Source organism: Chlorocebus sabaeus, chromosome 21, assembly GCF_047675955.1.
Source record: "Chlorocebus sabaeus isolate Y175 chromosome 21, mChlSab1.0.hap1, whole genome shotgun sequence".
NCBI lineage: Eukaryota > Metazoa > Chordata > Mammalia > Primates > Cercopithecidae > Chlorocebus > Chlorocebus sabaeus.
Window position 1 is genome coordinate 36,689,412 of NC_132924.1, and position 144,179 is coordinate 36,833,590.

The 144,179-nt window shown below is 42.5% G+C and overlaps 3 protein-coding genes across 15 annotated transcripts; 2 read left to right on the forward strand and 1 right to left on the reverse strand.

Moving 5' to 3' along the window:
• Positions 1 to 5,442: 5,442 nt before the first annotated feature.
• Positions 5,443 to 87,036, reverse strand: LOC119618095 (uncharacterized). 13 transcript variants are annotated; one of them, XR_012090333.1, is made up of 8 exons: positions 21,144 to 21,243; positions 19,919 to 19,982; positions 15,393 to 15,498; positions 13,025 to 13,183; positions 6,723 to 6,823; positions 6,339 to 6,455; positions 5,842 to 5,975; positions 5,443 to 5,491 (listed from the first exon to the last, which is right to left on the reverse strand). XR_012090333.1 is itself a non-coding variant. In XM_073009036.1 (7 exons), exons 1-7 carry the CDS (start codon positions 21,207 to 21,209, stop codon positions 5,454 to 5,456), a joined length of 651 nt encoding a protein of 216 aa, XP_072865137.1. In that variant the 5' UTR covers positions 21,210 to 21,243; the 3' UTR covers positions 5,443 to 5,453. The 13 variants fall into 13 exon arrangements, 7 of the variants coding, with proteins under 7 accessions (XP_072865137.1, XP_072865134.1, XP_072865138.1 ...); XR_012090338.1 differs by lacking the exon at positions 5,842 to 5,975 and having other exon boundaries at positions 6,339 to 6,415; XR_012090336.1 differs by having other exon boundaries at positions 5,443 to 5,975; positions 6,339 to 6,415.
• Positions 21,325 to 66,175, forward strand: SPMIP4 (sperm microtubule inner protein 4). Its single transcript, XM_007981840.3, has 10 exons — positions 21,325 to 21,514; positions 22,133 to 22,290; positions 32,866 to 33,042; positions 40,797 to 40,868; positions 43,841 to 43,870; positions 47,524 to 47,705; positions 51,053 to 51,141; positions 60,524 to 60,698; positions 61,005 to 61,096; positions 65,030 to 66,175. Exons 2-10 carry the CDS (start codon positions 22,157 to 22,159, stop codon positions 65,849 to 65,851), a joined length of 1,773 nt encoding a protein of 590 aa, XP_007980031.3. The 5' UTR covers positions 21,325 to 21,514; positions 22,133 to 22,156; the 3' UTR covers positions 65,852 to 66,175.
• An 88-nt stretch (positions 87,037 to 87,124) lies between the features above and the next one.
• Positions 87,125 to 89,601, forward strand: CYCS (cytochrome c, somatic). The gene is made up of 3 exons (XM_038004750.2): positions 87,125 to 87,233; positions 88,303 to 88,479; positions 88,585 to 89,601. The coding sequence occupies exons 2-3, from the start codon at positions 88,311 to 88,313 to the stop codon at positions 88,731 to 88,733; spliced, it is 318 nt and encodes a 105-aa protein (XP_037860678.1). The 5' UTR covers positions 87,125 to 87,233; positions 88,303 to 88,310; the 3' UTR covers positions 88,734 to 89,601.
• Positions 89,602 to 144,179: the final 54,578 nt, after the last annotated feature.

Here is a 144,179-nt window from a genome sequence, read left to right on the forward strand (position 1 = left end):
TCTCAGGGGGAAAATGAGGCAGGAAAATAGGGACTGGAGGCAGGGAACATAAGGCTGATTCACACTTCAGCTATGACAGCAAATATCCTCTCCATAGGGCATATACCAAGTAAATGACTTTGTAACTTTAATTCATCCTCTTCATTACATAAAGCATATACCATGTAACCAATGGAATCCTGTAAAGGATACTTAAGCTCCCAAAAATTCTGTAACGGGGCCCTTAAGCCCCCATCCTTGGGCCCTCGCCCAGACTGTAGAATGTACTTTCATTTTCAATAAATCCCTTCCTTTTTTGTCCAATTTTTTGTTCAAGACGCCAAGAACCTAGACACCCTCCACCAGTGACACTACCTGGAGCTTCCTTCTGCACTTCCTCTTCCTCCTCTACTCAAAGACAGTCACGTGGGTCTGCCAGTCCTCAGGGCAGGTGCTGAGCACATGTGTGCTGGACATGCTGGATGCTGGGCAGACGGGTTGGGGGTCTGTGGGCAGGACCGTCCCCAATACCCCTTCTCCACTTTCCACTTTGTCCCCCTCTTCCCTTCGAAGGGCCCTGAAGGGCACTGGGGCAGTCGGACCCAACTGTGGAAGCCCCCACTCCCACCTCCTTAGAGAGCAGCAGGGACCCCTCACTCTCGAGTGCCCCTCCAAGGCTGGCAAGACAATAAGCCAGGGAAACAAGAGAATCAGTGCTCCTGGCCCAGAGAGGATATGGGCAGACGGCATGGGAAGATCCCCTGGGCCGGAGCCAGAAACAAGAATTCAGCCAGGTGTGGGACGGGTCCAGCCCCGGCATGGAGTGGACAGCCTGGAGGGCAGAGGGGGCCCTGTGCCCAGGGCCTTCTCACCCACTGTGGAGACAGGCCCCCATGTGAGGTGGCAAGCGGGCTAGGTGACAGTGAAGGCCTCTTCCATCTGAGATATGAATCAGGGCTGCCCAACCAGGAGTGACCTGAGGCTCCCCCATTCCAAAAAGCTCCCCAACCCCAGACTGCACACAGCACTCCCTCTGGGATCAGCAGCCTGCAGGGGTGTCCTCAGTCACAGACCAGGGGGCCACACAGGGACCCCGAGGACGCCAGAGGCCCAGGCCTGTGGGGCTCATCCCTGAGGGGCCCCGGTGGGCTCGGTGAAGATGCTGACCATGTCTGTTTCTTTTATTCTCAGCCAAACTGGAGCGAGGGTCCTCAAGGGCATCCCCTGGCATTGGGCCATCTGTGAGGGAGACAGACTGGCCCTCCCTGGCCCAGCAGCTCAGCTCCAGGGGCCCATGTCATCAGCCCTCCTGGGACAGAAGCCTTGTCCTGTCCGGCCTGTATTGTACCTAATGTCTCAGTCACAAAGTTTTCCTATTTCTGTCCTGGAGAAATGGAGCTTTACTGGTTTGAAGGTCTTAGGACCCATGTAGAGTGAAGCCTCCCAGAGGGCACACGAAAAATGGTTGCATTTAACATGGAGACAGCATTAAGTCTGGAAGCTGGGACATTTTCTGGTGCCCCCTTAGTGTTTCCATGTAAAGGAAGTCAAATAACTTGCCACAGAGGTTTGTAACAGAGGCACCTGAACATGGAGGGGGAGGGCTATTTAACTTTCAGAGGCTAACTGAAGATGAGGCCAAGCAGGAGAGTCCTGACTCACTGAGGGCAGGGGAAATGTGTGGGGGCAGGTAGGAGAGCACTTCATAGACATACACCATGGCCTTGTGACCTGTCACAGAACCGTGCACTTAACTAGCTGTGCACATTTTCTCTCTACTCCATTTGCTACTCTCCAATCATGCAGGGAGCTTGCTACAAAATGCACATTGCTATACCACAGCCCAGGTCTTGCAATCCAAGTCTGGCAAGGATTCCTGCATGTCAATGGCCTCGGTGACTTTCATGCACACCCAAGTCTGAAGGTCCATGGCTGTTCTGACTCCTGGATGTCATCACATGACCATGAAAAAAGGAACAAGCGTCAGCAGCAGCAGGCCAGTCACAGAAAGGGAAGAAATGTGAGTGCATGGCCTTCTCGACACCCAAACCAGTCTTTGGGCACAAATTGAGACCGCAGCTCTGGCCACTGACTCAGACCAGGGACATCCCCATCCAGGTCGGTCTGCGCTTGCTCTTCTTCCTCCTGCCACCCTCTCTTTGACTGCTTGTGTCAATAAAAGGAGAAGCAGCCAGTTTTCGGAATAAAGTGTAGCTTAATTATGACATAGGAAAGACTGCAAGCCACTAGGGGAGAAGGAAGAGTTAAAAGGCTCCTGAAAATGAGAGGGGAAAGGAAGGGGCAAACATCTTGGTAAATAAAGTCTCCAACCACAGCACAGTCACTGGAATTTTTTTCTTAATTTTTATTTTCAAACTTACAGTAAACAAAGCAGCCAAACTGTCAAAAGAACAGCAATTTTACACAATGAAAAGATGAAAAGCATACACACCAAGCCAAAATACAACAGCTCTCGGGTCTATATGTTGCAGCGGTGCTGGCACAAGAGGGAACATCCAGGAAGGTTCCAGTGCCTGCCAGGGAGCCCAGCCCCATGGAGGGCCCCGGGGCTGGAGGGAGGCCACTCACACTCCAACACATCACCCACCTCAAAGCATTCCCTTCAGGCATCTGAAGCAGGAAAGCCCATTTGACTTCCTGTGAAGCGCTGAAAGTACAGCCAGCATCTCAGACATGCAGGGGATTTTTAATACACTGGTGGGAATGTGTTGGGGGGGTCACCCAAGGGGTCCCTAAGTGGTCAGATACATTTGTCACAATTTACACCTATGTGAGGTGATTACTAGGCAACAGGAGAACAGGTTTCCTGAATTTCATAGCCAGATCAGGAGCTAAAAGGAGAGATTTCCTGAACCTAGAAACGGCAATGTCACAGTGAATAGGGGATTAACTTGGATACAAAAGTTTAGAATAATGCCCACCAGGAATGCATGTAGCTCCATCTCTCTTCCCAGTTCCAGTGTTCTCAGAGCAACAGCCACCCTTGAATCCATAAGGAGACAGGAAGGGGCCCAGGGGAACATGGGGAGGCAAGGTTTGGCCAAACCACAGCAGCTACCAGAAAGGCCCAAGGCCCTCACACCTGCCTTCCACACTCTTCAGAGGACACCCCTGTAAACCAGGGTGACCCGAGGTGGCAAGCCTTCAAGAAAGGCGCTACCCGGCTTCCAATCCTGCAGGCCAACTTCAGTCAACTCTCTTTTTCATTAGATTTGTTCCTGATTAAAAGAGAGCTCTTGCCCCCAAAAGAGATCTTCATAGCACTGTCACACAAACAGCAGAACTTGGTTATGTAGAGCCTCTTCTGAAAATCTGGGCCCATCCTATTTCTCTGATAATTCTTGTTCTAAAGCATGCTTCCTCTTGAATTCTTTAAATGCAGAAAAACAACAGAAAATTAACTGATGTCATGAGTACCCTAAGGCTTCTGCCGCACGTGATGGTTCTGCCGGGTATGATCGTCGTGTCCTGTGTTCTGGTGTTCTCTCCACTGAGCAGTGAGTTCTGTCACTGCCCCCTCCCCAGCCTAACCAGCTAAAGAGCTGGACGTGGTCCTCACCAGCTTCCCTGTGCCTGTGAGCTAAGAAAAATTTTCACATTGTTAAATAGTTTTTAAAAATCGAAGTTTCTTGACACTGAACATTATATGCAATTCAGATTTCTGTGTCTAAGAGTTGTACCAGACACAGCCATACTTCTGTAGTTTACGGCAGAGACCGTACAGCCCCCAGAGCTGACAGTGTTCGCTATCTGGCTGTCTGTGAAAACATCTGCCCACCCCCAAAACAGGGGATCCTGTTCTCTGCAGGACTGAAGAGCCCTCAGTTCAGATGCAGACAGGGCTCCCAGACAAGCACAGCTTGAGACACGGTTGTTTCATAAATTATATTAAGTATTTTTCCTCCTCCTTGTCCCTAGTTTGCAATTTCACAGTGGACAAATGGACAAACCACCATGTTTGAATTTGAATACATAGATACACGCAAGATATCTTACAAAGAACAATGCACATCCTTCTGCTTCCTCTTTCGGCTCTGCTGACAAGTTTGGTCATGATGTCATTGTACCCCCACTATGCCTGAAAGTACACCAAATGTAAAGCAGAGGCAGACACCACAAGATGCAGACTCCACCCGAGGCCACTCCAGCTTTGCAACCAACACACTGGCCACCAGGCAGTGGCAGCCAGGCAGTGGGACAGAAAGCCGAGAAGGAAAATACAAGAGAAGGATCGATCAGACACCAGCAATGATGCATTTACTCCAGACTGAGATGACAGAGACACGTTGTGAGTTGCAGCCCGACTCCTTCACTGCGCCCACTGCCAGCCACCAGCAGACACCAAGGTGGCCAGAGGGGAGCCAGGTGCACAGGGCAGAGGCAACATAAGCAGCACTGATTTAAAAGCAAGACTCACTCTCAGGACTAAATTTCAGTATCAACAGTAATTCACTCACTTCGCTAGTGTTACATGTATGAAGTTCACCTCTGTGGAAAAAGAGAGGAAAGGGGGAGTGATGAGAAAATGCCTTTTCAGGCCGGGTGCAGTGGCTCACACTTGTAATCCCAGCACTTTGGGAGGCCGAGGTGCACCTGAGGTCAGGAGCTCGAGACCAGCCTGGCCAACGTGGTGAAACACCGTCCCTACCAAAAATACAAAAATTGGCCAGGTACCTGTGATCCCAGCTACTCAGGAGGCTGAGGCAGGAGAGAATCACTTGAACCCAGGAGGCGGAGGTTACACTGAGCCGAGATCGTGCCACTGCACTCCAGCCTGGGCAACAAGAATGAAACTCCATCTCAAAAAACAAAAAAAGAAAGAAAGAAAATGCCTGTTTCTAGAAATCTGTGAGAAGCTTCCACCTGCAGCTTGATGCTAAGTTACCTGCAGAGCAGACACACTTGGAAACCCAATGTAGTGTCCTCAGTTGCAGAGCTCTGGGGGCTGCTTCACAGCCACTGAGAAAACCGAGGCGAAGAGTTCCATACTCTCCGTATTTAACACTAAAAGTCATGAACAAGGTCCTCTGTCCCGCACACTGCATCTCTGTCTTCAACTTCCTTCTTAAAGAACCCATAATCTTACAGCAGACAGGGACCTTTCCATACCCAGTGCTAGGGAATGCCAGGCAGAGGTCACTCCACGCTGTGAGGTTCCCATCACCCACCCCCGCTCCTCCGCCATATTATGAGGAGCACAGATGTCCTGGTGATGGGTGCACATTGCTCCTCCCACCCAGAGCACAACCCTCACCTGATCCATCTTCAGTGCAGTTCCTGGAGCCTCCCCATCCATGCGGTCTATCCTGACCCCATGGGTCCCGGGGCAGAGGGGCCACATCTGCATGGGAGACAGTGTCACCAGGCCGGGAGGTGGGGGGTGGATGGGGGTATCACTTGGTGAGGCTTGCCAATGCATTGCCTTCATTTTTTCTGACCAGCTGCAGATAAGTCTACTCTATTCCAGGAACTGTGATTGAACAGCAAGTACCTGCAGAGGCAGAGAGAGGGAGGATGCCCGCATCTAATTCCTAAGACGGGAAAGCCAGAACAACCTGCCCTACACAAGAGCACGCATGCTCTGCACTCTGCACAGGTCTGCCAGGCCTGATTTCATGGCCGGAAGGTGTTGGCTTTTCAGTCCCCAAGGAGGAACAAGTGTGTAGCTGGCTGGTGGCACTGGCCCTGCCCATCACCACAGCTTGACCACCACCCCCACCTGCCACGACGTCACCCATTGCCTCACCCGACCTCACACAGCCTCTCCCCCACCCGTGACAGCCCTGCCCTTGTGTGGGGCCTGCTATTGTCAAGGATCACGGGGGTCCAGTCCACATCCACCTTGTTGCCCTGAAGGCTGTCCAGTCTACCACAGAGCCTTCCAGATGAAACCTCTCAAGAGGGCGTCCATGTTGCTCTGAATGTGAAGTGCAAAGGCCTCAGGGAGTTCCTGACAGCTGGGGTCCCCTTGATCCCTGGAGGGTCAATGAGTTTCTGTGTCATGAAAGAATGAAACTGAGAAAGAAGAGAGGAGCTGATAAAAAACTGATGTGTCCAGGTCATGCAGTTAAAAACACAACTGCCCGGGTGTTCTCTGCATTAAGGGAATACCTCCAGAGAGTGCCTTCAGTCAGGCACCTTCTCTCTCTCCTGCGAGTTCGTCAGGGCTGGCATCCTATCCAGAGCAGGCCCTCACACTTCAGCAAATGAAGGTCAACACCTTCGAGCAGTTCTACGCTCACATGTGGGTTGGTCTCAGCTATACCAGAGGGGAAGCAGCACTGCCACAACGGGGCCTCCCCTGCCCCAGGGCCTTCCTCCCGCCCCACAGGACATACCCTTTGCTGTCCAGCAAGTCCTTGATGCTGGCCTTGGTGATAATGGCATCGTCACACTTGAACCACTGGTCTTTGTGCTGCAGGATAAAGCTGGTGTGGTGGCCGCTCTCCAAGGTCCTTTGATGGTTAATATCAGCAAATAAGGAAAACATAGTGCAGGAGAAAGGAGAGGGAGCGCAGAGGACTCAATGCTGTCACTCACCACCTCCAGAAACCAGGAGGCCTGGGAGAGGGAGCGCAGCGCACTCAATGCTGTCACTCATCACCGTTAGCAACCAGGCAGCCCAGGCAGGGAGGGGAGGCCTGTCAATCCCCAGGGACTCAGGCTGATGCACAGAAGGCTACAGGGATAAGGAGAGCCTGGTCACCCCGCTTGGTTCTCACCCAGGTCCAGCTGCTTCCTGGAACCGCATCTAGTGGGAGTGGTGACTGGAGTCAGCAGCGGGGATCCTGGAACATCCCAGCCTTTCATTCTTTCTACAACCCTAAGGCAAGAAGAATGGACACTGAGCTTTCCAGATGGAACCTCCCTTCTCCCAGAGGCCAGGAGTTGAGATGGGCTCCTCCAGTAGGAGGGAGCATCTGTGGCCCCACACGGAGCAGCCTCTCCTAGCAGAGCCACGGGCAGCCAGGCGGGAAGCTGGTCAGTGGCAGGAGCTCTGCTGGGCGCCCTGCAGGGCAGACAGGGGCCCATCGCTGGCTCTCCGCCAGAGGCCCCCGACACCCACACCGCTGAGCACCTGTTACTTGTTGTTATTGAGACTGTCCATGGGCTGCTGGGACTGTCCATTCATCCTGCTCTCTTTGCTATAACAAACGACAGCAGAATTCAGCATCATTCAAAATCATCAGACACAAGGTTCTCGTGATACCAACACTTATCCAGGCCCGACCACACAGACACTGTACTGGGGTGCATTTTATGTTTCAGGTAGAAATCACCCCACATTTTGTGAGGATACCAAGGCACAGCACACCTGGGTCCCCGAGTCACCTGGCCTGGCACCTGGCCCTCCCAAGATGGGTCCTGAATGGGCTTGGTGATGGGAGTCGGATCTGGGACAAACGTGAGTTTGGTTTGTGACACAGAGATGGTGAGGGCACTCTTCCTCCCACATGTAAAGGGTTTATTTGAAAAGCGTAAGTCAAATCCATTCCACAACCTAGCTTCCTCAAAAGGGGCAAAGATTGCTGCTCATTATTTCATGACCAGCATCTCTCCTGGTGAGATGGGGGAGACACGGGTACTGGGAATAGGAAGTCCCAGGCGTTATTTACTGTGTTTTCCCATGGTTGTGGTTGGCTGAAAACACAAGATCTTTGTGACCCTGACCTTAGCAACAGTACTATCACCTCCCTCGGTACATGACATCGTGGTCAGGCTGACAACACGGAGCTCTGACTCTGGTGATCTTGTTTCATTCAAGAGGTCATCTGTGTGCCACAAGACGGGTGGGACAGCCATGAGAAAGGACACCAGGAAGAGGCCGATAACTAACCAAAGGCAACATGCTTTCCACAGTGCTGGCACTGGGACGGTGGCCCTCTGAAAAACAACATCCTCCAAATCATAACATCCACGTCTCAACCCTCAGAACCTGAGACTGGGACCTCATTTGTGAAAAGTCTTTGCAGCTGGAATCAAGGTAAGGATGTCGAGATGAGATACTCCTGGAATGATCTGCCTGGGCCCCAAATCCAATGACCACTGTTTCTGACAGAGAAGCAGAGGGAGATTGGACACACACTCAGAGGAGCCGGCCGTGTGACCAGGAAGCCAGGGAAGGGACATGGCCACAGAAGTTACATATGGAATCACCGGCAGCTGGAGGCTGTCTAGGGTCAGACAAAGGGCCTAGGGAGGAATGGAATCCCCCTAGACTCTTTGTAGGAAGTGGGTCCCTGCCAACCCCTTGATTTCAGATTTCCAACCTCTAGAACTGTGAGAAAATTAATTTCTGTGGTTCTAAGCTTCCAAGTTTTTGGTCGTTTGTCACAGATCTGTAGGAAACTCATATGTGTCTCACACATTAGTGAGCAGCATGGTATTCTGGAGGCTTAAATTCCAAGGGCCCCACGATATTACAGATCTGAAAAGGAAAATGCAATCTACAACTGCAAAAGCAATGATGTCTGTCTGTATTTCAACACCTGTTCCACCAATTAAAGTGCTGACTTCTCACTGTGATCCCACCTGACTTTGCCAGTTTGAAAGTGGATCAAAAATTGTTAGAGAAATATTCAAAGCAAAATCAGTATCTGGCAAAAACAACTCATTAAAGTGTGTCTTATCTTAAGATCAGGATAAATAGGTTTTTGGAAGGTGGGGTTTATATTAATATCAACAGTCATCTTATCACAGGAGCTCTGAGCTGGGTTCCTGTCCTGACCACAGCCCCTCCAGACACAGAACAGGCCAACACCCCCGCCTAGACCTGGAGGCCAGGAAAGGGGCCATGTCCAGCTCCAGGGGAGAGAACATGTATGTGGCGATCTTCCGTCACAGCTTGGCTGAATGTTCAAATCACTGCAGAAACAGGAAAAAGGCAGAGAAGAGGAAAGAAGAACAGAAATGTCATTGGAGGCTTCAGGGGCTTCCTTCAATAACATATGTCTGTGTATCTCATTGTATTTTATGGAATTGCCTTTTAGCTACATCTAGAATTACAGATTCCATAACAATGATAACCCATACAAGTCCTCTTTTACAGGGTTCCAGTCAAGGCTTCAAATGATGGAATTGTTCCGTGATCACACCAAGGGTACAAAAAGTAATTTCACAGCAAACCCAGCAAAGCATAGACAAGCAAACAAAGATCCACGACCCGCAGCAGAATAAATAATTTGTTTCTTTCACCAGACAGAAGACAGTCTTTTGCCTAGATCAGGAGTCACACATTCCAAGCAGTGAGCTAGGAATGGGTGCTTTCCACATTTAAAGAGTTGTAAAATGAAACAAAGAACATGCAACAGAGATTGTGTGATCGCATGTGGCCCGTGGAGCCTGGTATCTTCACAGTCTGGGCCTTTAGAGAAAGAGCTTGCCAACTCCTGGACTGCATCTGAATGCTGAGGGCCTTCATTCTAAAATAAAAGAACAACGTAAAACCTGAGGTGGGAGTAGCTGGAGGAATTTGGGTAGAGGTAATAAAAACGTCACAACCACTCCCTCACAACCACTCCCCTCCCCTAGAAGAGTAGCTCAGATCCTACTTTCACTGTAAGACCACTGCTTTTGTTTACCACAGCACAGAGAGAAGGACAATTCACTCACACCCTCTTGTTTCCTCTGTGTTCTTGCTGACTTGCTGCAATTATAAAAAATGTTGGCCAGGCGTGGTGGCTCACGCCTGTAATCCCAGCACTTTGGGAGGCCGAGGCAGGCAGATCACCAGAAGTCAGGAGTTCAAGACCAGCCTGGCCAACATGGCGAAACCCCATCTCTAATAAAACAAAAATTAGCCAGGCATAGTGGTACACGTCTGCAATTCCAGCTACTCAGGAGGCTGAGGCAGAAAAATTGCTTGAACCCAGGAGGCAAAGGTTGCAGTGAGCCGGATTGCGCCACTGTACTCCAGCATGGGTGACAGAATGACGCTGTGTCTCAAAAAAAAACAACAACAAATAAAAAAAAAAAAAAACTCTGCACATCAAACCAAACCAAGAGGCTGCAAGTTGTACTGTGGGCTAAAAATTGAGTCTGCCACTAGGGTTGGCTTTCTGGAAAACCAACTATTTTGAGATAGGAACAGGCTACGATGGGCAGTTTCTTCATGTTGAGCTGATCCGTGGACTCCTGGTAGTTATGGCAATCACTGTGCTTGATCTTGGCACTGCTGCCCAAGTACTCTGGTCTGGTGAATCTACAAGGTGTTTTAAAAAGATAGGAATGGTAAGGGAGATGTGAGAGACAGGAAAAAGTGAGGAAAGGGGTATTTTATCTCTTTCAATAGGTTGATTTTCCTACCAAAAACACCCACATAGAACTATGAATGGTTACAATTTCACAATGAAAAAAAGAGAAAATGTTTCCACCTTTGCTGCCTATCTCTTTAGAGAATATTGATCATAAATGTTTTGTTTCAGGGAAAGAGCTGGGGAAATGATAATAATGTTCTAAGTACCACATGACCCAGCAGTCAAATTTGAGCCAGAAAAATGAAAACTAATGCTCACACAAAAACTGTCCACAAATGTGTACCACAGTGTTACTCATAATCATCACAGAACTGGAAACAACCTCATTTCTTCCCATGGATGAATAAAGAAACAGTGGAACATCTGTACCGCGGAACATCTGTACCATGGAACACAAGTCAGCAGCGAAAAGGAAGGAACTACTGACCGCAGCCACACCCTGGATGCATCCTCAGAGAGTTATCATGAGCAAGAAAAGCCAACCCAAAGGGCTCCCTGTTGTATGATTCAGTTTACATGACAATCTGGAAATGTCAGGTTTATGGAAATTGAGAAGGAGTCCCCGATGGCTGGGGTTACAGAGCGAGTGGTGAGAAAGGAGGTGATGAAGATGCTGGGTACTTTCTGCATGAATGTCTCTATCCCGGCTAGGGCACCGCGCCACAGCACTGCAGGATGTCACCATCAGGGAACCAGGGCAAGGAGCAGCAGATTGCTTCTTACAACTGTATGTGAATCTACAATGATCTCAACATGAGCAGTTTAATGTAGAGAGACGAGAGGTCTGGGAAAGGTAATTTCCTGACAGTGCAGAGGCAAGAAGTAGGAGGGCTACGTTAGAAGTGCATCTGGCACAGGTGGCAGCTGCCACCAACAAAACCCACGGAACAGATGATTCAACAAAGCACACATCAAATTTTAAAGCTGAAACACTAGCAAAAATCTCAATCTTTTCACAGCCAGGTATGGAAAGCCTTTGTTTACGGTTTGGAAATTCTGCCATCTCACCTAGGGCAAGATGAAAAGACCCCCGGGCAAAGTGGCACCTGTTTCCTTGCTAGCTTTGGGATCTGTTCTCCACAAGACTCAAAAGGAGCCTTTGCTTGTAATACAAAGTGAGGAAGGGCACGCTCTCCCTCTCCTCCACCTTCCCAGGAGCCAGCACCATGCCAGGTCTCTCCTAACAACACAGGCTTCCTACACATTGTAGTTTGTGAAGTGCGGTTTCTCCCTCATGGCCTACTGTTTTAGCAATGCTTTTTTTTTTTTTTTTTTTGAGACGGAGTCTCACTCTGTTGCCCAGGCTGGCATGCAGTGGCACAGTCTCGGCTCACTGCAATCCCCGCCTCGCAGGTTCAAGTGATTCTCCTGCCTCAGCCTCCCGAGAAACTGGGATTACAGGTGCCTGCTACCACACCTGGCTAATTTTTTGTATTTTTAGTAGAAGCAGGGTTTCGCCATGTTGGCCAGGCTTGTCTCAAACTCCTGACCTCGTGATCCACCCGCCTCGGCCTCCAAAAGCACTGGGATTACAGGAGTGAGCCACCGTGCCTGGCCAACACTTTCACTTTATTGGAATTTATAACGAAGTTTAATTTAGTTGCAAAGGCCTTCTTTAAGAAGGTTTTGAGTTCCATCGTTTATTTACTAGTTTTCTGAATTTAAAACGTGATACCCCATTTTATTATGTGGACTTAGTGTTACAAAGTTGATGCTTTCAAAACTCTAAACATGCAAACTTTTGGCAGGGCACAGTGGCTCATGTCTGTAATACCAGCATTTGGGGAGGCTATGTTGAAAGGATCACTTGAGCTCAGAAGTTCAAGGCCAGCCTGAGCAATGTGGCAAGACTCTGTCTCGACCAAAAAAAAAAGAAAAAATTTTTTAATCACAAAATTATCTGGGCATGGTAGCACGCACCTGTGGTCCCAACTACTGGGGAGGCTGAGGCAAGAGGATGGTGTGAGCCCAAGAGATTGAGGCTGCAGTGAGCTATGATCATGCCACTGCACTCCAGCCTGTTCAACAGAGCAAGACCCTATCTCAAAAAATAAAATAAACATGCAACTTTGGTCCTGTTGACTATGCAGCCAGACAGAAACCAAAAGCTTATACCTCTTCTAAGGAATACTTCCACTCAACAAGGACTCTTCTGTATTACCTTTAATTAATGCAAATAAAACAAGGACTATAAAACACTAGACAAAGTTTAGGAAGGTTTTCTGCTCCTTTTACAATTGTATGCTACGGCTACTTAAATACATTTAAAAAAAAAAAAAAACACTTCCTAAATCTTACTACTTATCCCAAATAAAGCAGTAAATGAACAATTTCAAAAATGGCCCTAAGCACAGAACATCACAACTAAGTTTCAATCACGTGTAGAGAAGGCTGTGGACCACAGGGAGAGAGCTGGACGTTTCTCAGCTCACACTCCAGGGTTGGTGTTTACTACAAAGGCTAAAGGAGCATCCAGTTTGGCTCTCAACTCATTTACATGAGGAGGTTGGAATATCAGCTGCTGACAGCAACATCCGGCACTGTGCAAAACTGGGGAACAGAAATATCAGCTGCTGACAGCAACATCCGGCACTGTGCAAAACTGGCCAAAACAGAAGACAAACTAGCCAACCCAGGCTAGTGCTGCATCTTTGCTCAGGCTCTGTCCTGGGCATGTAAAAGAAAAGCCCTCTTTTGGTTCTGATCAAGTACAGCCTTCCCGCCAGGAAGACAAGCCCCTTCCACATGGGTGCAGGCAGGCTTCTCACCTTTGAGGCAGTCCATGATTGTGGTGGTTCCCAGACACGTGGCTTTCCTTGTTCACCTTGCTGCCCTTGCTCCCTGGGCTCAGGGGCCAGAATGGGGTGGAACAGCTGGGCAGATCCAAGCTGATGTCCCAGAAGGGATCTATGGTAGTGGAGACACTGCTGGAAGCAAAGAGAGGGAACAATGCCCGTGAGGACTGATGCCCTCCCAGCTCCAGAGGCATCCTGGGGAGGAGGCTGCGCCCACACCCCTTCCCCATGGTGCCCTTTGTCTCAGGGACACTTGGGACTTGGGATCAAGAGCAGCAGTGCTCATACCCGACCTGTCTTGGCTCCCAAGGTGGCCCTGGGGAGGGATGTGTGTGAACCCTGAAGCCAAGGGCTGCTCCTCAAGCAAGGGCTTCCCAGTCTGGAGACCATCATAGTCACTAAAGGGCTTTGGAAGAGGATAAACTCATGGGCCCCATCAGAGGCTCTGAATCCACCGGTCTATTTTAAAGTTGCATCTGGAACCTGGGGCCTGCGATCTAGGTGACACTGGAGACTTCCTTGCACACTTCACAGAGAGTGTGGCCCAGCCAGGCTGGCCTTTTTTGTTTGTTTGTTTTTGACAGAGTCTCGCTCCATCACCCAGGTTGGAGTGCAGTGGTGCCATCTTAACACTGCAACCTCCGCCTCCTGGGTACAAGTGATTCTTCTGCCTCAGCCTCCTGAGTAGCTGGGATTACAGGTGCCTGCCACCATGCCCAGCTAATTTTTTTGTATTTTTAGTAAAGACAGGGTTTCACCATGTTGGCCAAGCTAGTCTTGAACTCCTGACCTCAAGTGATAGGCCTGCCTCGGCCTCCCAAAGTGCTGGGATTACAGGCATGAACCACTGCGTCCAGCCCCCAGCTGGACTTTTTTTTTTTATACTTTAAGTTCTAGGGTACATGTGCACAATGTGCAGGTTTGTTATATGTATACATGTGCCATGTTAGTGTGCTGCACCCATTAACTCACCATTCACATTAGGTATATCTCCTAATGCTATTCCTCCCCCCACCCCCTCCCCACAATAGGACCCAGTGTGTGATGCTCCCCTTCCTGTGTCCAGGTGATCTCATTGTTCAATTCCCACCTATGAGTGAGAACATGCAGTGTTTGGTTTTCTGTTCTTGCAATAGTTTGCTGAGAATGATGGTTTCCAGCTGCATCCATGTCCCTACAAAGGACACAAACTCATCCTTTTTTATGGCTGCATAGTATTCCATGGTGTATATGTGCCACATTTTCCAGCTGGACATTTAATGCTGCATTTCACAAGGCCAGTTCCTTGCTAGAGATTTATTTGACAACACTAAAAACAAAAACTCACAGACTGGGAAATTTGCTCTCGATATTTATACAAGATTTAAATCTGAGACAATTTCCTGCTGACGGAATTCAGTAGTTGAGGGTCAGCAAGGAGGTCTAAACTGCTCAGAGCAAACTCGGTTCCTAATGCTTAGAGCCAAGGCCTTTAACGGTCTATGCTCCTTACAGAAAATTGCATCCGTGACACAGCCAGCAGTGGCCTTTCCTGTTTTTCACTGGTCTTATGCAGACTACAGGTGGCAATCCATTATGGGTTCTGAAATCGTTTTAGTGGATCATGTCCAAGGTTTTTAAAACTTCAACTGCAGTAAAGAACAGAGCCAGGCACTGTGGTGCACACCTGTAGTCCCAGCTACTTGGGAGGCTGAGGTGGGAGGATTGCTTGAGCCCAGGGGTTCAAGGCCAGCCTGGGCAACATAAGACCCCATGCCTAAAAATAAAACAAAACCCAGCAGCGTGCACTAAGGTTGGTTGAGAGGGTTCCTCTAATCTAACAAAACAGTAGATTCTTCCTGCACTCAATGCTTGGAGCTATAAGCAAAGACCACACCTCAAAAGAATTAGGGCCACTACATAGAGAAAATGGAATAGGAAACTATAAAATAATGAGAACTAACACACTTCAAAGCACATATGTAAATAATCTGCCATACGTGATCCACCCCTTCTTGAAGGGGGTTATTTTTTGTTTGTTTGTTTCCTGGTCAAGGACTAGAAGAAGAGAAATGTTGGGGGAAGCTTCCAAGAACACACTACTGGCTGTGGACAACACCAAGACCTCCACACAGAGGTCTCGCATCCCACCGGGACACCCACCCCAGGTTCTCCCCAAGAGGAAGCACCTCTACCCCACAACCTTCGCTCTCAGGGCGTCTGTTAACCATTTCTCTTGTAGCCTCCTTAAAGACCTCTCAGAGCACACACAGTTCTGGAGACTGGCAGCTCTGGAGACTGGGAGATGTCAGCAGAGCCCCGGTGGGTTTCAACGCCACCAAGCACACGGCCTATCACTTACTGGTAGACTTGGCAGGTGACGTCCAACTGCAGCCCACCAGTGAGGATCTGATCTATGACGCAGCTGCAGTGTTTGGGGTTGTTGGCCTTCTTCCTGTTGTCATCACCTGGGGACAGAGCACAGCTCTGGGATTAACGTCTGTGTGCTCCAAAGATGGGGAGTCTCCAAGGGAAGAGCACATTCACCCAGCAGAGACCCGAGGAACCCTGGGCCGATGCTTTAAAAGGCCACATGAGGCCGGACGTGGTGGCTCTCACCTGTAATCCCAGCACTTTGGGAGGCCAAGGCGGGCGGATCATGAGGTCAAGAGATTGCGACCATCCTGGCCAACATGGTGAAACCCCGTCTCTACTAAAAATACAAAAATTAGCTGGGCGTGGTGGCACGTGCCTGTGGTCCCACCTACTCAGGAGGTTGAGGCAGGAGAATCGATTGAACCTGGGAGGCAGAGGCTGCAGTGAGCCAAGATCGCGCCACTGCACTCCAGCCTGGTGACAGAGCGAGACTCTGTCTCAAAACAAAACAAAACAAAAAAGCCACGTGAGGACATTCCTCATTTCAGCAGAGGGTCTCCTCATTATTTTAACGTGATGAGAAATCACAGCACTTGGATTTGTAATGTTTCTTTTTCTCATTCCCTAACAAGAGCCCCACAGCTTCAATCTTGCCAAGAAAGCCCTCATAATACCCAAATGACTGAGTATAGGGTAACTGAGCACCTTTTTCATATAGAGAATGATTGAGTCAATATTTTTCTGGTAAGACAGCTAAACATATGGTGGGCCAGGTACACCCAAGGAAGCCCCTACAACCTCCCTCCCTGACTAGGTATCACGGTGCCCTGAGTGCAGAATGCGACACCGCAGGGTGCTCTGGAACTGTCCTCATCAGCTGGAGCCCCCCAGGGGACAGCATGTCTTCCTGTTAGTTGCATCTGGAAGTGCCATGCCCACCCTCTCTATCCAATACACGTTTAATTCATATCTGTGTGTGTGGGCAAGTGAAGAAGAAACTTAAGTAGTGGAACTTAATACCTAATGTGGAATACATATTCCACATAACTTCACTCAACTAGACAGTAGGGATAGTGCATGGGGCTGTCTGTTTATAGGTCACAGTTCAAAGATGTTGAATCATGACAGAGGAATAGAGATTGATCACTGAGTCTTCTGAGCAGAGGTTTAAGATTAGAAAGAAAAATGCTACCCAGAAGGAACTCAAATTCATGGGACAAAATGTTAGAATATCCATGTAGGAAGATGCAAAGAAAGATAAATGGAAAGATGCATGGAAGTCACAAGGACAAACAACTGCACGTAACCAAGGGCACATGGCCAGGTCACCTTGCTAAAGGGTTTCGACGATCATGTTTCTAAATGGAAGAATCTTACATTTCTTTTCAGACATTTCCAAGGGGATGAAATCAGAAGCACAAGAATCTTGGTTAGGAGACTGTGGACCGCTACCGCTACTGGCCCCAGTCAAGCACTTACCTCACTGATTACAACTGTCCACGGCTCCATGTCCCCATAGACTGTAGGTGCTAGGACAACCCCGATGCATTCTAGGTAACTGGTAACTGTTTACTAAATAGCACATTTTATAAATGTGTGCATCAACGTCACTTCAGTGTTCACTAGTAAATGACCACCTCGTTCCTTAGCTACTCAAGCCAAAAATAATAATAATATTATTATTGTTTTTCACATAGTAAATTTTTTATTGGAGGGGGAGAACATCTAAAATCTACATTCTTAGAAAAATTTTAGTATGCAACACAATATTTTGAATTATAATCCTTGTGCTGCACATTATATTTCTAGGCCTATTTAATCTATCATAATTGGCACGACTACAACCATAAAGACTGTTGAGATTACAATGCTCTTTACAAATAACTCTATTCAAGAAAAAAATTGAAATGACACCCACAAAAAAAGCTGATTGCGTTTTTATAATAAACAACAATGAAAGAAAGAAAATACGTTTTGAGAAGAATTTAAAGTACTGAACTTAGGTTAAATTATTTAATACAAAAAGTATTAAAGTGTCATTTAACTCATTTGTAATTTAAAGCCAGCAGAATATACATACTTCTAATTGTCATCCTACTAAGAAGATACATATACTGAAATCAACAAAGTTTTAAGTTCTTCAGTTTTTAAAGATGCATAGTTTAACATTACCGAGACACTTTCCAACACATCTTCTAAGCAAGGCACCAGACTCCAAATTTTTTTTTTCACTTAAAAAATATTCACTGGGCTGGGTGCATGACTCACGCCTATAATCCCAGCACTTTGGGAGGCCGAGGCGGATGGATCACCTAAGATCAGGAGTCTGAGACCAGCCTAGCCAACGTGGCAAAACCCCATCTCTACTAAAAATACAGAAAATTAGCCAGGCGTGGTGGCGAGTGCCCATAATCCCAACTACTTGGGAGGCTGAGGCAGGAGAAGTGCTTGAACCAGGGAGGCAGAGGTTGCAGTGAGCCGAGATCATACCATTGCACTCCAGCCTGGGCGACAGAGACTCTGTTTCAAAAAAAAAAAAAAATCATTTTACTAGTCCCTTCATTCATTTTACTGGTCTCTTTAACAGATTTGAAGGAAAGTTTATAGACTGTAAGTCATGCTTTCTGTTATTATCTACCTCCTACTTATTCTTTACCTGAAGGTGAAATGTCTAACTGTGACTTGGAACTGTCGTCAACCCACAGTATTCTAAGCATATATTATTTTCATTACCAAATTTCATCTTCCCAGCTTGAAGGACTACTAGCAAACTGAGGTGGTGACAAGATTGACATGTGAGAAGTCAGAAGAAGGCAATCTGAGGCTACTGACCCCCTGGCCATGTTATACCTAAGAAGTCAGTCACTTGAGCATCCCTGGGTAGGAGGCTACTGTGTGTTGTTGAGGTCACATCCACATCACCTGCTGGCTGAGATGGAGTGAGTTAAATCACAAAAGTTAAGAGTAAAGAGTGTTGGTCAAATGAATAGACCTAATCCTGATATCCCTGAGAATTTCAGATGGAGAAGCATTTTCAAAGAAAACAATTGTTTCACAATGATCTGACAATGAATTTTTCTTGCCTGTAAATTTTATTTGAAAAATGATAAGGATAAAAATAATTACATTTTTCTTCCTTTTACACTTATTTGACCTAAAATAAAATTTCAAACCCCCTAGAACCTGGAGGCTATCACCACATATCCTGATCATTCAACCTGGAGTTGACATACCTTCTCCAGTGTCACCACCATCCATGTACATACACGGCTAATGATGCATCTTCATCATATGCCTCTGATTAAATCTATCATGCTCAGTTACTCCTCCCAGGAAGAATCAAGCCACAGGAAAATAGGACTAAGGCTGAGGATGAGAAAAAGGTGAAGTATGGAAAGTACTGGAAGATCGGGGACATGAAGTGGGCTGGGGAGACAAGGAATTTAATGGGAGATCCTGAACACACAGGAGCAGAAAAGGGGCAAAAGCTTACAATGAACTACCAGAAATTGGAGGGGAAATAAAGATGTCAAAGATAAAAGCCAATTTCACCTAATGCACAACTCTGTCTCCAGCAAGATCTACTCCTCCAGGCTTAGTGGGCAGTAACTATTGGAAGGTTGGCAGAGATGCGGGAACTAAGAAATAAACCAAGACTACAAAATTACCACTGTGCCTGCTTCATTACACCTTTCTTCCCCCACTCCAGGTAACACTCACATAGAAAGCACAGCACAAAATGAATGCCCACTGGTTGGTTAGTAAAAAGTTGTAAAGTAGGCAGAGAATGGGAAAGGCACCATTGTACTGTTACCAAGCAAAGGAGGCTGGCTGCCCAAGTCACTGGAAGTCAATACTGTAACACTGGGTTTTTGATAAAATAAAAACTGTTATTGCATGTCAACCAACAAAGAAATAGGAAGTCCAGCTCAAATCTGTCTCCCTGCGCTGGCGTTAGGGCAATTATTAGAAATGGTTTTGAGTGTGGATTCCGGGATTAGCAGGTGCGTGGTGGAAGGAAAGAGGAAGTCTGGGAAGTCCCTGGGCATTTGCTCCTGTCTCTTCATGCTACCTAAGGGTTCCACCTGCAAATTCAGTGAGGAGTTACTATGAAACATGCCATAGAAATTCAGCTGTAAGGTCAGCAAGCTGGGTCTGTGCAGACTCTAGATGGCCTTATAGGTTCCAATGGATTTCAGCCAGTTTTATTAACCTACAAGCCCAGGCATTTCAGCATTTCAGCAATTTGTTGCTTTTATCTGCCATCCTGTAAACTCAAGAATTTCTATGAGTGTTTTCTTTAACTCTTTGGCACACAGTTTCAACGCCCTTCTTCTCAGAGGTTGTCATTCTCACCCTCACCTAGAACTTCTGGGAGTTCTAGCCTCCCACATTGTATTAGTTTTTTCTCACAATGCTATAAAGAACCGCCCAAGACTGGGTAATTTGTAAAGGAAAGAGGTTTAGTTGACTCACAATCTCACGTGACTGGGGAGGCCTCAGGAAACTTACAATCATGGCAGAAGGCCAAGGAGAAGCAGTCACCTTCTTCACAAGGCGGCAGAAAGGAGAAGTGCTAAGAGAAGAGGAAAGAGCACCTTATGAAACCATCAGATCTCGTGAGAATTCACTCACTATTGCGAGAACAACATGGGGGAAACTGCCCCCATGATCCAATTACTTCCACCTGGTCTCTCCTTTAACATGCGGGGATTATGGAGATTACAATTCAAGATGAGATTTGGGTGGGGACACAAAGCCTTACCATATCACACATATCATACATAGAGCCTAACCTCCCCACATCCCATTCCTTGATGGGGTGTGGGGGGCAAGTGGGGAGGGGGGTGACATCCCTGTTCTCAGCCATCACAGGAAGTCATGACCCTGTAGGCGCAGAGACGTGGCTCACATTTGTATCTTTTGGGGAAAACTGAGATAATCAAGGTGGGGCTAGGCTCTGGGGATGAGGCAAGTAAAGGACTTTGCCACGTCCGCACCCACCAGGCAAGGAGCAGAGGCTCTGTTAGGGCGCCATGCCAGGGGCTGCAGTTTCAAAATCCTGCAGACTACACCCTCGATCTGGCCGCACTGTCCTCAATCCTGCGAGGTGACCTGGGGAGGGAGGACAGGTCGCATGCTCCGACCTCACCAGGGACTCCACTGGACCGGAGTTCTTCCTCCGCCCAGTCCACATGAGAACACTCCGTGGCCCGCCGGGAGACAGCTTCAGACCTGGAAGCCCTGGAAAAAGAAACTGATATCGCCGGCCGGGCACGGTGGCTCAAGCCTGTAATCCCAGCACTTTGGGAGGCCGAGGCGGGCGGATCACAAGGTCAGGAGATCGAGACCATCCTGGCTAACACTGTGAAACCCCGTCTCTACTAAAAAAATACGAAAAACCAGCCGGGCGAGGTGGCGGCGCCTGTAGTCCCGGCTACTCGGGAGGCTGAGGCAGGAGAATAGCGTGAACCCGGGGGGCGGAGCTTGCAGTGAGCCGAGATAGCGCCACTGCACTCCAGCCTGGGGCACACAGCAAGACTCCGTCTCAAAAAAAAAAAAAAAAAAAAAAAGAAACTGATATCGCCATCGCGGCTGCCGCTAGAGGGCGTCTGGGGGCGAGGCGCGGGTGGGGCCAGGCGGTGTCCTACAGGAGGCAGGGCGGCGAGCCGAGAGGGGCGGGGCAAGGGACCGGGAGGGGGGGCCAGCGGCCGCAAGGCGGAAGAGACCCTCTCACCTGCGACACCGCGCCTCCCGCTGTCTTCACTCTCAGTACCTCTTCGCGTTCTTGCCAGTGCCGCATCGCTGGGCTGGCTGCCTCCGAGGTCTCTAAGAGCCGCCTACCACGCCCCGCCCGCCACCCGGCAGCCCCCAGCCCCTCAAGGACGCATCACTTAGTGCCGCGGTCACGGCTACCGTCACAAGCGCCCCCCAGCCCCACCCTACCCCGGCCTGCCCGCCGTCCTTCTCCCGCCCCCGCCCCTGCCTGCCAGCTCCACCGGGCCGCAGCTGCAGACGACCTCAAAATTCCTCGGCCCGCGAAGGCCGCCAGCTGCAGGGAGCGGAGGGGAGGCGCGGTCCCGCAGCGCCCCCAGACTCATGTCCCAGGTGTGTCCAGACCCCCGAGGCACCGCTCGCAGGGCGATGACAGCCCGCGAGGCTCGGCCTCGGCCCCCGGCACCCTTGGTCCCAGCTACGCCGCCTCCTGGCCTTCCCCCAAGTCCGAGGGAGAGGTGGGATTCTCCCCGACGCAGTGGAAACCTGGAATCCCTTTTAGGGTCCCGTTCGTGCTGCACCATCTGCAAACGGATTCATGTCCGGAATCCCCGAAGCCTTTAGGACAGCTCTTACTCTGTTGAATGAAGAGTCTCTAATTTTCGGAAAGACCACAGGCTAAAAGTCAACTGAGTTTTCTTGAATAGTTATAGTTAAATTTGAGGCAGGAATTGAATTTCAGTTGATAGCCACAAAGCGGACTGGTACGAACCTACTGGATGGTCATTGTGGTGACTACTTGGAGGCACCTTCCACTTTGTGGATTTGTTTCAGTTGAAATTCATTTCCATAGAACTTATTTAGGTCTCTATTACTGATTTGACCGCTTTCAGTGCAGAGGGAAGCCTGTGATTTCTGTGCAGCGTCAGGTTGAACAATTTAGCAGTGTAAAATGTGTTTTCTGCCTGCCTTGAGTCGACAAGCCAAATGTCCCCTCCTTTACTTTTCCAGGTTGTGCCTTTTTAGCCAAGAAGCATGGAGGTCATTCACGGCAGGCCCTACTGTTGCAGGGAGCTTGAAGGAGCTGACATACTGTCCAACACCTTTTACTCTAATGAATTGCACACCCCCCTCCAAACGACTACTCGCCCAACTGCCTCAGAGGACAGGTAAAACAAAAACTAGAAAAAGCAAAGAAGAAAAAGCAGTTTTAATGTATTAGTGTATTTTATTATGTGATGAAAAACATGTATTGTTCTGGGGCTCTTCTGTTTTTTGTTTGTTTGATTTTGAGACGGAGTCTCACTCTTGTCACTCAGGCTGGAGTGCAGTGGTGTGATCTCGACTCACACCACTCCCAGGTTGAAGTGATTCTCCTACCTCACCTTCCAGAGTATCTGGGATTACAGGCATGCTCCACCATGCCCAGCTAACTTTTTTGCATTTCTAGTAGAGACAGGGTTTCACTATGTTGGCCAGGCTGGTCTCAAACTCCTGACCTCAAATGATCCACCCACCTCAGCCGCCCAAAGTGCTGGGATTACAGGCGTGACCACTGCACCGGGCTGGGGCTCTTCTGCTTATCATATCACAGGGAAGGCAAAACGTGGCAATTAACTGAACCGTCAAGTGTCTGTAAGGAACTCGAGAAGTAAGTGGCTGTGTACTATAAAAGCCAGACATCATATTCATCTACTACATTCTAAAATCGTAGAATGGCCCGTTCCTTCATTGGGAAATTAATATGTTGTAATCAAAGACTATTATAAAGAGTACTGTATTGGTTCCCTAACACGCCCTTCTACCATCTAGAATTTGCTGCTTATAGTTGTGTAAATTTTTGCTTCACCAAATTCCCTGTAGCACATTAATTACACATTATGATTTAATTTATGAAAAGTAGTTTGGTGATTTCTCCAAGAACTCAAAACAGAGTTACCATTTGACCCAGCAATCCCATTATTGGATTCTAAGTTGTTCTTATACGTTGTTCTATCAAAGGAATATAAGTTGTTCTACTATAAAGACACAGGTATGTTCACCGCAGCACTATTCACAATAGCAAAGATATGGAATCAGCCTAAATGCCCATCAATGGTTGATTGGATAAAGAAAATGTGGTACATATACACCATGGAATACTATGCAGTCATAAAAAACAAGATCATGTCCTTTGCAGCAACATGGATGGAGCTGGAGGCCGTTATTCTAAAGCAAACTAACACAGGAACAGAAAACCAAATATCACCTATTCTCACTTACAAGTGGGAGCTAAACATTGAGTACACATGGAGACAAAGAAGTGAACCGCAGACACCAAGGCCTACTTGAGGGTGGAGAGAGGGAGGAAGGCGAGGACCAGAAAACTACCTCTTGGGTACTGTGCTTATCACCTGGGTGACAAAATAATTTGTACACCCAACCGCTGCAACGTGCAATTTACCCGTATAACAAACCTGCATATGTACCCCTGAACCTAGAAAAAAAGTTTTTAAAAAAAATTACAATGAAAAATATTGCACCTAACATATCTAATGATTACTATGTGTCAGCACTCTACCAAATGCTTTGTATGTAGTAATTCGTTTAATCCTCATGACAACCCTATGAGATAAGTACTACTGTTATCTGCATTTTACATATGAAATAACAGATACACACAAGGAGTTTGCCAAGATCTTAGTGTCAGCATTTCCTCTATTGTATTTACTTGAATCATTTTGAGGAAAGGAAAAGAAAAAAACACCTCAAAACACCTGGACAATGAAAAAATGACTGGTTGTCTGCTTGTTTTGTGGAGTTCTTTTCTTTCTTTCTTTTTTTTTTTTTAGACGGAGTCTCGCTCTGTCGCCAGGCTGGAGTGCAGTGGCACAATCTCGGCTCACTGCAACCTCCGCCTCCTGGGTTCAAGCAATTCTCCTGCCTCAGCCTCCCGAGTAGCTGAGACTACAGGTGCACACCACCACACCCAGCTAATTTTTTTGTATTTTTAATAGAAACGGGATTTCACCATGTTGGCCAGGATGGTCTCGATCTCCTGACCTCGTGATCCATCCACCTCAGCCTCCCAATCATTTAAGAATTCTTTAGGAAACCAGACAGGCAGTCACCCAACCTCAGTTTAAACACTTCCAAAAAGGACAGCACTTCCACACCAGGCAGTCCATTCCACTTTTGAATGCTCCTGATTGTTAGATCATTTTCTTTCTAATGAGAACAATTTTTTCCCTTGTAATTTCTGCCTGCTGATTCTAGTTCTTCCCTCTGAAGCTATGCAAATAGTAATTCATCGTCCCATGCTAGCAGCCCTTCAAAATCTGAAGATTCTCTTGGCCCCTCTGAGAGTTCTGTTTGCCAGACTAAACACTGATTCTCACAGATTCAGCTCCTTTTTCTTCTTGCACTTAGCCTTTCACCATCTCGATCAGACTTCCACAGGTCTTCTCCAGTTTACAAACATGCTGTTTATATTAATAAAGAAAAAGAATGATTTTTCCATAATTATAAAACTAACACACATTCCTCATAATGTAGAAATCATAGAAATCTGTAAGGAAAACAAATTCTTTCTTTTTCCAACAGAAAAATTATGAAAATGAGGCACAGGAAAGAAACCCTCTGTACTTCCTTTATCCAGAGATAATAACTACTGTGTTAACATCTTAATATGTGTCCTCTCCAATTTTTTTAAATGTAAAGATCATATTCAACATTTTTTAAATCAATTGCTATTTTCACTTAATGAAAAGAAATATTCTTATATTAGGGGAAGAGGAGCTCTTGTCACTTCTGGGTCAGTCCTTGCTGCCCCTACTCCTCTACCATTGACCTGATTCACAAGAGTGGTTTTCAGCCCTTAATTCCCGTTCAGCTCCAAGGGCTATCACATTAGGCAGAGCTTCACTTGAGTCAAATGAAATTCTTAGTGGATTGTGTGTGATCTGGGAATGGGCAGTTGTCCCTGGCTCAAAAACAGCAATGTGAGGTTTTATATTTGGCCGAAAGGAATCCAAGAATTTAGGGCTGCCATATCTAAATGCACCACCAAAAAGCACTGTCAAAGGCTTTTCACTGAAATGTTGATCCCCTCTACCTAAAAGGTCCTATAGTTGGTTAGTGATCGGCTCCAAAACCCTTTAACTGGCATGAAATTTAAGAGAAGCACATTTTTTGTTAACTGACTATAAAATTCAACACGATATATGGTCAACTATAAACTACAAAAAGGTATTATTTGAAGCTCTGTCTAGGTACAACCATGTCCCTGGCTACTAATAACTACAATTTGCTTTCCCTTTTATTTCACGTGAATTATTTCCTTTCACAATCCCCAGACTGAGAAAACCAGGATGATCATGTGTTCTCAGAACCCCTCCTCTTAACTCCCTCTTAAAAAGCAGCCAGACAGCTTACAAAAGAGTCTCTTCTCTCAGTGTTAGTGATGGAACAGCTCTGGGCGGTGTTCGCAGGATACCAGTGGCCTGTCTGTTCTATCATTGCTGAGGCTCACTTCTCCAGACCAGGTGCAGGGTCTGTGGCTCCCAATTTGAATCACAAGGTATCTCAACAGCAAAATAAAACAATACAAAACAGAAAGCCCCTGGTTTTTCGGGATTACCTTCATATGTGAGCCCTAGCATACGTCTACACTCAGCAGCTTAATTTTCTAAACACGGATGTACTTAAAGGGACACTCTTTGTAAATACTGTGATGTATCCAGGTACAACTTAGATCATGTAGGCTGTACCTACAACTTAGATGCAGCCATCGTGGCACTCACTTGGCAGTTTTAACAGTGACACAAAACGATTTCCTCACATCGGCCTACTTCTTTTTTTCTTTTCACCATAGGTGAGGTGAATACAAAAATTAGCCAGGTGTAGGGGCTCACACCTGTGGTCCCAGCTACTTGGGAGGCTGAGGTGGGAGGATCACTTGAGCTTAGAGGCAGAGGTTGTAGTATGCCAAGATCACACCACAGCACTCCTGACTGGGCAACAGAGCGAGACCCTGTCTCAAAAATCAAAATAAAACAATACAAAAATAGATGACGTAGTCTAGCTGCCCTGTTACCCAGGACTGGTCTGCAGACAGGGTACTTCAAAATCACCTGAGGAGCTTCCTAGAAAGACAGATTCCCAGGCTTCCTCTATGGACATTCTGACTCCCCAGGTCTGAGGTGGGGCAAGGGAATCTGCATTTTTTAGTTTTTCAGCTTACATTGAGAACTACTGGGCTAGCAGCACTGAAAATGTAAGAAAACCAGGACTATGGTTCTGGCTTACCTGATGACCAAGAGTAAGTTAGTTGTTATACTTTAATCACTTTATTCAAGTGGATTTTTTAGAACAAGTATGCTAGCCACTATTTTATATAAACTTGCTTGATCTCCATTAAAAATATTAAGTATATAAACAGGTGGTATTTTTTTTTTCTCATTTATTCTGTTGAAAATTTAAGTGTGGCAGGAACAGCTACTCAAAATCATCAAGATTCCTATCCCCTTTTTCATTCAGCTGACTTCTCCTTACTTCTAGCAAGTTCTCTTAGCTCATAGGGCAAACATATCCATTAAGGAAGTGCCTTGAGAACTGCTTAGGATTTCATTATATAATAGGATTTCATTATAGAATTTCATTATCAGTTCCCATTTTGTTTCTGGATTCACTTTGCTGTTTTCTGACTCTTAAAACATTTTTTTAAATAATAGTTTATCTGCCAACTAAAAATGAGGGTTATGTTTATTTCGAGCTTTTCTTTAATCATGCCTCCCAGTAATTACTGGCTAAATTACTGAATTTGGGACTTGACGCACAAAATCTAGTACGTGACTTTGAAATATTGGTTCATCTATAGGGAATGTATCTTTTTCAAAAACAAGTAAACAATTTTGTATTGCTAGAGATGGTAGCACCAGTAATTTGATAATTATTCTGTTTGTTATAGAGATGTATTTTATTTACATTGAGAACTACTGGGCTAGCAGAAAGGGAGAGAGAAGGAGAGATAGAGGGAGAAAGAGGTGAGAGAGACAGTGAGAGAGAGGGGGAGGAAAAGAGGGAGAGAAAAAGGGAGGCAGAGAGAGAGAGGGAAAAAGAAAGGTTTAAAATTTCATTAAAATTATTAAAACATAACCCTCATTTTTAGTTGGCAGATAACTATCATTTTTAAAAAATGTTTAAGAATCAGAAAGCAACGAAGTGAATCCAGAAACAAATGGGAGCCTATAATGAAATCCTAAAATTATTACATCCTAAAATGTCAATTTTTATTTTAATTTGGTTCCTTCTCTACAATTCTGTGAGTATTAGGGCTAAGGGGAGGGAGACGTGATACCTTAAAGTAAGAGGGAAATATGACTTATTTATGCATTGTCTTTTATTTTAAATGATTTCCTGCAACTTTCCAGCTTTAGGTGGATGCCAGTCCAAATGATTGATTAGCATTTTCTACCGGCTCATCTTCCGGGGACAATGTAATATACGGGGGTCAGATGTTGAGAAATTGACTCATTTAGGTTTTGAATGTAACTTTTACAAACTTAGATATTAAAGCTTAGGTTGTCATTAATCAAATGCATTTAAATATTTTTAACTTGTCATGTCCCCGAAACCGTGTCTCTTGATCGTTGTCAGACAGCTAGAGAGGACGTAGAGGTCTGAGAGCTGAATGCCAGCATCCCTTCTACAGCACCCTAAATCAGTGGGCCCAGGACTCTCCTTGCCTAGCTAGTGCGGGGTTAGCAAACTTTTTCTGTAAAGAGCCAGATGCTAGGCTTTACCGTCTCTGTCCAACTATTCAACTCTGCCATTGTGGGGCAAAAGCAGCCATAGACTGTAGATAGTTCATAAATGAATGGTCATGGCTGTATTCCAATAGACTTTTATTTACAAAAACAGGCAGGGAGTTGGATTTGGCCCATGGGCCATGCTTTGCCAACCCTCAATCTAGTGACTTCACAGGATAATACATTCCACTTATAAGACAGTCCTGAGTGTTGCTTCTTCATTCTATTCAACAATTATTCCAGGTGGAGGAGAGGGGGGTTATGTTAAGCCAAGCACTGTACTGGTAAAGAGAAAAAAGTTGCTCCACAGTTCATACCACTTTCTCCTTCCCTCTCTCTCTCTCCCTGTCTCTCCCCTTCTCTCTCCCTATCTACCTATCTCCCCTTCTCTTTCTCACTCTCTCTCTCTCTCCCTCCCTTTTTCTCCCTCTTTCTTCCCCCTTACTCCTCTCACCCTCCTCCCCAACCCTTCACCCCACACCCCTTCCTCTCCTACGTGTTTCTGAGTGGCTGCCACTGTTCTCACGGTATAGTCCAGAGGATTTTGAAGGATAGGATACTGTCCTTGTTTTCCTCTCATGCTCCACCTCTCACCATGGCCCTTCTCTACATCCCCCAAGTTCTGGAATTCTATATCAACTCTTCTAATATAGTTCAAAATTCAACTGTATTTTCTCAACCCCTAAGATCTGGGTAAGTTCTACTCAAATCTTTACTCATGCCTTGTAGAATACCTCCAGATTTATCCAAGTTCCCAGGATAAGGATAGGGATAGCATTTGAAAGTCTCATGGTCACTTCTGACTTTGGGTTCCTGGTTGCACTTAAAAGAACACACTGGCCCAGATGTGAAACTCAATCATCCCTCATTTTTCTCTAAAGACCTTGTCTATGCAGAGCATTTGTGAGCCTGGTAAACTTCACTGAACTGTTGGGGATCAGGAGGGAGAGTCACACCATGCCATGCTACATGTAGCCAAAACACCTTATAGCCATAACTTCCACATTTTTAAAAGGTCTTTAACCAGCTGTCACCAAGGGTTTCTCCCCAGGTTTCCAACCAGTGCAGTCCCCAGTAGCCTCACCATCCTGCTGGCTCCTCTCATCTCCCTCTTCCCTTACTCCCCTTTCCTCTCCTCTCCCTCTTTCAAGAGCAAACAAACACATTTCTCCCACTGCAGAGCAGTTTAATCAGTCTGAGCTTGCCTGAGCTCCTACCAACACCCATACTTTCAGAGTCTGTGTCTACACCAAGTGGCTTAGCAGAATATTTTACCAAACAAAAGTAATTCTTCCCTAAGAGAGATTCTAGACTAAAGCCAACACTGTCAAGAATTTTCCAGTCTGTTAAACTCTAGGCCTTGCTACCTGCTATTCCCTTACATGCCCCAGTATTTCCTCTCTTTCCTCTAGATAACTCCTACTTATCCTTTAGAACACATCTTGTGATTCCCCCAAGAATCCTTCCTCCTGAAAGGATTCCTGTTTGTCCTGCAAAGTGCCTTATAGGTATATACCATAATACCAATCCAGGACCACTTAAATCCAAGCTTAAGTTTAGGGTAGATGCAAACTGGGGCCACAGGGGAACTGGTTAACTTCTGACTCACCTTGAACAGGAGAGGGTAAGCATTTTAAGTTCCCAGCTTCTTGTGTAGATGGTCTCCTTTAGTTTCCCCACTTGGCTGATTTCTATATCCCTCACCTTAAACCAAAAATGTAAATTTGCCAGGATTGGCCCTGCCCTAAAGGCAGATGTGGCTTCCCTGCTTGCTTACTTCACTGGGTTCCTATTTACCCTCTATGTAGCACTCATCCCTTTCTGTCTTGTCAAAAAGTTAGTTGCTTTTAAGATTTTTTTTTCTCTTCCCAGTACTTTTAGTTGTTTTCAGTGGGAAGTTTGGTCCAAATAACCTAGGCCGCCATTACTGGAAACTGAAAGTCATTAAATCCTTCCTAATTAGGAAGCAGAACTTTTGCCAGATACACTTGCAGGTGTTTTTGTGAGGCTGTGTTCCTAACCAGATTTCATTCCTCTCTCACAGAAAGCAGTACAGGAAACAAATCCACCTCTTTGGCCTTACTCATTTATTCAGTAGTATTCATTGGGTACTTCCTGTGTGCCAGCCACTGGGGTAAAGCCTGGTTACAACAGTGAGCCAATAGAATCCCTGCCCTTCACTCCTTTGTTAAGAAAAAGCAGAGAGAATCATCTGAGCTACCAGTTTCAAGATTAGATAAGCCCTACCAACCAATTTAGGAAACCCCCATATCTCCAGTCCACTGCATAGTACTGTTGTACGCAGTGGGACTTGGAGACATGATTACCATACAAGGTAACTGTTGAATAGAATAGTGCTTCTAAGACTTTAGCATGCACAAGAATCACCTGGAGGGCTTCTTAAAACATTACTGCACCCCATCCCCAGAGATTCTGATTCTTAGGTGCTGAGATGGAGCCTGAGAATTTGCATTTCTAAGAAGCTCTTAGGAGATGCTTATGCTACTAGTCTAGGGACCATTGTTTGAGAACCATTGTTGTAGTAGCCCTAGATAAAACTTATGAGCAAGTAGCTCCTTTACAAGATTAGGAATATTCCTTTACAATACTCTCCGTTTTTGAAAATCCAAAGATAATCTGTAGCCAAGACCATTTAATGAGGAAGAAGGATTTTCAACAAATAGAGCTAGGACAACTGGATATTCACATACAAAAGAACAGATGCATGAGATCCCTTATCTCATATCTCATATTGTATCCAAAATTAACTCATCCTGAATCAAAGACCTAAGCGTAAGGGCTAAACTGTAAAATACTTAGAAGAAAACATAGCAATAAATCTTCATGGCCTTGGATTTGCAACTGTGTTCTCAGATATGACATCAAAAGCATAAGCAATAAAAGGAAAAACAGATCAAGTGAACTTCATCAAAATTAAAAACCTTTTTTGCTTCAAAGGACACTATCAAGTAAGTAAAAAGAAAATGCACAGAATAGGAGAAAATATTTGCCTATTATACCTGACAAAGGACTTGTAAATAGGATATATAAAGAACTCTTATAACTCAAAAATAAGACAAATAACAAAAAATGCAAAGGATCTGAATAGATATTTCTCCAATAAAGATATTGCCAATAGGAACATGGAAAAAAATGCTCAATATCATTAGTCATTGGGGAAATGCAAATCAAAACTACAATTAGATACCACTTCACATCCACTAGAATGGCAATAATTCTTTTAAATTTTAACAGAAAATAACAAGTGTTGGCAAAGATGTGGAGATATTGGAATCTTCATACAATGTTGGTAGAAATGTAAAATGGAGCAGCTACTGTAGAAAACAGTTTGGCAGTTCCTCAACAAATTAAACAGAATTACCATATGATCTACTTCTAATTTAGTTCCCCAAAGAATTAAAAACAGATATTCAAACCAAAATTTGAACATGAATATTCATAGCAGTATTATTCACAAGAGTAAGAGGTGAAAATAACCCAAATGTCCATCAACTGATAAATGGTGAAACAAAACACGATATATCTATATGGTAAAATATTACATAGCCATTAAAAGGAATGAAGGGCTGGGTGCTGTGGCTCACGCCTGTAATCCTAACACTTTGGGAGGCCAAGGCGGGGGGAATCACCTGAGGTCAAGAGTTCAAGACCAATCTGGCCAACATGGTAAAACCATGTCTCTACTAAAAATACAAAAAATTAGCCAGGCGTGGTGGTGGGCAGCTGTAATCCCAGGCACTCGGGAGGCTGAGGCAGGAGAATCACTTGAACCCATGAGCTGGAGGCTGCAGTGAGCCAAGATCACGCCATTGCACTCCAGCCTGGGCAACAAGAGTGAAACTCCATCTTAAAAAATAAATAAATAAATAAATGGAATGAAGTATGGACACATACTACAAAATGGATGAACCTTGAAAATATCATTATCCCAAGTCAAAGAAGCCCATCACAAAAGGCCATGTGTTATATTATTCTATTTACAGGAAATGAGGGATAGACTGAGGGTGGGGAGTATAAGGGATAATGGCTTAGGAATACAGGGTATTCTTGAGATGATGAAAATGTTGTAAAGTTGACTGTGGGGATGCTCACACCTATCTGTGAATAAACTTTAAGGCCATTGAATTATATGCTTTATTTTTAAATTAATTATAAATTTATAAAATAGTGACAGGGTCTTGCTATGTTGCCCAGAGTAGTCTTGAACTCCTGAGCTCAAGTGGTCCTCCTGCCTCAGCCTCCCAAAGTGCTGGGATTATAGGTATGAGCCACTGCACCTGGCCTGAATTGTACACTTTAAATGGATGAATTGTGTGGCAAGTTAACTCAACCTCAATAAAGCTGTTTTTAAAAATAAACACATGGGCAGACGCAGTGGCTCACACCTATAATCTCAAGCACTTTGGGAGGCTGAGGCAGGTGGATCACCTGAGGTCAGGAGTTCGAGACCAACCTGGCCAATGTGATGAGACCCCATCTCCAATAAAAATGCAAAAATTACCTGGGTATGGTGGCACACCCCTGTAATCCCAGCTACTTGGGAGGCTGAGGTGGGAGAATTGCTTGAACCCAGGAGGCAGAGGCTGCAGTGAGCCAAGATCATGCCACTGCACTCCAGCCTGGGCAACAGAGTAAGACCCTGTCTCAAAAAATAAATAAATAAATAAAATTTTAAAAATAAAAGATAAGCACACTACAACTGATGACCAAAAAAAGGATAATCTGTAAGTCCTCCGAAATTTAACCTCGTTCTTTCAGCAGTCCCATGATGCCTAAATAACCAGTATCATAATCTACCTGACACTGAGAATTCTGTGTTCTGAAGATTTAATCTAAAAATTCTTATGAAGTGGTAGGAATTTTATGCAATCCGTTATGCAGTTTTGTGCATCTGTTTTGTTGCTGAGGCTGTTTAAAGTCTGTCTTTTTCCACAGGTATCAGGAATTAAGGGAGTCACTTCAACAATGTAGGCTTCCTTGGGGCGCTGAAAGAGAATATGGTGGGATAATACCGATTTCACTCCCCGAGGACCACAGGCCAAAGTGTGAGCCTCCTCGTGTCATGGGCAAAGGACATCAGCATTACGGATTTGGTGGAGAAACCTGGCCAAGGTAAATAAACTTTCTGCCATTCACAGAAAGTGTCTTTATTATCCATTTTTCTTTATTTCTATTGTGAGTCCTTTGTTTGCTTAAATCTGTCTTCAAAGTTATTTCTTTTACTATTTATGAAAAGACACAGAATGAAAGACTAATTTCTAATTGTGAAATAATAATAAATGAATGGTTTCTGCTGTCCTTAGTGATGTTAAAATATTGTGATCAGAAATTTTGATTCATTTAATTCCTTTACTTATCATATCTTACCTAAAACTAAATGGGAATGTTCCTGAGATAGAAAGAGAGAAAAACAATTAAATGTTAAATATTTTTGAGCAAAGATCTGGCCTAATTTGTATAGATGCTCTTGGTTTTTGGAACTTTTGATTTGTAGTTTGTCAGTCTTTTTGATAATCACTAGAATCTGCTGGGCGTTGTTTTTGAGTGTTAAAACCTTTCAATAATAGTCTATAAATCTTAAAGTCACTCAGCAACTCTATTCAAAACATATTAAAATTCAAGAGAAAGCAAAAAAAAAATCTGAATAGCAAATGTCATATTAAATATTTCCTAAGGATTAAGACATTTACTCAGAGCAGAGTCTATCATACACTTGGCACAGAGCCTGCTTCCCCCTGCTTTATCTAACGATCCTGATTATCTGGCTCATGAACACTTTAGTTAACTCATTCTTTGTTCTAAAGCAGGTAAAAGAAATAAATTAAGGAAGACAAACCACAGCAAGAGAGAGAAACATTAACAACAGGGACATGTGCCGCCGGTGACCTTGTCAGAGCCTTAGAAAAGCAATAAAAAGCAGACAAATAAAAAGTCACAGGCCAATTAGAAAGATTCAGACATCAACACACATAGATAGTGAGGACCTCACGTTCATTCATTCACTCAACAGATGTGTTGAAGCCCATGCTCTCATGGAACTGTAATCTCTTTGTGAAGCAGATACTGCCATCCTTGTTTTACAATGAATAAACAGACCTGAGAGATTCAGCACCTTTCCTTGGGTCAGACAATTATAAAGTTGTTAAATAGGGATTTGAGTCCAGATTTATTGACTCCAACACCCCAACTTCTTTTTATCTGTTCATTTTATTTATGCGATCTGTTTATTCATTTATCTGCTCTGTAATTTAAGTATAGGAAGCATTGTTCTGGAGACTGGGGAGATAGCTCTGTATGGAATTTACAGCTACTGCCCTCCCAAAATTTAAATATTAAAAAATGCACAATGCTTTGTAAGAATTAGAAGTATTCATACAGAATTCCAGTGTGTAAAAAGAAAGCCAAAGACGTGTTTCTTAAGGGCAGTCTACTTCGAAATGAGATTGGTGCATGATCTCTTACTGAATGTGCAGGGAGAGAGAGAATACTGGTTCCACTCAGAATGCCAGTTATACCTGGCATATCTCTTAATTTTTTTTTTTTTTAATTGAGATGGAGTTTCACTCTTGTTGCCCAGGCTGGAGTGCAGTGGCATGATCTCAGCTCACTGCAACCTCCCCCTTCTGGGTTCAAGTAATTCTCTTGCCTCAGCCTCCCAACCTAGCTGGGATTACAGGTGTGCGCCACCATACCCGGCTAATTTTGTATTTTTAGTAGAGACAGGTTTTCTCCATGTTGATCAGACTGGTCTCGAACTCCTGACCTCAGGTGATCCACCTGCCTCGGCCTCCCAAAGTGCTGAGATTACAGGCGTGAGCCACCACGCCCGGCCAATCCTGTTCTTCTTAAACTAACCATTGCTCTCCAATCTGGGCAACAAGAGTGAAACTCTGTCTCAGAAAAAAAAAAAGAGAGAGAGAGAAAAGAACAAGATTATGGGAGGATATTAGATTAGCTTACAAAACTGTGGGATGCCTAGAGAAATAGACTCATTGTTTGGCATCCTGGAATAGTGACCAACTCACTCCCAGGACTGGCCTCATCAGGGAGGAAGTGCCTCTTTAACTGGACACCTCTGCTGCCACCTTATTGGCAGTTTGGATACCCCTCATGAAGCTCATGTTCTCAGGCTACTCACAGTCAAATCAAAGTCTAGTATAGATGGGGATGATTGCCAGAACTTAGGGCACATTTGCACCCTGGCTGCTAGGAAGGCTGGGAAGTGGGGTGTTCCAAATGTTGGAAACTAGCAAAATGTAGAGAGGGTATTGTAAGGATAATAGTCTTGAGTGCCAGTGGACCGTCACTCTAAAAAACAGCAGCAACAATAACATGCTTTTCTATTCAATACACGGTACCTGGGCCAGCAGCATCAGCATCACCTAGGAAATGGTGAATGCCACATCTCAGCCTCCACCCAGATTTACTGAAACAGAATCTTCATTTTAACAAGATAACTCAGATAATTCCAACATGCAGCAAAGCTGGAGAACTGTTGCTTCAATGTAAGAAAATGCAGCTGGGCGCGGTGGCTTACTCTTGTAATCCCAGCACCTTGGGAGGCCAAGGTGGGTGGATCACGAGGTCAGGAGGCTGAGACAGGAGAATCACTTGAACCCAGGAGGCGGAGGTTGTAGTGAGCCAAGATTGTGCCACTGCACTGCAGCCTGGGTGACAGAGTGAGACTCTGTCTTAAAAAAAAAAAAAAAAAAAAAAAAAAAAAAAAAGGAACAATTTTCATACAAATGAAAATATACTCACCTCCCCAAAAGCAGAGGCCAAAGGAAAGCGGTTTCCAACTTTGCTATATCCAACTCCAAGTGCTCACTCCTGTCTAGTTGAGTTGTAATCTTGTCCCAATATTCTATACCCATGCCCTCTAATAAAGCTAACCATCACCAATGCATCCTATATGAAATAATAAGGAAAATGAAGAGGAAAAAAGAAGATACATAAGGCAGAATACACAGCAAGGCAGCAAATAGGAGAAGCGACTGTAGTCCTCATTCCTGCACCTGGTCATGAGGCTATCATTGGTGTTATAATTTCCTTCCTCCAGAAAAGAAGTCATTATATGAAAAAGACACTTGCACATACATGTTTATAGCAGCACAATTCGCAATTGCAAAAATATGGAACCAGCCCAAGTGCCCATTAACCAAGTGGATGGAGAAAATGTGGCATGGATATACCATGGAATACTACTCAGCCATAAAAAGAAATGAAATAACGGTATTCACAGCAACCTGGAGGGAGTTGGAGACCATTATTCTAAGTGAAGTGACTCAGGATTGGAAAATCAGACATTGTATGTTCTCACCTATAAGTTGGAGCTAGGCTATGAGGATACAAAAGCATAAGAATGATACAGTGGACTCTGGGGACTCAAGAGGAAGGTTGGGAAAGGGGTGAGGGATGAAAGACTACACATTGGGTACAGTGTACACTACTTCGGTGATGATTACACCAAAATCTCAGAAATTACCAGTAAAGAATTTATTCATGTAACCAAACACCACCCATTCCCCAAAAACTATTGAAATTAAAAATGCTTTTATAAATAATAATAATTTCCTTCCTTCACTACCTATTCCAAGTTCCCTTGCCCTCAGCCAATACCTGAGCTGGTAGGAGTATGTTACTTGATAGAACAACCCAAAAGTATGTTCTGAGAGATCTTAGCTCTTAGTGGTTCTGCCTGTGTAAGGCTGCTATAGTGTTTCATTAACTCCATGCTACTGAAGACAATACTAGGTGTTCAAAAGGTTCCCTAGGTTCCAGAAATACTCCTTTCCCCCATCATTGTATAATATCCTCTGGCCCTTGATATTCAGGATCAGTCATCCTGCCCAAAATTACCACATCATCATCAATTCAGCTTCCAGTGCAATTGGGACCACTGTTGTATCCCCAGATGGAAGCGTTTCTCCCTTGACCTCTAAACCACCAAAGCTCAAGGTGGCTGGGGAGGGAGTCAAATTTTCTCAAGTGTAACCATAAGTATAACAGTAAGAGGCACCACTCCCACTTCCACCCTTTGGTTTTCAGACCATGCATTCTGGCCAAGGGGGAATCTATTTATTGGTCACTGGTTCAGAGCGTGTCCTACACTCTTTAGGACAACACTCAGCCGTAATTGAATATTCAGTAAGCCATTCTAACGTTCTGAAAGTATGGCAAAATATGACATTCTGTATATATGGTGAATCATTTGAATGCAACCAACTGTTGCCCAATGTCTTTTGTGGTACATTGAGTTCCTTAATCAAAAATAATATTGTTTAAGACGGCATGGCAACAAATGAGACATTTAGTAAGTTTACTGATGATGTTACTTGCAGAGGCATGGTGAGAAGGGAAGGGAAATCCCTATTTTGAAGAAGTGTCTAATCTTATAAGTTATCTCTTTGATGATGGAAGGGGTTCAGTGTAATTATCCTACCACCAGATGGCTGACTAGTACATCCAGGGATAGGTCACCCTATCAAGCACTTAGGATTGGTCACTTCTGCTGGCAAACTCAAATGCGCCAACAGCCAGGTGAGTCTTAGTGAGGGAAGTTCATGTCGCTGAGTCCATATGTGATAATTTCTGTGTGTCGCCATGATCACTTCGTTACGAAGCCACTGAGCAAGCACCGGAGTGACGAGAAAACCTGACACGCACAAAGCTGGTCGTTGTATCTGCCTAATTATTGAGAACATCCTCAGTGGTGGGGTTCTCTAGGTGAACATTCTTGTGGGATACAAATAACCCTCACGCTCCAGGGCCATTCGGAGGCTGGAAAAAGCAAGTTTCTTGGAATCTGCGTTGGGTAGATGACATTCACAGTACACGCACTACAAAAATGTAGGCTGGGGCCCGGCGCGGTGGCTCACACCTGTAATCTCAACACTTTGGGAAGCCAAGGCGGGTGGAGCACCTGAGGTCAGGAGTTTGAGACCAACTTGGCCAACATGGTGAAACCCCGTCTCTACCAAAAATGCAAAAAAATTAGACAGGCATGGTGGCAGGTGCTTGTAATCCCAGCTACTCAGGAGGCTGAAGCGGGAGGATTGCTTGAACCTGGGAGGCAGAGGTTGCAGTGAGCCGAGATTGCACCACTGCACTCAAGCCTGGGCAACAGAGTGAGACTCCATCACAAAAAAAAAAAAAAAAATGTAAGCTGCATGTTCAAAAGATAATTGGGCAGCCACAAGTTGCAGGTGAGCATAGTATACATGAAAACATGAAAAGGTTACAGATGAGGTCCATTGTCTTTTGACCACTACCCCGCAGTCTCACTCTCCTTCCTAGAGGAGAACCACTGTTACCATTTTGGTGTCTCCTTCCATGCCTTTTGTTATGCACTTATGCTATTATACATGTACCCATTGAAAATGTACAGTGTTATTTCATATATATGTGGAATCACTTGATACATAGTATTAGGCAATTTGGGTTTTTTTTCTCTGTACAATCTAGAAATGGTCACATGTCTGTAAATGGAGATAAACATAGATCTACATCATTCTTTTTAATTTCTCACAGTATTCTACAATATGGATGCATCATAGTTTAGCCATCATGTATTGTTTCTTTTCTCTCTGTTTCTTTTTACATTAACGATATTTAAAAAGCATCCTTGTACAAGCCTTCTTGAGCTCATGCTCAAAGGTTTCTAAAAGGCAAATCCAGCTGGGCGCAGTAGCTCACGCCTGTAATCCCAGCACTTTGGGAGGCTGAGGTGGGTGGATCACCTGAGGTCAGGAGTTCGCGACCAGCCTGGCCAACATGGTGAAACCATCTCTACAAAAATTAGCAGGTATGATGGTAGGTGCCTGTAATCCCAGCTACTCAGGAGGCTAAGGCAGGAGAATCACTTGAACCCAGGAGATGGGAGTTGCAGTGAGCCAAGATCACGCCATTGCACTCCAGCCTGGGTAATAGAGCAAGACTCCATCTCAAAAAAAAAGTTAAATAAATAAATAAATGCCAGATCCTAAGTGGGTCACAGTATAGGGATTTTTTTAAATTTTAGTGCATGTAACCCAAATGATTTATATTGTCATGGTAGTGTCTAAAAGTATTCATTTCCTCACACTCTCAGCCATCTATATTATCAAAATGTATAGCTTTTACCCATCTAATGAGTATAAAGGGTATCATGGTTATGAGAATGTATTTCTTTGCTTACTAGTTGGCCTTATCTTTTAGGTATGGCTATTCACATTTCCTTTTCTATGTTTATTCTTCGCCCATTTTTATTGTTTGTATTTTACTTATAGATTCTTGTTGGTTCTTTATGTTCTGGAAACAATCCTTTATGTGTTATCTTTGTTAATATTTGCAAGTAATTCTTCTAATTTTTATTTTATTTAAACTTTTATGGGTTTTGTCCGAAAATTAAATTTGGATTTTTAGTTTTTTATTTTTTATTTTTTTAAATTTTTATTTATTCTTTTTTGTTTGAGACAGAGTTTCACTCTGTTGCCCAGGCTGGAGTGCAGTAGCATGGTCTCAGTTCACTGCAACCTCTGCCTCCCAGGTTTAAGCAATTCTCATGCCTCAGCCTCCCGAGTAGCTGGAGTACAGGCACGCACCAACATGCCCAGCAAATTTTTTTCTATTTTTAGTAGAGATGGGGTTTCACTTTGTTGGCCAGGCTGGTCTCAAACTCCTGGCCTCAAGTCATCTGCCCACCTTGGCCTCCCACAGTGCTAAGATTACAAGTGTGAGCTCCCGGCCTCATGATTAAATCTGATGATCAAATTTTCTTTCAGGTTTTTGACTTTTAAATAAAGTTATTGTTTTATGTTTTATTTATTTATTTTTATTTATTTATTATTATTATTATGCTTTAAGTTCTAGGGTACATGTGCATAACGTGCAGGTTTGTTACATATGTATACTTGTGCCATGTTGGTGTGCTGCACCCATCAACTCGTCAGCACCCATCAACTCGTCATTTACGTCAGGTATAACTCCCAATGCAATCCCTCCCCCCTCCCCCCTCCCCATGATAGGCCCCGGTGTGTGATCCCCTTCCCGAGTCCAAGTGATCTCATTGTTCAGTTCCCACCTATGAGTGAGAACATGCGGTGTTTGGTTTTCTGTTCTTGTGATAGTTTGCTAAGAATGATGGTTTCCAGCTAAAGTTATTGTTTTAAAGGTCCTTCCTACCACCAAAGAAAAAGCATATTCCTATACATTTTATTTTTGTATAGGTTTTTCTCTAAATTCTTTAGATTTTTAAATCCATCTGAAATTATCTTTCTGAATAGTGTAAATAGAAATGGATTATTTTTCAAATGAATACTGAATTTTTTTCTATATTAAAAAATATATCCTGGCTGGGCGTGGTGGCTCATGCCTGTAATCCCAGCACTTTGGGAGGCTGAGGCAGGAGAATCATTTGAGGCCAGGAGTTTGAGACTAGCCTGGGCAACATAGCAAGACTGTATTTCTAAAAAAAAAAAAAAAAAAAAAAAAAAAAAAAAAAAAAAAAAAAAAAAAAAAAAATCAATCAATAAAATACATAAAAAGTTTTAAAATTTAAAAAAAGAAAACTGCATCTTTTTTCCCCTGGTTTAAAATGACACCTTTGGTCAGGCACAGTAGCTCATGCCTATAATCCCAGCATTTTGAGAGACCAAGGCAGGAAGATCTCTTGAGCCCAGGAGTTCAAGATAAGCCTGAGCAACATAGCAAGACCTCATCTCCATTTATTATAAAATAATAATACATAAAATAAAATGACACCTTTTCATATATTGAATTTCTACATATATGTGGATGTATTATTAATCTATTTGTCTTTTACTATCTCACCATTATATTGTGTTAATTTTAAAACATGTTTAATTTAATCTTTTCTTTCTTTTCAGAAAGCTTCCTATTGAACAATTTTATTATTTGACCCAGAACAAAAAAAGTGATCTCTATGGAAATGATTCTTTGTAAGTTTGGGTTTTTTTCCTTATATAAAATCAAATAACATTTTTAAGTGGAAATGAGTTATATGAGACATTTTTAAAGCCCCAAATGGGGACTTTTAGAGAAAAAAATTATTCCTTTTTTAAAATAGAGACAATTAATGCCAGAAACCAAGACCAAACAAACAAAAGCAAATAAATAACAAATCAATAGTTTTAGTGTTTAAAAAAATCAAGAAAAAAACAGGAGCTGATGAATAGTAATGTTCAAAGGGATTCCTAAAGGTTATCTTGGTCCATTTCCCTGCCTTTGACCTACTTATATAACCTAGTAAGAATCTGTTACATTTATTGAAATATCAATAGAAAACGCCTTAGTGGCCCTCAACAAATTTGCAACCAGAATTTTATGAGGATAGAGTTTTTTTAATCATCTGCAAATAACTCCTAATAACACTTCCTAAGTATCTTTTTTAACGTAAGCCATACTTGTTAATTTACCCATCACTTAAAGGTATTCTTTTCAAGTGTATTATTTTATTATGCTTTTAAATAGTTTGTCATGTACATTACAAAAGCATACGTTTTTATTTTTAGATAAAAATAAAATACAGCTGGGCGCAGTGGCTCACGCCTGTAATCCCAACACTTTGGGAGGCTGAGGCGGGTGGATCACCTGAGGTCAGGAGTTTAAGACCAGCCTGGCCAACATGGCAAAACCCTGTCTCTACTAAAAATACAAAAATTAGCCGGGCATGATGTCAGGCGCCTGTAATCCCAACTACTCGGGAGGCTGAGGCAGGAGAATCACTTGAACCCAGGAGGCGAAGGTTGCAGTGAGCCAAGATTGCGCCATTGCACTCCAGTCTGGGCAACACGAGCAAAACTCCGTCTCAAACAAACAAACAAACAAACGAATATTAAACACGACAGCATTGAAGTAATAATGAAACTATCACTTATTTATTAAGAAGTACTAGTTGTTGATAGGTAAAAATTTAATATAGAAGTTAGCCACTAGATGGCGCCAAAAAGACAAAATTTGTGGCTGTCTTGATTTATCCCTTTGGGATAACTGAATTTTGCAAAGCAGATGTGAAGGATGGCAGTAAACTTAATGGACTGATTTAGGTCAAGGAAGAGGTGTCTCAGCATTTGTTACTTTCATTTTATCTTTTCAAATCTTGAAGTTTTAAAAAAGATTTTATATTTTAAATTTAAATTTTTTTTCATTTCAGATCAAATCAATTTTAGGCATATGCTTATCAATATTGTAGTGGAATTTGTCACATGAGAATAATTTTAGATGCTAGCTTAATTATATATTATATGTATTATATTATATATAGTTGCCAATCTATTAATAACAACTCTAGATTCCTTGGATTTATATATTCATCACTTCCCTGCCCTTTGTGCCCCCACCATCTCTCCAACTCAGTGATGTCGATGGAAGACAGAGCATGCTTTTCTAGTTTCATGCCCACGGATTTAGAGTTGAAATTTAAAAAGATATAAACTTTTATAGTTCATGGGAATCTCGTGTTTATAATACATTACAGGATAATAAATTTATATGGCTTACATGCCACTTTCTAGGGAATATCTGCTAGCATGGAGGAACATCTAAAAAATTAAAATGTATTCAATTTTACTGACTTTTACTATCAAACTGATAACATTCTGTTCATTTTTCACACCTGAAGTCTCTCACAATTTTATTTGCATAGGCTGAAACGAATTGTTGAAATCCAATGTAGATGGATGATTACCCGTCTTTAGTCGACCTTTTTCCAGGTCTGCAGGATTATTTCTTGACTTGCAAGGTTCGGAGTAATTAGTAAATGCACAGCCTTGGAATGAACTGCTTCAGAAAAGGCATGCTTCCAGGAACTTGGTCCGTTTTGTTCTATTCTCTCTCTGCTGACCGGGCAACATTTACTATCATGAGATATCAGCAACCCTGAGTAAAGGTAGAAAGCACACATGGTACTTAAATATCCTCTCCAGCTGGGCCACACTCGGGTCACTGTAGGCCGTGAAATTGCACCACATGCATAATGTCAGGCTTCCTCAGAGCACTTTGGCTACTGCCTGATTATGAGAGTAAAGGTCAGAAAGAACCACAGTTGTCTTATCATTAGAAGTAGTCATCCCAGCCGGGCGCGGTGGCCCAGCACTTCGGGAGGCTGAGGTGGGCGGATCATGAGGTCAGGAGATCGAGACCATCCTGGCGAACACGGTGAAACCCCGTCTCTACTAAAAATACAAAAAATTAGCCGGGCATGGTGGCAGGCGCCTGTAGTCCCAGCTACTCAGGAGGCTGAGGCAGGAGAATGGCATGAGCCCGGGAGGCAGAGCTTGCAGTGGGCCGAAATCACGCCACGGCACTCCAGCCTGGGCGACAGAGTGAGACTCCATCTCAAAAAAAAAAAAAAAAGAAGTAGTCATCCCATGTATCTTCACTGCAAATGGAAAATGCAGAAACAGTGGTGAGCAGGACTGAGGTTAGAATAAATGGATGGAAAAATTAATCAACAGACAACTGAGATAAGGAAACAACATCTCTGTCTTGTCAATATTCAGGGATCCAGAAAGTTAATCAAGAACATTATCTTAATGGCATTACGGTTTGAAAATGGGGTTCATCATTATTATTCTTTTTTTTTTTTAGGCAGACTTTTGCTCTGTCACCCAGCAACTTCCACCTCCTGGGTAATCCTGAGTAGCTGGGATTACAGGCATGCACCGCCATGCCTAGCTAATTTTCGTTTTGTATTTTTGGTATTTTTAGTATTTTTCTATTTTGTATTTTGCCCAGGCTGGTCTCGAACTCCTGAGCTCAAGCAATCGCCTACCTTGGCCTCCCAAAGGGCTGGGATTACAGGCGTGAGCCACCATGCCCAGCCTATATCATTAATCAAGTTTCTAATAGGAATATAAACCTTTAAAAGCCCTTAATATAAGTTAGAACTTATTTCCTGTTTTTATTCTAGGATACCCAAACCGCCGAATTCAACAGTAGGGTAAGTAAATAACTTATATTTTCCTTCTCTGTTATAATCAAAGAAAAAAAATTGACATTTCTTATGTCTCAGAAGTGTGAAAACAAGTGAGACTTTCCATGAAAACTTTTCTTTTGTTTTTTTGTTTTGTTTTGTTTTTGTTTTTGTTTTTGAGACGGAGTCTTACTTTGTCGCCCAGGCTGGAGTACAGTGGTGCCATCACAGCTCACTGCAGCCTTGACCTCCCCGGGATCAGGCGATCCTTCCACCTCCCAAGTAGCTGGGACTACAGGTGTGCACCACTATGCCTGACTAATTTTTGTAGAGATGGATTCTTGCCATGTCGCCCAGACTGGTCTTGAACCCCTGGCAGGCTCAAGTGATCCGCCCACCTCGGCCTCCCAAAGTACTGGATTACAGGTGTGAGCCACCGTGCCTGGCCTGAAAACTATGTTTTAATAGTTGGAAGGAAAGGCTGGTGCAAGTCCAGGGTAACATTACTTTTATTTCTCTCCTATTATATCCCCTGCAAATCTTTTTTAGTACATGTTTTATTTTCATACAATTTTAGATGTATAGAATCATTGTGAAGATAGTGTGGAGAGTTCCCATATACATCACACGGTTTCCCCTATTGTTAACATCTCACATTAATATGGCACATTTGTCACAATTGATGAACCGTTGCTGATGCATTACAATGACCCATGCTTTACCCATGCTTTATCCAGATTTCCTCAGTTTCTCCCTCATGTCCTCCTTCTGTCCCAGGATCCCATCCAGAGTACCGCATTACATTTAGTCATCATCTCTCCTTAGGTTCCTCTTGGCTGTGACAGTTTCTCAGACTTCCCTTGTTTTAATGACCTTGACAGTGATTAGGATTATTAGTTAGATATTTTGTAGAATGCCCCCAAATTGGGCTTTGACTGATACTTTTCTTATGGTTAGAGTGGGATGATGTATTTGCGGAAGGAAGACCACGGAGCTAAAGTGCTGTTTTCATGACATCGTAGCAAGGGTACATGCCATCAGCATGATCTATCCCTGGTAATGCTAACCCTGACCGCCCCGCACAGGTGTCCTCAGCAGGTTTCCCCGCTGCACACACACTCCTTCTTCCCTCCTTTCCCCACTGCACTCTAGAAGAAGCTCTCTGTGTGTCTGTGTGCAGCCCACACTTAAGGCATACTCCACCTTCTTGAAAGCAGAGTACCTGCATAAATTATTTGGCATTCTAAAATAGATGCATCTCCCATGTATCTATTCTACTCCATTTATTTATTTATTCAATCACTTATTTCTCTCAGTATAGACTCATGGACATTTATTTTGTACTTTAGTACTTAGGTAGCAATCCAATACCACTTTCTTTTGTTACTAAGATTGGCAACGGGGAGCTCTTTGAGTTCGCTCCTATATTCCTTTGACATTTCCCCATCATTGTGGGGTTTTGACTTTTTTTTTTTTTTTTCCTTTTAGCATTTCCTTTCTTTCTGTCACTCTAAGATAATCCAGGCTCATCTTATATAATAGCTCCCAGAGTGGCCGGGCACAGTGGCTCACACCTGTATTCCTAGCACTTTGGGAGGCCGAGGTGGGCAGATCACAAGCTCAGGAGTTCAAGACCAGCCTGGCCAACATGGTGAAACCCTGTCTCTACTAAAGATACAAAAAATTAGTCTGGCATGGCAAGTGCCTGTAATCCCAGCTACTCGGGAGGCTGAGGCAGGAGAGTCGCTTGAACCCGGGAGGCAGAGGTTGCAGTGAGCCGAGATCGCGCCATTACACTCTAGCCTGGGTAACAGAGCAAGACTCCGTCTCAAAAATAATAATAATAATAATAATAACTCCCAGAAACCCTGGCTCCTTTGATTGGAGACAGGTGTTAGAAGCTGAGATCTGAGCACCCCGTGTCCTCCGTGCCACTGGAGTCCTCTATCAAGCTTAACAGAAATTATTAAGCTGCCATTTAAAAAGTTGTGTTTCAGCTAAATACCTATTCAAAAGGCTATTAAAATTAATGTCTAGGTTTTTTTGGTTTTTCTATTTTTAAAAAAACGACGAAGTGAAGAACCCTTGTCTTGGGCTTTTCAAATTCTCTTCATAAACAGTTTGAAAAGTAAAGTCCTTTTTGTTAGGTCACATTTCTTGGATTCACCTTTCTGCTTGCAGCCTGGCAAGTTCCAAGGTCGGGGGGCCGGAAGTCTGAGATCAAGGCGTCAGCCGGGTTGGTTCCTTCTGAGGACTGTGATAGAGACTCTGTCCCATGCCTCTCCCCTGGCTTTTGGGCTTTGCTGGCGATCTTTGGTGCTCCTTGGCTTGTAGATGCATCATCCCAATCTCTGCCTCATCTTCACATGGCATTCTTCTCGGGTGTTTGTGTCCAACTTTCCGTTTCTTAAAAGGATACCAGGCGTATTAGGTTAGGGGCCCATCCTGCTCCAGTATGGAGTAACTTGGTCTTAACTAAGTATATCTGTAATGACCCTATTTCCATACAAGGTTATAGTATGTGGCCCTGGAGATTAGGACTTCAATATATGGATGGGGGTGGAGGGGAGGAATTCAACACATAACACTTGGTCTTGCTTTTTTCTACTTAATTTTCTTGTTATGAATAACATTTCTCTATCCCATGGACTTCCTAATTTTGCTTTTCTTCTGGTTTAGACAGCTCCCACATGGTTTTTTTTTTTTTTTTTTACCTCTGCCAATTCTCCAAATGATAGGAAAATTATACCCCTATGCTCTCTTTAACATGTTTATTTTTTCCTTCAATGTGCTAGCTGTTTTTGGCTTTTTGATTTTGAAGCAGTACTGTGTATATAAACAGGAAGTATATTTTGTTGATTGATTGCTTAAGGAAACAGATGCCCTGGGTTGAAAGTTCATTCCAAGATGGTTAGAGATCACTTTCCTGAAGCGGAATGCCCAAAACAATTCCTGGGAGCCTCTTAAAATAAGACACAGTAATTAAAAGCAACTAGAAATTCTTCCTATATACCATTCTAAAAACACAGGCTGGGCGCGGTGGCTCAAGCCTGTAATCCCAGCACTTTGGGAGGCCGAGACGGGCGGATCACGAGGTCAGGAGATCGAGACCATCCTGGCTAACACGGTGAAACCCCGTCTCTACTAAAAAATACAAAAACTAGCCAGGCGAGGTGGCAGCGCCTGTAGTCCCAGCTACTCAGGAGGCTGAGGCAGGAGAATGGTGTGAACCCGGGAGGCGGAGCTTGCAGTGAGCTGAGATCACGCCACTGCACTCCAGCCTGGGCGACAGAGCAAGACTCTGTCTCAAAAAACAAAAACAAAAACAAAAACAAAAAAAAACACAAAATAAAAAAACACAAAACTTGTTTATTTTCTGCTTTATATTTTTTATACCAGTTATGAAACTTATTCACTGATAAAGAATTAAGCATGATTTATTTTAAAATTAAATTTAGTTTTATCTAGCAAAATTAAGAAAATGTCCTGTTTTATGGTATACATTCCAAGAGAATGCCAACTCCATGAGCACAGGGACATCGACTCACTGTCCTGTCCCCCAGCATTAGAACAGTTTCTGCCGTTAAAAAAGGGGTCCCAATAAATATTTGGTGATTAATTTTTTCAATCATACTTTTTTCTGTTCTTTTCATTTTGTTTTTTTCCTCAATAAATCGTAGAGAGATCTGCTTGCCATATCCAATTGAACACCCCTACCACACACACACCTGTCGCGGCGCCATGTTCCCCACCTTCACGTCACCTGAGGACCTCTACACAGGCATTAAAGCCCGCGCCCAGCAGCCCTTTCCTCCCCCGGTGCCAACCAAGACTTATGATTCAACAGTTTTGAAGACAAGAGGTAAAATGTGATCTAGAATCAGAACTGTATTAATTCTTATTATTGGGGTTTCTTCAATAATAAAATTAAAGCAAGGAGCACAAAGGACTCAAGTCACAAATGTGTGACTCAGTAGATCAGGAAACTTGTTCTCAGCTGCAACTTTACAATCAGCTGGAGCACCACCACCGACCCATCAAATCGGACTCTTTGCAAGTGCTCCCAAACTTTCCCCTAGACAAAACGTTGTAGAATTGGTGGTTTTGATTCCGCTTCTATTTTTATTTATGTCCTGCTCTCATGGTTTAGTTTTTAAAAATTTCATCCTAGCCCAGGTGATCAGCACAAGGGACAGTGTTTGGATCAATCATAGAGTCTGGATGTGGGTGCAGCAGCAGTGATAGAATTGAAAGATCCCCATTGAAATAAGATGCAGAAAGAAAGCAATGGGAGTAGTTTGTTCAGTCCTTCTTCACACCCTGGAGCACGTTCTCCCAGCTGCAAACCTTAGAGTCTTTGTGAATGTGTTTTATCAGAGAGGACAGGAATCCCGTACACTAGTCATCGAATCTCTCCCACACTAGACACCTTGGTCTTTGCTGAGGAGACCTACGCATGTGCGTAAACAGAGAGGCCACCTCTGGAGAAAGAGTGAAAACACTCAGGAGAGAGGGATGAAAATGATACATGGTAGGCAAAGGCAAATATTTGTTGAGTGCACTTAGGTGAGGTAGAAAAGACTCAAGAATTGTCCTATCCTGCAGTTCCTCTACACATGAATATTTGGACCAAAATGCAAGGCAGAATATTGCCATCATCAGCCTCAACCTCAGTGTCTTATTAGCAGACAGTAACGTTTTTGAAAGCTAGCACAGTGGAGTATGTAAGAGCATGGATTCTGGAGTCGGATGCATGAGTAGAATTCTGGATCTGCCACTTACTTACCTGTGGTCCATGGGAGAGTTTCTGAACTTCTCTGTTCTGCTTCCCAGTTTGCAAAATGGGAATATTATTAATAGTACCCACTTATCAAATAACAGAGATAAATGTTAGCAGTTATTCTCTTACCCTGCTAGCATATAATCACTGCGGTATGTGTGTACCATGCTGAACTTTCCCATTGCCTCTCAGACCAGGCAGCATTGGAAAAAGGCAGTGAAAGCTGTATCAAGTGTACTGGCTGTTAGTGTTGGGCACCATGCTTAGCTACACAGCAGAAGTGGGGAGAGGTGGTGCTGTGCAAAAGAGCTATAAATGTTCTAAAGGAAATGATAGGTATGATACCTCAACGAGTAAAATTTGTATGACTTTGTTACATAAATTGTCAAAGTAAATTTCTTTTTCTCAATCCTGAATTCAGTAATTTCTGAAATTATATGAAGTACATATAGTTAGCAAGAAATCACAGAAATATGTGTGTAATTCATATCAACACATTTTTTTTTTTTTTTTGAAACAGAGTCTTGCTCTGTTGCCCAGGCCTAGAGTGCAGTGGCACTTTCTGGAACCTCTGCTTCCTAGGTCCAAGTGATTCTCCTGCCTTAGCCTCCCAAGTAGCAGGGACTACAGGCATGTGCCACCACACCCACCTAGTTTTTGTATTTTTAGTAGAGACAGGGTTTCACCATATTGGCCAGGCTGGTCTCGAACTCCTGACCTCAAGTGATCTGCCTACCTCAGCCTCACAAAGTGCTGGGATTATAGGCGTGAGCCACCATGGCCAGCCCATAAAAACACTTTTCAATGCAGTAGTACATAAGGAACTGAAAACACAAGTTATCCTCTTAATTTCCTGCTCTTCCAACCCTCTACCTCTCTCCAACCATTCAGTCACTCAGGGAATTTTTAAAAGATGAGCATACTCTAACAACCCTTATCAAAAAGTCTTTCCAGGAACTAGTATGGCATTAGGTTTCTACTCTTTCACTTGTTTTAATTATTTTTTATTAGTAATAAGAAGCATGGGTCAAGTGTGGTGATTCATGCCTGTAATCCTAGCACTTTGGGAGGCCAAAGTGGGCAAATCACTTGAGGCCAGGAGTTCAAGACCAGCCTGGCTAATATGGCAAAACTCTAACTCTACTAAAAATACAAAACCTAGCCGGGCGTGGCGGTGCATGCCTGTAGTCCTAGCTAATTGGGCAGCTGAGGCATGAGAGTCTCTTGAACCCAGGAGGCAGAGGTTACAGTGAGCTGAGATCATGCCACTGCACTCCAGCCTGGGTGACAGAGAGACTCTGTCTCAAAAAAAAGAGAGAGAGAAAAGGAAGGGAGGGAGGGAGGAGGGAGGAAGGAAGGGAAAGGAAGAGAGAGAGAAAGAGTAAGGGAGGGAGGGAAGAAGGAAGGGAGGGAGGGAGGGAGGGAGGGAGGGAGGGAAGGAGGGAGGAAGGAAGGAAGGAAGGAAGTTAAGAGTTCAGGCTCTAGACTCAGATTGCCTGAGTTTGAAGTCTACCTGTGAGATGGGGACAAATCACTTATTCTCTCTCTGCTTCAATTTCCTCATTTACTAAAGTTGGAATAGCTATACCTTTCTTATAGTAATGTTAAAAATTGCATGTGATGATATATATAAAACAGTACTGTGACTGGCACATGGTAAGTGTTCAATAAACGCCTGCACTTGTTCTTATTATATATGAAGATGGGTGTTCAGAACATTCTTTAACTTGAAATTTATCACGAGAGCAAAGCAAGCCATGCTGTTTGGTAAAGCTTATCAAATTATAAAACAAAATCTAAGAAGCCGTATTGTTTAAGATGTTCCCTTTCAATACCTTTTGGTAAGCAGGTACTAACTCAGTTTCAGAAAACTTGATATTTAGGCAGAGAAAAGCCAAAACAGGTAATATAGAAATGTATTTGTTGAGCCCCCAGAGATCAGAAAAAAAGATCAGAAAGAGAATCCAGGAACACTTATTATTTACCTAAGATCTCTCTCATTAAGAAAGGTGAAGTACTAGTGACTCCTATTACTACTGAGAGCACTAGGGTTAAAGACTTATTCTCACGCTGTGTGGCCCACATGCTGCTCCTGTACGTGCTCAAGAATTCAAGAGCAACAAGCCCAGTGTGGTGGCCTGGCCTGCCCTGCCCCTGTAGTCTTAGTTACTCAGGATGCTGAAGTAGGAAGATCATTTGAGCCCAGGGGTTCAAGTCCAGCTTAGGAAACATAGCAAGATGCTACCTTAAAAAATATATAAAAATAAAAGAGAATTCAGGAGCAAGCTGAATCTCTCTAAAGCTGTAACTACATAGGTAAAATATACACCAACATCCATCTCTACCTTATATTATCTCATTTCTATTTATTGGACCTATTAATCCCTTAAAAGACTGTTCTTATTTATTGCTTTTCCTGAAATTTTCAGGTAATCCTTATAGATATGAACTGATTGATATTCCCATGGATTCAAAGAAGAAAGCACTGACTTGGCCAGGTCAGGGTGTATATTATGATGTAAGTATCTTTTTAAATGTGTGTTTAAAAGAAAGTAACAAATATTTTTAGTCAATACATTTATAAAAATCTAGGCTGGGCATGGTGGCACATGCCTGTAATCCCAACACTTTTTGAAGCCAAGGTGCACAGATTGCTTGAGGTCAGGAGTTTGAGACCAGCCTGACCAACATGGTGAAACCCTGTCTCTACTAGAAAATATAAAAATTAGCCGATTATGGTGGTGCATTTCTGTAGTCCCAGCTACTTGGGAGGCTGAGGCACGAGAATCACTTGAACCTGGGAGGTGAAGGTTGCAGTGAGCCAAGATCATGCCACTGCACTCCAGCCTGAGCAACAGAGTGAGACTCTGTCTCAAAAAAAAAGAATCTAAAAGATTGTTTTCATTTTCCATCTGAATGTAAAATTTGAGATTTTGACTGTGATTTACATTTTTCAGTTTTCTTAGCTGATTTCATGTACTGTTGGTAGTTATGGAACATTCCACAGTTACCAAAAAAAAAAAAAAAGATTGCCCCCAGGAAGATGGTGGGGGAGGGCTGCATTTCTCACACTGTGTTCCTCCAACCCTGTTCTTACAACTTATAATACATCCAGTCACTCCAAATATGCAGAGTAAATGGAAGATTTCCTGAAAGATTTACAAGCTATTATTGTTCCAGCCATATTATCATATTGGTGTCAAGTCTAAAATGAAATAAAACAATAGCCACCATTTATTGAGAAATTGCTACACACCTAACCACTCTAAATACATCATTTAACCCTTTCAATAACCTCCTAAGGTTAGCATCATCATTTTCATTTTATAGATAAGGAAACTGTGACTAAGAATTTGTGACTATGTCATGATCACAGAAATCAGGTTTGTGAAGTCCTAGTCTCTGACCTTAACCTCTGCCCCATAATTCCACATGGATAAAAAGAGAAAATTATAAGTCAAGAGGGAAAATATCTAGACATTTGAAAATAGTAATGGCTAACATGGTTGGTGAGAAGCAGTGCCAAGTGTTCTCCATATATTATCTCGTGGCATCCAGCAATCCATGAGATAGGCAAGTGAGAGGTTGGAAACATTTGAATTTTACTTGGCAAATCATTATGACAGGCCCAGCATGTGGTCACTGCCATGTCACAGAGTCATCTATAAAGTAAGTCATTTCCTGTTTGTTTTTTAAAGTTAAACGTCAAAAAGAATTCCTAACGAAGCGTCTGTTTTACTGGATCTCTTTCAGTTTTTAAGCAAAATCTATATCTAAGCAACCCAGAAATATGAGAAGTTATTCTAGAACTCATCCTATCATTACATGTTCTTATAGCCAAAGGCTCCAGATCTGTAGCTAAGTTTCTTCCTAGTCATTAAAATCCTGTTTTCCTCATGTCACATTCCTTTAGCAGCCATCCTGAATAGCTATCCTCTGCCTGAGTGTAAATCCCGATACTTTAACTGAGGTGCAGAGACCCCTCAGGATCTGCCCTTACCTCCAGCCTGCAGCCTGGCCCCACCCTCTAGTTCCCAAACAGGTTCATGCCATTTCGCTTCCTGGAAGCCCTCCTCCAGGGCCTCTCTGCCCAATACTTGTTAATTCAAGGCCCAGCTCAACCCTCCTCGTTTCTGTTGTGTAGCAAAGAGAACCAGGTCAGGAGGCCTGTGTGCTTGCTGGTCACTCCTCTGTTGCCATTTGCTGCATAAGTTATATGAGGCAGATTATTTCCCTTTTCTGAGCTTTAATTCATAAAACGTATCTGGGTAATTTCACTAAAATCTGTCCTGTAAATTTCACAAGATATGCAGATCATATGAAAGATTCAAAACCTAGAAAATACTATAATTTGTAAGGCATTATTATTACTCTAGCAGAAATGATAGCTCCCTCTTCTGACTTCTACCACACATACTGTAACCAGTAACTTTTCACATGTATTTCATATTTCACCAACTAAATTACAAGTTATTTCAGAACAGAATATGTTGTGTGTAGATCCCCACAGTGCATTATACATAAATATTTTTGGCTGATTATTTATTTCTTATTTCTGATGATTAATCCCACTTTCTTAATCTTTATTAACTGCTCTTAATTTTCGACCTTTCAGATTTTCTTCTGGCTCATCCCTAACTCTAACCAAGTTTTGCATTTCCCTGGACAAAGAAGTAAAAATAAAATAGATACTGAGCTTCATGGGAGTAACTCATGACTCACCTTTTTTTTCTCTAATCTCTAGGATAATACCCTATATTTGTCCTTCCCATTTTTCCTGCCTTTCATCATTTAATTGGGGGAGGTAATCTACAGCATTCTGTATCTACAATGCTCTATTCCCATTAAAGGATTTTTTTTTAAAGAGACGAGGTCTCGTTATGTTGCCCCGTAACCAGAAAGGAGGAATTGTTGAGTATAGCCTATAGCTGCCTCCTCATGTCTTTTAAGTTTGGCCTAAAGATTTTTCCATACAGAATGAACTGTAACCTAACTGGATGCATAAACAGACTGTAACCTACTATTGTGCCGATCACCTAGTTTTAGCTGTTTCTGTGTCTCACTTCCGTTTTCTATAGGTCACTTTCCTTTTTCTGTCCATAAACCTTCTTCCACCACCTGGCAGTGGCAGAGTCTCTGAACCTATTTTGGTTTGGCAACTGCCCAGTTTATGAGTTGGTTTTTGTTTAATTAAATGCTTTAAATTCTAAAATATATAAATAAAAATGAGAAACAAAAGAAAAAGAGTTAGCCAGATGCAGTGGCTCATGTCTATAATCCCTTTGGGAGGCACTTTGGGAGGCCAAGGCAGGTGGATCACTTGAGGTCAGGGGTTCGAGACCAGCCTGACCAACATGGCGAAACCCTGTCTCTACTAAAAATACAAAAATTAGCTGGACATGGTGGGGCATGACTGTAATCTCAGCTACTCAGGAGGCCGAGGCAGGAGAATTGCATGAACTCGGGAGGCAGAGGCTGCCATGAACCGAGATGGCACCACTGCGCTCCAGCCTGGGTGAGAGTAAGACTCTGTCTCAAAAAAAAAAAAAAAAAAAAAAAGAGAGAGAGAGAAAGAGAGACAGATTCTGTCTCATGCTGCCTTTCTCAGGTCTATTAATTATTTAACACCAGGCTGGAGTGCAGTGGCTGTTCACAGGTGCGATCATGGCACACCATATTCTCAAACTTCTGGCCTCATGCATTCTCCTGCTTCAGCCTCCTAAGTATCTAGGACTGCAGCTGTGCACCACCACACCAGGCTCAGGAGGATATTTTTTATAGTATTTACCTTTCCTATTGCCAGAGCAGTGGTCCTCAACCTTGGCTGCACATTAGAATCGCCAGGGGTGCAGGCTGCATCCCACACCAATTAAATCATTCTCTGAGAATGGAACTCATAGCAAGAATGCCTTGTTTTTCAAGGACTTTTAACTTGCATTTCTGGGATAATAGTCTTCCCTTTCCTTCTACTGTACCCAGGGAAGGAGAAGGGACACTACCAACCTGATACACAGGTCCAAAAATGTGTCACCCAGCTGCAAAACAGAAAACTCCAGGAACCATATGTTAGTACTTTCCATCCAAGCCAATAAGAAAATATGTATAACATACTGCTCCAACACTTATGAGTTCTGTGACCTGGGTAACATACTTAATCCTTCAATACCTGGTTTCCTCATAGATAAAGCAGGAATAATAATAAAATCTACCTGATAGTGCCGTCCTGAGAATGAAATACACAGAAAAGCACCCAGCACAATATTTGTACATCGTAAGCTCATAATAAATATTAGCTGCTATTATTATTATTAATTATTATTATTTCAATGGTTATAGTATTTTGTTGACCTAGCAACATAAAGAAATGGGTAACCTTGGAAAGGAGAATATTCCACATAAGAACATTAACCTTTTAAAAATTAATTCCCGGGACTTCATGTAACAGAGTGTGTTAAATGTCGTTTTTCCCTCCTCCTCTCACGTTGCATGTGGATGCAGCAGCTCTGCCTTCAGCAGCTACTGAGATCAGGCGCCCCTTTCCCACCCAGACCCCAGAGCTGCCCTAGCTTTGCCTCTTTGGACTGGCCCAGTTTTCCAGAGTCATTAGTGGTCATTGCACTTATCACTCTATTCAGGGCCTCTTCTGCTACCCTTCTCTTCCTGCTGAGATCTCTTCTCACTGACCATTTCCGTCCATTACCGAACCAGTCAACATTCCTTTTCCTTTTCCAATTGGCAAACATAAATAGGTTTTATTTTTGTTTTGAGATGGAGTCTCGCTCTGTCACTCACGCTGAAGTGCAGTGGCATGATCTCGGCTCACTGCAGCCTCCACCTTCTGGGTTCAAGCGATTCTCCTGCCTCAGTCTCCGGAGTTGCTGAGCCCACAGGTGTGCCCCACTACGCCCAGTTAATTTTTCTATTTTTAGTAGAGACAGGGGTTCACCGTGTTGTCCAGGCTGGTCTCAAACTCCTGACCTCAAGTGATCCTCCCTCCACGGCCTCCCAAAGTCCTGGGATTACAGGTGTGAGCCACTGTGCATGGCCCATACATAGGTTTTAATACTTGACTCTTCTGGACTGTTTGTGTCATTGCTTACTCAAGTGGCTGAAGACTTTTGTCCGATTTCTCAAGAGCTTGAATGTCTAGCCTTAGCTTTTAGGATATGAGAATAGTCTCTAGGATGAAATCTACCTTGTAATAATGTTTTTGATAAGATGAGATATAATCACAAAGGTCAAGTGCCATAAGCCTCCTTACCTTGGACTTTTTGAAATGTTTTTAAGAAAACCATTTTCAAAGCCTCGCTGAGAATAACACAATGTTCATTACAACCCAGTTTTCTGCAAACCTAAATATTTGGACAGACCCTTGGCTTCCCTTTGAGAGAGAGCTCACCAATATCACCCCTTCAAAGGGGAGCAGTTTTTCTTCTTGATCCACCTGCCATCTTTCCAATCTAAACTGCCTATCCCCATCCTAGAGATACTTTCCTCATTCCAGGGACAGTTCTCTCTCCAACATACCACCCATACTCCACACTCATCCTTAAATGGCCAGAATGAATTTGGTGATCATGTGGGGACCTCCTTTAGAAAAGAGTCATCTTATCAAATAACTGGACGCCCACAGTGCACCTCTCCGTGGCCACCAGCACCCTGTGCCCCCTCCCACCTGTTCAGGCCCATTGACATACAAGGGGCCCAGAATGGGAAACAAACAGTCTGTCTCCTCATCTACTGTCTCACACCGCCAGTGTTCCCGCCATTCCATCTCAGGCAGCACTGTTATCCAACCAGGTGTCCTCTTCTCCCTTCAGCCCTCTGTCTTTCCTAAGCCCTGACTAGATGCCAAAAATAATTCTCTCTGCCAGTCTCTTATTTGCTCCCTCTCTCCGTCTCTCTCTCTCTCTTTTCATTCCAGATGTAAATGAACAAAGTGCCTTATCATAACCTGTTAGTATAAAAATGGTGCTAATACAATAGAATTAATTAAAATATCTAATAAAGAACCAGTATTCCCAAATGCTAAGGCCTCTGCAAATGGCAATGTGGTCTCCACAGTAAACCTTTTAACCTCCCCTATTTAACCTGGTTAAGTCCCATCATTCAAGACTAAAATAAAACAAACCAAAAAAACGTATTTGCTTTTTTTGTTTCATTTAATATATTACAACCATGTTATTTTAGTGATAATTTATGGAGTTTTGGTGCCTAGCACAGAACTCTCAAAACCTGTACATGGTTTTGCATGCAACAGGTATTCAGTAAGTGTTTAATAAATAGGTTATGCGTTACATTTATTATATGAGCTATGCTGGGAATGTAACCACAATTTATATAGTACTATTCCTCTGAGAATATATTCCAAATTCAAAACAACTAATGTCACTTCTTTGTAGACTGGAGTGTCTGCCTAGAAACTAACATCTCAGGAACTGGAATTCCTTTCTGCTGTGGGCTTATCTTCCATATCAGATAAAAACTCTACCCTGAGTTTAGTATATTGAGCCAATGAATACCTTTGGAGTGAATGATTTCCACCACCCCTCTCTCACTATCCTCTCAGAGTAACATCCCCTTAACATACTGAAAACTGATCACTTCCCCTCTCAAATGTTTCCTGCCTCTTTAGTCCCTTCTCAAGACATCACAGGCTACAGTAAAATTTCACATTGCTTATTTCCTTTCCCACGCCCTTGAATGTGTTTCAGTAGGTCTCTGTTGTTAGTTCAACCAGTGTAAGACACAAGAATAATCCAGTCCTGTAGAACAATATTTTTTTAAAAGTCCTTCTTGGCTGGACATGGTGGCTCACGCCTGTCATCCCAGCATTTTGGGAGGCCGAGACAGGCAAATCACCTGAGATCAGGAGTTCAAGACCAGCCTGGCCAACCATGGTGAAACCCCATCTCTACTAAAAGTACAAAAATTAGCCAGGCATGGTGGCAGGCACCTATAATCCCGGCTACTTGAGAGGCTGAGGCAGGAGAATCACATGAACCCGGGAGGCAGAGGTGGTAGTGAGCCGAGATCGCACCACTGCACTCCAGCCTGGGGGACAAGAGCAAGACTCCATCTCAAAAAACAAACAAACAAAAAAACAGTCCTCCTTATTTCTAAGTAAGCTGGCTCTGCAAATAATGAAAAAGATAAGGGGATCAAAGGGGGCTTTCTTTATCCCTGAATAAGTAAGACACATATTTGTTAAAGGTTTATAGGGGTAGCAGTGCCTTTTCCCATGAGTACTCTATATGTAAAATGGAATCACTTCAATCTCAAAGGGTTGCTATGAACAGCATAACCCTTAGGCCCAGGAACTTTAGAAGGCCCCACACTTTAGAGGGCCAGTTCTGGCCTTACACTGGCTGTGGCCCTTTCTGTGGAGCAAGCGGGTATGTTCATCCGGAGCCCATGCTCCCCTGTCTCCCTCCCCTGACCATGATCTTGAACCACAGAATTCCCTGACCAAATGGCTTTGAACCCAATCCTACGCCCTTCTTGGGGTCGATTCCTCAACTGCATCCTCCCACGGGTTGGCAGTGCTGCCAAGCTGGTATATACCTCATGGCCAAAGGATTGACCAAAATATGACTGCATGCCTGTTTGCTAGAAGTGGGGTTGGGGGGTAAATGGAGCGGGTAAAGAAGAAAGCAGTCAGGGTGCTGAGGCCAGGTTCCAGCGGCTGGCTTTTCCTGAACCACCCTGTCCCAGCGCAGAACTCGAAGTAGTCCAAGAAGTCCAATTTTAAACCTGGAAAGGAACATATTTTATGTAACATTTATTTACTTGATTTATAAATTAAACTATTTAGACAAATGGAATACGGACTTCCATTTTTTTTTTTTTTTTTTTTGAGACGGAGTCTCGCTCTGTCGCCCAGGCTGAAGTGCAGTGGCCGGATCTCGGCTCACTGCAAGCTCTGCCTCCCTCCCGGGTTCACACCATTCTCCTGCCTCAGCCTCCCGAGTAGCTGGGACTACAGGCGCCCGCCACCATGCCCGGCTAATTTTTTTTTTTTCTTTTTTTTTTTTTTTGTATTTTTAGTAGAGACAGGGTTTCACTGTGTTCACCAGTGTGGTCTCGATCTCCTGACCTCGTGATCTGCCCGCTTGGGCCTCGAAAAGTGCTGGGATTACAGGCGTGAGCTACCACGCCTGGCCCATTTGTACTTTCATCCCAGGCCCTCAAGTGTTAAGGGTGGGCCTGGCTGTAAGGGCACCCAGCAGCCTAATGTTCAAGAAATGCTAGTTCCACACTTGCCACCACTATCCATACCTCTGCTCCTGCTGTTCCTCTGGCCTCCACATCTCTGCGCGCCATTCAAGGCCCAGTTTCTGCGTATAGCATGACATGGCCTCTCATCTCCACCCTCCCTCCCTGTTTCCCAGCTCCACTTCCCCATTCAGGTGGAATCAATCTCTGCCTTCTTTGAACTTTCAAATAATTGTGTCTCATGTTCGAGCATGGTCTATAATCCTAATGCTTGATAGGCTGAAGTAAGAGGATCACTTAAGGTCAGGAGTTTGAGACCAGCCTGGGCAACATGATGAGACCCTGTCTCTACAAAAAGTATTTTTTAAAGAAAAAGCCGGGAGTGGTGGTACAGGCTTGTATTCCAGGCTGTTCAGGAGGCTGAGGCCAGAGGATCACTTGAGCCCAAGGGTTGGAGGTTTCGGTGAACTATAATTGTACCACTGCACTCCAGCCTGGGTGGCAGAGTGAGACCCTGTCTCTGAAAAAAAAATAGTACTATATAAATTTCTTTCTTTTTTTTTTTTTTTTTTTTTTTTGAGACAGAGTCTCGCTCTGTTGCCCAGGCTGGAGTACAGTGGTGCGATCTCCACTCACTGCAAGCTCTGCCGCCTCCCAGGTTCACACCATTCTCCTGCCTCAGCCTCCCTAGAAGCTGGGACTACAGGCGCCCACCACCATGCCCGGCTAATTTTTTGTATTTTTAGTTGAGATGGTGTTTCACCGTGTTCGCCAGGATGGTCTCGATCTGCTGACCTCGTGATCTGCCCGCCTCGGCCTCCCAAAGTGCTGGGATTACAGGCGTGAGCCACTGTGCCCAGTCCATAAATTTCTTTCTTTTACGACAAAGAATTACTTTTTAAAATCTTTTTGTCATTTGTGTTTCACGCTTTATCTCCGCTACTAGCATTCCTGGATGGCAAGATTTGTTTCGGATCCACGCTTGTTTCTAACCCCTACTGTGCACATATAGGTGCTCAGTAAATATTATCATAAGAGAGGTACTGAGAAAAGGTGAATTTCTAAGTAACCAAAAAGACTGCAGTGAAACTCACTTATGTTTACATGCATAGCTCTGAAAAAGTGAATTTCTAAGTAACCAAAAAGACTGCAGTGAAACTCACTCATGTTTACATGCATAGCTCTGTTGAAAATATAAAATAAAACTCTATAGTTATGTCTGAAGAATGAAAATTGCATTTGAATTTGAGTGATGTAAACTTCATTGGAAATTCATAAAAGACATCAAATGGTTTCATTTCAGTCATGGAAGGAAAAGTAGAAGAAATACAATTTTAGCTAAACTTAGCCAAACGAGCACCTCAGAGTCCTTTGTATTGCTAATAAAATTTCATTGGAGGTAGAGTATTCAGGGACATTTCTCCAATACACATTATCAAAGTCCCTGCTAAGGCAAAAGATTTTTAGAAAAGACCTTACCATTTTTTTTGATAGAATATTGTGTTTAACTCTATATATGGTTCCAATTATAGCAATTAGTAATTAACTAGTAATTAATGACAAAAAAAAAACAGTATCTAACTTCAGCCTGGAATTTCCTTTGCCTCTTTCCTGCTGAGATGATGAATCAGCTCTTATTCTACTAGATGACATTAACAGCAGTAATCTTTATGTTCATATTTTAGTTTCCTAGAGGTGTTGAGAAAAATAAGCCAGTATTCTACCCAAAACCTCCTAAAACCTTCGCTCCTAACACTTCTTTAAATTCATGGGACCCTATTTGCTCTGCCAAAGAAGCCAACATACAAAGAAATCTTGAGAGGTCCCACTGGCTCACTTCGTACACTCATGATTTTACAGGTATGAGTTCACTTTCATAACAAGTAAAAATTAGAACAAAATTGGAATATTTAACAAATGCTATGACAAGCTTTCAACTTCTCATATTTTTGCCTTTTTCTCAATCTAAGTATTTAAATCCTAAGTAATAGGAATTAAGGTGGGTGGTAAATTTCTCTTCATGGGTAGCTGGGAGGTAGGGTTGGTTTTCATTTTATTGGTTCTAATTATATTACAAAGGGAATGGGTAAGTTTTCCTATAAAGGGTAATATAACTGCCGTTCTTCATTTACCCTAACAAAATAATAAAACGATGTTTCCATTAAGGTCTGGGGCCCATGGACCCCCTTGAACTGGATGATTACCATGAAAAGGTGGTAGCAGAGTTAACAGGACAGATAGGATTTGACCCAGAGCCTGTAAGTAATTACAGTCAACTCTCAGTTATTTGGGGGGCGAGTGCTGGGCTCCTTCTTGCTTTGCCACTTTTTGTGTCATGGGTTTTAGCAACCAAGTTAGCAAATGGAAATTTTTATTCATTTTAGAAGTGAATTCTGAGCTGATTTGAACTGGTTTGAATACTGTGTCTGCTGTTTGGGAAAACAAGCAAGATTTATTTTCTTGGGCTAGGCGCGGTGCCTCACACCTGTAATCCCAGCACTTTGGGAGGCTGAGGTGGACAGATCACGAGGTCAGGAGTTCGAGACCAGCCTGTCCAATATGGTGAAACCCTGTCTCTACTAAAAATACAAGAATTAGCCAGGCATGGTGGCGCTCGCCTCTACTCCCAGCTACTCAGAAGGCTGAGGCAGAAGAATCGCTTGAACCCGGGAGGCAGAGGTTGCAGTGAGCCGAGATCGTGCCACTGCACTCCACCCTAGACGACAGAGTAAGACTTTGTCTCAAAAAAAAAAAAAAAAAAAGATTTGTTTTCTTCTTCAGAGTGTTTTTGTTTTTTTTTTTAAACAGATTTTCTACTGTGCTACTGTTGCTGAAATAACTTACAAAAGAAGCAGTTTACAAAAGAATTTAACTAATAATTTAATGAGATTCCTAGTAAATTCCATAGATCTTTGCTTTTTTTTTCTTTTTCTTTTTTGAGACAGAGTCTTACTCTGTCACCAGGCTGGAGTACAGTGGCACGGTATCAGCTCACTGCAACCTCCGCCTCCTGAGTTCAAGCAATTCTTGTGCCTCAGCCTCCAGAGTAGCTGGAATTACAGGCACGCAGCACCACACCCAGCTAATTTTTTTATTTGTAGTAGAGACGGAGTTTCACCATGTTGACCAGGATGGTCTCGATCTCCTGACCTCGTGATTCGCCCACCTCGGCCTCCCAAAGTGCTGGGATTACAGGCATGAGCTACTGCGCCCAGCCCTTTGCATATTTATATATCTTGTACATTACCATGCTTTTGAAGAAATAAAGGCTTCCTCTTGCTATTCATAATAATTGAGAGCTGGCTGAATTACAATTAAAAGCCGATACATTCTCTGCAGATATCATAGAGACTTTTAAATTGATTATGCAAAATGGCCTGGAAGAAATAATCAAGCGCTTTAATGAGCAAAGGTGTAATCTGTTGGTTTAATTATGTAAATGAGATGAAATGACCTAATAGTTTGCATATGTGTTGTTTTATTTGAGACCTAAATTTTCTTCTCGACTACAAATTTTGAAAACAAAATTAACATTTTAAAGATATATAAATTGTGAAAAACACATGGAAAAACAACTGTAAGATTATTTCAATTTGAACACTTTAAAAACTGAGCTGGATCAGGCTTGGTGGCTCATGCCTGTGATCCTAGCACTTTGGGAGGCCAAGGTGGGCAGATCGCCTGAGGTCAGGAGTTCGAGACCAGCCTAGCCAACATGGTGAGACCCCGTCTCTACTAAAAATACAAAAATTAGCCGGGCATGGTGGCGGGCACCTGTAATCCCAGCTACTCCGGAGGCTGAGGCAGGAGAATCGCTTGAACCAGGGGAGGGGGTGGAGGTTGCAGCGAGCCAAGATCATGATGTGGGGGGGAAAAGAAAACAAAAAAGACTGAGCTGAGGGCTGGGTGCCGTGGCTCACGCCTATAATCCCAGTGCTTTGGGAGACCGAGGCAGGTGGATCACCTGAGGTCAGGAGTTCAAGACCAGCCTGGCCAACATGGTAGAACTCTGTCTCTACTAAAAATACAAAAATTCATCGGGCGTGGTGGTGCATGCCTGTGGTCCCAGCTACTCAGGAGGCTAAGGCAGGAGAATCGCTTGAATCTGGGAGGCGGAGGTTGCTGTGAGCCAAGGTTGTGCCACCGCACTCCAGCCTGGGCAACAGAGTGAGACTCTGTCTCAAAATAAATTAGTAAAAATAAAAACTGAACTGAACATACTTATTTTACATTACCTTCAGCATTTCCTAAGGTGATATAAAATCATAACACCAGGAGCAGGTTTATAGACTGTGCTTTATCATTCACTGAAGGGTTTTTAATGATTTTTATGTGGAATTTGCAATGAGCATTCTCTAACGATAGAAAATATTATATGAGCACATATTGTCAGTTGTGTTCAACAACTGTCCAGATTTCCAGAGATTCGACCCTGTATGGTATGTACAAAATACATATTCCATTATATACAGAATGTTTACCAAATATATTATATGCAAAATCATTGTGCAAGCAAATCAACTCTTAAATATTTATGAATAACAAGATAAAATATACCTAAGATAATTGGAAGTTTAAAAGAAAGTTTTAGTGAATCTTGCTGGTTTCTGATTAAACCATAAAGAATAGACTGGGAAAACATGTTTTAGTGGTAATAAAAATGTATATGAAATGTTTTATTGTAGTAGTATAAAATAAAAGCACTAAAAACTGCTTCTTGCATACAGGAATATATATGGTCAAAGTACAATATGATAAGTCCTATCCTTTTTTATGACAAATTTAACAAAGCACGTCAAAGAGCTGAAGTTTTTTCTTTTCATCGCAGTATTTACTCAAACTTCATTAGCTATAGGCTGTAACAAACTTGTTACCTCAATATGGAAATTTCTCTATGAACAGACTAGCTTTCAAAAGGATGTTCCTAAGTCTGTTTTTTTAAGTCCAAGCTACAGTGATTATTTTGTCACTACTCTCATTTGTATTATCTCTGCTGTCAATTCCATCATCATTATACATACATTCTTTGGTAGTTTTTTTACTTTAACATATTATTATAAAATGTTTGAACATACAGAAAAGTAAAATTAATTTTATAATTAACACCCATATACTCACCACCTAGATTCTACCACTAACATTTTTACTATGCTTGTTTTATCACATAATCTATCCATCTTTCCATCCCTCTAACCATCCATCATCCAGAAATGATTAAAATATTTTATGCATTTTAGATTAAATTGCAGACATTAGTATACTTCACTCCTAAACATTCAGCATGTATATTATCAACCAGAGTTCAATATTTGTTTGCAGTTGTTTTTTCTTTTAAGGTGAAATAAAGTTTAATTGCACAAATCTTAAGTGTACATCCACTGAGTTTTAACAAATACACCTTTGTAACCCAAACCCCATCAAGATACAGAATACTATCATTCCAGAAAGTTTCCTCCTCATACCCCTTCCCAGTCAGCTGCGTCCTCTTCCCACCACCCAGCGTGTATCTATTAATAGCCCTTTAAATACACTCACTACTTTCACAGTTACCAGACATAATTGAGTTCATAATATTTATAAAACAACTTAAAAAGAAGCACAGACATGACACCTCAGACCAGTGTTTCTCAAAACATAGCACATCTCCAGCCTCACCGTCACCTGAAATGCTTGTTGAAAATTCAGCTTCCTGTGGCCCACTACAGACCTCCTCACCCACAATCTTGGAGGGTCTTAGGAGCTTAGGAATTTCATTTCATGCCAGCTCTGAAGATGATTCTGATTCAGCCAAGGTTTAAGGGCACTTGCTAAGGCCTAATAAAGGAGACTTTAGCTAAGATTAAATAACTGCACATACTGCTAGTGCCATCTGTTAGTGATGGACAGAAGTTTTATTCCAGTGATTCCTTTATATCTTTGAAGTTTAAAAGCAGAGTGCCCACACAGAAAGAGTTCTGTATATCCAAATAAAACACATGCCCCTTTCATATTCACTAAAACCATTAAAGGAGGAAAATGTATTTGGACCCAAATTTCAATGTCTTTAAATTAATATCAAAGAGTGCTGCAATGTACACTCCTACACCCATCTCATGTGTACTCAGACAGTGAAAATGGGTATGACTTTTGACCTACTATTTCTGGCAATATCCCTGATTAATTTTTTTCTCCTTTTTATCCCACAACTACAGCAAGAAAAATTCCATCCTGTCTTCAAACCTCCCAGACCATTGGAAGGACGAATTGCCCGATTAATTCAGAACCGGCGTTCTCTGGAGGCTATAGTCCAGCAAAGACCACGTTCCTGTCCAGACTGTACTCCTAGAGTTTTGTGTAATTTTCATACCTTTGTACCCAGTTCTAAAGAAATGATGGCACTTAGTGATAACACACCAGCAGGTGTGACCCATAAAAACCAGGATATTGAGGAGAAGATTATAGAAGAACAGAGCTTGCTGTCTACGTATGAACTCCCATCTTTTTACCCAACAAAAGATCTGACTAGCATTTATGACATAAAGCCATTTCCAAAAATCACAGATACTAAAAAGACAGAAGATTTATACTGGAGACAGCAGTCACTGAAAACCCAACCCACACCTTACTGTAAACCAAACCACTGGATTCACTATGAAAATCTTAAATCTCCCCTGCGTGATCAGTATAATATGTATCCAAACCCTGTTAGCCTTAGTAAACCTAGTGTTTTACAAAATAAACAAGACACGGAAGCTTTCACTTTAGAACATTTTTTAAGTAAGCCAGAAGAAGAGTTGGTTTTGAACATGGAAAACAATGAAGAAACAAGACCTATTCTTGGTTGGATTCCTAGAGCTGGAGTGACCAAGCCTCAGACCAACCTGCTGGAGCTTAAGAACTCTTTTTCAAAAACTGGTGCACAAAAGCGTTTCCATAAATCAATTCTAGGAGACCATAAAGACCTCAGGGATAATGAGCATTCAGGGATGAAGCACCAATTCTATGGCCATAATTCCTATTATTTCTATAACTGAGATACTCATTCTTCCCTTCAAAACCCAGCCTCTTGCAAGAAGCTAAAAAATATAACAGAATTTCCTTCATATTGCTGGATTTTGTTTTCTAGATTAAGCCACAAGGACCTTGTTAATGAGGTTTATGCTTTCAGGAATTTAAGTTAGTATCTGGTTGGAGGACCCCAGAAAAGGTGATGTTCTGACTTCTTGAAAAGTTTAACAATTTGGCAATAAAATATTAGAACTAGAAAAATGTATAGTCTTTAACCTCTCACCTTCAGATTATACTCTAAGGAAATTTTCCAAAATCGCAAAAAGCAATGCGTACAACAAAGTTTACATCGTTTCACCAAAAAAAATTGAAAAGCTGGAAATAACTCAAATGATCAATAATTAATTAATGACTATACAAATTATAATATCTTAATAAAATAAATATGAGAACACTGTCCCTTTATGTAAATTTTTGTACATAGTAGTGTTAGAAAAGACAAAACTCAAACACCCAGTTAATTGAGGGATGGACAGCTCTACAAACTACATTGTCTTAAAAGTATGTGGACTCTGTTCCTTTATGTAAACATATAAAGAAAATAAGTCAGCGAAAAAAATGAAACCCAAAACTCTCTGCATGTACGCATTACAAATTGAATTGTTTCCTTACTCTTAACCTTTTGACTAAGAAACATAACTATTTCTTTTATGCAGATAAAATTATTTTACTGAAGATCTAGCAAAGGCTTTAATTAGCAGCTGGTGAGTTGTAATTATAGCAAGAAAGGAAGGCTTGATATCAGTTATTACAGAGTGCCAAATCTTCATTTCTGGAGTGTGTTCTCTAAGAGTTTGGCTAACTCCCATACGCAAGTCAATTCATTTAATGTGCCAAGAGGTAGATTTTAAACATAGTCTATCATGGAAGTTCAAGAGGAATTTCTTTAAGTATTTTGTGAATATTTATTTTAATTTTATGCAACATGTCATTTGGTTATAATCTTAAAACTATTCTAAAGTTGGAGAATTTTGTTCCAACTGCATTCTGTACAGCACTAGTTACATTAAGTGTCACGGGAAGTAAAGGTTTATGTGGTGAAATAACACTGGGGAAATCGGATCAACAATATCGTTGCATGACTTGGTCACTGGGTTCTCTACAGCCTTTAATATGTAATGCAATTGGGAGTGTCTGACGTGAGGGAGATAAAGATAGTGTACACACTTTTTATCACAGAGTAGATCACTGGACTGGAATTCCAAGTAATAAACTTTGGAAGATGTAACTCTCCGGTGTAAAAATTTGAGGTTTTGATTGCACTCCTTGAGTTTTGTGTAATGTTCATACCTTTGTACCCAGTTTCCCTGGGTTGCATGGAAATTAGTTAGAAATTACATTCTAAATACGGTGTTCACTCTGCCTACCTCCCTGCAAGGGTGGCGCAAGGAGCCTTCTCTTTAGACATTGTCATAGTCATCCTCCTCAACTAAGAGGAGGTCAGCCTTTCCTTTAACTCTGCTGATTGTTAAAGCTAATGAATCTGCCCTTATTTGATGACAGAGAATACCAAACTCCAAGCATGCTCATCAAAAGCTCAATTTTTTTGTTTTTTGTTTTGTGTTCTTTACAAAATGTGTTAGTTTACCTACTCTTTTGTTTTTTGTTTCTGTTTTTGTTTTTTGTTTTGTTTTGTTTTGAATCGGAGCCTCACACTGTTGTTGCCTAGGCTGGAGTGCAGTGGCACAATCTCAGCTCACTGCAACCTCCGCCTCCTGGGTTCAAGCAATTCTCCTGCCTCAGTCTCCCAAGTAGCTGGCATTACAGGCACCTGCCACCACGCCTGGCTAACTTTTTGTATTTTTAGTACAGAAGGGGTTTCACTATGTTGGCCAGGCTGGTCTGGAACTCCTGACCTCGTGATCCACCTGCCTCAACCTCCCAAAGTGCTGGGATTACAGCGTTAGCCACCACGCCCAGCCTACTAACTCTTATTTTTGTCCTACATTGGCAACCTCTTTAATATCCAGAGATTAGGTATTATTAAGACTCACTTGTCCAGTACATGCACAATATATACAGTACAGAAAAGTTAAATCAAATGAACATAATCTATAGAGCAATGGATAAGCTGAAATGTTCTAGTACACATTAGCAAAACACCTTTTGTAATTTCCTCCCTCCTCCCTCAACCCAATGAATGATACAGAGAGTACACTGTTCACAGAGGTGGTATAACAATTCTATTATACTTCCAAACACAGTATTCTCCATTAATTTTTAAAAGCTATTTACAAAAAGTGTTATTCTACTACTTCTGCTTTTAAAACATCAGGCACATTCAAATATCTTCAAAGACTAGCTATTTCATATCAGAACATGTCTACTATATACACAGCAGTTAAATTACACACATTGCAAAGGTCAGAATCTGAGAGATCTTCTAAATATGACTACTTTGGCCTTGAACCATTCCATCCTCACTTCCTTCTCTCTGCCTTCAATGCAGTGGACAAACATAAGCATGTGTAATGCTTAGAGATGGTTGAACAAATTCATATCCAGAAGTCATTTACAGAAGACAAGCTTGCCTATTAATTTCAACACAAAGTGTACAAAATGTGCTAATTCTACTAAGTATTTTGCATACACTGGCAACCTCTTTAACATCTAGAGACTGGATGTTGCAAAATTAGGACTCATTTGTCCATTATATACACTATATATACAGCAAAACAAAATGCACAAAACATACAGGAAAAAACAGTTCCTGAAAATGTCCAAATATGAACACACTAGCATATTACCTTTTGCAATTCCTTCCCTCCTACCTCCTCAAAACCACTGAACAGGTACAGACAATACTATACTGCTCACAGAAGTGCTGTAACAATTCCATTTCCAAAAGCCAATATTTCCTATGAATTTTAGCGAAAAGTGATATTTTACTACCTCTACATTTAACATACATAAGGAGTTAATTTGTCCACTATGTGTACAGCAGTCTTGAATAAATTGCACACATGTAAGAGTAGTTATAATTTGAAAGAGCCTTTTAAAATATGAACATTCTGGCCTAGAACACTTCCCATCTCCATCAAGTCAGTGGTCAATAATGCTCAAATTTTCAGAAGGCAATCCTCTCTGGAAATTTTAAAACAAAATATATAAAACATACTCGTTTACTAACCCTACTTTTGTCATACACAAGTGACCTCTTTACCGTCTAGAAAGACTAGATGTTGTAAATTAGATATTGTTTATCCTTTATATACACAGATAAGTACAATAAAATGCATAGAAGTAAGGAACAATGGTTAATCTTGCCTCACTGTGGACACCAGCATAGAGCTCTTTGCACTTCCTTTTCCTCTCTCCTCGCCTGAAACAGTGCACAAACACAATGTATACTACTCAAGAGGTGGTTTGGCCATTCTCCCCCCAAACATTTCATAGGGAATTTTAACAAAAAGATATTTACAGAATATATTATTTTACAACCTCTACTTTTAACATATGTATTAGGCACTGAATACCTACAAAGCCTAGATATTTCAAAAAAGTACTTAGCATTGTCAGTAACATATACAGTAGTGAGGAATAAAATTCACACGATGACAATGGTTATACTGAGAGACAGAACTAGCTGGATTTCCTAGGCCGACTAAAAATCCCTAAGCTTAACTGGGAAGGTGACCGCTTCCACCTTTAAACACGGGGCTTGCAACTTAGCTCACACCTGACCAATCAGATAGTAAAGAGAACTCACTAAATTGCTAATTAGGCAAAAACAGGAGGTAAAGAAATAGCCAATCATCTGTTGCATGACAGCACAGCGGGAGGGACAATGATTGGGATATAAATGATTGGGATATAAAACCAGGCAACGGCTCCCCTCTTTGGGTCCCCTCCCTTTGTATGGCAGCTCTGTTTTCGCTCTATTTCACTCTATTAACTCTTGCAACTGCACTCTTCTGGTCCGTGTTTGCTACGGCTTGAGCTGAGCTTTCACTCGCCATCCACCACTGCTGTTTGCTGCCGTCGCAAACCCACCGCTGACTTCCATCCCTCCGGATCCAGCAGGATGGCAGGGTGTCAGCTGTGCTCCTGATCCAGCGAGGCCCCCATTGCCATTCCCGATAGGGCCAAAGGCTTGCCATTGTTCCTGCATGGCTAAGTGCCTGGGTTCGTCCTAATCGAGCTGAACACTAGTCACTGGGTTCCACGGTTCTCTTCTGTGACCCACGGTTTCTAATAGAGCTATAACACTCACCACATGGCCCAACATTCCATTCCTTGGAATCCGTGAGGCCAAGAATCCCAGGTCAGAGAACACAAGGCTTGCCACCATCTTGGAACTGGCCACCGCCATTTTGGAAGCAGCCCACCACCATCTTGGAAGCTCTGGGAGCAAGGACCCCCCAGTAACAATAATATGAAGTGTTTTCTAAATATGACCAGTGTGGCATAGAACCTTCTTCTCTTCCTTCTCAAGTCTTCCACCTCCATGTCCTCTAACCCAGCAGTCCACAACCTTTCTGGCACCAGGAAGTTTCATGGAGGGCAATTTTTCCATGGACCGGGACATGGGGGATGATGATTTCAGGATGATTCAAGTGCATTACATTTATTGTGTACTTTATTTCTATTATTATTACATTATAATATATAGTGAAATCATTATACAACTCACCACAGTGTAGAATCAGTAGGAGCCCTGAGCTTGTTTTCCTGCATCTAGACGGTCCTATGTGGGGGTGATGGGAGATGGTGGCAGATCATCAGGCATTAGATTCTCATAAGGAGCATGCAACCTAGATCCCTTGCAAGTGCAGTTCACAATAGGGTTCAAGTTCCTATGAGAATGTAATGCCACCATTGATCTGACAGAAGGCAGAGCTCAGGCAGTAATGTGCATAAAGGGGAAAGGCTGTAAATACAGATGAAACTTCGTTTGCTCACCCCCACTCACCTGCTTCTTTGTGGCCCTGTTCCTAACAGACCACAGAGCAGGGATTGAGGGCCCCTGCTCTAACCCACTGAACATATATGGATGTGTGTTGCTCCAAGTGTCACCGAAACTGCATTTGCAAAAATGATGAAAGTCAAATAAATCTGACATAGCTATTTCCATCTTGCTTCTAACCTCACAAGCTGTGTGTTCATTCCTGGGCATAGGCCAAGCTAACTATGGGAGGAATTTATAGTTTAACTGTAAGGCAAAGACAATAATAGCTCCGCCCTTCCCAAAACTAACTCCCTGCTTGTTCAGGAACCAAAAACCACCCTTGAAAACTAATGAAAGGTCACAAGGTTAGGATTATGGGAGGGTCCTGAATTGCTAAGAAGTAGGTATAGTTAAGTGATAACCTGCTGGGCATGGTGGCTCACACCTGGGCATGGTGGCTCACACCTATAATCCCAGCACTTTGGGAGGCTAAGGTTGGCAGAACATGAGGTCAGGAGTTCAAGACCAGTCTGGCTAACATGCTGAAACCCTGTTTCTACCAAAAATACAAAAAATTAGCCAGGCATGGTGGCATGCACTTGTAATCCCAGCTACTTGGGAGACTGAGGCAGGAGAATCTCTTGAACCTGGGAGGCAGAGGTTGCAGTGAGCCGAGATCATGCAATTGTACTACAGCTTGGGCAACAAGAGCGAAACTCCATCTCAAAAAAAAAAAAAGAAGAAGAAGAAGTGATAACTAGCCACTGTCCCCTGTCCCCCAGCTTGCTTTTCATTTTTTTAGATGCGGAGTCTTGCTCTGTCACCCAGGTTGGAGTGCAGTGCAACCTCCACCTCCCAGGTTCAAGTGATTCTCCTGCCTCAGCCTCCCAAGTAGCTGGGATTACAGGCATGCACCACCACACTGGGGTAATTTTTTCTATTTTTGGCAGAGACGGGGTTTCGCCATGTTGGTCAGGCTGGTCTCGAACTCCTGACATCAAGTGATGTCAGGCCTCGGCCTCCCAAAGTGTTGGGATTACAGGCATGAGCCACCGCACCCCGCCACCAAACTATCCTTGAAAAACCCTAGCTTCCATTTTCTTAGGGAGGCAGATTTGAAAATTATCTCCCATCCTTCTGCTTCGCTGGCCCTCTGATAACTAAACTCTTTCTCTGCTCCAAAAACTGTTGCTCTCAATGCATTGGCTTTTCTAGGCAGCGGGCAAGAAGAACCCATTGGGCTGTTACACCACTTCCAGTGACAGTCTAATAACTCCTCTCCAAAAAGTCATTTTGGTAGAGAGGTGGGGCAAGATGGCCAAATGGAAACCTCCAAGAATTGCCCCCGACATGGGAACAACAAATTGAAAAACTATCCACACAAAAAAGAACCTTCATAAGAACCAAAAATCATGTGAGCAATCACAGTACCTGGTTTTAACATCATATTAAGGAAAAAGGCACTGAAGAGGGTAAAAAAGGCAGTTTTGGATTGCCTACACCACCCCTTCCACATCCTCCAGCAGTGGCCACATGGCATAGAGAATCAGTGTGCTTGGGGGAAGGACAGTGCAGTGATTGCGGGGCCTTGCATTGGAACTCAGTGCTGCCCTGTCACAGTGAAAAACAACACTGGGCAGAATCAGTCAGTGCCGAGGGAGCATTTAGACAAGCTGTAGCCAGAGAGGAGTCTTTCACCCAAGCAGCCAGAACCTGAGTTCTAGCAGGCCCAGCTACCGTGGGCTAAAGTGCTCTGGGGGTCCCAAATAAACTTGAAAGGCAGAATAGGCCAAACGAACTACAATTCCTGGGGAAGTTCTGTTGCTGGGCTTGGTGCCACTGGGCTTAGAATGTACATGACCTAGTGAGATACTAGCTGGGGAGGCCACGGAAGTGTTTGCATCACTCCTCCCCAAGTCACAGGCACTGCTGCTGACAGCACTGGGAGAGACTCCTTCCCACCACTTGAGGAGAAGAGAGGGGAGAGTAAAGAAGACATTGTCTTACAACTTGAATACCAGCTCAACCATAGTAGAATTGTGCACTAGGGGGAGGCCCCCATTTCATGCCCTAGCTCCCACATGAAATTTCTAGACACACCCTGGGCCAGAAGGGAACCCATTGCCTTAAAGGGAAGAACCCAGTCCTGGCAAGATTCATCACTTGCTGACTAACGAGCCTTTGGGCTTGAATAATCAGTAGTAGTAGCTAGCCATGCTGGCTTCAGGTGTGGTGGCTTCAGGGGAGAGACTCCTATTTGAGGAAAGGGAAGAGTAAGGAGACTTTGTCTTGCAACTTGGATACCAGCTCAGCTACTGTGGAGTAGGGCACCAAGCAGGCTCCTGGAGTCCCTGATTCCAGGCCTTGGCTCCTAGACAGCATTTCTGGACATGCTCTGGGCCAAAGAGGACCCCACTGCCCTGAAAGGAGAAACTCAGGACTAGTAGTACTTATCACAAGCTAACTGAAGAGCCCCTGTGCCTTGAGTGAATGTTGGCATAGCCAGGAAGTACTAGCCATGGGCTAGTGCAACAGTGGTCATGGAGAAGGACTTTGATGCTTGAGGAAAAAGGAGGGAAGAGTGAGAATAACTTTATCTTGTGGTTTGGGTGCCAGGTCAGCCACAGCGGAATAGAGTACCAGGTAGATTCCTAAGGTTCCCAACCCCAAACCCTGACTTCCAGACAGCATCTCTGGACCTGCTTGAAGATAGAGAGAACTTGTTGCCCTGAAGGGAAGGACATAGGCTGGCTGAATTCACCAGCTTCTGAATGGAGGCCTTGAGGGAACATAGGCTACTGTAGCCAGACAGTGGTCACTGCAAGCCTTGGACCAGACCCAGTGCTGTGTTGGCATCAGGTCTCTCCCAGCACAGTCACAGTGGAGGCTGCCACAAGGGTGCTTGTGTCACCTCTCCCCTAGCTCCAGGCAGCTCAGTACAGAGACTCCATTTGTTCCAATGAATGTAAGATAAGAGAACAGAGTCTCTGCCTGGTAATCCAGGGAATTCTCCTGGATCTTACCCAAGACCACAAATGTGGTACCTCTATAAGTCTGCAAGAGCCACAGTTTTACTGGGCTTGGGATGGCCCCTAATGCAGATATGGCTGCAGTGACCAAAGACTTAGATCACAACACTTAAGTCCCTTCAAATACTTGGAAAGCCATCCCAAGAAGGGTAGATATAAAAAAATAAAAAGCCCAGACTGTGAAGACAATAATACCTAACTCTTCAATGCCCAGACACCAACAAAAATCTGCATGCATCAAGACTACCTTGGAAAACACGACCTCACCAAACAAACTAATGAAGGCACCAGTGACCAATTCCAGAGAGAAAGAGATACGTGACTTTTCAAACAGAGAATTCAAAATAGCTGTGTTGAGGAAGTTCAACAAAATTCAAGATAACACAGAAGAAATTCAGAATTCTACATGATAAATTTAACAGATTAAAGCAATTAAAAAGAATCTAGCAGAAATTCTGAAGCTGAAAAATGCAATTGACGTACTAAAAAATGCAGTTCCTTACGGGCAGAATTGATCAAGCAGAAGGAAGAATTAGTGAGCTTGAAGATGGGCTATTTGAAAATACACACTCAGAAGAGATAATAGAAAAAAGAATAAAAATGAATGAGGTACACCTATAAGATCTAGAAACTAGCTTCAAAGGGCAAATCTAAGAGTTATTGGCCATAAAGAGGACCTAGAGAGAGAGATCAGTGTAGAAAGTTTATTCAAAGGGGTAATGACAGAGAACTTCCCAAACCTAGAGAAAGATATCAATATTCAAGTACAAGAAGGTTATAGAACACCAAGCAGATTTAACCCAAAGAAGACACCCCAAGACGTTTAATAATCAAACTCCCAAAGATCCAGGATAAAGAAAGAATCCTAAAAGCAAGCAAGAGAAAAGAAACAAATAACATAAAAAGGATTTCTAATAAGTCTGGCAGCAAACTTGTCAGTGGGACTTCACAGGCCAAGAGGGAGTGGCATTACGTATTTAAAGTGCTGAGGGAAAAAACTTTTATCCTAGAATAGTACATCCAGTGAAAATATCCTTCAGATATGAGGGAGAAATAAAGACTTTCCCAGGCAAACAAAAGTTGAGGGATTTCATCAACACCAGACCTGTCCTACAAGAAAGGCTAAAGGGAGTTCCTCAGTCTGAAAGGAAAGGACATTAGTAAGCAATAAGAAACCACCTGAAGGTACGAAACTCCCTCCTAATAGTAAGTACACAGAAAAACACACAATATTATAATACTGTAGTTGTGTGTAAACTGCTCATATCTTGATTAGAAAGACTTAGAGATTAACCTAACCTATCAAAAATAATAGCTACAACAACTTTTCAAGATATAGTATAATAATACATAAATCGAAACAAGAAAAAGTTTTAAAAGTGGGGAGAGTGAAGTTAAAGTGCAGAGTTTTTCTTAGTTTTCTCTTTGTTTGTTAGATTTTTGTTTATGCAATCAATGTTATGTTGTCATCAGTTTAAAACAGGGGGTTATAAAATATTATTTGTGCTGGACGCAGTGGCTCCTGCCTGTAATCCCAGCACTTTGGGAGGCTGAGTTAGGCGGATCACGAGGTCAGGAGGTCGAGACCAGCCTGGCCAACATGGCAAAACCCTGTCTCTACTAAAAATACAAAAATTAGCCAGGCTTGGTGACAGGTGCCTGTAGTCCCAGCTACTGGGGAGGCTGAGGCAGGAGAATCACCTGAAACTGGAAGGCAGAGGTTGCAGGGAGCTGAGATCACATGACTGCACTGCAGCCTGGGTGAAAGGGCGAAACTCCATCTCCAAAAAAAAAAAATTACTTGCAAGCCTCATGGTAACCTTAAATCAGAAAACCTACAACAGAGGTTGGGCACAGTGGCTCACACCTGTAATCTCAGCACTTTGGGAGGCTGAGGCAGGAGGATCACTTGAGCCCAGGAGTTGAGACCAGTCTGGGCAACTTAGTGAGACCCCCATCTCTACAAAAAATAAAAATAAAAAATTAGCTGGGCATGGTGGTGCATGCCTGTAGTCCCAGCTACTCAGGAGGCTAAGGTGGGAGGATTGTTTGAGCCCAGGAGGTCGAGGTTGCAGTAAGCCCTAATCATGCCACTGCTCTCCAGCCTGGATGATGGAGCAGAACCCTGCTCCCCGTCAAAAAAAAAGCCCTAAAACAGATACACAAAAAATAAAAAGCAACAAACTAAAACATATCAGAGATAACCACCTTCACTGAAAGGAAGACAGGAAGAAAAGAAACAAGAGAAGACCACAAAACAACCAGAAAACAAATAATAAATAAAATGGCAGGTATAAGTCCCTACTATCAATAATAACATTGAATGTAAATGGGCTAAACTATCCCATAAAAAAATGGAGTGGCTGAGTGGACAAAAAGCAAGTTCTAATTATCTGTTACCTACAAGAAGCACACTTCACCTGTAAAGACACACATATGGTAAAAATAAAAGGATGGAAAAATATTTTCCATGCAAATAGAAACTAAAAAATAAAGGCAAGAGTATGTATATATATATATATATATATATATATATATATATATATATATGTATATATCAGACAAAATAGATTTCAGACAAAACTATGAAAAGAGATAAAGAAGATCATTATATATTGATAAAAGGGTGAGTTCAGCAGGAGGATATAAATTGTAAATATGTATAGACTCAACACTGGAGCACCCAGATATATAAAGGAAATATAAGAGAGACAGATCCCAATACAATAATAGCTAGAGACTTCAACACCCTCACTGTCAGCTTTGTACAGATCATCCAGACAGAAAATCAACAAAGAAACATCTGACTTAATCTGCATTATAGACCAAATGGACCGAATAGTTATTTACAGAACATTTTATCCAACAGTTGAAGAATATATGTTCTTCTCCACAGCACATGGATTATTCTCAAGGACAGATGATATGTTAAGCCAAAAAACAAGTCTCTAAAAATTTTAAAAAAATAGGAATCCTATGAAATATCTTCTCTGACTCTAATAGAATAAAACTAGAAATCAATAACAAGGGGAACTTTAGAAACTATGCAAATACATGGAAATAAAACAATACACTCCTAAATGACCAGTGGGTCAATGAAGAAATTGAGAAGGAAATTGAAAAATTTATTCAAGCAAATGAAATTGGAAACACAGCACAACAAAACCTGTGAGGTACAGCAAAAACAGTACTAAGAGGGAAGTTTATAGCAATAAATGCCTACATCAAAAAGTAGAAAAACTTCAAAATAAACAACCTAATGATATATCTTAAAGAACTAGAAAAGCAAGAAGAAACCAAATCCAAAATTAGCAGAAGAAAAAAATTATTAATAAAGATCAGAGCAGAAATTAATGAAATTTAAAAATACAAAAGATAAATGAACCAAAAAGTTAGTTTTTGATAAGATAAAATCAACAAACTTTTAGCCAGAATAGGAAAAAAAAACACTCAAAATCAGAGATGAAAAAATATACATTAAAACTGATACTACAGAATTCAAAAAGTCACTAGCGACTACTATGAGCAACTACATACCAATAAATTAGAAAACCTAGAAGAAATAGATAAATTCCTAGACACATACAATCTACCAAGATTGAGCAATAAAGAAATCCAAAACCTGGGCCGGGCGCAGTGGCTCAAGCCTGTAATCCCAGCACTTTGGGAGGCCGAGACAGGCGGATCACGAGGTCAGGAGATCAAGACCATCCTGGCTAACACGGTGAAACCCTGTCTCTACTTAAAAATACAAAAAACTAGCCGGGCGAGGTGGCAGGCGCCTGTAGTCCCAGCTACTCAGGAGGCTGAGGCAGGAGAATGGCGTAAACCCTGAAGGAGGAGCTTGTAGTGAGCTGAGATACGGCCAGTGTACTCCAGCCCGGGCAACAGAGGGAGACTCCGTCTCAAAAAAAAAAAAAAAAGAAATCCAAAACCTGAACAGACCAATAGCAGGTAATGAGATCAAAGCCATAATAAAAACTCTACCAGCAAAGAAAAGTCCAGGACTAAATGAATGGCTTCACTGCTGAATTTTACCAGACTGAATTGGTATTTTATTTGTTTTTGTTTTGTTTTGTTTTGTTTTTGAAACGGAGTCTCTCACTGTCACCCGGGCTGGAGTGCAGTGGCACAATCTTGGCTCACTGCAACCTCCGCCTTCCGGGTACAACAATTCTCCTGCCTCAGCCCCCTAAGTAGCTGGAATTACAGAGGCCTGCCACTACACCCGGCTACTTTTTTTTTCTATTTTTAGTAGAGACGGGGTTTCACTATGTTGGCCAGACTGATCTCGAACTCCTAACCTCGTGATCTGCCCGCCTCGGCCTCCCAAACTGCTGGGATTACAGGCATGAGCCACCGCGCCCAGCCTGAATTGGTATCGTAAAGAATACCAATTCTGTTCAAACTATTCTGAAAAATAGAGGAGGAGAGAATACTTCCAAATTTATTCTACAAGGCCAATATTACCCTGATGCCAAAACAAAAGAAAAGAAAAGAAAGAGAGAGAGAGAGAGAGAGAGAGAGAGAGAGAGAGAGAGAGAGAGAGAGAGAGAAAGAAAGAAAGAAAGAAAGAAAGAAAGAAAGAAAGAAAGAAAGAAAGAAAGAAAGAAAGGAAGAAGGAAAGAAAGAAAGAAAGAAAACTACAGACCAACACACCTGATGAACACTAATGCAAATATTCTCGACAAAATACTAGCAAACCAAATTCAACAATTTAAAAGATCATTCATCATGACCAAGTGGGATTTATCCCAGGAATGCAAGGATGATTCAACATACACAAATCAATCAGTGTGATACATCATCTCAACAGAATGAAAAACAAAAACCATATGATCCTTTCAATTGATGTTGAAAATTATTTGATAAAGTTCAATATCCTTCATGGCAAAAAACTGGATATAGAAGGAGCATATCTCAAAACAATAAAAGCCATATATAACTGAAAGCCTCTCCTCTAAGATCTGGAACATGACAAGGATGCCTACATTCACCACTGTTATTCAGTATGGTGCTGGAATTCTTAACTAGAGCAATCAGACAAAAGAAAGAAATAAAGGGCATCCACATTGGAAAGAAAGAAGTCAAATTATCCTTTTTTGCAGATGATACTATCTTAAATTTGTAAAAACCTAAAGACTCCACCAAAGAACTATTAGAACTGATAATCAAATTCAGAAAAGTTGCAGGATACAAAATCAACAAACAAAATCAGAAGCATCTCTATATACCAAAAGCAAAACAATCTGAAAAAGACATCAAGAAAGTAATCCCATTTACAATAGCTACAAATAAAATAAAATGCCTAGTAATTATCTTAGCCAAAGATGTAAAAGATCTCTGCAATGAAAACTATAAAATGTTGATGCAGGAAACTGAAGAGAAGACAAAAATACAGAAAGTTATTTCATGTTCCTAGATTAGAAGAATTAATATCGTTAAAATGTTCATACTACCCAAAGCAATCTACAGATTCAATGCAATCCCTATCAAAATATCAATGACACTTTTTACAGGAATAACAAAAATAATCCCAAAATGTATATGGAACTATAAAAGACTCAGAACAGTCAAGGCATCCTGAACAAAAATAATCAAACTGAAGGAATCACATTACCTGACTTTAAATTATATTACAGAGCTATAGTAACCAAAACAGCAGGTACTGGCATAAAAACAGGCACATAGTCCAATGGAACAGAATAAAGAATCCAGAAATGAATGTATATGTCTATAGTGAACTCATTTTCAACAAAAGTGCCAAGGACATACATTGGGTAGAGGACAGTTTCTTCAATAAATGGTGCTGGAAAAATTGGATATCCATATGCAAAAGAATGAAACTAGACCTCTATTTCCGGCCATATACAAAAATCAAATCAAAATGGATTAAAGACTTAAATCTAAGACCTCAAATTATTAAATTACTAAAAGAAAACATTAGGAAAACGCCACAGGACATTGGTCTGGGCAAGGATTCCTTGAGTAATACCCCACAAGCAAAGGCAATCAAAGCAAAATGAACAAATGGGATCACATCAAGTTAAAAAGTTTCTGCACAGCAAAGGAAACTATCAACAAAGTAGAGAGACAACCCACAGAATGGGAGAAAATATGTGCAAACTATCCCTCTGACAAGGTATTAATAACAAGAATATATAAGAAACTCAAACAACTCTATAGGAAAAAAACATCTAATCCCAATCAAAAAAGATATGAAGAGACTTTTCTCAAAAGAAGGCCTAAAAATGGCAAACAGGTCTATGAAAAGGTACTCAACATCATTGATCAAAGAAATGCAAATCAAAAGTACGAGATATCATCTCACTTTAGTTAAAATGGCTTTTATCTCAAAGACAGGCAATAACAAATTCTGGCGAGGATGTGGAGAAAAAGGAATGCTCATACAGTGTTGATGAGAATGTAAATTAATAGAACTTAATGATGGTTTGGAAGTTCCTCAAAAAACTAAAAATAGAGCTACCATATGATCCAGCCACCACCTCCCGGGTTCAACAGATTCTCCTGCCTCAGCCTCCCGAGTAGCTGGGATTAGAGGCACCCGCCATCACCCCCATCTAATTTTTGTATTTTTAGTACAGATGGGGTTTCACCATGTTGGTCAGGCTGGTCTTGAACTCCTGACCTCAGCACCATATGATCCATATTTAGGTATATACCCAAAAGAAAGGACATCGGATATCAAAGAGATATCTGCACTCAAATGTTTACTGCAGCACTATTCACAATAGTCAAAATTTGGAAATCTGTTGATGTCCATCAACAGATGAATGGATTTTTAAAAATGTGGTACATGTACAAAATGGGGTACTGTTCTGCTATAAAAATTAATTAGATCATGTCATTTGCAAAAACATGGATGGAACTGGAAGTCATTATGTTAAGTGAAATAAGCCAGACACAGAAAGGCAACCTTCACATGTTCTCACTTATTTGTGGAGGCTAAAAGTCAAAGCAATTGAACTCATGGAGATAGAGAGTGGAATGATGGTTAAAAAAGTCAAAGCAATTGAACTCATGGAGATAGAGAGTGGAATGATGGTTACCAAAGGCCAGGAAGATTAGTGGTTGGGGGTAGAGGGTATTAAGAATGGCTATTGGATACAAAAATAAAGTTAGAAGAATGGGGCCAGGTGCAGTGGCTCATGCCTGTAATCCCAGCACTTTGGAAAGCCAATGCAGGTGAATCACCTGAGGTCAGGAGTTTGAGACCAGCCTGACCAATATGGTAAAACCCCATCTCTACTAAAAATATAAAAATTAGCTGGGTGTAGTGGTGTGCGCCTGTAGTCCCAGCTACTTGGGAGGCTGACACATGAAATGGCACCACTGAAGAAGAATGAATAAGGTCTAGTATTTGGTAACACAACAGGGTGACTACACTCAACAGTAATTTATTGTACATTAAACAAACTAAATGTATAATTGGATTGCTTGTAACAGAAAGAAATGATAAATGCTTGAGGTGATAGATAGACCATTTACCCTGATGTGATTATTACACATTGTATGCCTGTATGAAAATATCTCACGTACCTCTTAAGTATATATATGTGTATATATATACCTACTTTGTACTAATAAAAACTTTAAAAGGTACGTATACGTTATCATTGCATCCTCTTTATTTTTCATTTCCAGAATTTCTAATTAATTCTTTTTCAAATCTTTTCTTTTTAAACATCATAATTTCTAGTTCCCTTTAAAAATTTTCGACTTTGGCTTTTTTCTCTAGAACATCATAAATGTATTACAGACTGCCTGATAATTCCAAAACAAGGAATCCCTATGATCTTTTTTCTTGCTTCTGCTGATTCTCTTTTTTTTTTTTTTTTTTTTTTTTTGAGACGGAGTCTCGCTGTGTCACCCAGGCTGGAGTGCAGTGGCGCGATCTCGGCTCACTGCAAGCTCCGCCTCCCGGGTTCACGGCATTTTTTTTTTTTTTTTTTTTTTTTTTTTTTTTGTATTTTTAGTAGAGACGGGGTTTCACCATGTTAGCCAGGATGGTCTCCATCTCCTGACCTCGTGATCCACCCACCTCGGCCTCCCAAAGTGCTAGAATTACAGGCTTGAGCCACCGCGCCTGGCCCTGCTGATTCTCATTCATATTGTGTATGCAATTATTTTTCGTTGTTGGATGAATACTTTATTTGAAAATTTTATTTGTAGAAATAATTTGAAGTCTAGCTGATATTATCTTCTGCCAGAAAGAATTTTCATTTGGTTTTAGCAGGTATCTGGAGGCAACAGAACTCCTTATTCCAAGTTCAAAAGTTGAGGCTTTCCTTGACCAGCCAGAAAATATGTCAGGCCGCAGACCTTGTAAGATGTGGTTTTTGGCCAGTTCACCCACACTACCAGGGTGCAGCCTAAATGCTGGCCTAAAGTAGGGTGTGGTTTGCCAGGTTCCAAACCTCTGTAAGCCCTGAATTGATATAACAGATGGATGGAGAGAGAGAGAGAGAGACAGACAGACAGACAGACAGACAGACAGATAGATAATGGGAATCCTCAGTGGCCTGAACTGAGATACTCCTCTAGAGAAGATCTGTGTTTGCTTCTGCCAGCCACAGGGATACACTGCCCATCCACAATGTCATTGTTCATTTTTCAGATAGAGTTTTCTCAGACTATGCGAGTAGAGTACAATCAAACCCTAAGCCTGCATGAAGGCAGACCTGTGGTTATGAATTCTTAGGGAATACTTTTTTCTGCCACTTGATACTAAGGCCAAGATAGGCAAGACTAACCTGGTTCTTCTCTTTGCTGGTGGAAAGACTGTATTTTATTCTTTAGATTTAAGTGTACCAGGATTATGCATGGATCTCTGCCAACTTTCCCCCCAGCTTGCCCATTACCATTTCACATGAGCTTTACTTCCATTTTGCTGCACTGCTATTACAGCCTGATGCTCAACACAAGTCCTTAAGATGGCCCTGGAGTCAGCTTATGCTTATCACACTATTATCAGTTCTTATGCCCTACCTCACCACCTGTCTCTAACCTGGAGATTTCTCTTACTTGTGTCTCAATTTTGATTGGGTAGGGTGGGGGATTTTACTAGATTTTTTTCAATCAGAAGAGTTTTTAAAAATACAGTCGTCCCCACTTACCCATAGTGGATGACTGAAACTGCAAATAGTACCAAACGCTATATATATATAGTAATGTACAACATAACAATGTTTTGATCAGTGATGATCACAAATACAATGGTGTTTTTGTTTTGTTTTGTTTTGTTTTTGGAGATGGAGTTTCGCTCCTGTTGCCCAGGCTGGAGTGCAATGGCGCGATCTCGGCTCACTGCAACCTCCACCTCCCGGGTTCAAGTGATTCTCCTGCCTCAGCCTCCCAAATAGCTGGGTTTACAGGCACCTGCCACCATGCCCAGCTAATTCTGTATGTTCAGTAGAGATGGGGTTTCACTATTTGGCCAGGCTGGTCTCGAAATCCTGACCTCAGGCGATCCACCCGCGTTGGCCTCCCAAAGTGCTAGGATTACAGGCACGAGCCACCGCGCCTGGCCAATGTTGTTGTTTTTTTTCTTTCTGTACCTCTTCTATGTTTAGGTACACAAATACCATTGCATTGCAATTGCCTACAGTATTCTGTACAGTATCATGCTGTACAGGTTTCTAGCCTAGAAGCAGTAGGCTACACCATATAGCCTAAGTGTGTAGTAGGCTTGTATTAGTCTGTTTTCACACTGCTATAAAGAAATACCCAGACTGGGTAATTTATAAAGAAAAGAGGTTTAATTGACTTATACTTCTGCATGGCTGGAGAGGCCTCGGGAAACTTATAATCATGGCAGAAGGGGAAGTAGGCACATCTTACATGGTGGCAGGAAAGAGAGCACAGAGGAAATGCCAGACATTTATCAAACAACCAGATCTAGTGAGAACTCCCTCACTATCACAAGAACAGCATGGAGGAAACCACGCCCATGATCCAATCACCTCCTACCAGCTCCTTACCTTGACATGTGGGGGATTAGAATTCAAGATGAGATTTGTGTGAAGACACAAAGCCAAACTATATTAAGGCTATACCATCTAGGTTTGTGTAAGTACACTCTACAATGTTCACAATGACAAAATTACCTAACATCACATTTGTCAGAACATATCCCTATTGTTAAGTGATGTATGGTTGTACTATGGTTTTTGTCTATATAGTACATACATAACTATGATATAATTTAATTTATAAATTAGGCACAGTAAGAGACTAACAATAATCACGAAGTAGAACAGTTATAACAATTTACTGTAATAAAAGTTATGTGAGGCCAGGCACGGTGGTTCACACCTATAATCCCAGCACTTTGGGAGGCCGAGGTGAACACATCACAAGGTCAGGAGTTCGAGACCAGCCTGGCCAATATGGTGAAACCCTGTCTCTACTAAAGATTTAAAAAATTAGCTGGGCGTGGTTGTACGTGCCTGTAATCCCAGCTACTCAGGAGGCTGAGGCAGGAGAATTGCTTGAATCCAGGAGGTGAAGGTTGCCATGAGCCAAGATTGTGCCACTGCACTCCATCCTGGGTGACAGAGCAAGACTCTGTCTCAAAAATAAAAAAATAAATAATTTTTAAAAAGATGGAGGTGGGGGAGTAGATATAACAGAGATGAATATGAAACAAAGCGGCTTGCAGAATGTTATTGTTCTCTTCAACTAATTCTCTTAGGTACCGCAAGTAAATTGTAAGTACCATGAATCTCTTGAATACATATATAACACAAAATTTATGGTATCTGCTTTACTACAGGAAGATGCTAACTGTTCATTTTTGTGGTTATTCTTTCTGTCTCTTCATCTTCCCATTACTTTCAATAGCAACTCTTTATCCACAATTTCCTTAGTTAAAAAAAAAAAAAAGAAAAAGAAAAAACTGGCCAGGCGCACTGGTTCACACCTGTAATCCCAGCTCTTTGGGAGGCTGAGGCAGGTGGATCACGAGGTCAGGAGTTCAAGACCAGTCTGGCCAACATAGTGAAACCCCGTCTCTACTAAAAATACAAAAAATTAGCCGGACGTGGTGGTGTGCGCCTGTAATCCCAGCTACTCAGAAGGCTGAGGCAGGAGAATCACGTGAACCTGGGAAGCAGAGGTTGCAGTGAGCTGAGATCACACCACTGCACTCCAGTCTGGGCAAGGGCAGAACCAGACTCCATCTCAAAAAAAAAAAAAAAAAAAAAAAAAAGCTTCCTGTTTTCTATTCTTCCTGTCATGAAAATAAATTTAAAATGGCTTCAATCCATTCATTTGGCTGACTTATTCGTACATCTATATGATCTGCAGTATCAGCACATGAAACCTCATCAGTATGAACAGAGAGTAGTTACTTCTGATGATAGAAGAGTTACCTATTTAAGGACTACATTGTCCTTAGAAGGGTATGAGTGGCAATATCAGGACCTGGCTTCATAAGGATGTGCTGAATTTTCAAGGTGTTGCTAAGCTTGGTCTTTTAAAAATTTCCATAGTTTGCCAAATAAGCCTACTTAAGGAGTTACACCCAAATGCTGACTATCTTTGTCCCCTCCAAAAAGCACAAAAGGTCTTGAATAAGTGTGGTGATTTCTGCTCTGTTTTATAGGAAGACTGTGGCTGTAGTGTGTGAAATTAGAGGGGAACTGGAAGTCAGGACAGTTCAGAAACAAAAAAACACTCGTCATATAGGGAAATGGAGGATCGGAGCAGAAATAATAAGACCAGTGGTTTGGAAGTGATCTAAGATAATCTACGTCAACCTCCTTGTATCTATTACTTAAGTTGCAGGATGGGAAAAAGGATCCCAGAATGTAAGCTCCACCAGAAAGAGTCCTCACTGATTTATAATACTCCAGGTACCTAGAAAAATACCTGGCACATAACATGCATTCGATAAACACTTTTTTTTTTTTTTTTTTTTTTTGAGAGAGAGTCTCACTCTGTCGCCCAGGCTGGAGTGCAGTGGCACGATTTCGGCTCACTGCAGCCTCTGCCTCCCAGGTTCAAGCGATTCTCCTGTCTCAGCCTCCTGAGTAGCTGGGATTATAGGCGCGCGCCACCACGCACGGCTAATTTTTGTATTTTTAGTAGACACGGGGTTTCGTCATGTTGGTCAGGCGGGTCTCGAACCCCTGACCTCAGTGATACACCCGCCTCGGCCTCCCAAAGTGCTGGGATTACAGGCGTGAACCACCTCGCCCGGCCAATAAACACTTGACTTAATACGGCAGTGCCAGACAGAATACAAGGAGAGAGAAGAAAGAAAAAAAAAAGAAAGATGGAAAAATTAATCAGAACTTGGGACCAGAATTTGAGGGGTAAAGGAGTCAAGAAAACCAGTGACAGAACTAGGCATGTCAGGAAGAGGATCTAGTTTTAAAGGATGGCTATGATAACTAAAAGCTGGGTATTAACGCCTTTATTTCCAATATGATCTTAACTGCATTAAGTTTACTTGAACATGACCTTTACCTAGGTCAGAAGGGATGCAAATCCTCTAGATTTCCAGTAATTCTCTAACCATCTAAAAATGTTTCTTCCTAGATGTTGCCAGCACACATTCTGTGTTCTTTCGGCACACGAACGCGAGGGGGAGGAGGGCGTTAGCAGAAAAGACGCTGACAGGTAAGGGGGTCAGAGGGATAATCCTGTTCTGCCGCAAATGCAGCACGTTCCTCAGTCTTGGGGCGTCCATCAAGCGGAGAGCTGGAAGATGACTGAAAGTAACGGAGTAGAGGTGGAACTAGAACAAGGTCACGAGCTAGTGCCCAACTCGTGTAACTCCTGGTTCCAGGCTGTCCCTTTAGGATGCTGCTGGCGCCAGCCATGGGAGCACGACAGAGTCTGGGTAAAGGTCGCCAGCTGACAAGATGGTAGCTAGGAGACCTCTAGGTGCGCCAAAACTAGGGCGTCTTTTCCTGGACGGGCAGAACGCCCTGCTCAAAGATCATTACATCACCACGCCCAAGAACTGATACTTTAGCAGGGCAACGCGCCAACAAGGCGACTCCGCCCCACCCTCCCCGCTCCTCCAGCACACGCAAGCGCACAGAGGCCCGCGGGTGACATCACCCCTCCCGACACTACCTCGTTGTCGTACGACCAAAGGCCTGTCGTAACGGCCGGGCAAGAAAGGCCTCGAGAGGAAGGGCACGCACGCCGCACATCCTAACCTGCTCGCCTGCATGCGCGCGCAGGTCCTTTGCGCAGGCATTGGGACTGGAGCCAATGAGGTGCGGCGACGTTACTGCGTAGCCGCCAGCTCGACCGCACGTCAGGGCGCGGGAGCGCGGAGCGAGTTTGGTTGCACTTACACCGGTACTTAAGCGCGGACCGGCGTGTCCTTGGACTTAGAGAGTGGGGACGTCCTGCGTTGGAGCGGGAATTTTCCTTGCGCCGGCGATTAAAGAGGTGAGAGCGGGTCGCGGAAGCCGCACCTGGTTAGAGGCAGAGCTGTGGGCAGCGCGCACTCGCGAGCGACCGAGATCCACGCGGGCAGCCTCCGAGTGGAGCCCGCGCTGGGTGGGAGGGCCGGGAGTGAGGACCCTGGACTGTGGTCAGACCGAGCCGGGCGAGTAACCGCTTGAGGTGCGGCGGAGCCCTAACTAGGGACAGGTATGGTCTCAGTCAGGGACTAGAGGCGGCTTAGATACAGATCCGAGGAAGACGCGGCCCCTTCCGTAGTGGTTGCTGAGGGGCTATGGAAATGATAGGCAAGACTTCCCACCCGGAAAGCCGAAGCTTAGCACTTCACGTTCTCCTTCAGAGGGCAAAAGCTGTTGCTCTTCTAATAAGGGGCCATTTCTTTACGTGGGCACGTTTCTTCCGTCAGTCGTTCTGACATCCTAGAAACAGTTTCATCAGTCACCTTGAAACCGACCTGGATGGGTGACCTCATGTTCGCCCCAGGGGATCACAGGTAGGAGAGTTGGGATGTCCCGGGGGACCGTGCAGCCTGCCCCTGCGTTCCCATTTACAAGTTCGAGTGTCAGGCTACTCCTGTGAACTGGGCAGGTAGAAACAGCCAGTACCGCTTTTTAAACATTTGTGTGCTTTGCAATATCTTCAGGGAGAGGTAGCTTTACATTGTAGTAAGATTAAATGACTAGGCCTTCTTAAAAATTGAAATTGTGGTGATTCTTAATGTGATCGCCCTTCAGCTTCAGATCTGTGACTTAGTGACCATGATTTTCTCTTCTGAAACTGGAGTTTGAATTAGGTTCCCTCTTTGCTTGCTTGGGCTTTAACGTTCCTTCACGTATACACACGAAAATAGGTTTTTGAGGAGGTGCTCCTAAAAAATGTTTTTGGTGTTAAAGAGTATTTGGTATAAAGAGTATTAAAGCAATACAAGATTAATTCTGGTATTTAATGACATAAATTACCAATGGATTGGTAATTAAGTGGCTAGAGTGGTCATTCATTTACACTGTATTTGTTACCTGAGGAAAAATTACTAAGTTGGGGCTTTCGTTTTTAGAATTAAATATGGGTGATGTTGAGAAAGGCAAGAAGATTTTTATTATGAAGTGTTCCCAGTGCCACACCGTTGAAAAGGGAGGCAAGCACAAGACTGGGCCAAATCTCCATGGTCTTTTCGGGCGGAAGACAGGTCAGGCCCCTGGATACTCTTACACAGCCGCCAATAAGAACAAAGGTAAGAGTCACTTGTTAAATAAAACAGTACAAAACGCACGAATGTCACCTGTGACACACTATCAGGAGTGTGAAATACTTACCCGATGCATTCTTTCTTATTTAGGTATCACCTGGGGAGAGGATACACTGATGGAGTATTTGGAGAATCCCAAGAAGTACATCCCTGGAACAAAAATGATCTTTGTCGGCATTAAGAAGAAGGAAGAAAGGGCAGACTTGATAGCTTATCTCAAAAAAGCTACTAATGAGTAATAATTGGCCACTGCCTTATTTATTACAAAACAAATGTCTCATGACTTTTTTATGTGTACCATACTTTAATAGATCTCATACACCAGAATTCAGATCATGAATGACTGACAGAGTATTTTGTTGGGCAGTCCTGATTTAAAACTAAGACTGGCTTGTGGTTAAATGAATATGTTCAGTTTTTGAATTTTAATAGTAATTCCAATTCAGTAAATGCTATCACTGTTTACCCCTTCTAAAGATATGATTAGACTTTGTTAGTAATGTTCAACTTTTCGCAAAGATGGTGAGTGCCATCTTAAAACTTACTGGAGATTGGTTTTATATTTAGATTTATATAGCTGGTTATGTGAATATATTTAAATACTGGGGAAATTCCTTCACTGTCTCAGAACTAAGCAAGATTCACCTGTGTTTTGTGTTCATTTGCCTCTTAAAGGCAAGGGTTGAAGATAAATAAGGTAGCAATGTCTAGAGTTTTGGCCTTAACATTGCCAATCTAATTATAATTCCCTGTATTTAAAATGGTTCCTTTTACTTATTGAAAAGCATTTTAGTATGGTTTATGTGTAATATTAAAGATTATTCAACACTTCTCACATCTTACAAATCTATAAGGTCACATGCTTTTAAAATAGTAGCAAGTTAAACTTCACTCTTGAATTCTTTACAATCTAAGTCAAACTAAGTTATAATTTAGGATTGTCTTTAAACAGCCATTCAAAAACATAAAACTGTAGAACTGTGTATTTGTGATTGGGAATGGTGCTTTTGCCAACGTAAAAGGATTAAAGTAGCGGAGATATACACAAATTTTAAAATGTGTGATCCCAAGACTAAAGATAATTAAAAAGAAAACCACAGATCATGATTTTTTGACTGTGCTTGATTTCATGACTGATGCAGAAACTTTAATGATTAAAAAGTGCAGGAGCCCTAAATATCAGTGCAGCAGCATTAACCAGTCATGGTGCTAGATTGTTTACTTGGTTTTCTAGGATTGCCTGAACTGGAATAACACTTCACTAATTGACTCTTAGTTTCTTTGCCCAGATTGAGAACTGCAGCATTTATGCCAGACATGGACAGACAAATGCTTCTGGTCATAGTTTTGTGATGTGTAACAGTGTAATTACATACTGAATTATTTCATGCATAGTCTGTGCCATACACATTTAGAATAGTCCTTGGAGATTTTATGGAGATGGTGAGCACAAGGTAAGACATAAAGAAAGATGAGAAAATAAATCTGTGCTGGCGAGCTGAGAGCTGTATCTTTGTGGGACAGTGAGAAGACTGGGAAGATGTAAATCCATAGTCTCAAAGGTGATAGGGATGATTAGATAGGTGTTTAAGGCCTGAAAGCAATTTATAACATGTGAGTCTTATTTTTATTTATAGAAGAAATGTGGAAAGCTTGCTGTAATTCGTATTTGAAATCCTAGTCTGAGTTATGGCGGGGAATTTAAAGATGCATCCTGGAAATCCTTTTAAGATTTCAGCCTTTGAAAGGCCTGGTAGCAGAGGACTTGGTGACTGCCTAAAGTTAGTGGTATTCAGGGACAGTGTAGCAATTAACTTACAAGGGGACAATCCTGGACTAATGTGAAAGACCTACAGTAAAGGCTAGAGAGTTGATTTTCTTTTTTTTTTTTGGCATTCTGGAAATGATACAGGAAACAAACATATTAAGATAGATATAGAAATACAGAAATGTGTTCAACCTTTCATCTCGGCTAGTTGTGAGGTTTTGTTTGTTTTTTGAGACATGGTCACACTATCGCCAAGGCTGGGGTACAGTGGTGTGCTCTTGGCCGGCTGCAACCTCCACTTCCCAGACTCGAGATTTCTCCCACTTAAGCTTCCCAAGTAGCTGGGACTACAGGTGTTCACCACCATGCCCAGCTAGTTTTTTTGTAAAGATGGAGTTTTGCCATGTGGCCCCAGGGTGGTCTCAAACTCCTGAGCTCAAGCAATCTGTCCACCTGCCTTGGTTTCCCAAAGTGCTGGGATTATAGGCGTGAGCCACCAGGTCCTGCCTGGTTTTCAAATTCAGAAATCTTATTTAACCCAGAAGTAATCAGCCCAATAGTAACTTAGGTTTAGGTTTAATTTTTTTTCAGGTTTAAAATTTCTCTCGTTTCTTTTTTCTCTTTTTTCTTTTTTTTTTTTTTTTTTTTTTTTTTTTTCTGAGACGGAGTCTCGCTCTGTCGCCCAGGCTGGAGTGCAGTGGCCGGATCTCAGCTCACTTCAAGCTCTGCCTCCCGGGTTTACGCCATTCTCCCGCCTCAGCCTCCCGAGTAGCTGGGAGTACAGGCGCCCATCACCACGCCTGGCTAGTTTTTTGTATTTTTTTAGTAGAGACGGGGTTTCACCATGTTCACCAGGATGGTCTCGATCTCCTGACCTCGTGATCCGCCTGTCTCGGCCTCCCAAAGTGCTGGGATTACAGGCTTGAGCCACTGCACCCGGCCCTCTTTTTTCTTTTCTTTTCTTTTATTTTTTAGATGGACTCTCACTCTGTCGCCCAGGCTAGAGTGCAGTGGCGCAATCTCGGCTTACTGCAACCTCCACCTTCCGTTTTCAAGCGATTCTCCTGCCTCAGCCTCCCGAGTAGCTGGTATTGCAGGCACTGGCCACCATGCCTGGCTGATTTTTGCGTTTTTAGTGGAGACAGCATTTCATCATGTCGGCCAGACTGGTCTTGAACTCCTGACCTTGTGATCCACCCACCTTGGCCTCCCAAAATGCAAGGATTACAGGTGTGAGCCACCACGTCCAACCAATTTTTCTCATTTCTGTACCTCCTATATTAAGGTCTGTGTTGGCACAGATGAGTAACTGCCGTGTTCTAGGTCAGTTATGCCCAAGTACTTCTGGTGGTTTAAAATGTAAGTGATTCGGTAACTATTTTATTTTATTTTATTTTATTTTATTTTATTTATTTATTTATTTATTTTTCGAGACAGAGTTTCACTCCTGTTGCCCAGGCTGGTGTGCAATGGCGCAATCTCTGCTCACCGCAACCTCCGCCTCCCAGGTTTGAGCGATTCTCCTGACTCAGCCTCTCGAGTAGCTGGGATTACAGGCATGTGCTACCACGCCCGGCTTGTTTTGTATTTTTAGTAGAGATGGGGTGTCTCCGTGCTGGACAGGCTGGTCTCGAACTCCCGACCTCAGGTAATCCACTCGCCTTGGCCTCCCAAAGTGTTGGGATTATAGGCGTGAGCCACCGCGCTAGGTCGATTCTGTAATTTTTTAAAAAGGACGTTTCTATCAGGGATATATACTTTCAGAAATAAGGAAACTGGGGAAGAAAGAGCTAGCACTAGAACCCACATGTTTTCATTTCTAATGCTTCACTGTAGGTGGCTCGGTTGGTAGAATCAAAAGTAAGAGCCAGATGTATTTAAGGGATATTCAAATGCCACCTACACTCTATTTTGTCTAGAACAGTGCTGTCCAATAGAACTTTCTGTGACGATGGATATTTTCTAGGCTTTTGCTGTACAGTATGGTAGCCACTAACTACATGTGGCTATTAGGCCCTTGAAATACAGCTAGCATGACTAGAAAGTATTTTATTTTAAATTTATATAGGCACAAATGGCTAGTGGCTAATGTATTGACAGTCTGGGTCTAGGACTAGAACCAGTGGTCTGTAACAAAAGTACTTCCCCTGTACTCTTATCAAATCTAGAATTAGCTGGGTGTGGTTACTCACGTGTGTAATCCCAGCACTTTGGGAGGCCAAGGCAGGCAGATCACTTGAGGTCAGGAGTTTGAGACCAGCTTGGCCAGCATGGCAAAATATAAAAATTGGGCAGGTGTGGTGGCGGGCACCTGTAATCTCAGCTACTTGGGAGGCTGAGGCACAAGAATCACTTGAACCTGGGAGGTGGAGGTTGCAGTGAGCCAAGATTGTGCCACTGCATTCCAGCCTGGGTGACAAGAGTGAAACTGTCTCCAGAAACAAAAAAATCTAGAATTCTTGCAAGTATGTTATATTGTCCTTCAGAACAGATTCCAGTTCCTTTTGTGCTCACCTTTATAATTTTACCGTATGTTTTACCTGTTCGTAAGTTGGCAGTTCATTTTAGATAGGTAACATTCTGGTAGTACCTTTTGTCATCCTTTTCCTGCATTTTTCTCAGATTCTTTTATAGATACACATTTTTGCTTTAACCACTGAAGATTGCTGTAAATTATAAAAGGTGATAGAATCCACATGGCTGTCAAGAAGGAGGTCGTACTAAGGACAGTTGACTGACTAGTCTCAGATTGTTTAATATCATTTAAACTTGGGCGAGAGTAAACTAAATGGGCGTCGTGGTGCACACCTGTAGTCCCAGCCACTCTGAGGCAGGAGGACTGCTTGTGCCCAGAAGTTTGAGACTGCAGTGTAGCTATGATTGTGCTACTACACTCCAGCCTGGGCAACAGAGTAAAGCAAACTCCATCCCTTAAAAAGAAAAAAACGATGTGGTCTGCGTGTGGTGGCTCATGCCTGCAATCCCAGCACTTTGGGAGACCGAGGCAGGCAGATCACCTGAAGTCAGGAGTTTGAGACCAGCCTGGCCAACATGGTGAAACCCCATCTCCACCAAAAATATAAAAACTAGCTGGGTGTGGTGGCAGGCACCTGTAATTGCAGCTATTTGGGAGGCTGAGGCAGGAGAATCGCTTGAACCTGCGTGCCATCGCACTCCAGCATGGGCAACAATAGTGAAACTCCATCTCAAAAAAAAAAAAATAGTTTTCTTAGAATGGAAGATATTCATTCATGAGCTCTTTTGGCAATCCGTCATCTTACCAGAATATTCTGAAAACCAATAAGATGTTGCCAAGTTGGGGGTGAGAGCTATGTAATCCTAGGCATATGCCTGACTGAGTATACAAATACACCTGACCAGAAACTTTGTCTCCCACATTAGTCTCTTCTAGGCACTGCCGGGGTACATACTGATCTGCTGCTTTGGCTGTATTTTCTGTGCCTCAGAATAACCATTGTCCTGGTGTTCATATCCTTAGAGTTTAGTACAAAACTGGATATCCATTTACTAGGTTCCAAGTTATCTTAGTTGGAGTTTGGGGTATTTGAAAACATCATACCCTCAGGCTATCATTTCCCACAGAAAGCTAAGTAAATTTACTGCGTCCATTTCTCAAAGAGTCAATGTGCAGGTTGTATGTGTCTATGAACATTTAAACATGTTAAATTTAACATTTTAAATGTAAACATTTAAATATGTCTGTAGCTTGAACAGTGTAGTTTTAAGAAAGGACCACTGGACTAGTGTAATGCAGAAAACGCTGGGTCTAGGATTAGGAGAAAATTGTGTTTAGCGTGTGTCAATAAATAGCCTGTGGACCCAGTCTGACCAGATGCCTGTTTTTTAAAGAAAACTTTATTGGGCCAGGTGCAGTGGCTCACACCTGTAATCCCAGCACTTTGGGATGCCGGGGCAGGCAGATCACGAGGTCAGGAGTTTGAGACCAGCCTGACCAACATGGTGAAAGCCCGTCTCTACTAAAATACAAAAATTAGCTGGGGGTAGTGGTGGGCACCTGAAATCCAGCTACTTGGGAGACTGAGGCAGGAGAATCGCTGGAACCTGGGAGGCAGAGGTTGCAGTGAGCCAGGATCAGGCCACTGCACTCCAGCCTGGGTGACAGAGCAAGACTCCGTCTCAAAAAAAAAGAAACTTTATTGGATCACAGTCACATTCATTAGTGTATTGTTTAGGGCTGCTTTGGGCTACAACATTAGAGGTTAGTGGTTGTGACAAAGCCTAAAATATTTAGTGTGGCACTTTACAGTTTCTCAGTCCTGTGTTTAGAGCTTTGCTTTGCCAATCTGTGATTAACACAACCCCATATTTGGGGAGAATGGGAATAAGCACCTCAAAAGATTCATTGAATGATGTGTGAAGAAAGCCTGTAACTGGCAAGCACAGAAAAATTTGTTCATATCTATGTCAAATTCCTTGAAAGTCACATAGTGAAAAATCACTACTTCCAAGATTAGCAATAACCTGTAAGTCGATGTTTTCTATTCTCGATTGACTCAATCTGTGTGACATCTGACATGCTTGACTGCTCTTATTTTCTCACTCCCTTCGGTTTAAGTTAGTTTCACATTCACATAGAATGAAACAGACATCATAAAAATCCTTATGTATGTGTAGCTGTAATAATGTTGATAACCCACATACTTCAGCATGACATTTTGCCTAAATTCTAGTCCCTGAACTTAAATTGTTTTGTAGTTATAAAGTGCATTCACATCTCAATTCATTCTCAGCACCTCGTAAGGCACTGGGGACAGGCTCAGAGGTTGTTACTGCTAAAGGTCACACAGGTACACTACCTTGTTAGCAGTACCAGATGTACTGACACCAGCCCTTCCTCGGTGTCTTCTAAAACTCCACATAAACTGGGTCATCTCTTTTAGCCTCTTGACAGAACATACACACTTTGTTAATAGAAACTGGGCTTTCTCCAGGCCCATGCACTTCTCGGCCCTCACAAATAGACACTGCTTCCACATGGTCCACAAAAGAGGCCATGTAGTCTTGGCATCTTTCAAATCACTCTTCTCTCACAGGCGGAACTACTTGTGTGAGTGTTCTGACATCTGCACAGACCTTTGGACCTTTTGCTGTCATCTGTGTACTTCTAGACCATTATATTCACTGAGCACTTCATCTGGCTTATGATCTCTACCCCAACCCTTTTTTATTTTTAAAAGTTACCCTGGTAGTAGCTGTGTACAATCAAAAGACCTATACTTAATGCCACTGTAGCCTCAATTTTTTACTTGATTTTAACTCTTCTGAGAGCTTTCCCATCATTATAATTTAGACTTATCAGTACTCCAGAACTACTCCACCTCTGAAATTAGAAATCTCAAAACACCAGTCTTTGATCACAACCTCATACTGTTCCACGTCTCTCATTCTTATTTCTGCTGTATCTCCTTGAACTCATCAAAACCCCCAGGTCCTGATCATACTCTTCAGCCTGCCTTCCTCAGCCAGCCTCTCAGTGTATCTTTTCAATCACTGCATTGCCTGCATCCTCTACCTTTGTCACTTGTGTTTCCTTTTGTGTCATCTGTTCTGCAAACAGCCTGAGAACAGCCCAGCCATCTTTCTCTGCTTCCGTACCTGATCTGAACACCGTAGGAGAAAGTCACACTGCCGTCCGTCAGCACCACTGTAAACTTACAATCTCTGATTCAGTTGAACCAGCAGAAACCTTGTGCAGCTGTCCTTTTATGTATCCATTCTTATCCCAGTCTTCATTGTTATTTTAGATGTTCATCGTGCTCCTCATGATTCTTACCTCATCCCCACTGCCTTTCTTATAGCAGATGGCCTTGCCTCCCATTTCAGATACAAATTCTCTACTTCCTGACTACGAGGAAGATTTCTGTTGTCCCCTATCCTTCACTTTGAATGTTGTTCTTAATTCAGATATATTTCAGAATGGTCAATCACATGAGAACACTCGCTGTATATACTACACCCCAACACAGTCATTCTAACACCTATTCCCAACCCCCTTGTCCTCTGCCTCCCTCTCCCATACAAGTTGGAAGGACACATCTTTGCAATTTGGGGATGGCAGGAGAAATCTTTAGATTTTCTAAGTCATCTACACTGAGTTGGGGCAGTTGTGCTGTCAGTAAGATGAGAACTTCTACACCTTTTTACTGGTGAATGTTAGAGGAAGACAGCCCAAGGATCTGAGACCTCCACTGACACTGCATAATGGAACCTTAGGCACATTAACCTTTCTGTACTTTGGTTTCCTCATCTGTAAACTGGCACTAATTATTTCAGCCCTTAGGGTGGTTTTAAGGATTAAACAAGAGAATGTAATTGGCGTGTTGCCTAGCAGTCAGTAAACACTCAAAGATTAGCTATTCTTGAACTAGATGGGCAACAATTTATCAAATTGTTTAACAATTGGACATACTGCCTGGGGGAGAGAGGATGCCCACTGAGATGACTCTTCCAAGTGAAGTGAACAGGATGGTTTAGTGGGAGAGAAGTGCCTGGAATTAGGGATATGTATTCCTGACTCTGGCCATTAATTCTAACCATTAACTCATCAAGTGATGTCTCATGCACTTTTAGTGACCTGGACCAAGAATCAGTTAAGTTCAGCCTCCACCAACTTCATTTACCTTGAAAGCTTTTTCTAAGGCGGGGGGCAAGTCTTGTAGTCAAAAGGTATGTATACACTGATATGTATACACTCTCATCTTCTAAGTGTGCCTAGTTTCTCTAGTAATCTAAGAAAGGCATAGTTTTTAATATCCCATTTACTGATATAATGCCAGCGCTAGTCAATTTCTCCTGAATCTTAACAAGAAGAGAAACAAATTGAGATGTGAATATGTGCATTAGAGGCAGCTTAGAGTGGGAAATGTTTAAGTGGTTGGCTGCAAGCCTCCACTGTTCCATCTTCCAGGAGGATTTATTAGGATGTTCGATCCAGGTCATAGCAGGATGCCACCTGGAGGGCCCTTACCTATGAAGAACTAGTGGTTCTGCCTCTCATCCTGTCACAATGCATTGCTAACTTGTGTTGAGCAATGTTCAGTAGTTACGTTAGAGTTTTGATTCTGGAACATTAGCACCTCCTATAATATATATATATATTTTTGAGATGGAGTGTTGCTCTGTTGCCCACGCTACGGTGCAGTGGTGCAGTCTCGGCTCGCTGCAACCTCCACCTCCTGGGTTCAAGCGATTCTCTTATCTCAGCCTCCCGAGTAGCTGGGATTACAGGCACACTACCATGCCTGGCTAATTTTTGTATTTTTAGTAGAGATGGAGTTTCGCGTGTTGGCCAGGCTGGTCTTGAACTCCTGACCTCAGGTGATCCACCTGCCTTGGCCTCCCAAAATGCTGGGATTACAAGTGTGAGCCACTGCTCCTGGCCCCTCCTATAATTCCTGAATGGGGCATATGTGATAGTGATAACAGAAAATCACTATGCCAGACAAACATTGTATGTTGAGTGCACAGGTTAGAGATGGTACAGGAAGAGACCTATGGGAGAGATTTTTAATTTATGAGTCTCCTGAATTAGACTAGGTTAAGATATTTAAAGAACCAGTGCTTAGTGGGAAGTGACAGGGCCAGCCCATTTCACCCCCTCCTAACCTGGTATCTCTCAAAATAAGAAGGAAGGAGCGTTTTTTTGTGTTATACCTCAAGGTCAGGGAAAAATTCAGTTAGCCTGAGCATGTTGTCTTATGTCTGTAATCCCAATGCTTTGGGCTGAGAAGGAAGGATTACTTGAGGCAGGAGTTTGAGACAAGCCTGGACAATATGGCAAGACCCCATCTCTACAGAAAATTTCTTATAAAATTAGCCATGCATGGTGGCATGTGCCTGTAGCCCTAGCTACTTGAGAGGCTGAGGCAGGAGTATCATTTGAGCCTAGGAGTTAAGGTTTATAGTAAGCTATGATTGTGCCACTGCACTCCAGCCTGGGCAACAGAGTGAGACCCTGTCTTAATAAAAGATTCAGAGAGTCTTTTACCATTATAAAACATAATGTGGGCCGTACATGCCAGATTCCTTTTGTAGATATCCTGCCTGAAGATTCTGATAGCTTCCTACTCATTATGCTAAACTTGATCAAGCAGGTTAGCACCAAGACCTATATTAGATACAAGAGAATACAGGCAAGGTATGTGATTTTCTAAGGGATCCTGTCAGCTGAAGCAGTTCCCCCCTCCACCCAAGGTGGTTCTCCAGCAGAATACCTTGAAGTGGAGAGCTAATGTCTTTACTCTTGGCCTTCTACACAGCAGGAGCTATATTAAAATCCAACTACCTTCTGAGTTCATAGGAAGGCAGGGAACTGCCCTTTAGGAAACAGCCACAACCTCCCCACCATTGGTTCTTCTAGTTTACTGGTCATTCCTTCTCAACTGCATCTGTAGGCCTCTTTTTTGTCCAGTCTTGCAGAGATTGCTGTTGGTCTACTCAATACCCATTCTCTCCTTCATTTTTAGTAACAGAACTTTAGTTCTTTTCAGGGGAAAATATACCTGTAAGAGACTACATTGTCCAGCTTCCATAGATGTGATTAATGGGTCAAGTGGAAGTCAGTTGGGTGGGACTTCTGGGAAATCTTCTGTAAAGAGACCTGACTCAGATAGGAGGACTGCCCTTTTGCCCTTTGCTTTTTCTCTTTTTCCTGCCTGGAACCGGGATGGAGTGGCAGAAGCTCCACTGGCAGCCAACTGGGGTTTGTGGCATCACTGAGGATGGAAGCCACACACTTGAGGATGGCAGAGCACGAAGAGAGAAGGACCTGGCACACTGGGGAAGTGATGAAGCTGCCATGCTAACTCAGACTTCTTTAACAGTTTAAGAATTGCCATTCTTATTTAAACTATTGTCATTTCAATTTCTGTAATATGCAGGTGATACTAATTCTGTTTTTTTTTTTTTTTTTTTTTTTTGAGATGGCATCTCACTCTATCGCCCAGGCTGGAGTACAGTGGCATGATCTCGGCTCACTGCAACCTCCACCTCCCAGGTTCAAGCAATTCTGTCTTAGCCTTCTGAGTAACTGGGATTACAGGCGCCCACCACCACACCCGGCTAATTTTTGTATTTTTAGTAGAGACGGGGTTTCACCATGTTGGCCAGGCTGGTCTTGAACTCCTGACCTCATGAGCCACCCACCTCAACCTCCCAAAGTGCTGGGATTACAGGGGTGAACCACCACTCCCGGCCACTAATTCTGATACACTCACTCCTTATGTAATAGGGACCCCTAAAGTTATGCCTTCAAAATTTTTTCTTTATATTTTTTTTCCCCTGGCAACATCTACACGCATGCCTTAAGCACACATGCCAATGACTTCATATCCACAGTGCAAATCTGTCTTGAGCTCAATAGCCATACACTCAACTGTCTTTTAGACATATTTATCTGAGCTCCCCCACAGACACTGTGGAAGGCCAAATAAGGGCTGAAATGTGTCCATGTCCTAATCCCTGGAACCCGTGAATGGTACCTTGTATGGCAAAAGGACTTTACAAATGTGACTAAGAAGGATCTTGAGATAGGGAGTATACCCTGCAGTATTTAGATGGGCTCGATATCATTACAAATGTCCTTATAAATGCAGGAAGTAGGGGGGCTGGGCACGGTGGCTCACGCCCGTAATCCCAGCACTTTGGGAGGCTGAGGAGGGCGGATCACGAGGTCAGGAGCTTGAGACCATCCTGGCTAACACGGTGAAACTGTCTGCACTAAAAAATACAAAAAAATTAGCCAAGCGTGGTGGCAGGCACCTGTAGTCCCAGCTACTCGGGAGGGTGAGGCAGGAGAATGGCATGAACCTGGGAGGCAGAGCTTGCAGTGAGCAGAGATCAAGCCACTGCACTCCAGCCTGGGTGACAGAGCGAGACTCCATCTCAAAAAATAATAAATAAAAATAAATAAATTTAAAAATGGGGGAAGCAGGAGTCAGAGTCAGAAGGCAGCAGTGTGACAGAGGAAGCAGAGACTGGTGTGAGGTGGCCACAGTTGGGGAGTACTGGCAGTCTCTAGAAGCTGAAAGAGGCAAGGAATGTGTGTTAGTCCATTTTCATCCTGCTGATAAAGACATACCTGAGACTGGGTAATTTATAAAGGAAAGGGGTTTAATTGACTCACAGTTCCACATGGCTGGGGAGGCCTCACAATCATGGTGGAAGATGATAAAAGGGCAAAGGAGTGTTTTACATGGTGGCCAGCAAAGAGAATGAGAACTAAGCGAAAGGGGTTTCTCCTGTCAGGTCTTGTGAGACTTATTCACTACCACAAGAACACTATGGGGGAAAGCAAACCCATGATTCAATTATCTCAACACATGGGAATTATGGGAGCTAAAAATTCAATATGAGATTTGGGTGGGAACACAGCCAAACCATATCATTCCACCCCAGGCCCTCCAAATCTTGTGTCCTCACATTTCAAAACCAATCATGCCTTCCCAACAGTCCCCCAAAGTCTTAATTCATTTCAGCATTAACTCAAAAGTCCACAGTCCAAAGTCTCACCTGAGATAAGGCAAGCCCCTTCTGCCTATGAGACTGTAAAATTAAAAGCAAGTTAATTACTTCCTAGATACAATGGGGGTACAAACATTGTGTAAATATAGCCGTTCCAAATGGGAGAATTTGGCCAAAACAAAGGGGCTAAAGGCCCCGTGCAAGTCTGAAATTTAGCAGGGCAATCAAATCTTAAAGCTCCAACATGATCTCCTTTGACTCCGTGTCTCACATCCAGGTCATGCTGATGCAAGAGGTGGGTTCCCATGGTCTTGGGCAGCTTCGCCCCTGTGGCTTTGCAGGGTACAGCTTTCCTCCTGCTGCTTTCATGGTCTAGCATTGAGTGTCTGCAGCTTTTCTAGGTGCACAGTGCAAGTTGTCAGTGGATCTACCATTCTGGGGTCTGGAGGATGGTGGCCCTCACAGCTCCACTAAGCAGTTCCCAGTGGGGACCTCTGTGGGGGCTTCAACCCCACATTTCCCTTCCACACTCTGCCCTAGCAGAGGTTTTCCATGAGGGCCCTGTCCCTGTAGCAAACTTCTGCTTGGACATCCAGGCATTTCCACACGTTTTCTGAAATCTAGGTGGAGGTTCCCAAACCTCAGTCTTTTTTTTATTTTTATTTTTTTTATTTTTTTTTTGAGATGGAGTTTCACTCTTGTTGCCCAGGCTGGAGTGCAATGATGCAATCTCGGCTCACCACAACCTCTGCCTCCTGGGTGCAAGTGATTGGTCTCCTGCCTTGGCCTCCTGAGTAGCTGGAATTACAGGCATGTGCCACCGTGCCCAGCTAATTTTGTATTTTTAGTAGAGACAGGGTTTCTCCATGTTGGTCAGGCTAGTCTCGAACTCCCAACCTCAGGTGATCTGCCCATCTCGGCCTCCCAAAGTGCTGGGATTATAGGCATGAGCCACTGCACCTGGCCAGTTGACATCTGTGCACCTGCAGGCTCAACACCATGTGCAAATTGCCAAGCCTTGGGGCTTGCACCCTCTGAAGTCCGAGCTGTACCTTGGCCCCTTTTAGCCATGGCTGGAGTAACTGGGACACAGGGCACCAAGTACTTAGGCTGTACAGCACAGAGGGGCCCTGGGCCTGCCCCACAAAACCATTTTTCCTTCCTATGCCTGCAGGCCTGTAATGGGAGGGGCTGCCAGAAAGTTCTCTGATATGCCCTGGAGACATCTTCTCCATTGTCTTGGCAGTTACCATTTGGCTCCTTGTTACTTATGCAAATTTCTGCAGCAGCTTCAATTTCTCCTCAGAAAAGGAATTTTTTTTTTCTATTGCATCATCAGGCTGCAATTTTCCAAACTTTTATGCTCTTGTTTCCCTTTTAAAACTGAATGCTTTTAACAGCACCCAAGTCACCTCTTGAATGCTTTGCTGCTTAGAAATTTCTTCTGCCAGATACCCTAAATTATGTCTCAATTTCAGCATTCCACAAATCTCTAGGGCAGGGGAAAAATGCCACCAGTCTCTTTGCTAAAACATAACCAGAGTCACCTTATTGCAGTTTCCAACAAGTTCCTCATCTCCATCTGAGACCACCTTGGCATGGATTTCATTGTCCATGTCACTATCAATCAGCATTTTGGTCAAAACCATTCAACAAGGCTCTAGGAAGTTCTAAACTTTCCCACATTTTCCTATCTTCTGAGCCCTCCAAACTGTTCCAACCTCTGCCTGTTACCCAGTTCCAAAGTCGCTTCCACATTTTTGGGTATCTTTACAGCAGCACCCCACTTTATCTGTACCAATTTACTGTAGTAATCCATTTTCATGCTGCTGATAAAGACATACCTGAGACTGGGTAATTTATAAAGGAAAGAGATTTAATTGACTCACTGTCCCACATGCCTGGAGAGGCCTCAAAATCATGGTGGAAGATGAAGGAAGAGCAAATGGGCATCTTACATGGCGGCTAGCAAAAAGAATGAGAATGTGAACCCCCAAAATTTGAGACAAGTCTCAATTTAGAAAGTTTATTTTGCTAAGGTTGAAAATGCACACCCATAACACAGCCTCAGGAAGTCCTGATGGCATGTGCCCAAGGTGGCTGCGACACAGCTTGGTTTTATGCATTTTAGGGAAACATGAGACATCAATCAATATATATAAAGTACATTGGTTAGGGGGTTTCCAGGTCACAGGTAGGTGAGACAAATGGTTGCATTCTTTTGAGTTTCTGATAAACCTTTCCAAAGGAGGCAATCGGAATATGTATCTATTTCAGTGAACAGAAGGATAACTTTGAATAGAATGGGAGGCAGGTTAGCCCTGAGCAGTTTCCAGCTTGAATTTCCCTTTTCCTCAGCTCACTGCAGCCAAAATATTTTCCTTTCACAAGAGCCAAGTGAAAGGGGTTTCCCCTTATAAAACCATCAGCTCTTGTGAGACTTATTCACTATCACAAAAACAGTATGGAGGAAACCACCCCCATGATTCAATTCTCTCCCACTAGGTCCCTTCCACAACACATGGGAATTATGGGAGCTAAAATTCAAGTTGAGATTTGGGTGGGCACACAGCCAAACTGTATCAGAATTGATTCCCTTTTCAAATCCCCAGAAGGAACCAGCTTTGCTGTCACCCTGATTTTTAACCCACTGAGGCTCATTTTGGCCTTCTAACCTCCAAAACTGTAAGAGGATAAAGTGTACAGTAAGTTGTTACAATAGTGGTGGGAAGTTAACACAAGCACCTCAAACCTAACATATCCAAAATAAATTCATTAATTTTCTCCCAAAACCTGATCCTCTTATATTGCCTACCTTTACACCATCCAAACCAGAAATTACTCATATATACTAGATCGTCCCATTCCCACTTCTTCACTCATCACTGGATATTTTTGGTTCTATGCATTATCCTTCAAATCAGTTCCTGATTCAAGCTTGGGTGTTCCTTCTGTACTATTACTGTAGCCCAGTGGTTCTCAACTGGGGGCAAATTTGTCACCTAGGGAACATTTGGCAATGTCTGGAGACATTCTGGTTGTCACCACTGTGTAGCGGGCTGCTACTCGCTGGCATCTAGTGGTTAGAGGCCAAAGATGCTCCTGAACATCCCACAGTGCACATGACAGCCCCCACAACAAAGAATTACCGGGCCCAAAACATCAATAGCACCAAGAATGAGAAACTGCTATAGTCTCATAACTAGTCTCCCTACCTGCCATATTAAGCCACTCCAGTCATGATCATTATAAATTCCAATTCCCTGATGAAATTTATTTTGTTATTAATCATAACTTGAAATCCCTGTTCAATAGCATCAATATCTGGATCATTTGTTAATCTGATGGCTTTTATTTCTCTCCGTTTTCAGTCATTTTGTCATTTTTCTTGAAATGCCAGGTCATTTTTAATTGAATGCTGACGTGGGCTATGACAATTAATAGTAGCTCTGTAGGTTATCTTACTCCAGAGAAGGTTTACCCTTTCTTTTGTTAGATGGAATGATTATCTTAGTCCATTTAGAGACTGTGCTGACTCAAGGCTGGGTTGAAAATGTGGAAAGACTTTTACCTCTGGCTCAATTCCACTCTTTTTTTTTTTTTTTTAAGATGGGGTGTCATTCTGTCCCCCAGGCTGCAGTGGCACGACCAGGGCTCACTGCAGGCTCAGCATTCCAGGCTCAAGCAATCCTCCCACCTCAGCCTCCTGAGTAGCTGGGACTAAAGCTATGCTCAACCATGCTCGGCTTTTTTTTTATTATTTTTTGTAGAGACGGGGTCTCGCTATTCAACTCAATGCTTTTTTTTTTTTTTCTTTTTCATTTTCTTCTCCTTCTTCTTCTTTTTCTTTTTTTTTTTTTGAGATGGAGTTTTGCTCTTGTCACGCAGGCTGGAGTGCAATGGCGCGATCTCGGCTCACTACAACCTCCGCCTCCTGTGCTCAAGCGATTCTCCTGCCTCAGCCTCCAGAGTAGCTGGGACTATAAGTGCGTGCCACCACGCCAGCTGATTTTTGTAGAGACGGGGTTTCCTCATGTTGGCCAAGATGTTCTGGGTCTCTTGACCTTGTGATCTGCCCGCCTCAGTCTCCCAAAATGCTGGGATTACAGGCATGAGCCACCGTCAACTCCACTCTTACAGTGTAGCTTTTGGAGTTCTAACAGAGCCTAGGGAGTTGACTGGGCCTATCCTAAGGCGAGTCTTTAACCTTATCTCTTTGACAACAACTCTGTTCAGCTCTTTAGGGACTTTCCGCTGGGTTTCTTAGCCTCCTGCCTTGTTCAGCTTGAAAATGTAGCAAATGTCTTTTCTTTCTTTCTTTTTTTTTTTTTTTTTTTTTTTTTTTTTTTTTACGGAGTTTTCGCTCTTGTTGCCTGGGCTGGAGTGCAGTGGCACAATCTCCGCTCACCACAACCTCCACCTCCCGTGTTCAAGCGATTCTCCTGCCTCAGCCTCCGAGTAGCTGGGATTACAGACATGTGCCACCATGCCCAGCTAATTTTGTATTTTTAGTAGAGACGGGGTTTCTCCATGTTGATCAGGCTGGTCTCGAACTCCTGACCTCAGGTGATCTGCCCACCTCAGCCTCCCAAAGTGCTGGGATTACAGGCGTGAGCCACCATGCCCGGCAGCAAATATCTTAAGGGCAGGCTTGGGCACATATTCTGCCCCTTCCTTCTCATGGAGACATTCCTCCTTCAAGTCTCTGGTTATTGTTTCTTTATCCCCAAGATACTGCCAAAAGCTCTATGGTTTCTCTGCCTTTCAGTAGAGGGTCTCTACCCAAGCCCTGTCCCTGGGTTCTTAGGCTTTTGCTCTACACCCAGAATTGGTAATCACTCAGAGGAAAAATGTAGCTACAGAATGTCACCTCACCTCTCTTTGCAATTCTTTCTCCAAGGTCTTCTCCTTTCAAGTCCTGATTTCTTCTCCATTATCTTCAAAAAGATTTTTTAAAAAACAACAAAACAAAATAAACAAAAGAAAAACCCTGGTTGGGTTTTTTTACAGGTGCGGTGGCTCACCCCTGTAATCCCTGTACTTTGGGAGGCCGAGGCAGGCAGATCATCTAAGGTCAGGAGTTCCAGACCAGCCTGGCCAACGTGGTGAAACCCCGTCTCTACTGAAAATACAAAAAAAAAAAAAAAAAAAATTGCTGGGCATGGTAGTGCGCACCTGTAATCCCAGTTACTCAGCATGCTGAGGCAGGAGAATCGCTTGAACCCGGGAGGCGGAGGTTTTAGTGAGCTGAGGTTGTCCCATTGCACTCCAGCCTGGGCAAAAAGAGTGAAAATTTGTCTCAAAAAAAAAAAAAAAAAAAAAAAAGCAACCCTGGTTTCTTTTACCATTCTCAGTAGGAGTGCTCTGCTGCAAGATACTTCATCTTTGGCTCCACACAAGAAAGAGCAGTGGACTTCAGGCCTCATCAACTCCTCCCAGCCCTCCCTCTTTATCTTAGACCTGCAGGCTCACTTACAGATGACCTGCCCTTATAAAGAACTTGCCTAACATCTCAGCCCTGCCTTAATGCCAGAAGAATTGTCTTTCCTCACAATCTCCCCACATCTCAGTCCCATTTGTTTCCAGATCCCCAAACTAGCCTCTGTCTACATCCCAGGCCAGGGTAAATAATGCTTGGACTTTCTTTACTTTTCTCAAAAGCAGGATTGCCTGCTTTCTAAATCCTGTGATTTTATTTTGTGGTGGCTCCCACTCCTGTCTCCTTGTTAAAATTCTGGAGTAAATGCTGTGTCTGCTCCAAATAAATTATGGAAGAAAACACATTTGGACACTCACAGATATATTGCATTCTGTTTTTCCATTTATTCCTAAGAGAAAAGGTTTGATAGCCCTCTCGTAGGTTGAATTCTCCTCTATGAATTGTAAATTAGTCAATTTGTGACTATTTTGCTAAGCAGAGTCAAAGATCCCTATTAAAAACAATAATGCTTGCTATTTTATAACTACGGTATTTTGTGCTTCAATTGCATGGACACCAGGGGTTTAATCTATGCCTGGTCTCATTTAGCACTTAACAATCCTGTGCATATTGGGGGCGGGAGCAGTAACTGTTGACTGCACTTTATTTAATCAGGAAACAGAAGCTAAGAGATGTTAGATTGTTCATTAGTAAGTTATAGAACTAAGATTCAAAGTCAAGACTCTCTGACTGCAAAACTCTTGCTCTTCCTAATACAGTTCTACCTCCTAATCCCTAATTCTCAGTATCTAATGTTACATAATTTCAAACCCTGGTCAGTCATTGTAACTACCCATGGGTCCCCAGAGAGAATGTGGATGTCTCAGGATGGTCCATCACCTTGACTGAACAGTTAAAATGCAGTGACAACATAGGACGTGTTTAGAGGCTAATAATAAAATTTAAAAATATTATGCCTTCAGGCCGGGCGCGGTGGCTCAAGCCTGTAATCCCAGCACTTTGGGAGGCCAAGATGGGCGGATCACGAGGTCAGGAGATCGAGACCATCCTGGCTAAAATGGTGAAACCCCGTCTCTACTTAAAAATACAAAAAACTAGCCGGGCGAGGTGGTGGGCGCCTGTAGTCCCAGCTACTCAGGAGGCTGAGGCAGGAGAATGGCGTGAACCTGGGAGGCGGAGCTTGCAGTGAGCTGAAATCCGGCCACTGCACTCCAGCCTGGGGGACAGAGCGAGACTCCGTCTCAAAAAAAAAAAAAAAAAATATTATGCCTTCTATCAACAGATGAATGGATAAGAAAAATGTGGTCTATGTACACAATAGAATACTAGATACCCTTTAAAAAGGAAATTCTGGCTGGGTGCGGTGACACAATGTAATCCCAGCACTTTGGGAGGCCAAGGCAGGCGGACCATCTGAGGTCAGGAGTTTGAGACCAGCCTGGCCAACATGGTGAAACCCCATCACTACTACAAATACAAAAGTTAGGCCAGGAACGGTGGCTTACGCCTGTAATCCCAGCACTTTGGAAGGCTGAGGCCAGCAGATCACAAGGTCAGGAGTTGAAGACTAGCCTGGCCAACATAGTGAAACCCTGTCTCTACTAAAAATACGAAACTTTGCCAGGCATGGTGGTGCACACCTGTAGTCCCAGCTACTTGGGAGGCTGAGGCAGGAGAATCGCTTGAACCTGGGAGGCAGAGGTTGTGTCGTGAGCCAAGATCATGCCATTGTACTTCAGCCTGGGCAACAGAGCGAGACTCCATCTCAAAAAACAAAAAGGCCTGGCGTGGTGATGGACACCTGTAATCCCAGCTACTTGGGAGGCTGAGGCAGGAGAATCACTTGAACCTGGGAGGCAGAGGTTGCAGTGAGCTGAGACTGCACCATTGCACTCCAGCCTAGGCGACAAGAGTGAAACTCCGTCTCAAGAAAATATAAATAAATATAATCCCAGCACTTTGGGAGGCCAAGGCAGGTGGATCATGAGGTCAGGAGTTCAAGACCAGCCTGGCCAACACAGGAAAACCCCATCTCTACTAAAAATACAAAAATTGGCCGTGCATGGTGGCAGTTGCCTGTAATCTCAGCTACTCAGAAGGCTGAGGCAGAGACTCGCTTGAACTCGGGAGGCAGAGGTTGTACCTCTGCACTCCAGTCTGGGTTGTACCACTGCACTCCAGTCTGGGTGACAGAATGAGACTCTGTCTCAAAAATAATAAATAAATAAATAAACAAACAAACAAAATTAAATAAAAAATAAAAAGGAAATTCTGCCATTTGTGACAACATGGATGAACCTGAAGGGCGTTATGCTAAATGAAATAAACCAGGCTCAGAAAGACAAACACTGCATCATGTCACTTGCATGAAGAATCTGAAAAACTTGAACTCATGGAAGCAGAGAGTAGAATGGTGGTCACCAGAGGGTGGCCGGTGGGTGGGAAGAGAGTGAAAAAAAGGGGAAATGGTCAATGCATACAAAGTTTTAGTGATTTATTACACAGCAGGGTGACCATAGTTAGTAATGTATATTTCAAAATTGCTATAAGAGTAGATGTTTAAATGTTTTTACCACAAAAATGATAAGCCGTTGATGGATGTGTTAATTAGCTTGAATTAATCTTTCTACAGTGTATGCACATATCAAAACAACACATTGAACCCCATAAATATATACAAATATTATGCCTAAGTACTAGTTAGTGACTGAGAACACACAAAGAAGATTGGAAGCTTTAAGTGCATTATTATCTCTCAAAAGAAAGAGATTATTGGTACAATCCTTGGTGACTTGCTGATGAGGCAAAGGGCACTACTGACCTCCTCTGGGTTATGCAAAGATGAGGAGCAAAAGATGTAGACAAAGAAGTGGAATCGTGGCCTATGCAAATATCCAGCTAGTCCCTCACTGGGGTGACTCCCCGGACTCTTCCAGGTAGGTCTACATGTGCCGTTAGTTCCCAAACCCAGTTAACATTTGTGTCACTCCTATAGCTGGAACTGACTTTTTCTCCAGCACGATTTGTTTTAAATATGTTCTAGTCAGGGCTCCTAGCAAAGAAAAGAGATTTCATGAAGATATCTCAGAGAAAGGAAAGTTTTGGAGGTTCGAGTTTTTAAAGAATAAGATGTACTATCAATAATGAAAAGTCTGAAGGCCAGGCGTAGTGGCTTATACCTGTAATGTCAGCACTTTGGGAGACTGAGGCAGGAGGATCACTTGAGCCAGGAGTTCAAGAATGCAGTCAGCTATGATTGCACCACTGCACTCCAGCCTGGGTGACAGAGTGACACCCTGTCTCAAAAATATAATAATAATAATAATGAAGATTCTGAGGTTTTACTCTACTTGGAAGCTAACAAGTTAGCCTGCTACCATTTTGTGGATGCTGGCAAAAGACACAAGACTCTTGGTCAGAGACAAAGGAAAATTTATTAATTGCTAGAATAGCAAAAGCCAGAGTATCATCATTTCTGTGTCAGTTCCTTAACTCCAAGTCCCACAGGGTGACACAAATGGCCAGATATTACCTATACTTGCAGTGGGTTACGTTACACAAGGATCCCAGAGCACAGGGAACCTGAATCTTTTATAATGAGCCTAAACCTGAATGACTTTGCCCCCTTGGGAGAAATTATCTTTATTTTCCTAGTCAGTAAACAAAACTCACCTTTTGCTCTAGAGGAACACACTATCTTTATCTTCCAAGGCTGTTCATTATACAAACATCCTGGAAAAAAATCATCCAGAACTAAGTCTGTATTCTCCAGAACAGTACCTGTGTTCACAAGATGAGTGGACGCATGAGAGACTCATGGAGAACTGTCTCCCAACACACCCAACCCATGGAACGTGTGGAAATTCAAGGACGAGGCTGGGCCTCACTGAGTCAGGAGCTAGAGGATGGCAGGGTTGGGGATCTTAACTCTAGAGCACTACCATTACTGGGATCCAGCCACAATCCACAGGTCTTACTGCACTGCTACCAACTGGAAAATCCTTTTTCAAATTTCAGTGCAACATACAGTTGACCCAGATCCTTTTTTATCCCAGACCTTAAGTCATATATTGCTGATTAATCTGTGTTCTGGCTTTGGTTCACTTTCATCAATGGCTTAGACAATAGTGGTTGGAAGAGTTTATATGGTCTTAAAAACCTCCATGTGGGTGTTGATGCCTCTAGGAGGGTTCAAATAATGATCTCTCTTCCCCACACAAGTCCTGAATAAAATGAAAAATAAAACAAAGAACAAGGTAGATGGCAAACTAAATACCACCTCATCTACTGATAAAGATGAAGCTGGGAAGCTTAGGGCAAGACCAAGCAAGCCTACTGGCTGGACCCCAGAGTTAGACAGACTTCAGCACCCACTTGCAGGCCATGCTGGACAGAGGAGTTAGAATGTCTGCTTCCCCAAACTGTTAGCTCCCAAAAGGAAAGAGAGATTCAAACCATACAGACCTATTTCAATTCTCCCTAAATTTACAGAGTAAGACGTAAGGGAGTGAGGTGATGCCATGAGTTCTATTAACTGAGCTTCCTCCACGTAGATGGACACATTGGGTAGTATTTTTTTTTTCTAGTAGTAGGAAGCAGTAACCACTGATACTAGAAGCATCTTCAATCTCTTACCCACTCCCCTCACCCCCATTGCATGCTGGGCATCCCCTTCACATCGTATATTTCCCATCACAGTCTCTGAGGCCCTGGAGGACAGGGTCAATGTTCTGTTTATCTTTGTAAATAGAATAGATTTTTTATATCCCTAACAATATACTATTTGGCAGTAGGAAACTAGTAAATATTCCTTGAATTAATATGCATGATCTCCCCAACAATAATTTAAGCTCTGGGATGGCAGAGGCTACCTCATTTAATTTCTATTTCTCCCACTGCTGTTAATTAATCTTATTTGATTGCATGAACCCGAGATCTCAGACTCCCTCAGGAAACGGGGGTTTACTGGAAAAAAAAAAACTTACTGTAATGTTGGAAACTGGAATGGCATAGGCCTGTAAAAGTAACTCTATTCACAGTCTGAGGCAGCTTTAGGGACCAGAGTAACAGGTCTGCCCCTTCAGCAGTTGTTGGATCTTTCTTTTCTTTCCTTTTCTTTTTTTTTTTTTAAGACGGAGTTTCACTCTTGTCACCCAGGCTGCAGTGCAATGGTGCGATCTCAGCTTAATGCAACCTCCGTCTCCCAGATTCAAGCAGCTCTCCTGTCTCAGCCTCCCAAGTAGCTGGGATTACAGGCGCCTGCCACCACGCCTGGCTAATTTTTGAATTTTTTAGTAGAGATGGGGTTTTACCATGTAGGCCAGGCTGGTCCTGAACTCCTGACCTCAGGTAATCCACTTGCCTTGGCCTCCCAAAGTACTTGATTTACAGGCATGAGCCACGGCGCCCAGCCATCGTTGGATCTTTTATCTAATCTGCTACCATTAATATGGCTCCTCTTTTTAGTCTTTGCTTCTCTTTGATGTCTTCTCTATGCCTGTTATTGACTAGCTGACCCTGCCTCCATTCAACCACCTAAGTGAGAAAATTCAACTGATGATTAACTCTCCTTGGTAGGTAGAGCTTTTTAAATCAAGCCACTTCACAGGTTGCTTGGTGCCCATCTTTGTCCTGATAGCCTTCTCTTACTCCAAAAACCACCTAGGGCCTGTATCAATTAATTCAGGGCTCTTAGGAAGGTACTTTTCCTAGGAAGCAGTTGGTGGGCCTGACAGACCTCGTGACTGGAATTTCTAATAAGGGTCTTACACAGGGCTTAAGTTAAATGTTTATTTATGTTATCTGAAGAGTGAGTCTGAAGAATTTCATGACTGTGTATAATTTATTTAATCCTGTTTAGTAAATTCTAGATATTTGTTTGAGCCTTAACACTGAACTAGGGTATAAATATTCTATTCTGTGACTAGTATCTGTCAGTTATTTTGAGATTCTGGAAGAGTTCATGAATCTCTCTCTTCACAGTCAGTTCCCTGCCTTTGACTGAAAAGCCAACTTGTTTTTGAAGTTAAACATTTTCCCCAGTGCATTGGAGAGCTATGGCACTTTGTTTTCAAATGATCATTCACCAGAACGATATGTTCCTTCCTCTCTCAGAATCATTCAGGACAGTGCTTTTACAAAAATAAGCAATTTCAGGTTAGTCTGATTTGGCCTTTTAGTAATGCCTTATGTCTTTCTTAAAAATTTGACATGAATTTATTTATTTATCTATTTCTTTTTCTAAAAGGTTTTTGAGATGGAGTCTTGCTTGGTTGCCCAGGCTGGAGTGCAGTGGTGCAATCTCTGCTCACTGCAGCCTCCGCCTCCCTGGTTCAAGCAATCCTCCTGCCTCAGCCTCCCAAGTATCTGGGACTATAGGCGTGCACCACCATGCCCAGCTAATTTTTTTTTTCTTTTTTTTTAGTGGAGATAGGGTTTTGCTGTGTTGGCCAGGCTAGTCTCGAACTCCTGAACACAAGTGATCCACTTGCCTTGGCCTCCCCAAGTGCTGGGATTACAGGCATAAGCCACCGTGCCCCACTAACGTAAATTTTTAACATACATTTTGGCTGGGCAAGGTGATTTACACCTGTAATCCCAGCTACTTAGGAGGCTGAGGTGGCAGGATCACTTGAGGCCAGGAGTTTGAGACCCCCATCTCTAAAGATGAATAAATAAAAATACACATTTTGTATATTCTATCAACATTTTACATACATTATCTCAGTCTTCCTTACAGCCCTATGAAGTAAGTGTTTTTAGTGTTTTACAGATTAGAAAATTAGAGCTCACGGGCCAGATGTGGTGGCTCATGCCTGTAATCCCAGAACTTTGGGAGGCTGAGATGGGTGGATCACTTGAGGCCAAGAGTTTGAGACCAGCGTGGCTAACATGGTGAAACCTCGTCTCTACTAAAAATACAAAAATTAGCTGGGCTCGGTGGCACGCACATATAATCCCAGCTACTTGGGAGGCTGAGGCATGAGAATCGCTTGAACCTGGGAGGCGGGGGTTGCATGAGTGGAGATGGCACCACTGTACTCCAGCCTGGGCAACAGAGTGAGACTCCATATCAAAAATAAATAAATAAATGGAAAAGAAAATTAGAACTCAGGAAGGTTAAGTAATTTGTCCAAGTGTGCACAACTGATGAGTGAAGGAATGGAAGTTTCAAACCCAGGGCTGTCAGAGGCTATGGTCTTTACACTTACCTATGTTGAGTCATTTTCTAGGCTCTTTCAGAACACAGAGTATTATGTGGTGGATCACAGAAAAGTGAAACTGCCTCGCAGCTCTCTTCTTTCTTGCTCACCACCTCTCCCTCCCATGGTTGCATTACCTGATGCAACTAATTGGATTCTCTTTGTTCCATCCATCCACCAATATCTACTACATATTTTGATGCTTAGTATATAAAAATACCTATTGGAAGCCAGAAAATTACATAAATGTAAATTTAGATGATTTAATAACACATTATGAGGTCAGATATGATCTAGGAGCTCTGAAGGGAATAAATGAGGAAATAAAAAGCATAACAAAAAATAAGAAAAAAATTAGTGTTCTTGAGAGTAGGGTGAAAGAAAAAATCAGGGATCTAAAGAACTTCACATTCTTCTCAGTTTTTCCTGGAGCTGGTTCTATATACACGTGATTCTGAGGGTGACAGCAGCTTTTAAAAACTGGTAGCCAAAATTCTAACACTTCCCATAAAATAAAAGATGCATTGAAAAATACCCCTTGACAAATCAGGGCGACCTGGCAATGCTTGGCCTTATAGTGAACACAAGAGGGCGCTAAACTCCCAGTGACGTACAGGCCACTAAGGCCCACAAGTAGTGTCGCAGCACGTACACAAATGAGCAGCATGTATACAAATAGTTGTTTTCAAGCGATATTTCTTAAAAGTTATACCAAGTGTTAAAAATACTTACAGCTTCTCTCCTACTTATATCTACCTCTAGTTCAGTGGATATCCATCTCAGTTAATTTTATGATTTTATGCACCTGGAAAATTTGCCAGAGACCAGATTGAAGGTCTTAATTTTTTTTTTTTTTTTTGTTTGAGACAGAGTCTTGTTCTGTCACCTAGGCTGGAGTGTGCAGTGGTGCGATCTTGACTCACTTCAACCTCCACCTCCTGGGCCTCAGCCTCCCGAGTAGCTGGGATTTTAGGCGTATGCCACCATGCCTGGCTAATTTTTTTTTTTTTTTTGTATTTTTAGTAGAGATGGGGTTTCATCATGTTGACCAGGCTGGTCTCGAACTTCTGACCTCAAGTGATCCACCCACCTCGGCCTCACAAAGTGCTGGAATTACAGGCACGAGCCACCATGCCCAGCTGGTCTTAACATTTCTAAAGAAATAAAAAACAGGTTGGTCAGGCATGGGAGCATAGAAAGAAAGGTTGCAGAAGCATCAGTAGGGACCATGCAAGCTTTCTCGGTGAAGGAGGAGCCTTAGCAATGACCTCAAATATTGCAATCCCATAAGAAGACCTGCACCATCTTAGCAGGAGACCATTAACTTCCCTCAAACCATTAACTCTTCATATCAGCCAACCCCCATGCTCTGGTTCCATACTCACAAAGCAACCTCTGACAATTATTTGGCTTCTCATGGGGGTCTGTGTCCAGGGATGGAGTGCTCAAGAACAAAACAAACATTAAAAATTCTCATTTCTCATGGCAGAACACAACAAAAATGGGAATATTAAGTACTGGCTGGGTGCAGTGGCTCACATCTGTAATCCCAGCACTTTGGGAGGCTGAGGCAGGCAGATCACCGGAGGTCAGGAGTTCGAGACCAGGCTGGACAACATGGTGAAACCCCATCTCTACTAAAAATACAAAAATTAGCCGGGCGTGGTGGCAAGTGCCTGTAATCCCAGCTACTGGGGAGGCTGAGGCAGAAGAATCGCTTGAACCCAGGAGGTGGAGGTTGCAGTGAGTTGAGATTGCGCCATTGCGCTCCAGCCTGGGGGACAAGAGCGAGACTTCATCTCAAAAAAACAAACAAACAAATAAATAAATAATACTATGTTTGGTAGCAGTTATATTTCTTATTTTGGGAGAGTCAAAGGACAAGGAAGATTTTTTTTTTTTTTTGAGACAGTCTTGCCTTGTCGACCGGGCTGGAGTGCAGTGGCGCGATCTCTGCTCACTGCAAGCTCTGGCTCCTGGGTTCACGCCATTCTCCTGCCTCAGCCTCCCAAGTAGCTGGGACTACAGGCACCTGTCACCACGCCCAGCTAATTTTGTGTATTTTTTTAGTAGAGATGGGATTTCACCGTGTTAGCCAGGATGATCTCGATCTCCTGACCTCGTGATCCGCAGGACAAGGAAGATTTTTAAATGACACCTAAATTTTAAATCTGTGTGTCAGAGAAAACTACTAACAGAAATAAGAAAGAGTTGGGGGACAATGAGAATTAAGGTTTTGCCATGAATATGAGATGCAGGTTGTTTGTGCAGGTGGCAACTATCAATGAGCTGTCGGAAATGAGGTGTTGGTAGTTAGGAGAGATGGGGGAAGATACCTGTTTAGGTCTCATTGGCATGGAAAGATTATTGCATGGATGGGATTACTGGGGAGAAGCATGGGAAAGAAGAAATGAGGCCCAAGGGGCCAGGCACAGTGGCTCACACCTGTCATCCCAGCATTTTGGGAGGCTGAAGTGGGCAGATCACTTGAGGCCAGGAGTTCGTGACCAGCCTGGCCAACATGACGAAACCCTATCTCTACTAAAAATACAAAAAAATTAGTTGGCCATGGTGGCATGCACCTGTAATCCCAGCTACTCGGGAGGCTGAGGCAGGAGTATCTCTTGAACCCAGGAGGCGGAGGTTGCAGTGAGCTGAGATTGCACCACTGCACTCCAGCCTGGGTGACAGAGCAAGACTCTGTCTTAAAAAAAAAAAAAAAAAAAAAAGAGGCACAGTGGTCATGCCTGTAATCCCAGCACTTTGGGAGGCTGAGGGGGGTAGATTACCTGAGGTCAGGAATTCAAGACCAGCCTGACCAACATGGTGAAACCCCATCTCTACTAAAAATACAACAATTAGCTGGGCATGGTGGCGGGTGCCTGTAATCCCAGTCACTCAGGAGGCTAAGGCAGGAGAATTGCTTGAACCCAGGTGGCAGAGGTTGCAGTGAGCCAAAATTGCACCATTGCACTCAAGCCTGGGTGACAAGAGTGAAACTCCATCTCAGAAAAAAGAAAAGAAAAGAAGGAAAAGAAAAAAGAAATGAGGCCCAAGGACAGTTTTAGGGGGCTAGGAAGTAAAACCGAAGAAAGACAATGACAGGATAGGGAGGATAGATGCCATTTGGAAAAGGAAAGAGTAAGAGAGTAGTATCCAAATGCTGCAGAAAAAAACAAAAAGAACAAGGACTGGATTTTTCCATTTAAAAATCACCAATGACATTCGAGAGGACAAGTTTCAACAGATACATTGGGTTAGAAGTTAAATACTAACCAATTAACCAGTAGATGGTCCTGGAACATCTTGTCATATCAGCAGCAAGAAAACCCTCGTCTTGGAAGTTGACTTGAAAAGGATAACACTGGCCAAAGATGGGTTAATATGAGTGTCAATAAGGATAGTAACAGTATTAGTTCTCTATTGCTGCTGAAACAAATTGCCACAATCTAATGGCTTAAAACAACACAAAGTGGCACTTCTATAGGTTAGAAATCCAACCCAAGTCTCACTGAGCTCAAATCAAAATGTCAGCAGAGCTCTGTTCCTTCCTGCAATTCTAGGGAAAAATCTGTTTCCTTGCCATTTCCAGCTCCTAGAGGTTGTTGCCTGCATTCCTTGGCTCGTGGCCACCTTCCTCCATCTTCAAAGCCAGCAATGGTAGAGTCTTCAGATTACATCACTCTGCCCTCCCCTTTGCCTGCCTTGTCTATTTTTAAGGATCTTTGTGATTACATTTGGCCCAGTGGGATAATCCAGGCTAATCTCCCTATTTTAAGGTTAGCTGGTAAATAACCTTAATTCCATCTGGAATCTTAATTCCTCTTTGCCACATAACATAGCATACAAGTTCCTGGGATTAGGACACAGATCTCTTTGGGGGAAGCATTATTCTGTCTACCACAGCACTACAACAGATTGACACACATCAAATATGTTTAAATGCATGAGTTCAAGATAAAATTAAGACAAACAACAAAACTCACTGCCAGGAAGCTGACACAGTGCTTTTGAATACTGGTAAATATAAACGATCAAGTATTTGTCCTGCCTTTCCTGTAAGAACTCTTACCTTGGTAACCAAAAAGTTGATAAAAGTTTTCTTTATAAAAGTTACTACCTGGAAAGCTAACACATGAGCAGCAGATGCCACCATTTCCCAATGCTCAGTGAATTAATGAATCTGAGCAGTGATTATCAGTGATGGCTAACATCACAAAAACAAAACAGATATCTGGATATTCTGTCTTCTGACAGGAATATAGAATACCACCTGCAACTCCTTCTTGCCAACATAACTGATCCCAAAACTAGTGGAGCCTCCAGCTTCAACCACCAGTTTACAGGAAATACAGGGGACAAAGGAACACACGAAATGACCACATAGATGCAGTGAACAAAACCCAGACTGTGGGAAAGTCCATGGGACAAATGACCTGTTTCTTCAAGAAATTGTAAGAACAACAACAACAAAGATAGAGGGAAACTTATTGTTGGAAGACTTAGAAATGAAACATATCAACAATGGCAATGCATGGATTTTGTTTGGATCCAAATTCAAGCCAACTAACTTAATAATTTACAAGGCAATTAGGAAAATGTAAATAATGACTGCATGAATAATTGATGATATTAAGAAAGTGTTTGATTTTCTCAGGTGTTCCAATGAAATATTTACAGATTAAATGACATAATGTCTGGGATTTGCATCAAAACAACCTAGAGGCAAGGCCAGGAGTAGGTTGGGGAACAGATGAAACAAGATTGGTCAAGATGAGACGATTACCATAAACTGATAACTGTTGAAGCCAGGTAATGGGTTCAGGGAGTTTCGTTATACTACTGTCTTTCTCTTTTTAAAAATACTTGCAGTTGTCTACAGTTAAGGAAAAATACCATTTAAAAAGGTGGCTGAGCCCGAGCGCAGTGGGTTCAGGCTTGCATTCGTGTTTCTACTGCCTCAGCTGCAGGCTGAGGGGAGAAGCTCTGCCTGATCTAAGTACTGCATTATATTTTGTGTCCACTGGGCGGCAATATCAACATTTGATCCTGCCTGCCACTTAATCTCAGGAGGCAGCAGTGCAGATTACATCTGTGTCTGCAAAGCTCCACCTTTCCCGCTTCTGATCATTTTCTTCCCCGATTCCCCACGCTGTCAAACGTGGAGCTGCCAGAGCCATGGTGACCGGGAAAGACGAGCAGACGGTACAGGCTAGGAAACAGAGAGGAGGCTGATCTTCCCACCTTTTCTCAAGTTGGGGTAGAGGAAAGGCTTTCATCTTAAAGATTTGCATTTTGACTAATGCATGAGATAAAATTTTAACTAGTGGCTTGGCCCTAGACAAGACCAGAGGATTTTTTTTAATTACCTAAGAGTAGAGCTGATACTGAGCCAGTCCACATCATTCGAGAGGACAATGGCTGGACCCATTGTGAAAATACTCCAATCTTCCTGTACTAGTTGGTAAACAGCCCCAACCTGCACTCCCTGGTGTTCACTCACCCACCGCCCTGGCTGCCATGACCCTGATGCTGGAACCCTCCATGAGCCCTGCCATGCAGAAACTAAAGAGGTCACACCCGGCCCAGCAGGGGGCCCCCAAGAGCTGCTCCGTTTTGGCCGGTGTGTGTTCCAGTTGGGGTTGCAGCTGAAACAATTAAGATTGGCCAGAGAAATCACGGGACAGGGAAGGAGAGGAACGAGTCCCACTAAGCCCGTGGAGGGGAAGGAATAAAGTTATTTTGATCGTACTTGCTTTAGGTTAAAGTACCGATTACACAATTATTGACATAGGAAAGTCAACAACCACAATGACAAAATGAAGGAAATGAAAAAGTCAGAGTTGCAGGATATAGGAGAAACCTATACAAATAAACTGCATTTCTACGCCAAGTTAAATTTAACATGATTACAAATTCCATTCATAACAGCAAAAAGGCAGTAGTAATTCAAGACAGGAGATTTTGTCAAGGAAGTAATTTATTTATTTATTTATTTATTGAGACGGAGTCTCGCTCTGTCGCCCAGGCTGGAGAGCTGTGGTGCGATCTCGGCTCACTGCAAGCTCCACCTCCCCGGTGAAAGCGATTCTCCTGCCTCAGCCTCCTGAATAGCTGGGATTAGTGGCGCATGCCTCTGTGCCCGGCTAATTTTTGTGTTTTTAGTAGAGACGGGGTTTCACGTGTTGGTCAGTCTGGTCTCTAACTCCTGATCTCGTGATCCGCCCGCCTCGGACTACCAAAGTACTGGGATTACAAGCGTAAACCACCGCGCCCAGCCGCAAGTAATTTCTAAATCCCGGGAGAAGATAGAAAAAAAAAAGCAAGCCACATGAGTATGAATGGAAGAAGACTAAACATGAGAAGATGGTAACAGGCTCTAGGTCAGTGGTTTTCAAAGCATGTTCCTTGGATCAGCTACTCTACTAAGAACTTGAATATGGTATCTCTCTCACCCTTCACAGCAACCCCATTGGCTGGCCATCATCACCCACACTTACCAATGAGGACTGGAGGTTAGAGGGGTAAAGTGCTCAGCGCCTGAGGTCCCTCCCAGAGTTTCTGAGTGACAGCACCAGGGTTCAAATACAGCTCTACTTGACTCCAAAGCTATGTTTTTCCTACCAAACAAGACTGACTCCCAATTAATAGGATGTGGTAAAAAATAATTTCGTAGATGGTAAAGAGCTATAGAATCGAATCCTGATTAAAGACAGCATGCTCTACTCCCCTGCTCCCGAGTGTCAAGAAGCCCTAGGCACTTCCACACGTCTTATGTGTGTCACTTTCTTTGGGTTTCTATTAGCACAAGTTTAGATCACAACCTTTTCAGAGCTGGGAAACCAACTGATTTGCTTGCATTTGAGCAGGAAACGTAGGCTGAGTACCTTATGGCCAATCGGCTGTCACTGCAAAAGGGCAAACCAAATTGCATCACTGGCTACACTGGAACCAGAGGAGGAAGATGATTCGAAAGAAGAACTCAGACCATGGTCTGAGTGGGCTCACATGCTGGCTCCATTCAAACAAACCTGTTGTAGCACAGCTCAAATTGGCCCCTCTCTGTCCTTAGCAAAGCATAGGAGACAGGATGTATTTCACCTTGGGAGCAACATCAGGTGACAGATTTTAATCCCCTCGGGAAAATGCTCAAGATTAATGTGGCCAGTTGGGTGACAGTGCTGAATTACCTCATGCTCAGATTTCTCTCACAGATCAGATGCTAATTAACATGATATAGACCAGTGACATATTGTAGCTATAGTAACTTCCAGGAAGAAGTACTTTCCTATGTATATACATATATATGTACATTCCTACATATATATACAAGTACATATATATACTTTTCTTTTTAAAAATTTACCCTTTTAACATTTGTTTTAAAAATTATCTTAAGCAGAATCACATGAGTTTACTAATACTATATTCTGTATTTCAGCTTTTAAAAATCCTGTGTCTTCCCTTTAACAAAATTTAACAAGATTTGCCACTCTTGCCTTTGTTCACAACCAATATTCCCCAAAGTCCCTGGTTTCACTAACACTAATTATAAATGGGCTTTTGATGGTTCAACTGTTCCCTATGGCAAGAAGATGAAAAGGCTTCCAGAGAGAAAGTAGATCTCAGATTTTTTGTCCTTTTATCCTTTTTCTTCTCGCAGAAGCGCTTTTGCCTGACATCTCAAGAGTTAGAAATTCACAGCCTAGTAGAAAAAGTAACACCCACTACCAGATTAACAGTTAATTCAGCACCGCCCACTGAGTGACTCATGGAATTTCCAGTAGTGCGCGGAACACTCAATGGGACTTCACTGCTGGCTGTAGCTAATAGCTGCAGAGAAGTCCAGGAACAGAATTAGGAAAAGGAAGGAAGTTTGTCTTAGTGAGGACAGTCAAACAGGTTTAATGCATCTTTAAAATTACACATTTTAAATGATTAATACTTAAAGAGAAAATGTATATGATTCTCTCTTTCATAATTCTAAGATTTTCAGTCTTCGTTTTTTTATCCTTCTCCTTTTCGATCTGTAAAATACCACATGTTATCCAGAGAAGCCTGGGAGATGGGTCAAAGGTTTGTGACCTGCCTCAGAAATTTCCAGCATCAGCCCACAGTCACATATGTCAGCAGCTGCTGCACCTCCCACTTGAGTTAGGAGCTGTCTTCTAAATCGGGACTCCCCTAGGGCACATGAAAGCCAAGGGCAAGAGGAGCTCATTTTTTAGGAGTCTTTCTGATCATATTAGAAATGTTTAAAATGAGGACAGGCTCTGATATCATTAGATTTAAGGCCTGAATGTCATTTCATTCTCAAGGGGACTCTTAAAAATAGGCCATTATGTAGAGAGCACTTGCAAGGCTCCAGGGGAAAAGGTGCTCAGAGTTAAAAGGATTATGATATTTAACAGGCACATTTTGCACATTCTAAGAAGTTGGGGGTGAGGGAGAAAGCATTACCAAGTCCATCAGTGTGCATATATTACAGCATATAAAGTTTGCCATTGTACATGAGTTTGAGTTTCCGTCTGTCAAGGTTGCATTGACACGCGTACATTTGCTATCAGGAATGTCTGGACTCCCTTGACAAGGAGAAAACAAAACACTTCTGTGCTTATGGTTGTTGGTAACAATAATAGGGGTGAAATCTGTCAAAGCTGGGGGTGGATGGTAAGGAGGGCCCTTGCACTAAGTCAGATATAGTTAAGCTGTGAGTTGCACACTTGGGAGGGTGTGTTATCCTATCCCACAAAAGAGGAGGACTGACTTGTGTACCTAGCATTCAGCAGTTTTGGGTTCTTTTCCTATCACTGCAATTTTCTATATGTGACCTTTAGAATTAGATGACCTGTTTGAATCAAGATTTCACTATTATAGCTTTTCTACCTCTAATAATGGAGCAATCTAGCTTCTTCACATTTGCGCTGATAGTATGTTATGTGTACTTGTTCTGGCCTGATCCAGCAAATGAAGTTTGCTAGCTGTGCTCTAGTAAACACACTGAAATGCAACATTCACTCAAGACCTTTGCTAAAGATTTTTTTTCCTTGAGACAGAGTCTCGCTCTGTCCCCCAGGCTAGAGTGTAGTGGCGTGATCTCCGCTCACTGCAGCCTCTGCCTCCCAGGTTCATGCTATTCTCCTGCCTCAGCCTCTCAAGTAGCTGGGATTATAGGCATGCGCCACCATACCTGGCTATAATTTTCATATTTTTTAGTAGAGACGGAGTTTCACCATATTGGCCTGGCTGGTCTTGAACTCCTGACCTCAAGTGATCCACCCACCTCAGCCCCCCAAAGTGCTGGGATTATAGGACAGGTATAAGCCACTGCTCCTGGCCTAAAGATTCGATAAAAAGACAGAAAGCTCTGTGACTTTGGTGAGCCTTCGAGCCTCCGTTTCCTTATGAGAATAATATTCATCATATCCGCTTCCTATGGTTGTGAGAACATCATAGGATTGTAGTTTAGATTATTTGGGTCTTTTTTAAAACTGGAAAAAAAAGTCTGGCCGGGCATAGTGGCTCATGGCTGTAATCCCAGAACTTTGGGAGGCCAAGGCGGGCAGATTGCCTGAAGTTAGGAGTTCGAGACCAACCTGGCCAACATGGTGAAACCCTGTCTCTACTAAAAATACAAAAATTAGCCCAGCAAGGTAGCAGATGCCTGTAATCCCAGCTACATGGGAGGCTGAGGCAGGAGAATTTCTTGACCACGGGAGGTGGAGGTTGTAGTGAGCCAAGATCGCACCACTGCACTCCAGCCTGAGCGACAGAGTGAGACTCCGTCTTAAAAAAAGAAGAAGAAAAAAAAAGTCCTCTGAAAGGTCCTGGCAGTCTTCTGTCTCTAGAAGTAGAGGAGCTATCAATCCACCTTTGGAGGAGTCTTCCTTTATTTTGAAAAGAGAAAAAACACCAGAAGGGACAATTTTAGTTTAAAAAAGGCAAATCTCCAGTGTAAGTGCTTTTGTACATACAGTCATGTGCCACTTAATGCTGGGAATATGTTCTGAGAAATGCGTAGTTAGGTGATTTCCTCATTGTATGGACATCATACAGTGTACTTACACAAACCTAGGTAGTGTAGGTTTAGTAAAGGCTACTGCACACCCAGACTAGATGCTGTAGCCTATTGCTCCTAGGCTACAAACCTGTATGGCATGGTACTCTACTAAATTCTGTAGGCAATTGTAACACAACAGCAAGTATGTGTGTATCTGAACATATCTAAACATAGAAAAGGTACAGTAAAAATATGGTATTACAATCTTATGGAACCATAGCTTTATAGGTGGCTCGCCATTGGCCAAAACATCATGCAGCACATGACTGTACTAATGCATTTAATCTTTCCAGCATTTAGAATTGTTATATTTATTTGATTTAACAAGTATTTAGTTGCACTTACATGCCAGTTATTGGTCTAAGTGCTTTGCAAATTTTAACCCATTCTATCTTCATAGCACTCATATTATAGGTATGAAGTAAGATCACTTTCTCAAGGCTGCATAGCTAATAGGGAACAGGCCAGGATTCACACTCAGGTAGGCTAGCAGCAGAGGCCATGCACTTAGCCACTCTGCCACACCCCAGATGCTCTGAGTGTAGTGTCTGCCCTGTTTACCACCATATCCTAGCCCCTAGGAAAGTAAGTGGACTCCAGCAGGCACTCCAATATTGATTGAGTCTGGCTGCCTGGCACCATTCTAAAACACTTTATACGTAACAACTAGCCTAATCATTTTAACAATCCTGTAATACATTGCTACTGTTATTAGACTGAGCATGTCATTTATCACCCAAACCAGGATATTATTAATAATCATAGTGGAAGAACAAGGGTAAGCCAGGACTGTCCCAAGCAACTGGGACATATACCAACCTGTATTATTATTACTGTGCCTATACAGATGATGAAACGGAAGCAAAGGGAGGTTAGTTAACTTGCCAAGATCACATATTAGTAAGTGATGGCGTCAGGATTGGAAACCAGATAGTTGGACACCAGAGACTTCAGCGGTGACTCTTCAATGGGGAAATGAAACTTAGAGAGGTGGAGCATCTTCTTTAGTGTTACATCTTTTTTAATGTCCTGTGCTATTTCTGTTATACATACTTCCCCTTCTAAGGCATTTATATCAAAGAGATCATTCATGAACCTCTTTGTCTTCCAAATCGCCTTTGAAGAAAGAAGTGCTCTGAAAGAAATAAGCACTCTCCATGCATGGGAATGAGTTTTGCTAAAAACCTTGGGGAAAATATTCAGGCAATATTTTTATATATTAACTCACAAATATTTGGGATTTCCAGATATCTTTCTGTTATTGATTACTAGTTTAATTCTCTCACGGTCAGAGAACATACTTTGTGTGATTTCAATTCTTTTCAATGTGTTGATCGTTTTATGGTTCAGAAAATGGTTTATCTTGGTGAACGTTTCATGGGCACTGGAAAAAGAGTGTGTGTCCTGCTAAGGTTGGGTAGAGAGTTCTAGAAATGGCAATTAGATCCAGTTACTTGACAGTGTTGTTCAGGTGTTCTATTTCTTTGATCAGTTTCTGTCTACTTATTCTAACAATTACTGAGAGGAGTGTTAAAGACAATTATAGTTGTTAATTTGTCTCTTTTTCCTTGCTGTTCATTGGTTTTTGCTTCTGCAGTTTGAAACTCTGCTATTAGGTGTGTACACAGTTATGATTGTTATGTGGTCTTGGAGAATTCTCCCTTTAATCATAATGTAATCTCACTATTAACTTTTTACATTTTAACTTAATTTTATATTTTAGGGACAGACTCTCATCCTGTTGCCCAGGATAGAATTCAGTGGTGCAATCATAGCTCACTGCAGCCTCGAGTTGGGCTCATATGTTTCTCCCACCACAGCCTCTCAAAATGTTGGGAATATAGGCATGAGCCACTGTGCCCAGTTTATAATCGGTTCTTGTTTTTCATGTAGTCTGACAATATCTTTTAATTGGTATATTCAGATCATTTATATGTAATGTAATTATTGATGTGGTAGGATTTTTGTCCACAATTATTATTTTGTTATTTGTTTGTTGTCTCTGTTTTTTGTTTCTCTGTTCTCCCTGTGCTGCCTTCTTCTGCATTCTTGGAATACTTATTGGTATTTCTTTTCAATGTATCTTTTGAATTTTTGTCTATATCTCTTTGTATTTTTTTCTTTTAGTGATTACTCTAGGGATTATAAATACATTTCTAAGCTTTCAGTTTATTTAGCCTTAATATTTACCAGGCCAAGTAAAATGTAGAAGCCTTGCAATTGTATATAGACTTCTTTGAACCATCTCCCCCTAGAATTTTATGTTAAAGTTGTCACATACATTACATGCATTACTTTGAAAATCCCACCAGATTAATTTTATAATTTTTTGTTTTCAGTAGTCATAAATATTTTTAAAGGCTTAAGAGGAAAAATAATTATATATATACACACACATATACATATATACATACATATACATATACAGATTCATACATATATACATATATATATGATAAAACAGATAACTCTCATTCCTGCTACTTTGTCTTCACTCTTGAAGATACACATTTCCCTCTGGTATTATTTCCCTTTCCCCTGAAGGGCTTCCTCTAGCATTTTTTTTTAGAGGGGGTTGCTGAAGACACATTTTAGTTTTCCTCCTCTCAGAATGGCTTTATTTCACCTTCATTCTGAAAAGTTATTTTTTCAGGATATAAAATCCTAAGTTGACAATTCTTTTCTCTCATCACTTAAAAAATATGTTGTGGTACCCCATCAAAAAGTGGGCGAAGGATATGAACAGACATTTCTCAAAAGAGGACATTCATACAGCCAACGGACACATGAAAAAATGCTCATCATCACTGGCCATCAGAGAAATGCAAATCAAAACCACAATGAGATACCATCTCACACCAGTTAGAATGGCAATCATTAAAAAGTCAGGAAACAACAGGTGCTAGAGAGGATGTGGAGAAATAGGAACACTTTTACACTGTTGGTGGGACTGTAAGCTAGTTCAACCATTATGGAAAACAGTATGGCGATTCCTCAAGGATCTAGAACTGGAAGTACCATATGACCCAGCCATCCCATTACTAGGTATATACCCAAAGGATTATAAATCATGCTGCTATAAAGACACATGCACATGTATGTTTATTGCAGCACTATTCACAATAGCAAAGACTTGGAATCAACCCAAATGTCCATCAGTGACAGACTGGATTAAGAAAATTTGGCACATATACACCATGGAATACTATGCAGCCATAAAAAAGGATGAGTTTGTGTCCTTTGTAGGGACATGGATGCAGCTGGAAACCATTATTCTCAGCACACTATCGCAAGAACAGAAAACCAAACACCGCATGTTCTCACTCATAGGTGGGAACTGAACAATGAGATCACTTGGACTCGGGAAGGGGATCACACACCGGGGCCTATCACGGGGAGGGGGCGGGGAGGGATTGCATTGGGACTTATACCTGATGTAAATGACGAGTTGATGGGTGCTGACGAGTTGATGGGTGCAGCACAGCAACATGGCACAAGTATACATATGTAACAAACCTGCACGTTATGCACATGTACCCTAGAACTTAAAGCATAAAAAAAAAAAAAATGTTGTGGTTCCTTAGTTTCTGATGAGAATTCCATGATGATTCCCCTGTGTGTGACATGTCATTTTTCTATAGCTGCTTTTCAGATTTTTTTTTTTTTTTTTTTTTTTTTTTTTTTTTTTTTTGAGAAAGAGTTTTGCTCTTGTTGCCCAGGCTGGAGTGCACCATCTCACCTCACTGCAACCTCCACCTCCTGGGTTCAAGCGATTCTCCTGCCTCAGCCTCCCGAATAGCTGGAACTATAGGCGTGCACCACTACCCCTGGCTAATTTTTTTTTCTTTTTCTTTTTTTTTTTTTTTTTTGAGACAGTCTTGCTCTGTCGCCAGGCTGGAGTGCAGTGACGCGATCTCAGCTCACTGCAACCTCCGCCTCCCAGGTTCAGGTGATCCTCCTGCCTCAGCCTCCTGAGTAGCTGGGACTATAGGCATGTGCCACCATGCCCAGCTAATTTTTGTATTTTTAGTAGAGACGGGGTTTCACCATGTTGGCCAGGATGGTCTCGATCTCTTGACCTCATGATCTGCCTGCCTCAGCCTCCCAAAGTGCTGGGATTACAGGTGTGAGCCACCGTGCCCAGCCCAGATTTTTTTTTTTAATTTTCATCTTTCAGAAATTTGATTATGATGTGTTTAGACATGGTTTCCTTTCCATTTATTCTGTTTGGGGATGACTGAGATATTTGAATCTGTAAGTGGATGTTTTTCACTAGATTTGAGAAGTTTTTAGCCATTTTCTTTTTAATATTTTTTTCTCCCCCCAGTTTGTTTGCTTGTTTGTTTGTTTGTTTGAGACGGAGTCTCGCTCTGTCGCCCAGGCTGGAGTGCAGTGGTCGGATCTCAGCTCAGTGCAAGCTCCGCCTCCCGGGTTTACGCCATTCTCCTGCCTCAGCCTCCCGAGTAGCTGGGACTACAGGCGCCCGCCACCTCGCCCGGCTAGTTTTTTGTATTTTTTAGTAGAGACGGGGTTTCACCGTGTTAGCCAGGATGGTCTTGATCTCCTGACCTCGTGATCCGCCCGTCTCGGCCTCCCAAAGTGCTGGGATTACAGGCATGAGCCACCGCGCCCGGCCTCTCCCCAGTTTTTTAACCTCTTCTGGGATCCTGATAAGTATTTGACCTTTCAATAGTGCCTGTATTAGTCAGTGTTCTTCAAAGAAACAGAACCAATAGAATCTATCTATCTATCTATCTATCTATCTATCTATCTATCTATCTATCTATCCATCCATCCATCCATCCACCCAGAGATTTAGTACAAGAATTGGCTTACATGGTTATGAAGGCCAGGAAGTCTCTTGATCTGTTGTCTGCAAGCTACAGAAGCAGGAAGGCTGGTGCATCTGAGTACAAAGGCCTGAGAACCAAGGGAGCCAACGGGATAAGTCTCAGTCCAAGTCCAAAGGCCCAAGAATCAGCGGCAATGTCTGAGGACCAGAGAAGATGGATATCCCAGTTCAAACAGGAGTGAATTAGCCTTTCGTCAGCATTTTTGTTCTATTCATGCCCTCAGTGGATTGGATGACGTTCACCCACATCGATGAGGGTAATCTTCTTTACTCACTCTACTAATTCAAATGTTAATCTCTTCCAGAATCACACCTTCACAAACACACCCAGAAATAATGTTTTAGTAACGATCTGGGCATCCGTTAACTCAGTCAAGTTGACACATTGAAATTAATCATCACGGTGCGCACGTATCCCAGAGTCTCTGTTTATTTTTTTCAGTCTTTTTACTCTGCTCTTTGTATTAGAAAATTTCCATTGATCTATCTTTAAGTTCACTGATTCTTTTCTCCATCCTGTTATTGAGCATATTCAGTGCATTTTTTATTTCATAAATTGTAGTTTTCAGTTATAAAATAATTGGCTCTTTTCTATAGCTTCTGCTTCTCCCATGAGGAGTTCTAGCTCTCCAAATAGAACTGTTTCAGGTGTGTTTACTTTTACTTCAGATGCATGCTCCTGTGGCAGAGTCACATCGCTGCTTTAAAGTTGTCTTTGGGCCGGGCGCGGTGGCTGACGCCTGTAATCCCAGCACTTTGGGAGGCCGAGGCGGGCGGATCACGAGGTCAAGAGATCGAGACCATCCTGGCCAACATGGTGAAACCCCGTCTCTACTAAAAATACAAAACTTAGCTGGGCATGGTGGCACATGCCTGTAGTCCCAGCTACTCGGGAGGCTGAGGCAAGAGAATGGTGTGAACCTGGGAGGCGGAGCTTGCAGTGAGCTGAGACCACCCCACTGTGCTCCAGTCTGGGCGATGGAGGGACACTCCATCTCAAGGGGGAAAAAAAAAATCGTCTTCAGGACAGGTGCAGTGGCTCACGCCTGTAATCCTAGCACATTGGGAGGCCATGGCGGGTGGATCACCTGAGGTCAGGAGTTTGAGACCAGCCTGGCCAACATGACAAAACCCCGTCTCTACTAAAAATACAAAAATTAGGTGGGCATGATGGCAGGCGCCTGTAATCCCAGTTACTTGGGAGGCTGAGGCAGGGAGAATCGCTTGAACCTGGGAGGCAGAGGTTGCAGTGAACTGAGATCATGCCACTGCACTCCAGCCTGAGCAACAGAGCAAGACTGTGTCAAAAAATAAAAATAAAAATAAAAAAATTAAGTCGTCTTTGGCAATCTTGGTGTTTGGCAAATGTTGTCTTTTCTCTTGAGAACTGGTCAGATTTACCTGGTTCTGTGTCTGCCAAGTAATTTTGTTGGTATATATTGTTAATGTTGTGTTGGGTAGACTCTGAGTCCTGTTATAATCCTCTGGATCCCCAGGCAGAAATTAAAAAAAAAAAGAAAAAAATCATTTGGAAATTATTGACTTTTTTTCCCATTTGTTTTAGCAGACAACCTAATTGGTTGCTTTGAGACTGTAAGTTCTGCAGACAATGGCTTCAATGTCAGTTCAGTTTTCTAAACCTTTGTTGTACTTCCATGGATATATCTGATTCATCTACAATTCAGGGAGAGCCTGAGGTTTGTGCAGGTTAATGCACAGATTTGGAGAATCCATATCTCCAATTCTCTTCTCTCTGGTTCCCTCCCACTCTCTCCATAGCCCACAGAGACCCCTCCCACTCCTTTGGTCAGAAAGATGAGCTTCCTATGGGAATTTAAACCATCCACGCTGCTGCTCTACCATGCAGCTTTATGATTGGAATCTCCTCTCTGGGCAAAGCTATGAAAGAAAAGAGAAAAAAATGGGAGACTCATTCCCTTGCAGGTTGCTTCTTCAAGTTTTGACTCCTTTTCATAATCTGCTACTGTTGTTTACTTTTCAGAACTTTTGGGTAGTTGCTTTTTATGTTTTGGACAGTGTCTTTACTTGTAATCAGCAGAAGAAAGAGACTGTACAGGGCTTATGTAGTGGACCAAACCAGGAGCAGAACACTCTATAAAATATTAAAATACATTTGTACTTTGACCCACTAATCCCATTTCAGGAACACTGTCACTAAGAGAAAATCGCCTGTACATAAGAATATGTATATATTAATAGTTACTGCAGTATTTTTTGCAATGGCAAAATTAAATTAGAAGCAAACTGAATGATCATTAACAGGAATGGTTGAGTATTCCTGCACTGTGGAATATTTTATAGCTATTGAATGAGTTGAATCTATATCCACATGGCAGATGATTGCTAGTTGGCCCTCAATATTCAATTCCCCTGTTCTTACATAATATTAGATTTTTTTTTCCCCCAGTGAAAGACTACATTTCCCAGCCTTCCAGATAAGGTTTAGATTTGTGTCCCTGCCCAAATCTCATGTCAAATTGTAATCCCCAGTGTTGGAGGAGGGGCCTGATGGGAGGTGATTGAATCATGGGGCTGACTTCCTCTTTGCTGTTCTCATGTTAGAGTTCTCCTGAGATCTGCTTGTTTAAGATCCCATTACTGGGTATATACCCAAAGGATTATAAATTATGCTGCTATAAAGACACATGCACACGTATGTTTATTGCGGCACTATTCACAATAGCAAAGACTTGGAATCAACCCAAATGTCCATCAGTGACAGATTGGATTAAGAAAATGTGGCACATATACACCATGGAATACTATGCAGCCATAAAAAAGGATGAGTTTGTGTCCTTTGTAGGGACACGGATGCAGCTGGAAACCATCATTCTTAGCAAACTATCGCAAGAACAGAAAACCAAACACCGCATGTTCTCACTCATAGGTGGGAACTGAACAATGAGATCACCTGGACTCGGGAAGGGGAACATCACACACCGGGGCCTATCATGGGGAGGGGGGAGGGGGGAGGGATTGCATTGGGAGTTATACCTGATGTAAATGACGAGTTGATGGGTGCAGCACACCAACATGGCACAAGTATACATATGTAACAAACCTGCACGTTATGCACATGTACCCTACAACTTAAAGTATAATAATAATAAATAAATTTTTTAAAAAAAGTGTGTAGCACCTCCCCCATCTCTCTTCCTCCTGCCTCCTTCTTCTTCACCTTCTGCCATCATTGTAAGTTTCCTGAGGCCTTTCCAGCCATGCTGTATAGCTGGTGGAACATAAGCAAATTAAACCTCTATTCTTTAGAAATTACCCAGTCTCAGGTAATTCTTTTAACAATGTGAGAACAGATGAATACACTTCCTTACAGTTAGGTGGTGTTATGTGGCTAAGTTCCAGCCAATAGGATGTGAGTAGAAGGAATATATGCAAATTTTTGTCTTGCTTTTTTTGTTGTTGTTGCTAAGACAGATGGTCTGGCTTTGTCTCCCAGGCTGGAGTGCAGTGGCATAATCATGGCTCACTGCAGCCTCAAACTCCTGGACTCAAGTGATCCTCCTGCCTTGGTCTCCCAAAGTTCTGGGATTACAGGCATGAGCCACAGTGCCCAGCCTGCCTTGTTCTTAAAGGGAAGGAGCTTGTCCTCCTTTCCATCTTTCTTCCAACTGACTGAAATGAGACATGATAGAAGGAGTTGGAGTAACTGTCTTGAATCATGAGATGGAGGCTTTTTGTTGAGCCACAACATGAAAGGATATAGGTCTCCAGCATAGTCAAACTATATACCAGTACTGAATCACTGATCCATATTTTCAACTGGGAGATATATAAACTTATATCTCATATAGGTTTCTGTATTTTGTTATCTCTTTAACATAGCAACCAAATTTATATCCTAAAAATGTATCTATTGGCCGGAAAAGACATACATGAAATATTATTGAGAAAAGCAAATTGTGAGTAATGTATACATTATGATTCTATATTTGTAAATATCAAATGTAACCTATAAATATTTGTGTATATGTATATACATATACACACACACATATATATATGAGGTTATACATCAACTATTAGCTTTGGTTACCACAAGTGTGAAGAATGGAGAGATGTTGGAGAATATTTAAAATTTGCAATTAATATACATATTTGGATTATATAATTTATGAGCAAATATTACTTTTTCACAGCAATTGCAGTCTTTTTTTGTTCTTTAAATTAATTATTTTACAAAAACTATAGAATAAACAAATGAAGTAAGATTTATTTAGGATTCCCCTGGTGCCGTCCCTCCGGACTTAAAAGAGTTGTGTCCAGTTAAGAAAATTTATATTCCGGCCAGGCACGGTGGCTGATGCCTGTAATCTCAGCACTTTGGGGGTCTGATGCAGATGGATCACCAGAGGTTAGGAATTCAAGACCATCCTGGGCAACATGGTGAAACCCCATCTCTACTAAAAATACAAAAATCGACTGGGAGCAGTGGCATGCGCTTGTAATCCCAGCTACTTGGGAGGCTGAGGCAGTAGAATCACTTGACCCCAGGAGGCAGAGTTTGTAATGAGCCGAGATCAAGCCACTGCACTCCAGCCTGGGTGACAGAGTGAGACTCTGTCTAAAAAAAAAAAAAGAAAGAAAAGAAATTTATATCCCTTCTTTAGATGAAGTGGTGGGGCGGGAGGGAAGAGCCACTCCTCTGTTTGCTGCTGCTTCATTGCTTTTAGCTGAAAATATTTGTGTCAAAGAGGCATAATCTGGAATGTCCCTTCCTGACTCCTTTCATGGCTAGTTTTGTTTAAGAAGCAATTCAAGCATAATTGCTAAAAACAAGTAAACTAGGTGAATGTAAATGGCTTCCAAGTTTATAATCAAGTTTTCAATGACAATTGTTTTATAAACTATGTCTACTTAAAATTAGGCCCAAAAATTTTGGGGGGGAAACTCGAAGTCTTAAAATGAAATTAAATAATATTCATAAAACAATTATTTTAGTTGACAAAAATTACATATACTTATTGTGTACAACATGATGTCTTAAAATATGTATACATTGTGGAATGGCTACATCAAGTTAATTAACATATGTATTATCTCACATACTTATTTTTTTGTGATGAGAACACTTAAAATCCTCTCTCAGCAATTTTCAAGACTACAATATAGTATTATTAACTATAGTAAATATGTTGTAGAATAGAGTTCTTGAACTTATTTCTCCTATCCAACTATAATTTTTTATACTTTGGCCAACACATTCTCAACTCCTATACCCCCAAACCCACATAACTACCACTGTATTTTTTGCTTCTGTGATTAATATTTGTTTTTATGTAGTAATATATATGTGTGTATATATATATTTGGTTTGTTTCACTTATAAGCAAATATTACATTTTATAACTAAATTAAACTTTAAAATTATATTCTCAATTTGAAATTAGTAACTATTCTTTATTATTAACTACCACTTAGTAACTAAATTCATTAAAATATATTTGTTAAAATGTTTTAAGTCTTGACATGTACTACAAGTGAGGCTCTCAGTGAAGAAGGTCATGAATCATGAAGAGATAGTGGGTAGATTCTCTAACGATCCTGGTATCATAAGAAAGGCCGTAGCGCTTCTTGGAGCCACTATTCGGGTCTCGGGGCCCTGAACCTAAAAAGTCAGCAGGAAATGATGCTTCTCTGTCAATGTTTCCCCATTGCCAGGTCCTCGGTAGGTAATGAATCCACCACAGCGATAGGGGGCAGCATCCTCAGGAGAGAGCAATCGGCCTGGATAATGGATGGCCACGTGCTAGTATTTTGTGTGGAAGAAGACAGGAGAGCCGGAGCAGCTGCGGTGAAACAGAATCACTTCTGAGCTTGGAAGCAAAAGGTCGAGCATCCAAGCCCAGCCCAGCTGCCACTTATTCGCTGTATAACCTTGGACAATTGCTTAACCTAGCTGAACCTCAGCTTTCTTATCTATTACGTAGGAATAATTATACCACCCTATAAAATTGTGAAAATTAAGTGAGATAAGACATATGAGAGCTCCCACATTTTGAATCACTTGTCAAGAGGTTGCTATTTGTTCATGAAAATCTTGCTGCTGAAATTAGTGGTTATTAATAAGATTGTTTCATTTATTTGTTAATAGTCCAAATGACTTCATGGACACAGGTTTAATCAGAATGAATTCGTGGACATAGTTTTAATTTGACGTGAAGTTTCGTGGACATTTAAAAACATTATTTACTCGGGCTGGGCACGGTGGCTCACGACTATAATCCCAACACTTTGGGAGGCCGAGGCTTGCGGATCACCTGAGGTCAGGAGTTCAAGACTAGCCTGATCAACATGGAGAAACCCCGTCTCTACTAAAAATACAAAATTAGCCGGGCATGATGGTGCATGACTGTAATCCCCAGCTACTCGGGAGGCTGAGGCAGAAGAATTGCTTGAACCCAGGACGCAGAGGTTGTGGTGAGCTGAGATCGCACATTGCACTCCAGCCTGGGCAACAAGAGCAAAACTCCATCTCAAAAAAATAAAAAAAAAATTATTTACTCTTCATGCATTAATTACACAGAGACAGTTTAAGTAAACTTGGACAAACCGTTGACCCTCAGTTTCTTCTTCTGTGTATTGGGACTAATATTTTCTGCCCTTTCACACAGGATTGCTGCATTTCTAGCTATGAAATACAGTTTGTGAAAGATATTTATAAAATGAAAGATGCTGAACAATGGTAAGATGCCTTTTTTTTTTTTTTTTTTTTTTTTGAGGCGGAGCCTCTCTCTGTTGTCCAGGCTGGAATGCAGTGCTGCAATCTCGGCTCACTAAAACTGTGCCTCCTGGGTTCAAGCAATTCTTCTGCTTCAGTCTCCCGAGTAGCTGGGGCTATAGGCTCATGCCACCATACCCGGCTATATATTTTTTTTCTTTTTCTTCTTTTTTTGTATTTTTAGTAAAGATGGGGTTTTGCCATGTTGGCCAGACTGGTCTCTAACTCCTGACCTCAGGTGATCCACCAACCTCGGTCTCCCAAAGTGCTGGAATTACAGATGTGAGCCACCATGCTGGACCAAGATACCATTTTAAAAAACGTTTTATTTTTAATCACAAAACAGAAATAAAGAAGGAAAAAGCATTTAAATTTCTAGCAAATACAACTCCCATTAATATTTAAATGTATCTCCTTATGTAATTTTTCAATATAGAGTATGTTTTAAAACTAATTTAAATCATACTATATGTATAATTTTATATCCTATTTTTCACTTGTTTATAATAAGTGCTTTCTATGTCATTGTATATAATAGTAAAAATTCTTAATGACTAAATAATATTCCCTTGAATAGGCAAATTCTACGTTATACTTAGGCTACACGAATTTTTCTTTCATCCATCAGTGATACAGTTTGGCTGTGTTCCCACCCAAATCACATCTTGAATTGTAGTTCTTATAATCCCCAGGTGTGGAGGGAGGGTCCTGGTGGGAGGTAATTGAATCATGGGGGCGGTTCCTCCATGCTATTCTCCTGATAGTGAGTCAGTTCTCATGAGATCTGATAGCTTTATAAGGGGCTTCCCCGTTTGCTCGCCTCTCATTCTTCTCCTTGCTGCCACAATGCCAAGGAGGTTGCGTTTGCTTCCCCCTCCACCATGATTGTATAAGTTTCCTGAGGGCTCCCCGGCCATGATGAACTGTGAGTCAACTAAACCTATTTCCTTTGTAAATTACCCAGCCTCGGGTATGTCTTTATTAGCAGCAGGAGAACAGACTAATACAATCAATATGCATAGAACATCTTAGTATAAGTGTTTCCATTTTAAAAATTACTTTGGAGTAGAATTCCCATCCTACAGTAATAAAACTGAATCACTAAAAAATGTCATATTAGGATTGGCCAAATTGACTCTAAAATTTTAGAGCGGGCAGGAAAAATTTATAAGATTTCTGCATTCTGATTGTTTTAAAGGCATCCTGGCTTCTACTTCAAAAGGAAAACTAGAAATCAGAAATGAGGCATTATGAAAGTGACTTATGTGGCCAGGCACGGCGGCTCATGCCTGTAATCCCAGCATTTTGGGAGGCCGAGGTGGGAAGATCACGAGGTCAAGAGATTGAGACCATCCTGGCCAACATGGTGAAAACCCATCTTTACTAAAAATATGAAAAAAATTAGCTGGGCACGGTAGCATGCGCCTGTAGTCCCAGCTACTCAGGAGGCTGAGGCAGGAGAATCACCTGAACCCGCAAGGCAGAGGTTACAGTGAGCCGAGATCATGCCACTGCACTCCAGCCTGAACATCAGAGCGAGACTCCTTCTCAAAAAAAAAAAAAAAAGAGATTTATACAAGAAAGATGGCAGTGCACGAGTCAACACATGACAGTGAAGGTGAAGCTTTGTTTGGCTCTGCCTCAGATGATTGGCAAAATAAATGTGCATTTATATGTTACATGATAAGATACTGAAGATATGTACATATCTATTTTAATGATCCTCCTCTTTAACTGAAATTTTTGATCAACTGTTCAACTATAGGTCTTGATATATTAATAGAATATTAGTTATATTACTATAACTTAAATAGAAAATACGTTGGATATCAATCATGTATAACTATAAATATAATTAAATATATTAATATGAAATATTACATAATACATATGTAATATATATTATAGTTCAGACAAGAAGTTTCTTCAGTATGATGTCATTTTCTCAAGGGAAGCATTGCCAATGTCTGTGTGAACCTTCCCAGAACACAGATTATAAGATTGTTGTTACACAGAAGAGTGCTTGTGATATTTGCAATTTTCCTGTGAAAAATTTCTCTACAAATATTATGCTGCTCATTTTAAAAATACTTCTATTAGGCCAGGTGTGGTGGCTCACACCTGTGATCCCAGCACTCTGAGAGGCCAAGGTGGGTGGATCACGAGGTCAGGAGATTGAGACTATCCTGGCCAACATGGTGAAACCCTGTCTCTACTAAAAATACAAAAATTAGCTGGACATGGTGGCACGAGCCTGTGATCCCAGCTACTCAGGAGGCTGAGGCAGGAGAATCACTTAAACCCGGGAGGCGGAGGTTGCAGTGAGCTGAGATCATGCCATTGCACTCTAGCCCAGGTGACAGTGCAAGACTACGACTCAAAAAACAAACAAACACTTCTGTTAAAGAAAATAATCATGCCCGTCATTGTCTGCAAGAGGAATGACTGGATATCTTATTTAGCTCACATTTTCTGCCCTGAGGAAGCAATAAAAAGAATCAAAATACTCTTCCTTTTTTGGAACAGTCACCTGCTCACACTGGCAAAGTCTCAGTGGCCTAGAGTGGGGACAGCCCCACCCCCTCACCACCATCCCATGTGCTCAGGTTCTGGTGCTTTGGGCTATTTGGGAAATGAAGACTGGCTCCTTCAGGCAGAGGGCAGGAGCAGGGCCTGTAACATCCAGGTAATGCTTGACTCTGCATTTGGTTGGAAAGAAAGGGATTGGAGCCTCCTTTCAGCCAGTCTCTGTCTCACGGTGTCCTAATGCTTCAGTCCCATTTCAACAACAATAATAATAATGATGACAATAATGATAAGAGGTTCGACCTGGAGAGAGAAAGCTTCTCCCAATTTTCACAGATCGTAAAATAGAGCCTTGGGGTCATATGGCAGATTCAGTTTTCCACTTCGTTAATTTTATTTGTTACAGCTGTGCTTGCCTCTAAGGAAAGATTATGATTTGGAAAAAAAGTTGTAACAGCAGCAAAAATGTTATTACGGTTGGCTCTTGACAAGTAAGATTTTATTTAATTAGTAATTTTTGCACTGAGAGAAATTTTGGTTGACAGTTTCATTTTGTAAGATCTCCCTCTCCTAGATACCCATAGATTTCTTCTTGATCTGAAAATCTTTAATCCAATAAACATAAAAGACAGTCTGCATTATAGTCCCTTGCAAAATGTTTTGTTTTCACAAACATCATAGTTCACATAAAATATTGTGAAAGATTTAGCAGAGGGAGTTCAAGGTTGCCTTAAAAAATGGCACTTCCTAAAACCGCTCCCACAAATCTAATTTTTCTTCCCCTGTTGAAATCTCTGTGGTCTTGGCATTGTGAACATCCTTCTTTAAACATCTTCCCTTGCTTCTTTTTTTCCTGCACCTGCTTCTCTAATCATTCCAAGGTTTTTTTCACTGCCCTCTTTCTTATCCCAATCCCTAGCCATGGAAAAATCCCTAAAATTCCTTTTCTTGCCTCTTAGTAATCCCTTCCCATCTGTCCACTCAATCTCCTGTCTAACTGATGCTTCACACATAATAAATGGTCATCAAGTTTTGAATGAATGAATGACCTCTAAATCTCATAACCTATTATTTCCTCTCACTCAATCCCAAGCTCCAGTCCCTCTGCTACTTCACACTCAGCACATCTGACCTACACCATAGGTCCTGCACCTCCCTACCTAGCCAGTTGGTTTTTTATCTCCCAGTTCCTGTGAAAGACAGCAGTGTTCTTTGTTTTTGCTTTGTTTCGGTTGCTGAAAGCCACACAACTCATTAGTACCTGGCCCGGGATCTTCTGACTCCAGGTCTGGTGGGGCTCTTGGCTTCTACTTTCAATCATCCAAACTCAGAACTTTAAAGCCAGTGTTGGTTCATCTCCATTCTTCCTCCCTCAGAACCATCTGGTCACCAAGGCATGGTGCTTCTGTTCTTAAAATGTGTGTGTGGTTTTTTTTTGTTTTGTTTTGTTTTGAGATGGAGTCTCACTCTGTCACCAGGCTGGAGTGCAGTAGTACGATCTTAGCTCACTGCAACCTCTGCCTCCTCCTGCGTTCAAATGATTCTCCTGCCTCAGGCTCCCAAGTAGCTGGGACTATAGGCGCACGCCACCACATCCAGCTAATTTTTGTATTTTTAGTAGAAACGGAGTTTCACCATGTTGGCCAGGATGGTCTCGATTTCTTGACCTCGTGATCTGCCTGCCTCAGCCTTCCAAAGTGCTGGGATTACAGGCATGAGCCACCATGCCCGGCCAAAATGTCTTTTATATATCTCTTCTTTCTTCTCCATCTTTCTGGCCACCACCTCCATCCAATCCTAACCCCATTCCCTGATGTCTGGCCTCCTATGACAGTTTTCATCAGCAGTCTGTAACTCTGGCTGTCCTTAATCCATCCTGCACACTGCCACCCTCCCTTTGCCACCTCCTTCCTCTTCAACAAATCGAGTTTTAGACCCAAGAGAGTCTTTATAGATTAGAGAGCTCAACCCATTAATATAGAAATGAGAAAGTGAAGGTCCGGGAATTAAAACAACTTGTTCAGGGAGTCACACAGCTAATCATTCATTCCCTATACAAGAGCTTTCCGTGGCTCCCTAGTCTCTGCTTCGTGGATGTTCAGCTCTATATTCCATTCCTTTTTTTTTTTTTTTTTTTTGAGACAGAGTCTCACTGTGTCACCCAGACTGGAGTACAGTGGCGTGATCTTGGTTCACTGCAACCTCCACCTCCTGGGTTCAAGCGATTCTCCTGCGTCAGCCTCCTGAGTAGCTGGGATTACAGGCATACACCACCATGCCCAGGTAATTTTTTTGTAGTTTTAGTAGAGACAGGGTTTTGCCATATTAACCAGGCTGGTTTCAAACTCCTGACCTCAAGTGATCCACCTACCTTGGCCTCCCAAAGTGCTGGAATTACAAGCGTGAGCCACCGCGTCCGGCCTGTATTCCATTCCTTTTCCCTCTTCTGCCTCATTTGTTTCCCCAGAACAAGCCCACAATGGGGCAGATATAAAATTCAAAAAATCTGCCAATCAGTACTAGAAAAAGATTCATTTTTTGAAGAGAAAGTTGCAGGGCAAGATTCTTACTTCCAGGAGACCAGATTAAAATGGCTTGGGGAAGGAAAGAGAATAACTCAGAAGCCCAGGGGAGAAATGAGAAATATTTAACACAAAGGTGGAAGGTAGAAGAGATGCTGCTATCACAGGGCAGAAAAGAGGCTGGGAACAAACTTCCTGAAGCTGCTCGTGTCCTGTTCCCCATATCACACACCTCTGTGCCTCGCTTCACACAAAAAAATAAGCCATTTTCCTGTAAGCTTTTGTCTTGGGCTCTGCTTCTTGGAAATTCGGACTAAGACAACCTCTCAGCACAGACCACTCATTACCTGTGAAAATCTGCAATTTAACAGTCTGAACACATATATATTCCCCAGACAGAGGACTGGGGGCCTAATGACTACGGTGGACAAACAGAAGCAGAGGAAGGATTTTTCTAGGAGTGGGACAGCAGTGGGCCCTACCTGCTAAGAGTGTTTAAAAATATCTGGGCGTGATGGCACGTGCCTGTGGTCTCAGCTATTCTGGAGGCTGAGATGGGAGGATTACTTGAGCTCAGGAGGTATAGGTCGCAGTGAGCTGAGATCGTGCCACTGCACTCTAGCCTGGGTAACAGAGAGAGACCCTGTCTCAAATTAAAAATATTTTTTGAAAACGGGTGTTTTTGTTTACCTAGGAGACTTGAGTCACATCAGAGAGTCTAACAATGTGGTTTATGGCAGGGGCTTTAGGCCATCTGGTATCTGTTCTACCTCCAGAGGGGCTGGAAAATAAAGGGCACCCTTTAGTCTGTGACACACTGTCTGTGTGATCGAGCCCCAATAAGAACTGTGGATGTGAAGACTTAGGTGAGCTTCCCTGGTTGGCAATACTCCGTGTATAGTTCAAACATCGTTGCCAGGAAAGGTAGTGATGTCCATGACTCCACTGAGAGTAGACAACTGGGAGCTCTATGTTTGAAACTTTCTGGATGATATGGTTTGGCTGTGACCCCACCCAAATCTCATCTTGAATCATAGCTCCCATAATCCCCACATGTCCTGGGAAAGACCGAGTAGGAGGTAATTGAATCATGAGGGTGGGTTTTTTCCATGCTGTTCTCGTGATAGTGAATAAGTCTCACGAGATCTGATGGTTTTATAAACGGCAGTTCCCCTACGCACTCTTTCCTGCCTCCATGTAAGGCGTGGCTTTGCTCCTCCTTCACCTTCCTCCATCATTGTGAGGCCTTCCCAGCCATGTGGAACCGTGAGTCCATTGAACCTCTTTTTCTTTATAAATTACCCAGTCTCAGGTATGTCTTTATTAGCAGCGTGAGAACAGACTGATACACTTGGACTCTGCCCCGTGTGTCTCTTCTTTTCACTGATCCCAATCTGTATCTTTTCACCATAGTAAACCAAAATAGTGGGCATAACAGCTTTAGGTGCATTCTGTGAGTCCTTCCAGTGAATTGTCAAACCCGAGGATAGTCTTGGGGACCCCCTGAACTTACAAGTGCTGTCAGAAGGAAAAATGATCCTCTACACTGCCAAACAGGACAGACTAGGGAAGCCAACCTGTTGTAGGAAAAAGGGGAAGATGAGTAAGCTATATTCTTCTGTCAGATCTAGTTGTACATTTCTGTGTTTGTTCCAGCTAGGTGCCACCAGGCTTGTCACAGAATTCAGGGATTCGTTGTACCTATGATGGGGCCAAAGCATTAGAGATAGATCAGGGAGGTCTCTGTCCTCAATGTGTCTTCACCCCAATGTGGGGTGAAGCTAGGAGTCTCTCTTAGGAAAAGGTTAGTTGGGAGGTAAGTGAGTGAAGTGGACACTTGGAAGTTTTGACAACTTTTCTCTATGTGAAAATTGTTCCTCATTAATCAAACTTGAAAAATCTGAGTAAGCTAACAGGTTTCCTTATTAAACTCATTTAGGCTGAGGACTCTGTCTTAATATTTCTGCATTCATAGCACCAAGTACAATATACAGCATAGGGCAAGTTCATGGTCATTCTAATTTTTTAATTAATTGTTTGGTATATAATTTCATACAAGGTAAAAAAGAGGACTTCTGAACTTAATCTGAAAAGATGTCTCAATGTATTCTTACAAGCTCACCTTTGTTTGATGCTAATTTTAATTTTTCTGATTTGATTGGGAAAAAAATTTTGAAGAAAAAAGTACCCATAATATTATCCTCTTATCATGAACATTTTCTATATTATTATGTAGCCTCCATATTTCTGAAATCCCTGCTGAATATTCTGTATCATTCATAAATATTCTGTATAGTTTGTAATCAAAGTATGCCTAAAGAAAATAACGCTGGTGCTGTGCAGAAGACATTTTAGACAGTTGCACCGTTGATCAGGACCCAGTAATAGAGCCAGCAGACGGAAGAACCCGAGTCCTTTAGTCATCCACGGAGGAGAGCCCCACCATCCTGGAATATCCTCCTGGACTGATATAAGCATCAGAAACTCTTTTTTTTTTTTTTATTTTTTTTTTTTTAGCTGTTACATCTTGGTTCTGTTTATTATAGTAGTTGAATCTACTCTAATAATGCAAAAAATGATACCATGTTAGCCAGGTGTGGTGCCATGAAGAAGGGTACTGCCATAAGAAAGACCAAAAATATGTGACATCAGCCAGGTGCAGTGGCTCACGCCTGTAATCCCAACACTTCAGGAGGCCAAGGCAGACGGATCACGAGGTCAAGAGATCCAAACCATGGTGCCGAACATGGTGAAGCACTGTCTCTACTAAACATACAAAAATTAACCAGGTGTGGTGGCAGGTGCCTGTAATCTCAGCTACTCGTGAAGTCGAGGCAGGAGAATCACTTGAACCTGGGAGGCGGAGGTTGCAGTGAGCAGAGATCACGCCACTGCACTCCAGCCTGGTGACAGAGCGAGACTCCATCTCAAAAAAAAAAAAAAAAAAAAAAGAAGCAGCATTGGCTTCACAGTTGAGCAGCAGGAAGGGAAAAAATAGTATGCTATAAATCTGAACACTCTGAAGTCTGTGCTCTCAACCACACTGCACAGCCGAAATAGGGCTTCCTGACTCACTTGCTGTGAATGGTTACAAGTGTGCTGATAAATTGATGCCCTCTGCCATCCAAGGGAACTCAGAGTTCGAGGTGGCCAAGCTTCCCAGCCTAGTTGCCTGCAGCCAAGAGCAGCCTTGTGTTTACCACTGGTGGGCCATTTAAATACTAAATAAATAGAAAGCAACTTTTTCATTCCTTTTGACTGAAAAAGTAAGCAACCTCTGTAAACTCTCTTATAAAACCACTCAGACTTTTTTCTGTCTTGAGTTATATAAATGATTAAAGACCCTAGCCAATTTCAAACTGGTTTCTTCTCCTCCTTTTTCCCCAACTTCCTAAATCAAAGACTGTCAAAGTCAGCATATATCACGAGTCTCGTGTGTTAAGTAGAACGACTTTGTTTTTCTTCCCTGCTTAACTGTAATCACAGGTAGCATGAGAATTACAAGGAATTTCATTACTGAATTTCCTTTTCAAAAATTTACTTCAGTCAAGAATTTGTGGTTACCAAGAGTGACAGTAGGAAGTGGGGTAATCCATGCTGTCTACACAAGTAGGGCATATTATTAATGCGCTTTGCTCCAAATCGTGAAAACGGGCTAGCTGGTGAAGACCCAACAACAAACGAAGGCCCAGGTGGGTCAAATTCCACACTTTGTACATGGCTAAGACATCGAGTTTTCTCGGGTCAGTTGTATATTCTCAAGGAGCTCTCATATTATACCTTTCTAAAAAGTGTATGCCTTAAAAAGGATTAAAATGGCAAACTTTGTTATGTATATTTTACTACAATTTTCAAAAAAGTATGAGACAAGAAGCTTTACTTTTGACCTACCTATTCCCAGATGCATAGAATATTATAGAATATCAATGTGAGAACCTTAGAGATTGCCTAGACATTTTGATTATTAAGCGCTGGATATTTACTCATTTATACCTCAACTTATTTTGAGAAGTTCAAGGCAACTTAAAAGCTATGTAAAATATAGTGAGACAGGC

What these genes read in the sequence shown, in the direction of transcription:
- LOC119618095 (XM_073009032.1), bottom strand. Translation starts at nt 21,209, where the DNA reads ATGCGGCACTGGCAAGAACGCGAAGAGGTACTGAGAGTGAAGACAGCG. An exon ending in AATCATGGACTGCCTCAAAG is followed by an intron (nt 6,824 to 13,024) that starts GTGAGAAGCCTG and finishes TTCTTGCCTTAG; the next exon opens with GGTTGTAGAAAGAATGAAAG. An exon ending in CAGGAAGCAGCTGGACCTGG is followed by an intron (nt 6,456 to 6,722) that starts GTGAGAACCAAG and finishes TAACCATCAAAG; the next exon opens with GACCTTGGAGAGCGGCCACC.
- SPMIP4 (XM_007981840.3), top strand. Translation starts at nt 22,157, where the DNA reads ATGGAGGTCATTCACGGCAGGCCCTACTGTTGCAGGGAGCTTGAAGGA. An exon ending in GGTGGAGAAACCTGGCCAAG is followed by an intron (nt 33,043 to 40,796) that starts GTAAATAAACTT and finishes CTTTCTTTTCAG; the next exon opens with AAAGCTTCCTATTGAACAAT. An exon ending in AACAGTTTTGAAGACAAGAG is followed by an intron (nt 47,706 to 51,052) that starts GTAAAATGTGAT and finishes TGAAATTTTCAG; the next exon opens with GTAATCCTTATAGATATGAA.
- CYCS (XM_038004750.2), top strand. Translation starts at nt 88,311, where the DNA reads ATGGGTGATGTTGAGAAAGGCAAGAAGATTTTTATTATGAAGTGTTCC. An exon ending in AGCCGCCAATAAGAACAAAG is followed by an intron (nt 88,480 to 88,584) that starts GTAAGAGTCACT and finishes TTTCTTATTTAG; the next exon opens with GTATCACCTGGGGAGAGGAT.